Source organism: Catharus ustulatus, chromosome 2 (genome assembly GCF_009819885.2).
Source record: "Catharus ustulatus isolate bCatUst1 chromosome 2, bCatUst1.pri.v2, whole genome shotgun sequence".
In the NCBI taxonomy this organism is placed as follows: Eukaryota; Metazoa; Chordata; class Aves; order Passeriformes; family Turdidae; genus Catharus; species Catharus ustulatus.
Window position 1 is genome coordinate 48008605 of NC_046222.1, and position 124951 is coordinate 48133555.

Below are 124951 nucleotides of genomic sequence, written 5' to 3' on the forward strand. Positions count from 1 at the left end.
TTCCCAGCTCTACTTCTTCCCCAAGTGGCTCAGAGAAACTGGGAATGGGGGTCATGATCAGTTCCATGGCATTTCCCACTGCTCAGGGAGAGGAGTTGTTCCCCATGGGAACATGTTCCCCTGCTGCCCCTTGGGGTCCTTCCCACGGCAGACAGTTCTCCATGAACTTCTCCAGTGTGAGTCCATCTCATGAGCAACAGTCTCCCTCAAACTGCTGTGTCATGGGTCACCCTTCCATGGGGTGCAGTCCCTCAAGGACAGGCTGCTCCGGCATGGGCTCCTCTCCCAGGGTCACAGCCACCTCTCAGACATCCACTTGTTCCAGCCTGGGTTCCTCCATGGGCTCCAGATGGATCTCTGCACACCTGTGGATCTCCATGGTCTGCAGGGGCACAGCTGTTTCACCCATCTGCACCAGGGGCTGCAGGGGAATCTCAGCTCCAATACCTGGAGCACCTCCTGCCCCTCCTCTGCACTGACCCTGGGATCTGCAGGGCTGTCCTTCTCATGTGTTCTCACCCTGCCCTTCTGTGCCACAATTAGATCTGTGCAGTAACTTTAAAAAAATTGTTCTTAAGTACGTTATCTCAGAGTCACTACCACCATTTCTAATTGGTCCAGCCTTAATCAGCAGCACTTGGAGCTGCCTGGCATTGGCTCCACTGGACATGAGGGAAGCTTCTGGCAACTTCTCACAGAAGCCACTCCTGTAGCCCCCCCATTACCAATGTTTGGCCATGCAAACTCAATATAGCATCTAATCAAACGTTGTAATCACATAGGCATGTCCATGATAAAGTGGCATCAAGTACCAATAACAGGATACAGTTCACAACTTAGTCTGTAGAAACAGTTCTGCAGACATCAGGGAGATTTTGATCAGCAGCACTTTCTCAATTCTGTTTGTCCAGATGTGTAACTGTGCATTGGGTAAAATTCTGTGGATTACAAACAATTGCAGTTTTGTTCCAGTCCTGCACAAACTCACAGGCAGTTCTGGAACATGTTGTTTCCTATGTACAGACTCCCAGGGACTTCTGGAACATGCTGTTTCCTATAGCATGAGGATCTGATTATATAATGCTTCGGGTTATGATGAATTTGCATGTTGTTTTGGAAGCACAGTTGAGCTTGTTCTAAACTGACAGCCATGTGATCCAGTTCCAACACCAGAATAATGAGTCCTGCTGACAGTCAAAATTATGTAGCCCAGGTTCATCCACTTCGAAACCGTGTTCACTATGGCTGCACCTCTACTAGAGCTGCAACGTTGCCAAGGCAAGCCCAGAGCAGAGGAGGGGATGTGTACCCAGCTGGTCTGTAAGAGCAGTAGCACAGTAGCGCACAGTAGCACAGTTTTGGGCCATGACAATTCATCTCACAGACATTTGCCTTGCATGATCCAAAGGTAAGCCTGGGCCAGGAACCATTCTTGGGAAGCAGCCTCAGCGCATCATCCTTCTTCTTTGGTGAATGATGTTCTGTATGAGGGAACACAAGACTCGAGGACAGGACTCAAGGCTGAAGAGTGATCTCTGATGGAGATTAATATGACTGGAATCTGCTGAGAAGGGAGCTACATGCACGTCCGAAGTTGTGTGTCACCATGTTGTTGGACTGCCTTAGGCTGCCACACAGGTGAACATACCTGCAGGATTCAGGCAGCTCAGTTCTTCATGGAAGTGTGGCCAGGCCAGTGGAGTGCTTGTTTCAAATAATTACCTGGCTTATATGGGATTATTGTGCTGTGTTGATGTGATGTCCCTGACCCTGTCCTTGGCTGGCATTTAGCTCAGGTGCAGTGAGTTGTGTTCTCTGCTGCCGTGTAGGATGCCCTTGGTCCTGCAATAGGTCTCAGAAACCACAGGAATGGAAACCTGAATGAGCTAAATAATTCTATTGTCATCCAAGAAATTCAAGCAGAAACTTTTTGTCAGGCTTGGTTGCACAAAACAAACTGCATCTCCAGAAGTCACACACTGCAGGTATGTGCTTCCAGCAGCATTTAAACCTCCATCTTGTGTTTATCATTCTGGAATTAGTAGATCAATCATTTAAGATTCCTGCTATTATATTATTATTTTATGTTAGAAGAGCAGCAACATTAAACCTTGGAAAACACTAATCCCCTCGAGGAACTGATGAGGTATTTTAGCTTCTATTGTCATGAAAAGATCTACTATACAATATTAAACAATCCTCAGTTAACCTCTTAGACTTGAGATCTTCCTCAGGATAGGAACTTTACATACTAAATTACCTCTCTCTTTACATGTATGAAAATCATTTATTTGTACAATAGCCAAATATAAATGATACTTGAATAGTACTTTATTTATTTATAAATAAGTCTAGCTCTACAGCATCAAAACATTCTTAATCACGTATTTCATTTTTTTCTCTGAACATCCTTCACTACAGATTACATGAGTTATTACTTCTAAAACAAAGCTATTCCAGAGTAAAATAGGAATTGAAAATTGTACAAAGTTGTGGGCAGGGACACCTTCCACTAGACCAGGTTGCTTTAAGCCCCATTCAAACTGGCCTTGAACACTTCCAGGGATGGGGCACCCAAAATTGCCAATGAATAATTTCATGATAAAATTTTATGATAAAGGGCTGTTGCTCTTTACAAGAGCAGTATGAGATCATAATAAATTAATCTGATTTGCTAAGCTTTGATTATTCTTCATGTCAAGGACACGGATTATAAACTTTATGGTAAAAAGGCTATTTTTAACCTGTTTGCTCTTTAGTTCCCCCCTTGGCAAAACGAAGTCTTTTGAAGATTCTGCACTTCTCAAGAATTCACTTTTGCAAAGTTACATTGCCTAACAACTGTAAAATATGCTGAGATGCTGCTGCAGAAGATGCCATGCCATGGATGCTGCAGAGTGGTGTTACAACGCTTACAGCTTCAGGGAAGATGAATGGGAGCAGAAAAGTTTAGGTGACAGGTTATCTGCAAACAGAATGTGAGGGAGAAGGACATCTTCGGGAAGTAATTTAATTCTCTCTCTGAAGATTTATACCTGCTGGGGATGCCAGCTGAATGTTTGTTCCACCCAACAACATGAGCTGTTCAACTTGGAGGTCAGTATGAAGATTTTCAAAATCTTTTTCACATCATTATTTCAGATAGAGATAGAATCTCATTAGTGCTGTGGCAGGATGGGAATAAGAATTTGGAATATGCCAGTGTTATCATAATAGTCTGATGATAACGTATTTGAGAAGGATTTTTTTCTCCTGCTATGACACATTTTTCTCCAGTATTGGTAACAATATTAGGTTGAAGACACAAACCTGGTGTGTCTTTCATTAAACACGTTTCAGTGTTTAACATGGCATGAAATGCTCTCTTGTGGAATCAGGTGCAGAAAACGTTTCTTCTTATTTATATGAATTCACTAAAAATGTCTGTCTTATTCTTGCAGACCTTAGCTTTCTTTGGAACATCCTGACTTTCTCATAGCAGGAATTTGTGGAACTGCACTTATTATCCGACATTGATCACTGTGGTGATAATCTCAGGAGAGAGGTAGACACCACACCCAAATATAAATACTGAATGATAATCTCCAGAAAGAATATTTAGAATATTATGGAAAAGTGAAAGATATAGTTTGGAATTCATTGACTGAAATATCCTGTGTTACATCAAATTCAGGATGAATTCCTATATATATTTATATATATATATTACTAAATATTTTTTCAATATTTCATTTGTATAGGTATTTTAAATACCCCCTAAATTGTAAGAAAAATTTAAATTAACTCCAATGACAAACATACTGGTTAGTAATTTCTTAAAGTTGTGGAGGAGCCTAAGTTGCCAAAGTTTATTAGGGAATATTTTATGACTCAGATGTCTCTAGGGTAGACTATGCCACAAGAACTGACACCACACTCTAAATTTCTCTGTAATGGAATCTCATTTGCTGCCCTTCTGTGGTTATTATTTGAATCAATGTGATTTTTCATAAGACAACACAATGCAACTATCATACAGAATTAGAATATTGCCTGGATAAGACACAAAGCCTTAAATTCAATGGCAATTTAATGCCTGTGCCATTGTTTTATTTTCATCTGCTCTGGGTTTTTGAGGCAGGCCTGTCCCAGAAGTGTCAATGCATATAAAGAAAGTATGTAAAACGTTTTGCAAAGCCAAGTGTGCCATCCTCATGCTACTCAGAAATCTGAAATTTCTCAAGATGCTAGTTTGTCTTAGGAAAAGTAATGTAAAAAGAGCTATGGTGATAAATATTTGCCATGTTGCCACCACATACTCGAAGGTGGTGAAGTAACGTGAGGCCAGGTGCATGGTCAGGGGTTAGACTGGACTGGTCTTAATGGACACACACCTCATTCCAGTCTTTCGCCTGTGGATATGACTGCAATTTGGAGAGTTTGGAATTCAGTTTAAAACTGCCCTTCCTCAAAGCTGAAATCTGATTCAAATCCCACACAGTTAAAGATCAAGATAATGCTAATAGGTGATACTGACCTGTGATGCATATGGCACCAAAATCACTAAAAATATCACTAAAAATCATAGTTAGACTTAACTATATGACTTTTCAGAAACCACAAAATCACATAACTTCATTACATTACGAATGCCAGACCATTCTGCTTCAACTCTAGCCTGTTCGATGAAGTTGATGTCTTGCATTTCTGTGGTACCAAACTGGGGTTTCTCAGTCCTTGTATGATTTATGATCCCATTATCCTAAATGCCTCATGAGATGCACAGGACTTAATAAAATATTTTATTCAAGTGATGAATCTAAAGTCTGTTTTTAATGCACACCATTTCAGTGGACCACATCTTCTATGAACCAGAGTACTATTTATATGCTTATTTTTGTGGGTTGTGCCAGAGACCATGAATATATTGCATCACTTGTTTTAAAAAGTTTAGAATAGATGGAGAAGGCATTAGAGGTGAGGCTCAAGTCAACCTCCTTTAGGTACGTACGATGCAAATTTCTCTTCTTCTGAAGCGGCTTCTTTTGCAAGCAGCAGAGAGATCCTGCCGCGGGTCAGGCCGCCAGGCTGCCTCGGTAGAAGGAACGGCAGGATCAGGCCGCACGATCCCCAGCCCCAGGCTTCGTGCTGGACATCAGCCACCTCGGTGCCTGCTGGAGAAACGACACAGCTGGCTGGGATGGAGAAACATGCCAGAGGCGCTACCTGGAGTCGGGCAAGTCGGAAATCCCAAATCCCTACGAGGGACAGTGCCAATTGCCCTAAAGTGTCTGGGAGAGCCCGGGCTAGAGCAGTCCCTTCCCCAGCTGTGAACCCGCACATTTTTTCATATCAGCCTTGACACTCTGGCTCCGACTGGGCCAGATCCCCCTGGCTCTGCCTGAGTCTCGAACCCTGGTCCACAGGATGCCCCTGGATGCCGAGGGTCCAGGCGGGGTTGGGGACAGCCTGGCTCCTGCCCGTGCCGCCGGTGCGGTGGGAGGGAGAGCGGGGCTCCCGAGGGCACCCCCGGGACTGCGGGGAGCGCCGGGCCGGTGGCGGCGGCGGGGCCCCGGTGCGGGCCCCCCGTGGGGCCGGGACTCGGATCCGTCCGTGCCCGCGGGATATCCCCGGGCAGCGCTGGGATGCGGGACCGGCCCGCGGCCGGCGCCGAGCGCTCGCCGCCGCCGTGAGCGCCGCCGAACATGTTCCTGGCAGGCGAGGCCAGGGGAGATGCAGTGAGGCGCGGGGCACTTTTCCAACAGCTCCTCCGCCGGGAGAGCCAGTGGCACGGCGCGGCGCCGCAGCCCGCCGCTCTCCCGGCTCCCTGGAGGAGAAGCAGCCCGGGCGCCATGCAGCGAGGCAGGGTAAGGGGCTGCGGGCTGCGGGCGGTGGCGGGCGGGCGCGGTGTCCCCGGTGTCCCCATCCCGCTGACGGCGGCGTCGTTGCAGGTGCGGGCGGCGCTGGCGGCGCTGCTGGCGCTGCTCTGCGCCGCGCTGCTCCCGCTCCGCCCGGAGGCCGCCAGGGCGCCCAAGCAGCGGCCGGCGCGGACCCGGAGCTGCGGCGAGCGGCCCGAGGAGCTGCTGGAGCAGCTGTACGGGCGGCTGGCGGCGGGCATGCTCAGCGCCTTCCACCACACCCTGCAGCCCGAGCCGCCGGGCCGCCAGCACAACGCCAGCTGCCCCGCCGGGGCACGGCCGCCCGCAGACAAGAGGGTCCGGCTCCCCGTCAACCTGCGCAGCGCATCGCCCTGGGCATACAGGTGACTCCGGGCGCCGGGGGAAGGGGGGTGCGGCCGGCTCGGGGGCTGGAGGAGCCCAGGCGGTGCCCGCGGGCTCCGCCGGCTTTGCCGCGCCGTGCCCGGGGCGGCTCGGGAGGCGAGGGGCGGCCGCGGCGCCGGGGGGCAGCCTGCAGGGAAGGGGCTAAAAGCGATATAAAGTAACTGTGTAAAAACAGCTTGTGTGAGGAATATGTCTAATGGGCAAAAATGAATGAATGAGGTGGAGCAAGCCGTGAGATGGAGCTCACACCCACATCCACACCCAGCCGGCACAGACCACCCTCAAAAAGTCACTTGGGCAAATTGTCATATGTGACAATCAGAGGACCCTCAGCAAAGGACGATCACCTCTTGACTCTGCAGCACAGAGGGGCTCAGATGCTTTCCCCAATATGTGACTCCAGACGCTCTGCTGTGTCTAAAATACATCAGGGTACATTCTGTGTTCTGGTCACCAAACACTCCCAAGGGCTCAGAGTCCCCTTTGCTTAGGAGCACAGGCAAGGAATGAGTACAGCAATATTCTACACCTGTGCTTTCAACCGGTGCTTTGCAAACCTCCTTCCCCTGAGGTGGAAACAGGGGCTTACAGACTATTTTAAGGGGGCATAAAAACAACTAAGTAAAATAAATTTGTTGTGAGGCTGGTTAATACATGAAACAAGGGTCTGCACCTCTATAGGAAGCTCTGGGGGAAAAGCTTGGAAACCACTGATCTAGTATGCTAAACCCAGTGTGTGATCACATTCCCAGAAGACTATAAAGTCTTCTGGTGGTTTGAGTAAGACTGAGTTCTGTTTACAGCTTTCTATTAAGGGTTGCAGACAACAGGAAGCTAAAATGTGCAAACTTAGCAGGAGCTGACTTTCTTGCTACTTTTTATACATCATCCCTGGTATATACTTTGATGCAGTTGTATTCAGCAAACAGTTATCGCCTTGTTAGGCTCTCCAATAAATATTTATTTTATGGCATGGGTTTTGCTTGCTTTTAGCGTAAGAAGTAATCCTACTGAGAGAAAGATGGTTTATTTGCTGAGTAAGCCTTTCATAAGCAAGGTATTTTTAGCAATACATTTTCTCTAAGAAGACAGAGGATTTTTAAGCTACCTAAGTGTGCACAAAGCAAATACCATGAACCAAACACCTACCTGGGCTCAGGTATTTTTTACAGTGGTTTTGCAAAATACTAGTGCTATCAGAGAATTGTTCCTCTGGTTGGAAAACAGTGTCTTCCATCTTTACATCTCTTTGGGCAGGTATTTATTTTCAGCTGGAGCTCAGGCTTACTTCTTAACAGAGAAACAGCTGCTTTTTGGGGCTTGGCTTAAAAAAGGAAACCCACTGTACTTTCTATCAAAGTGTTTTCAGACAGACCACTAACCATTCACATACAAGTAACTTGATGACACCTCCAAGCTAGGAATTTTAGAAGATAGTGGGGAAGAAGTATTACACCATTAAAAGCAAAATCTAAAATTATATTCAGAGGGAAAAATATTTCTCTAGGGTAAAGAGCCTGAATACTCTGGTTAACAGATCTCATTTACAGCATTTTTTGACTGCATTTTTAGTGTATCATTAGTATATGAGACAGCAACAGATATCTCAAGATGTGTAATTAAAGTGTAAAATATAAGATTGCTAACATGCATTAGCTTTTACCAGCTGCTAACTCATAGATTTTGAAGCTAGATGTGAAAATTTGTTTTGTTCTGTGGTCTTTAGCTGGGTACCCTGGAAGTTCCTTAATCCCATTAGAGTTACTTCATATCTTTGAGAGGGACACATGGCTCTTCATTAAAGACTGCAAGTAATGTCCCATTGTGTTTTGTCAGTGGTTAACCACTTTCACTTATACAATCCCAACAATTTCTTCTCCATGGCCGGAGTGTTAATCTGAAAAGCTGCACACAGCTCTCTTCTGTATTACAGCACTTTCTTCACAACCCTACTTGCATTTAATTATTTTCCCTCATAAATTGCTCCCCTTCATGGATTCATTGCTGTCTCCTGAACTGCCTTCTGAATCACCAAAGTTCTTCCAGTGGTGAATGCTCAGAAATAAGTTCACTGTAGGCAGACCCCTCTTGTATGCCCTGATAGGACACTGCTCAAAGGCTGAATTTGACTGCTTGAAATTTGCATCAAGATGCCTGTCCTATTCCAGCCTCTCACAGACATATCCTGCTCTCCAGCTTCTCTTCTGCACCTAAAGACTTACAGTGCAATTAATTTCTGCTCTGTGCATAAAGGCTCTTTTTTCTTTTTGACGTGCATTTTAATGCCTGAGATACTTCATGCCATTTTTCTGTCTTCATTGGTGTTGCAGCAGTTCCCATTGTTACCATCTGCAGATTTCATTCACATACTGTTTATACTCCCTATTCCAGGTCATTAATAATAAAGATATTAAGTCTGGCTCTACTTACCTTCCTCTGAATATCTCCCCAGGCACCTGCTCCCAGCTGTTTAACACTGCTGCTTGTAATTCTTCTGTTCACATGACTGTTCAGCCCAAGTCAACTGGAATTTTTTCATATCAGCATTTATGAAAAAGAATCAAATATATTACTTAGAGAGTTGTGTATAATGTTGACTCTACTGCATCATCCTTATCCCAAGCCTGTCATTTTGTTAAAGGGTAGAAGAATTAGGTGTGACTGGCTCAAACCTCAGATAATTCTTGTGTAGCTTCTTCTCACGTCTTTGTTCTGTGCTTACTGTTTATTTTCCATTATTTGGTCTTTTAATTTGGTTATTCAAAAGACTTACATCATTTTTTGGCTTGCTGCAACCCAGAGATAGAGGAGTTGTACATGCATTGCACCACAGATCCATCTGGTCCTCAACCCTGCTGCTAGCAGCAACCTACAGGTGGTATTTAAGGCAAAAGTTAGAGGAAAAATATTAGTTCATGTGTCTGATACTGAAATTCCATCCTGATGGCCACAGGAGATCAGTATATAACTCAGGGCACAGAGTTGAATCATGCAAATCACTCTTCGCTCTGCAGAGCTATAAAGAGACAGCAGAGTTCCCTGAACTCAGTTGAGCACGCTGGATTTGCTCAGCAGTTCAGGAAGTTAGGCTACAAATTACTCAGCTTTTTAAAAAAAATAGAGCCAGCAGCAGTTCTGCCATGAAATCGACCTTTCATGAAATCATCAGGCTGACTGCGTGCCAGTTTGTGACATCTTTCCAGGGGTTGCTTGTCCTTTTTAGCAGTATTACGTGAACAGTCAATGACATCCAGAAAGCCTGCTTGTTCAAGGAGGTTCTGGCATGGGCCACTTGGCTACTGCTATGGTTCAGAGTTGCTTAACATGAATTAATGATATGGGTGGACCTGCAGACCCTGCTGACAGCACAGAATGGGTGCTCTTGTTAACATTTACAGAAGCCACAATCATGGTGAGTCATTAGCAGTTCAAGCACAACTCCAGAGATGCAGAGAAAAGTTGCTTATGGACAAGAGCCATTATAAAAAAGGAGTAATTTTAAATGTCTACCTAAACATTTGTGGAGGTCCAATCATAAAGCTCAGAGCAGATTGAAAAATCTGATCCGCTGAAGTCAGCAGCACTTTTACAGGTAGTGCTGATTTGTGGTTCCATTCATGGTACTGCAGAGCACAGATGACATTCATTAACCAGCTGTATAAATCAGCTCTGTTTTTATTTTCTCATGTCTTAAGGCTGTAATAACTATCATAGCTAGTTTGCAAGCACACTTCTGTGTGAATTTAGCAAACTTTATGTGTATTCAAGAAGTCATTCATGTTTCTGAATTTCCAAATCCTGTGGCTTTTGCTTCTGCCTCTGGGGCCTACTCGTGCATCTACTAATGGTTAATTTACAAAGATTTAACTTTTATTGTCAGTGTTGCTTTGATGATGTTAGCCAAGTTAGCCAGTCCCTCTCTAACACTGCCCAGATTGTTTTTTCTGTTTTTCAAGAAACAGTTTCAATTTATAAGCATCCTTGGTTTAGTGCTAATTTACATAAAATCTTCATAAAAGTAATACAGACAAGTAATTTTTCACTGGTAAAAGCCAAGCTTGTCTGCAGTGTGTTTGAACAAAATCATACAGGAGGGCTTTCCTTCAAAGAATACTACAGTGATTTTCTAGAAGCTTTTCCAAGGCATTTTCCAGGATTTAACATTACCATGTGGCATGGTGTGCATGTCCCAAAGATGCAGCCAAAGGAAAGAATACAAAGGTATGCAAAGCTACCATCTTTTTTAGTTGAGCATGTTTGTACAACTCTTCAGAAAATCAGTTAGCACTGGGCTATTTTTGTGCAAGCACTGTGCTACCTATAGTAGTAACACCTATGTTGCTGCCTGTATATAAAATAAACTAAGCATGACATGAACAAAGGAACACCTGCTATAGGGAAATAAATGTCTTGCCAAGGGGAAAAAAAAAGCTGTTAGCTCTTAATCCTGTAAGTATTTCGGAGTGTGAAGGAAGGGGATGATGATCTGCTTATTAGACTTTTGATAACATCCATCTGTTAGCCCAGTGCTAACAGTGATTTTCTGAAGTCAGCTCCCTGACCCAGCACAACATCTGATCCTGTGGAATCAGAAGCTTGGAAATTACGAAGTGGCAATATTATTAAAAATACTACATATAAAAGTAGTGGTACAGGAGAAGGCAGATTAAGTCTCTGCAAGAGTTTGACTTCTGACAGAAAGTTTTCTCTTGAGTTTCCAGGCTTAGTACATAAATGGCAGGAAGTTTGTTTTTCACTGGGAGCTCTCAAAGCACTCATAGGGTCATAAGGAAAAGCAGCCGAGTCACACTTCATTAGCAGTTCCAGTTCAGCACAAACCTGCTTCTTGTTCCAGCAGATGGGAATAGAGCAGCCCAGCACAGCTCACTGCTCCTGTCACTTGTGAACCAGGAGTGCTGGCGAGGCAAACTTAGCCTTACACGCTGGTGACCTGAGTTCACAGGACAAGGGCAGTTCTCAGGAAAGTGCCTGGGCTGTCTGGTTTGCAGCACTGGCCACAGCAAGGGACACAAGGCTGCAGGGGACACTTGAGTACCAGTTGAAAGTTGCACTTCTCTGGTTCTCCACCACTCTTCCCCGCTCCATCCATCTCTTGGGTGTAGGAAAGATGTAGCAGGAACTCGGACCACGCATTTTTACCTGGTCAATTAACCTAAAGAAAAATGTTTCTTCTTCCAGGAGAAGATATTAAAACATGGCTTGTAGTGGTTGGAGTAAAGAGAGGAATCCCACTACAGCAGCTGAGGCGGTGGTCATTCTCTGCACAGCATCATTAAGCTCAGTTCATGCAAACAGGAGGAAGCAGATCCAGCTGCATTTATTCAGCTAAATGCTGAGTATTACTGGCGTCTGTTAGTGGCTCCAACCCAAGTAGGTCTGGTTTACCTAGAAAGACACAAATGAGGTTTTATTTATATGGCTTTTCTCAAGAGGTTTGTGCTGAAGATGCAGAACCTTGTATATGACTCCAAATTTTAGTGACATTTCAGTTAAGGTATTAATTCAGGTGTCATTACTTAGAGGCTTCAGCCTTGCAGTTCTGGTCTGGATGCAAAACCACATCTGTGTTTTGAAACCATTGTTAAGTTTGGATTCTCTCTGATTCCTTTCAGTCCTCACGTGATGTATTGACATCAAACTTAGTAGCAGAAGAGATTTTTTTCCCTTGGAAAGTAGAAAGCCATGCCACAACCACACCATCTTTCAAAAAAAACATCCCATTAATACCTGACTTTTTCCACGTGGGAATTTGGAGAAGAAAGATGATTGTAGACTATGATTCCAGTGACAGTGTTCTCCTGTTATGAGTGAAACCTCTCAGGTTTGCAGGCAGAAGCGTGTTCATGCTTTTCAATAACATCATAAACCAGGTGCTAGAGATAATACAGCAGAGGAAATACCAATAACTTGGCTCATGGTGTGTTTAACAATTCACCACTGAAATTACTCAGACTTGAGTTTGAAATGGGAATGAATCACAGTAGAAAGGCCTGTGTTCCCTTTTCTTCCCTTCTGCTGGCTACCAGACGTTTTATTTCACACTGCTGTGAGATCCTGTAACATGAAGGTATTTCCTGGGAAAAGTAAGCGAGTATATCACAGATGTCTGCCTATAAGAGAACTGGTCAGATTTTTTTTTTGTGAGGAAAACAAATTCTTTAAATTTATATATCTATATATCTATCCTTTCAGGAAAGGGAATGAAATCTTGCGATTTCAATATTTCAATGAGGATTATTTGGGCAAGCTTTGGTTCATGTCCCGGCACTTCTTAACATCCCATTCAATTTCAGTGTTTTATTTTAGAATTTTCCTTTTTTTTTTTTTTTTTTTTTTTTTGCCTTTAATTGCCTTAGCATTTTCTCCTCACACTTTATTTAGTTTTCTTCCCCGATGTCAGGATTTTACTTGGATTAAATTTGCAAAGTTTCGGTCTTTTTAGCTGCCCCTTGTTCCATCTCAGTCCATTTAGTGGTAGTCACTCCATTTCCAAATTTTCTGGTTTTTTCCCATTACATTCTATTTGATCATATCTCCTTTCCAGAGGGTTTGTTAGACTTTGTCTTCTGATTTCAAGATTTCATTCCCTTTCCTGAAAGGATATTCTTGCAATTTCATTGAGGATATTTGGACAAGCTTCAGTCCATATACCTTCACTTCTTACTATCCCATTCACTTTTAGTGTTTTCACTTGTTTTGGAATTTTCCTTTTTTTTTTTTAAGCATTTCATTTCCTTAGCATCTTCTCTACACTCTTTGTTGACCTTTTTTTTGTGATTTCAGTATTTTATTTGGTGTAATTTTGGCAACTTTTCACTGCCCCTTATTTCATGTTGGTCCATTTGGTTGTAGTCACTCCATTACCAATTTTTCTGGGTTTTTTCCATTGCATTTTAATGTATTATATCTCCTTTCCTTTGTTAGACTTTGTCCTCTAATTGCAAGATTTCATTTTTCCTGAAAGGAAGAATTTGCTTTCAGGAAAGGGAATGAAATCTTGCAACTTCAATGAGGATTATTTGATCAAGCTTCCGTCCATTTCCCTGCACTCCTTAACATCTCATTCACTTTTAGTGTTTTCACTTGGTTTTGGAACGTTCCCTTTTCTATTTCAAGCTTTTCATTTCCTTAACATCTTCTCCTCACTCTTTGTTTGCCTTTCTTCCCCGATGTCAGGATTTTAATTGGATTAAATTTCCAAAGTTTTGGTCCTTTTCACTGTCCCTTACTCCATTTGGGTGGAGTCACTCCATTTCCAAATTTTCTGATTTTTTTCAATTGCATTTTAATGTATCTTCTTTCTAGGGTGTTTGGGAGACTTTGTCTTCTGAAAATTTCACTCCATCTCCTGAAAGCAAATTTATAAATGTATATATGTACATTATACATATACACACACACATATATATATAAAACATAATTGTCATTATATATATATTGAAAAGACTCTTTTCCTTGATGACAGGATAATCAAGTTTGTGTTTGGCACAAGCTGTGATTCCAGATTTCCTTTAACTGGATAAACTGGTGGTACTTCTGAAAAGGGCAGCTTTCTTCTGTCTCTGCGTAAAGCTGCTTGTTCACTCTGGCTTGTTGGTGCAGAGCTCTGTGTACATGTGTGGCAAGGCAGCTGAATGAGTTCCTTGATCAATCCTGTGACCAGAAAAACATCAGTGCCAACCCAGGGGTGGGTGTGAGAGGGAGAGCCAGGCTGCCTGTTCTCACAAGGACAGATTTTGTTGACTAGCAGTGACTGCAGTCACAGCTTGAGGCAGACTTAGGGTTCTGCCTCTTCCAAAGCTGAAACCTCATCTCAGAGACAGCCTGAAGAGATAAAAGGCAAACACTTTGATATCCAAGGAAGTGCTGCCAACCCTGGGAAACACAATTTAGAAATCACTTAAAATCTATTAAGATCACTTTAAGATCTATTAAGAGATCCCACCTGGAGGACTGCATCCAACTCTGGGACCTCAACACAAGCTGGACGAGGACCTGTTAGAGTGAGTCCAGAGAAGGCCATGGAAACACTCAGAGGAATGGACGGAGAACATCTCCTATAAAGACAGGCTGAGCCTTCCAGTATCTTAAGGGGGCCTACAAGAGATCTGGAGAAGGACTCTTAACAAGGGCACAGAGTGATAGGACAAGGAATAATGGCTTTAACCTGGAAGTAGGCAGGCTTAGATCAGATACTGGGAAGAAATAAGAAATCAGAGTGGTGAAACACTCGCACTGGTTGCCCAGAGAAGCTGTGGATGCCCCATCCCAGCAAGCTGCAGTTTATCCAGTGTGGGCATGAAAATGTTGCTCTTCTCTGGTTAGAGGAAGATATAGTAGAAAAAGCAATACAGAGTTCTGCTTTCAAGTGGAAGGCACATTTATGTCCCTGAGTATACTAGGGAGGAAAAACCTATTGCAGAAATAATAGTACAATTCAATTCTATTTAAATTACTAAATTTTAAAACATCATGTCACAGCTTTAGCAATAATAATGTTAACAAGGATTTGTACCAGTTTTTGAAGAACTCAAGGCAGATAAAAAGTTTAGAAATGCCCAAGTGCCCTTTATAATGCTTTGTTTACCCATTTGGTCCAAAACACAAAACTCATTCCGTTTAAACCCCTGAATCTCACAATTCAGAAAGCCAGACACTTCATACTTCCATGTGCACTGTATGGCCTAATCAGTTCTGTAAGCTGTTCATGTATTTTTTTTGCACTTTAAAATTAGAAGCTAGACAGCAACAGCTACAGCTCTTTTTCCTGTTGAAGACAACAAAAACATGATACAATTATTATAATGATATCGTAATTATAATAATATATAAGATTATATAATTCCAGATGAGTATACCTGGTTTTAGAGGCACTAATGAATCTTTATTTGCTTCCCTCTAGGATCTCCTATGATCCCACGAGATACCCCAAGTACATTCCCGAAGCCTACTGCCTGTGCAAAGGCTGCCTGATGGGCATCTTTGGCGAGGAGAGCTTGCACTTCCGCAGCACCCCGGTGTTCATGCCCACGGTCATCCTGCGCCGCACGCCCGCCTGCGCCGGGGGCCGCTACGTCTACACCGAGGATTACATCACCATCCCCGTGGGCTGCACCTGCGTCCCTGAGCAGGAAAAGGAGGCAGAGAGCGCCAATTCCAGCATAGATAAGCAAGAAGTGAAGTTATTGGTGGGCCAGAACAAGCCCTCGTCGGAATGAAGAATGTATTAGAAGTCATGTTTCAGTGCTGGCCTCACATCATCATCTCACCACCTCAGGACACTGCACTGCAGCAGCAAACACACTCAGTCACCCTCTTTTTCTGCTTATCTGTTATTTCAGATATAAGATGGATCATTAGAGATGGCAACTCATTCAAATTCTTTAGTTCATGTAAACTTGTTTAGTTCATTTTTGCAAACTCCATAGTAGGCGCTTTTTTTTTTTCCTTAGAGCAGAAGATTTTATCTTTGCTTATTCACGGTAAATTTTAGAAGATGATGCAACTGTAAGACATGGTAGCTACTACTATAGCAGGCTACTGGTTGTAGATATTTTTAAGGAATCTCTTATATTCTACTTTATGTACCCTTATATAAAAATCACATAGCTGCCTACAAATCAGCAGTTAAAAGGATAATTTCTCATGCTGGGAGAGCCTCTCTTTATACTGCATAAACTCCAAGCTTTGCCTCTGAGCTGTTAACTCTGGCTAATTGAAACACTAAAGCAAGGAAACCTTTGGTTTCATGAAGCAATTTTCTATGTACTTGCTATTTTTAAACTTGCCAAATTGCTAAGGGTACAAAGCTGTTGAGAAAAAATATGCTAGAATATTGTAAAAATGCAGCAGACTTTCTTGATGTGGACTAAATCTATTTACACAGAAAATATCTATTAGAAAAAACACAGTTTGGGTCCCAGTAATTCTGTATTTGATTTCATCTATCACTGACTGCTTAACTTCCTTGTGATAAAACTGTTCCATGCGGCTGAAAGGCCAAAACCTTTTTTCATTTTAGGAGAGGAGATTCTCCGTTAAAAAGTAAGTACAAAGAATCGGCTTCACCTCAGGTGCACTGCAGGTGAACAAGCAGGCCAGGTCTTAACTTCCAGATCCTACAAGAGGTGGCTGAGTTGAGTCCCAGCCAATCCAAACTTGTTAAATCCAATTGATTTTTGCAATTACTGTAACTCCTTTCTCCTTATGCTACATATGACAGATGATCACCTGCGAAAGCTGATACTCTGTGGATGGGCAGCCTTCCATCTGTGCAGCCTACTGCTGATGGAACTTGATGGCAGGCCCTCACCAGAAACCCTGCATACACAAAAACTTGCATTTCCAGAACAGGAGACTGAATTCAGCCTAGTGAATGAGAATCAGGAATGACCAGGCATGCCTTGCACAAACATAATTCCTCAGAGGGCCACATTCACCAAAATGGATAACCTCTGAATGCACAGCGGAGAATCTTTCCCAGCTGAAAGGTCATGACTGCAGTATGTTTACAGAGTAAACATCATGCAGCAATGTGTCTGCTACATCATGAGTCTCAACATTTGCCTTAGTTCATAGCAGAGGAAGCCCCTACACTACATAAATACACTCTTCTTTAGAGTGTTGTTGGATGAAGAATGGAAAGACTATGAGCTAATCACAATCAAGTTGATTCTGTAACAGAATGTCATATGACAACTGTGTCTTGATGCATAATTATTTGACTGTGCTCTCTCTGACTCAGTCTAGCATAACAGTATTTTTACAGTGCAATGTGTAAAACTTCTTACAAAGGCTAAAATAACTTTAGAACTCAAAAAATGAATAAAGATTCCCATCATTATGTTAGATTGAAGTCTGCAGCTGTGTTTTTTGTGCAGATGCTTTTCCTCAATTCTTCTTGTCTTTAGATCTGTGCTTCCTCAGATTGTGATGCTTCTCTCTCAAGGGGATTCTCCAAGGTGAGTTCGAAGATGATCATAAAATCTTTATACTACTCAGAGAACAGCTAATTGCCTGGCTGCTGCCAGCAATTATAGGTAGTTACCTTTTCCCCAGAGAATGTAAATACTTGCAGCAGTTACAACCTCTTTTCTTTCCCCCTAATGCGGAGGAACTTCTCACCCTCTGAGCAGAGGGAAATGGTAATCAGAGGGGTTCAAAAGGGAGGCTGGCCCACAAAACTGGAGAAACACCACACTAGGTGATGTTTTAGTAGCCTGATACCTTCCAGTTTCACCATTACATTGTGAGGTTTTTCTCCACAGATACACTTAAGGCAGCATGAAGTTGAACCTTCAGACTTCATGGCATAGGAAGCAAAGTCTTCACCCTAGCAGGCAACAAAATGACCCCAAACAACAGCAGCAAAATGTCCAACCATGCAGTACCTGACATTTTACTAAATACCCAGAGGGGCTACCAGCTAAGTCTGGCCAAACTGCCCTCCAGCAGAACTCAATGTCTGCCCGCACACTTTTGTTATACAAATTTGTCTGCAACAAATTAGTTATTAGAACACACAGATGAATTTGCATGATGTGGAGGGGAAAATAGTAACTTTTTTTTTTTTATTTGCAATTCTTTTGTCCTCCAGACATAAACTATAGAGTCATTTTGAGGTTTTCAAGTAACTAGAGCATGTGCAGGGAAATCCTGGGAAGTGCAAGATAAAATCTGGTAAATGGAACATAATCAGTTTCTCCATTCCAGAAAAGTAGATCTTTAGCTTATAGAAAGCTTCAGAAATTGAATGAGTGGACGTATTTGAGAACTGCAAAACCTCCATGGATAAATGGAGAGCTTGTGTTGGTGACCTCCTCCTTGTCACACTGCAACAAGTGCAGAAAGCTTCCCACGGTTCAGGCATCTTTATGTTATTTTGTTCGGAAGCACATTTTCCCTTCTTAATCCACCTTTTCCTCTGTGACAGACTTTTTAGCTGAGCCAATTTGCATCCTCCTCCAGCTTTCCAGTTAGGTGTCTCTTAAAAGCTGTTTATGTTTTTGCATGAGCAACTGTTTGATATTTTGTTAGTGAACAACTGTTTGTTAACACTTAACATCAAGAGCTATTAGCTACACAAACACTTGCTGGCCTTCAAAATATCCTTCCATATATCTTTTCCCTACACATTACTCAAGTGGGAAAGGTTGAGTGTTAAATGTAGTTTGCACTTGTTTGGAATTGTTTTTTTTTAAACGAGGTCATCACATCATGGATTTATATCAGTTTCACTTCAAATGCGGTGTGACATTTTCCAGCTTCCAGCCCTCTGGTTACAGCTGCCACAGCCTTGCCTTTAATTTGCATGGGGGAGGGAGCGTTCATTGGAGTTGCTTCAAGGCTACACAAACTGTTGACAGAAGGCAGACATGAAATGCCTCACTGAACCAACTCCAGGCCCAATAAATGCAAACAATTCAAAGCTAGAACTATCTGGCAGCTGCAGCTGATTTGAGAAAATTTTTTGTTGTGCCAGGAAAATCTTTTCCTTCAACAAGGTTGTCCCTGGAATTTATTAGGAGCCACAAAACACAGAACAATATTCTCGGTAAAGAGATTATTTTCTTGTCTGTAGTATTGCTTAAGGTAGTTTGGAAAATTCCTATTATTCAGGAAGGCTGAGGAAAGCCTGAGATTCTAGTTTGGCTTTACTTGCCAGTCATCACCTGAAGGCATCTGTCTGAATAGGTGAAGATCTACAACTAGAGGTTAAGCATGGAATTGCATGGGGGAGTATGACCATGAAAGCAGAAGGAGCAAAAGGGAAAAAGGCTGTGATGTGCTCAGAAAGTATAAGTACCCGTTAATTTTGCTGGGACTAGGCAACAGCGATAACTGCCTGGAGTAGGTTATAGAGGCTGCAGCACAAACAACTGTGCAGGCATAAATGCCACTGGAAAAGCAGCATGTGCTGACACTTCGCCACAGTCTGTTCCAACAGAAAGTCCATCCACGAGACACCCCCAATAAAGTCAGTCACTACTTGACACTGGTATTTTTATTCACAATCTGTTACAGAAGAAAAGAAGGTTTTGCTGTCACATACTATTTCTTGAAGTTATCACGTTGGCACAAAATAAAAATTTACTACGGATTTTTGTGACCTGTACCCTTCTCAGGAACAGCTATCTCCTTGGAATCAAGTATGACAAAAATAGTTTATCTCCCATCACTGATGAAGGCTGTAAATGCTACTAGTCAAGCTCTGCTTGGGCAGCTGCCTGCACTCCCCAGGCTTTCGAGAGGGAAGATGGTGGACAATGGGCTGCTGTGTTGAGTGTGTCTGCACAGATTTTCATGTACCCTCAGTTCCATAACTGCATCTTCACAGTGCCCCTTTTCAAAGCTGTCTGACCCGTATGTGAGAAGCAGTAGTGATTTTCTTGGAAGTGAACTTCTTGGTAAAACTGAATGCATTTTTATCGTTTTAAGAAATATCTCTGATGAAGTTAGCAAAGTTGACTTTTAACTCTGCTATGGAGAGCCCAATAATTTACCAAAATTATTTGATTTGAACAGCACATTCTACTTTAGGTGGGTGGCAGGGGAATAGTATCATCCCTTCTGGCAATCATGAATGATGAATCTGTCCACTTGAAGCCTCTATGTAGTTAAAAACAGAGTTCCATGAGTTACTTCATTGTCTCCACCTGCTTGGTGTGCAAGACACTGAGGTAATAAACCAGTTTAAAGCACAGGTTAGTGCCAACAGCTATGCAGTTACCATTTTGGTCTGCTTTATGTCGAAACTGGCCACATAAAAGTGATGATGTAGCCTCCCAGAAAACAACAAAACCCAGCTGTATTTCACCTGTGGACAGTCACTTCCAGGGGAATTCTGGCTCAGCAGCAAGGACGGCATCTTGTTTGAAAGGTAAGACTATGGGCCCTGGGCTCACAGAGCAGAAAGGAGAGACTGCTGCCTGTTCTCCCTGTGAGCGCTTCCTCTGCTGCAATTCCCTCGATTTAATAACACCTGTGACCAGTCTGACAGAATCCAAGTGGTGTAAAAGAGCAAGGAAACTGTTACCATGGAACCCAGGAACACTACATGCAGGGAAGAAACCGCAGATACAAAATGTGGGGGAAAAGCCTTAGGAAGCAAACATATCTCTTGGAAAATGGAGAGGAGAGCTACAGTGGCTTGGGTGGTTATTTATGAACCACTGTTGTGCCCAGCTCAGATAGCACCATTCTCTGAGCACTGAGAGAGGATTATAATCCATCTATATTATTCCTGCTCAGCTGATATTCCATGAGATGGGAAAATCTGCATCCAAACAGCAGAAACGTGATATTATCACTGCCTTACAAGCTTAATTAGGTTTCTTCCCACCACAAAATAAATTTAGTACTTGATTTTACATGATTCATTTTGTAGATTCAGGATTTCTGTTAACCTTTATACAGTATGACAAAGGCAAGTGCTTGTGTTTTGTAGAGCGTTTTTAGAGATTTATAAAAGTGTTGAGTGCCTTGAAATTTGTGAACTAACTTCCACACAAAAATACTTCAGTAGTGTAGTTAGTCAAAAATTGGCTTTAAAATTCCCAGTTATCAAAAATCTCTACTTATGCAAAGCAAAGATTTTCTAATGTATCATCTATTTTGACTTAAATATAGTACAAACCTTGAATATAAAATCTAACATTTTTCTATATGAAACAGTGGAGTTTATCAATGTTATTCCTCAGTGGGCATGTAAGATTCAAAGATTTTTAAGATGCTTCTATTCTACTGTTGTTCTGCTGTCTGTGAAACAGGAGGAAAAGATAAAACCAGGCAACTGGAAAAAAAACCATAACCATTCTTTTAACTATAAACTTGACATATCCATAGATCCTCTTTAGTTTGATATTGAAATTATTATAAAGCATATACTATATTTAATCAGAGCCATTATGATTTAAGATTTAAGGGACATGTATGGGTCACATTACTACAGAAATATCAAGTTCTTTGGCAATGATGATTCTGATGCCTGCAAGGCAAACACCCACGTGTTGTTACAAGCTGAAATCACTTCAGAGAGGTCACTGATGTGTCCTTAAATGGTAAAAGCTACCAGTTAAAACGAAACTCTAACAGAGAAGTTCCCATTATCCAGCACCTGCATTGCTTGGTCTGCATTTACCTCATACAAACCACAGTAACTGCAAATGCCGACTCATTTAAAAGAGAGAGGCTACCACACCATGTTGATTCCAGCTATCCGAAAACAGTACTCGTAATATTTCAGCCCTGAGAAATGAGGCACAACTGATAAAAAAAGAAAGAAGCCTGACTAAAAAAGATATAGATTTGTAGATGATCTTAGGAGAATCAATCCAGCCCAGAAGCATAGTTCACGTAACATCGAAATTCATTGGCTAAATTTCGTGAGTGTTTTGGAATAAACTTGCACATCTTCACACCAAGATGCTTTGCTGCCTGTTCCTCCATGACTGCACCTGCAGCAAAAATAATTGGTATTCAATAAGAAAAAACAGTAACAGGATGTTTGAACTTTTTTAATAGCTCCTCCCAAATCCATACATAGAGAGCATAGGTTTTTTAAGGAAGGCAGGCTTAAAGCAGCTACACTGTCAGCCCTCCTTAATAACAGAATCTGTTGGGAAACTTAAAATAAATGTAGAAGAACGGAAGACATCCCAAGGAAATGAATGTCCGAGAAATTTCAGAAAAGTAAGTAGAGGGTATCAGTGCCCTTTCTACAGAAAGCAAACTTGAACTCAGTCTTTTTGCTACATTCCAAGGAAGTTAAATGGTAGGGAGTCATGGGAAATACAAACAGATTACATCTACTCTTTCACTTATATAAACCACAGTGTGATATTTGCAGCTCCACACTGAGAAATCACTGCTTTGAGCAGTAAACTAAAGGACCACCTATCCATTCTAGGGAAAAACTTCTGAGAGCTACCCTTGTGTGTGACTGCCAAGTGCACTTAAACCAAGGAGCAGGCCTTCTATGGCCACATTATTTAAATTTTTCTTTATTTCGCCTGCTTGGTTGCCTGCCCCCAAATTGTACATACAGAGGGGTTTTGTCCTTTACTTTTTGGAAAGGTTTCCCCGATGTCTTCAGATAAAAATGTTGTAATAACAATACAGTTTAAGAAAAGCCATGACTTAAGGTAGACACACATCACTTCTCAAACCAGCAAGTGCATCTTCCTAAAGAAGGACCCACAAGTACAGGTATCTAGTTATCTGGTTTCTGCTTTTACCACTGCTTTTTAATCCCTCCTGCTATGTTTCAGTGCCTAAGACATAAACAGTAACTTGTACCTATGTTTGTCATTCCAGATTTCAATCACTGCAATTATAGAAAGTGGTCCTTCTACAAGAAAAATTGTATTTCTGGAATTTTGCTGCATTATCTTGTAATTCTTTAAAAATTCAGTAAAATTTATAATGCCATAGGAAGAAAATACTGACTTGAACTATTAAAACCAACTTGCCTTCTGTTTAAAAGTACGGTTGAACTCAAGTACAGTAATTTCACGATTACAAGCCGCACTGATTATAAGCCACACTTCCGGGGTGTCAGCAACATTTCATTTTTCCTCCATAAATAAGCCACACCAGATTGTAAGCCACACTTTCGTTCGCAGCAAGGATCCGTGTGCAACTCTCACGAAGTTCCCAAATAGTAACAGAATCGCGGGATCACGGGGTTTACTGGCTCGGCCCTGCTCAGGAAGCAGCCCCGGCCCTGCTCGCCGCTGCCGCCGGGAGGAGGGAGAGGGGCGTCCCTGGCCAGTACCACCGGGAAGAAGGAGAACGGCGTGCCTGGCTGGTGCTGCCGCCGCACCCCCCAGGACCAGGCAGCGCTGTCACTGCACCGCTGCTGCCCCGCTGCCGCCCGGGGCTGGGTGGGTTCCACCTCGGCTGGGGGCTGCTGCTGGCTCGGACTTCTGGGTTGGGAAATTTCCAAAATTTGTTCATATATAAGCCGCTCCTGAATGTAAGCTGCACTTCCGGTTTAGGAGCAAAATTTTAGTCAAAATGGTGCAGCTTATAATCATGAAATTACTGTACTCAAATAAAAAAGCTTCAGATACATATTCCTTCTTAAATTGATGGTAATTCAGTGTTATTGAGTTGGTATTTGTCTTATGTAAATTTGTCATTACATTAGCTATACCTGTGCAAAGCAGAACCTTTCCTTTTGTTAGATATTTGATGGTCTCTGCAGTCTTTTGAAGACATTCCTCAGACAGATAGGGTGGATCTGCTATTACGATGTCAAAACTGTGTGGCAGCAGATTTTCAGGTAAGTCCAAAGGGTGGTTGTAATCGTAGAAGATAAATTCTTCTCCATACACAGAAAACCTTCTGTCATACTCCAGAATGCACGCAGAAAAATCTTCACCATCCTGTTCTTTCAGTTTCTGGTACACACTTGGTGCACTAACACATGCTATCCTGAAAAAACACACAATAACTTGAAATTGCATTTTTAAAAGGCAAATAACAGCAACAAAACTCTACAGTAGTTCTCAGAGAGGCTTTGAGAAAATATTTTAAACATTAGTCCCAAAAAAGTAAAGTATTCTTCCTTCATTCTAATAATTCATTACTTTAGTAACAAAGTCTTAAGTATGAAAGTCATCCCCTGTTCAACTCTATATTACATAAAGATCTTAAGCTTAAGTACAGAGAAAGTCTTTCTGTTTCAGAAAAGGAGTTATACTCAAAAACTGAAAAATTACTGTTTACAGAAGTAAGACAAAAACCAAGATTCTTCCATCTGTTCTACAGAAACATTATATAAAAACTAAGAAAATAATTACAAGTCAATAATATGCTCTGAAGCACTTAGTATTTCTCAAAAAATTAAAGATTCATATTAAACTTTTACAGGGCACAGCCTACAACACTCAGTGAAATGATAAACAGGAAGATCAGTACAAACTATTAACTAAATTACATCAGAGCAGCTCTGCCGTATCTCAGTAGAACAAAACTGAAGTACTATGAGTAATGAACTAAACTGCATGCTCTTGTCTACATAGCAGAAACAAAGTATTTGCAGAGAAGACAGGTTAAATGTGCAACACAATTATTAAAACCTACCTGCCACCCTTTCCAGCTGCCAGGACTGCTTCCTTAGCCAGGCACGATGCAGTTTCATCACTGTACCAGAACTGGCTCAGTTGCTGAGAAAGATAATGCACGATTACAAACAACATCAAATCTTCTGGCTGTGCTATGCAGAGTTATGTGTGCTGCTGAGTTGTAACTGAAGAAAACCACAATCCATAGCAACTTCTCAGTTCACAAACTGGAATGGTGACTGTTTTCCTGACAGTCCTTCTACTTCTGTAATCTAGTGATATGCAGCAGGTACCGTAAACCTGTGTTTCCAAAGCATGAACTGCAGTATCAGGAAAATCAAGTAATCCAAACCACTGACAAGATATTTCAAAGCCAATGTGCAGCTGCACATTACTTAAGTGCTCTTAAATTGAGTTACTCCAGCAGATGAGGAAAAAGGACCTTGAAGAGTGACAGCATAGGAAGGAAGAAAGAAAAGGATAAAAACACAAATGGATCAGAATGGATCAGAAAAAGGAAGATCAAAAAATCCCAACTCAGAGACAAATCAGAAATCAATCAGAAATCAGTCACAAATAAAAAGATATACAAAAAATACACATATACAAAACTAAAACACACAGAAAAAAAGATAGATGTGAAAGGAAAGATCACTGGTCTTGTTACACTGTGCTTGTTTCAGACTCAGGGGAGAGTCGTTACTACTATCAAATGCCAGGCTGGAGTTAAAATTTCCAGAAGGGACAGATGCTTCTGTTACCAGCTTTATTCCCTCTCCAGGTACTTTCAGTTTGCTCCCACCATGCACATGTGGAGCACACAGCTATTCCCAGATTTAATACTAAAGCAAATCCCCCTGCAGTGTTGCCATCCATTAAAAGAGGAACATCTTGAGTATTCCCCTCTTTAATTTCATTTCATTATTCAGTCACAAAAGAAACTCAGTCAGGGCTACTCCTCTATCTGTGTGTGCTTCACTGAAATTTATAGTTTCTTACCCAGTCTTCTTCTATTGAGCCAATGGAATATTGATTAAACCCTTGGGAGGTCTTCATGCCCTCTCTCTGCTGCTGTTCCAAATAGAACTCCTGGAGGGCAGCCAACGTATGGGATGAAAGCTGAGGAATGTCATCATCATCATCCATTTTCTTAGATGTCAACAAGAAAAAAGAAATTAATTAAATTAACCCTTTTCAATGGTGAATGGTTTTTTATAACAGTATAATCTTGTGAGGTAAAGCAAGTTCCACCAAGAATGCAGCTAACTAGGAAAACCTAACAAAGGAAAACTTATTCCCTCTACTTCAGCACTCTTAAATCAGTGAGAAGCCAATTGGAAAGAACAAGTTTTTACAGAGAATTCAGGAAGAGCAACAACACTGTTCCCTTTCTCTACAATATGGATTTGGCTTCTGTTCTTACAGGGAAGCTGACATTACAGTTCTTGGTTTCCTGTGGATCTGGAAAGTCCTATAGAAATGATTCCCTTCCTTCCTAGAAATAATGATAGCTATTGGTCATTCCTTCCCATGTTCAAAAGCCACACAATTTTGACTCCACATGAAGTAAACCAGTATTCTAGCTCAGCATCACCTGGTTTCAACTTCCATAAAAAGATTCCTCTAAATGCCACAAACCTAAAAGGAAAAAAAAAAAAAAAAAAAAGCAGTCAAGAAGCTCCAAAAAGACACAGTATGTACCAATGGAAAAGTACAGCCGTTTTCAGAAAGCTCCTGAAGCAGGCTCTGCCAGGCAGCATCCCTGAGCCCAGGCAGCACAGCAGCCTCTCCCAGGGAACGGTGCCACCTCGTGGAACAGAGGTGCTGGAGAGGACTCGGCACGTGAAAAGTACTGGGGAAAACTGAGAAAGATTCTTCTCTCATGAAACCCATTTTCCCTGCATCTAGCCTAAGAACCACCAGAGGAGCAATTCCTTTAACAGAGCCTGGAGACAGGAATAATCTGCATTATGCAGAAGTCACTGAGAATAGTGAGTGAACATTTTGAGTAATTTCAAATGAAGCTACTCATGGTTTTTCTTCTCCTCATTCCCTGCATTACAAGGAGAGCTCCAGAACTGGCTGTCTTCTCCCCTTCCACCCTTCCTTCTGCTCTAGCAGAGCTTTCAAGATGAAGTTTCCTAAAAGAGCTTCTTCCTGCTTGCTGGGAAAATGGTACCTTAGCCCAGCACTGTGAGACAACTCTGCCATTCCTCTGACACAGTACATACCTAAGGAAAGTTCTTGTTTGCAAAACTTGGCCTTTCCAGAGTATCATTTATTGACTTGCTGGCTGCTCAGGCCAGGCTGCCCAAACAGGGAATTGTTCACAGCCCAAAGACTCGCCTACGGCATCAGCCTCACACAAGAGAATTCTGGAGTCACGCTACCTGGTAAAATCAAAATCAGTATTTTCCCCTAGTTTTTCGTTGAACAAAACACAAATGCTTTAAGAATATTTACATTACTACATTATATAGTATTTAAATCATTTATGATAAAAATCACTGTATGTCCAGACAGGTAACACAGTTTTTAGCCACAATGCTCTAACAAGACACATCACTATGACCCATTTTAGGTCCTGTACAACAATTTATTTTTGTTAGGACATGGTAGAAATTTACAATCACTCCTTAACTCACAACATTATTTTTATTATTGAATGATACATACAGTAATCTGGTTTGCTATTACCCCCTAAGCAAGAACACATCTATGCTTTGACACTAAGGAATCGAAACAGGTGCAAAGTTCTGGTTTTTAAGTCAAAAGTTGAAATTTTTTGATTTTCTGTTCACTGAGCCCATACTGGCATTAGCAAGGACTAAATCCATGACTGTGAAATGAAATCTTCACAGATGAAGTTGGTGATGAAGAATTTGCCATTGTTTCAGAAGATAAAAAAGCATACTGCCCATAGACATCTTTTATCTATTAATGATTTTTAGGTTTTTTTATAACTTTCCTTTTGGCTTGTAAATTAAAGCCTTAGGAACCCAGAAGTAATTAACTGTGAAGTTTTGCAAGGAGAAGTAACTCAGGACATATGGTAGAAATATTACACACACCTTACAAATGCCTCCAAAATTCAATATATTTTCCTGAATGCACATACTGACTCAAGTTATTAGCATCAAGACATTCTCATGCTTAAGAACTACATCAGAAAACCCTTAAAGTGAGTTTATGTGTACAAGGGATAAAGTTCTACTGTTTGAAATCCCTTCATTATCCCTTCCAGAAAGTTCACTGCTCTCAAGTCCAGAAGAAACCCTGGGAGTTCTGTGGGAGGATGGGAAGAAGCACAGAAACCCACAGTGCCTCTGGCACTCAGGGAATCTTTACACTCTTAATTCCCAAGGCCCCTGAGGCTCCAGGTGACCAGTCCCTGCTTGGCCCAGACCACGGGTCCCTCCACATGCAGACCATGCTCTGTCCTCACACAGATGCACTCTGAAAACCACACAGAGGGAAATCAGGTCTCCAGGAACAGCTCAAGAATACTACATAAGGCTTAGAAAAGTAAGGCTCATGGTGAAATCAAAGCTCATTTAAAGGAAAACACCAGAAAAGGAGGTAAGCTTCCTCAGGTAGAGGGGAAGAGGAACAGGCAGGGCTGTGTTCATAGGGTAAAACGGCAAATTTGAATGCTACTGGTCCCTATAGGGCCAGATGCACCCAAAAACCAGGAAAAATGAGGTGAGGAATTACACCATGTGGCCTGCAGTGCAGCAGGTAGGATGAAGGGGGTGGAGGTGCCTGCAGACTCCTTAGTTCCTTCCCCTGGGCACAGCTCAATTTCTCTTATTGGCTGGTGCACTGTTCAGGCAGATGTCATCACTGCAGAGTGAACGCTCTCTAAAGAAAACGATAAATAAACTAAGAGAGATAAGAGCAGCATAGGAGACTCTGAGGTCTTGTCCACACAAGAACGTTGTATGTATTTAACAATAGTTTCTGGCGGTCATGTATGAAAAGTCTATTTTTATATAGCCAAATTCTAAAACAGAGGAAAAAAATACTCAATGTTAGAAGAAACACTATGGAAAAATTAAGAGTCCCCAGTACATTTATTTCACCTGTAGTTATGACCATGTGGAGAACCGGTGATAAGAAAACAATAGGAAAGATTGCTCAAAGGCCATGGAATAGAAATACAGGTGGAAAGCCATGCTGTTCATCACTGGGAAGGAGGAAGATGAAGACAGTGTTAGCCCTTTTGATCTTTTACCAAGAATATAAAAAACACATGTGCAACTTCATTAAAGATCTTATTCTAAGAGTAACCTTGACCAAAGACAGAGAGCACGAAATGGAGTTAAGTCTGGCTGGCTGTGTTTTTTCCAAGCTGCCCAGGACAGTCTCTGAGACAAGCAGCTCATCATCCATGGCGCTGGTAGCACACACCGAGGAAAGCTGGCCAGCGGTGCGCAGCCGTAATGGAAATCACCTGGAAGGGGCTGCAACCACTGCCTGGACGTAGAGAAATCCTGATCTGATAGACTGGAAAGCTACTAAATGTCTAGATTTGTGCCCCGATACCTCAAAAGCGAATTTCACAATGCGTCAAAGTGACACAGAAAGTTCATAAAAGAGAAGCTCTCAGAGGATTACCAAATACGCAGAAACTGCACTGGATTAGCAAACTAAAGTCGGGAGACCTGGTGGCTACTTTAAGCAGAAGGAAAATAAGATGTGTGCCAGCTGCATTCCCACCCTTTTCAGTAAGCACGGACGGGGCGCAGGCAGGCTCGGGACCGCCGGTCCTCCCTGTGCGCGGCTGACGGGACACGGACGGCTCCCGGAAAATGCCCTTCCCTGCCGAGCCCTCCCCCGTGCATCGCTTCGAGGGCACAGAACCCCCGGGGGGACACGGGGTGACCCCGGCCGGCCTAACCGCGTCTCGGCCGCGGGGCGCAGCGGGGTCGGCGGTGACGGGGCAATGATGGGGCGGTGAGGGAGGGGGTCAGGGAGGCGGTGAGGGGGGAATGAGGGGTCCATGAGGGCACTCTCTGGCCGGGGGCGCCGCCGCCCTCACGGCGGGCACGGGCGAGGGCCCCGGGCCGCGCTCCCGCCCCGCGCGCGCCTCTCGCGCCACTCACCGCCCGCCGGCTCCGACCGCGCACGCGCAGCTCGCCGCAGGCCCCGCCCCCGCCGCAGGCCCCGCCCCCCGCCGCGCCGCCGGAGGCCGTGCGCCCCCTGCTGGTCGCGGCGGGGAGGGCGGAGCCTGGCGGAGCTGCCGGCACCGGACGGGAGCGCTCTGGAATTCCGTGTGCGCTGGGATGTGTGACAGGTGGAGGAGTCTGAGCTGGGGGAGAGACAGCCACGGGCACCCGGCCTGTCAGACTGGGACAGCATGGGCAGCCCTCCAGTTCCGTGGCAAGTGTGCAGAAGCCGCGAGCTTCGGCCTTGCACTGCAGCCCAGCGCCCCAAACTGCTTTTCTACATCTGGGGCTCTGCTGTCCAGGCTTTCCATTTCTATTTAGCATTAGCAGGCTGGAACAAGCTCCCTTTCTTGCATACAAACAGAAGTCGAGCCGATTCATAGATGCTTTCAAAAGATAGCAAGTTTTAAAATACCTTCTTTGTTTAACTTGATAAAATCATATAATGGCTTTGGTTGGAAGGGACCTTAAAGACCATGTAGTTTCAACCCCACTTCCATGGGCAGGAACACCTTCCACTATCCCAGGCTGCTCCCAGCCCCATCAAACCTGGCTTTGAACACTTTCAGGGATGATCCACAGCTTCTCTGGGCAGCCTGTTGCAGTGCCTCACCACTGTCACAGTAAATAAGTTATTCCTAATATCTCATCTAAACCTTGCTTTCAATTTGATGCCATTCCTCCCCTTTGTCCCGTCACTATATACCCGTGTAAAGTTTCTCCTCATCGTTTTTGTAGGCTTCCTTCAGGTACTGGAAGACCACAATTAGGTCACCCCAAATCATCCTGGTGTCCCTCCCTGGGACTTGCTCCAAGAGGGTAATATCCTTATGCTAGGGACGCCAGAGCTGGAAGCAGTATCTCTCATTGCCCCAAGAAAAAAAGCTCACCCATTTTTCTCCTTCTTTTTTTATAAAGTCTGATGTTTGCAAAAATCACGTGCATAGTGTTGCCTTTATCATTCAATGACTCTCCTACAAACCAACTCATAGGAAGTTGCCCATCAAATTATTTAATCCAACAGAAGACTTTCCTCATGTTCTCCAGAGCAAGAAGTTGTATCAGCAGTGAGCTGAGTAAGAAGCTGCAGTTTTACCTACAACCTGCTCAGTCTTCATCTGCCACATTTCACTGCAGCTGAACAGAAAGTCACAGGGCAACACTGGGGATTAATGAACGGAGCAAAATTATTGCTTTGGAAGACAGAAATACTAAATAATGAAAAAATATTTTTGCAGCACAGCTTACATAAGCAGCAGAGAATCAGATTTTCTTGCCACCACATGATATAGGGATAGGCCAATTTTTCCTTCAGCTCTCCATATTTTTAATCTCCCTCATGTGGAAACAAGGCTTTTCCTGACAGTAGAGAACGACGGACATTTCATTTGGTTTTAAAGAGTTCTTTGCAGTCTGGATCTTGCATTCAGTGCATTACCCACTTTGTCTTTTAAAGTTCTTGCCAAAAAAAAGTCTTCATCCCATCACGGAAGACTGTCACTTATGGAGGGCATCCGTATCTATTCATGCTAGCACCACTGCTGTAATTTAAAACAACAAATCAACAGCTTTTCCCTGCAAAGTGGAAAATGACAATTGTCTTCATATTGATACCTGCATAGCATTACTGAGTGCAGCAAGAAATGTGGTTTAGCTACTACAGTGAAGTGACACTTGAGTAATTTTCCTATTTCATGCATGTTTGTAAGGCATTTTACATGAAAAACGTTCTGCACAGGGCTGATAATGAAAGTAGAAATGAGACTGGGATGACACATACTCTCAGTCCACATTTCCCAGAGCACCAGACTGCCCCCCTTGGCAAGCAATTCCTCCTCACCAGAAAGATTAGACAGATCACATAAGGGCACATGGCTGTGTGGGAGCTTGGGGGTGGGCAGGGTGACATTATTTAGGTTATGATATCAGATACTACTTGGCAGCAAACACAGCTCAAGGCCTTGCTTGAATCCTGTTACAAGTCAGTTCTAGAAGCAAAGCTCCAAAGGAGCTCAAGTGACCCTGTAGGAAGGGAAAAAAACAGGTTATCTCTTGCTGCAATTTCTTTGGGATGCAAGGACAAATGAATCATGAACAGAGGAATACCTGTAAAGTGCACCCTGAAAGAAATTGATTTATTAGTGGATTTTATTGTTCCCTAGTATGTTTTTCAGACAGGTATTTCCAGTTAAATTATCTCCCCTGTCTTCTCACTGACAGACCCATAACACACAGCAGAGATACTGGTGTCCTGATGACATGATCACTGCCTCTTCACTAATGCATTTGCTAGATAAGAAAGTGTTTAAAAACACAGTTCTACCCTGGAAAGCAATAGCAACTTGTTACTCACAGGGCCTTTTTGTTTTGGGGTTTGAGTTTTTATTTTTACTCCTTTGTATTTTTTCTCTTCTAATGAAGTTCTAGTTTTGTTCTCACTGTTGCAAAAGCCATAGCCATACGAAAAAGTATAATCAGCTTTAATTAATATAAAAATATATTATCAAATTCTAATTGTAGAATCTTTCCCGTTGCCATTAAGTCTAAAAATTTTATATTATTTTTTTTCCAAAAAACCCAAACAAACAGCCTAAACAAACATGTTTAGGGCTGGCAAACAAACTGCACATTGATTTGGAACACAGCAAAGCATACAAAGGATTACTTCTAGTTAATGACAATATAATTCTGCTTCTGATGATGGAAAATAATGAAGTGGAAATATTCTACTTGGAAAACAACCTGCAACATCTCCTCTTTGTAAGCAAAGCTTGCTGCACTTTTACTTTCACTCCCAAGCTGTTCCCTCTACAAATGGAGAATCAAATGTGTGTTGGAGCCCCATGGAGTACCTATGTGGGTCAGGTGCACCACAGTTTCCCAAGATCCTGTGGCACAATGGGAGGACAGACTGTCAGTCAATCTCCTAAAAGCTTACAGTCACTCCATTAACTCAAGCACAGAAGTAATCTTTCATCTTTAAGTAGTTCATGGAATCCCAACTCTTTCTGTATGGAGACAAAAATCTTAAAAACATGACAGTGATACAGGATCACCACGACTTCTTTCTATTTTGCCAAGCTTTGTGCATCCCCTGGAAGTGATTCAGGATCCACAGAGGGCTACAGCTTTCAGACAGAAAAATGCTCTACATAAGTGACCACGAGTCACTTAATACCACCTAGTGGTATTGATGTTTTCAACTGACTTTACAAGTATTTGAAAAAAAACCAAAGCCACCCAAGCCTTCAACAGAATTGCCAGTATCTATACCAATATCTATCTATTTTCACATCCCCATAGATTTGACCATGGCTTCTGACTTACACAGTTCTTTCAAAAAATGCCCTGAGATAAACTGTAACATCCAACCTTCGTGGCATTTTCTAGCCCCAAAGCATTGCCATGGTTGTTTTTGCTTCTTTCCCCCAAAAGATGTAATCACTCTGCCATCACAAGAAGCAGGAAGGAAAATATATAAAATATATTTAGCAAAACCAGTAAAATTAAAGTGGAACAGAAAATGCAGTCAAGTAGCAAACATGTACAGCAGCAGATTTTACAGTTTTTCCTACACATACCTCTGCACTTATTTCACACACACTCTTTAAGGAGAAGGAAGAAAATAGAAATCAGATAGTGTTACGAAAGAAAACATTTCTTTTCCTGAACAGTAAATGGGGTTTATTACTGCTTTCTGCTTTTGAAACTCCATTTCAGACTATATATATACACCTCTAAGAAAAATAAGAGAAGGACACCCTTTTCTCTGTCCCTAAAGCAAAATTACACTGTCCTCCTTTTACAGACTATACTGGTATCTTAAATAGTTACACTTGCAGGATCTAGACATTATCTGGCCATCTTAAGGGATGCAGGTAACAAACATTTTAACCAAGATACAAAACAGGTATCCAATTTTTCCAGCTTTCCTGAGGCTGAGTGAATTGTCTAAATACATGTGCGCTTATCAAAATCCATGTTACAGTACATTTTAACAGTAGTTTGTTAAGAAATCATGAAAGTGCATAACAGCCTAAAAGCAGGCAAAAAGTACTTCAGAAGAACAGTCTTTCCTTAAAGTGGCAGAAGAATATAAGCCTTCCCCAAAGTAGTGTTGTTCTTGTGTGAGGACATCAGTGATCTTCCTAGAGATTCCACAGTGTGGTGGTGGGCTTTTGGTTTTGGGTTTTTGCTTTTTTTTTTTGTGAGTTACAACAATCATTTCAATGAACAAAAGACCATTAGTAGTATTGGTGCAGTTCCAAAACTAAAGCAAATGTCCTGACAGCTTATTAAACCAAGTTACCAGTGAGGCTTTCAAACCAATACTTGTGTTGGAGTCTAGCAATCACTTTCATTCAGGGAACACCAAACACAGAATGGGAAGCAGTTTGAATACGCCACAAACCTAAACTGCAGCATCCAAACCAGTAAGTTAAAGCAAATCAATCATATTTGTCTTTACAACCATTAACAGTAGGCCAGACAGAGAGAGGAAGAAAAAGGGAAGCACATCACACCCACAGCTTCACATTACTCTAACTTGTAAAGGCAACAGCGTGTCAGGAAAATCAAATCTGATACCATCTAATAGATGTTAAAGTGAAAACAGCTGTTCCATGAGATTCAAATATAGACAGCAAAAAAACTAGTAATGAATTATGTATCCGTCACAGTGGGTAGTTTCTTTGTTCTCTTTGGATACATTGATTTGTCTGGAATGTTTTCCAAAATAAAGAGGAATTTATTATTTAATTAACAAAACTTACACTGATAGTATCACATCTCATTTCAGAATTCCAGAACTGTATACTCTGTCTTTCCCCCAACAAAGTTGTTGGTAAAATGGCAGGCTTTTACTAATCCCTTTCAAGATGTCATGGGTTAAATGTTACGGAATAAAAATTGTATCTTGTAGTTTGATCTATTTTTCTTTTTCCAGATAAGATAGCAAAGCTATCACTTTCTTCTCCTCTTCCTTCCCTCTTCCAGTTCAGGTAAAACCTGCTCCTTGGTTGGCTGTCCAGACAAATAACACATGGAGGGTTGTGCTTTCCTACTTTTCTGCTTGTAAGACATGGCAAATCACTGAAGGATAAAATCCACCACCAACTCCCCCACTCACAACTGAAGCCAATATAAGTTTCAAAAAGGCAAAATTGATGGGGTTTGTGTATACTTAGACAAACAAGTGTGAATAAAGGCTTTGTACCCAAATCGTTCAAGTTTATTCCAGAACTCATATTTAAGGTAAAGCAGAATAGTTCCATTTTCTACATGAAAGGCTCTTGGATACGCTGCTGTTAGTCTTACCAATTGCTTTCAGAAATTTCCTCACAATTACCTTAATGTTTCTGTCCTTCCCCAAAATATTCACTGAACTAAACCATGCTAATATAAATATATAACTGCATAATCTTACTTTTGAAACCAGTAAAATTCTAGTGATACATACAGCCAAGATATATAGCAAGCTGTCACCACCATAGTTGATGCATAGTTTTACTTTCAGGATTTGTGAAGCTTTTTTTCTTCCTTTTCTAAATTATGTGAGTGCATGGAAGTAAGAGGGGAACAGCAGAAAATAGTTGTAGTTTATTTAAATGTAATTGTATTATGGCACATTAGGAACTGCTGCCTGTAACTGAACTTTCCTGATATCCATGGAGTAACACCCTGTTAGATGTTCCTTAGAGAACACAGGAACAGATTATGAGCTTGGATAACACTTCTGTGCCAGATATCATCATAAGAACTGTTTAGATTAAATTCAAACGCACACAAATGAAAGACCCAGAAATCAGTATTCCTTTTGAGTAGACAAATGCCACCAATAATAGTGACCTGGAATGTCACTCTTAAAACTTCTTTTGGAAGAAGGGGGAAAAGATTAATCTGATTATATACTCACAGTCCTTTCTGGTAATTGCAGTCTAGTGTGAGATACTGCTGTTGCAACCCTAATCACATTTTTTTCTGTACACGGACAAACTCATGCCTTAAGTGCTGACTTAAACTCAAGTTACTCCACCAACTTTTAACCTAATTACTGTGCAGCCACTGTAGCCAAAGAGCAAAATGTGTAGCCTAAGGTTTCATAATGTCGCTATTTATGTTTCCACTCTAAGGACATATAACAGGGATCCAACACAGGTGAGATTTTAGAAAAATATTAAACAATACACACAAATGACACATGGCCAAAACAAAATAAAAAAATTCTTTAGTGGAAAAACAATTTTATCCTCTTCCTGCTTATGGATCTTAAAATACACAAAGTGATCATTTCAAAATTGAAAATTCAGTCATGATAAGGCTTGATTACACAGCCATTTCCCATATCTTATTGCAATAAACTGTGAAATACTTCTTTGCAACTTCATATCTTCAACTGTACAAATAAAACAATACTTAAAATCAACTAGCACTTCAATCCCTGTGCTTTTAATATATAAACTCAACACAGTATTGAATGACACATTTAAAATATTTACACAATTGACCAACAGCAGTACTAGCATTTATTGCCTTAAAACTGCATGTTTACTGCATGGAGGTTTCTTATTTTGCACAAAGAGAACAAATAATATAAGTTTGGGGTTTTTTTTCCTAATTAAGAACTCCAGAATGGTTTAATGGGAGATTGAAATGTGTGGCAAATGGTATTAGAGAGGTTTTTATCAATTTCAAGTATTAAGCTGTAACAGATTGGAAAATTACATGGGTAGTAATATCTTCCTCCTGAGTTTGGAAGGGCTTTCCAAATCTGCTTAAGAACAGCTTAAAAGGACAGGAAAAGCAGGATAGGGAATGGGAAGAAATGAAAAAGCAGAATCAATTTCCATTCACTGAAGAGAAAGCCAGAGGTATCTTACTTCTCTGTTTCTAGGGCCCCAAGAAATCTCATACTGAAAAAAGTTTTAGAAGATAGCTGAGAGTTTGAGGCTCTAGAGCAAAACACACTTCATGATTTACTTCATGATCAGTGCTAGAAAACATTAATCTAATTTACTGGAAACAGAGCACAATCTACTCAAATGCAAATTTATGGGGAGCAGGGCTGGCTCTTTAAATCTTAACTGTTATCATTAGGCTTTGGTTGTACTTAGTGACTGGAACAGACATGGGAGAAATGAGTGGTGTTTGTTTCTTACAGAAAAATGTAAGAAAACCCAAAAGTAAACCAAACAAAAAACCCTACCACCACAAGCAGCACTTGTCACAAGCAGAGGCACCAAAGCCTGAATAACCTGTATCTGTCCTCTCCTTTTGTAGATCAGAACTGAGGCACACTGGTGGGGAATCTCACCTTATTTAAGAAGAAGCCACCATTTCAATTGGTTGTAATTGAAATAATGACAATTTACAGCAAGCATTACTGTACTGCAGTAGATCAGTCCTCAGAATACTGCACCACTGCTGCCTCTACTGGGCTTTACAATTATGAAAATCTTCTGTTTTAATTACAGTAAACCTTACACCTCACAAAACTAAAATTAAAGTATATAATATTTACATAGCATCTGAGATCCTCAATGCATTTTATAGGCATAAGCTAATCCTCACAACATCCCTGTGAGGTAGGTAGGTGTTAATGCTATTTTAACAACAACACAGTTCTAGTGACTTGCCAATGGCCACAGAGGATCCTGTGGAAAAACACTACAAAATTAGAGGAACCTGGCTCCTACTCCTGCGCTTATATTCATCAAGCTGCTTCCATAAAAAAAAACCCCACCCCTTCTTATGTAATTACTTAACCAAACTCAAAATTACTTGAAGTGTTTAACAAGCAAAATGCTGAAAATTTGTGTTTTTAAATAGCTTTACAGATCACAAATTAGAACTTGCTTTCCCTTTTAAAGAACTAGATTTTAAATGGACAACTGACTGCTCTGAGCAAGCGTATTTTCTAGAAGTACATGGCTTAGATATAAAGGGATTTGCCCAGGTAAACACTGGGGCTTCAGTGAGTTCTGCTCACTATGAAAGTGATTACTCCAATTCCGACCCCTCTCATTCAACTAGTAGGATTTGGACAGTCTGTGAAAACAAGTTTCTCATTCCTGAGGAAAAAAGGTGAGCCCTTTACCATTAAATAGTGAAACACAAACCTCTAGGCAAAAAGTAGTAGATTCTGGCAGTAAATTCAGTGAGGCTAATTAAGGCATAAATGCACATGCAAGTGGAAGTTTCATGCATCCAGTCCACTTCTCCCTGTCCCTATCTGTGCTTTCAACAAGGTCTTGAATTTTATGATCAAACTCAAAGGCCATGCTTGTCAGTGTTGAAAACTATAGGTTGAAGAAAATTATTATGCCAGCATTAGAACTATTACAATGGGGAAGGAGCTAGCAAAATGGAAAAGAAGCTAGTCTCAGAATGAAAACACTGGTCCAATAATCTGTTTCAGCAGGAAAAGTCTAGACAAATATATTTGTTACAATTATATAATGCAGCATTTATAACTCTGTTAGAATTGCCTTTTTTCTTCCTTCAAAAAACAGGTGCATTTTTAGAACCATTATTCACTTTCCACAGTGAATGGAAAATCAATGCAATGATGCTATAAAACTTTCAGAACACTTATGTGGAGTCAGCTCTCAGTGTTCACTACAAACAGAGTCTTTCCTGTGGACCTCAGTGTGTTTTCACATCCCGATGTACAGCAACTGGATGTGTAGAAGATTACAGAAGATTCTTTTTTCCCATATTTTTTGGTAGGGATACAGAAGTCAAATAGCTCAGGTAGAAGCAGTCACCAAGCCAGCAGCAGTATGAATGAAAAGGACTTATTTCCATACGCCTTTGCAACCATTTCACAGAGACATCTTAGCATTGCTCTAAAAGAAACATAAAATGGCATGGAAGGATCCCTGTTGAATACATGAGAATGAAAGGAAAATGAAAAAAAACCCAGGATAGTATATCATCAATCAGGAAATTACAAAACACCCCAAATCCTTACTAGGACAGTTTTCCTTTAACATATAATATTTTTCAATGAAGGGCAAAGGAAATTTTTAAACCACCTTTAAAACTAGTCTTCAAAAGTGGGTGTTCATACTTTAGCTAAAGTCTTGATACTTGAAAATGCTGTGTCTCTGCTTGTTACAGCACAATGGGCCTAACAAGAAAAATAATGAGTATGCACATTACTTTGCCCAAAATACAAATTAAGTTTGTGCTCCTGTTCATCACAATATGCAAGAAGACTTCAAAACTTTAACGTTAATAAATATTTTTAAATAGTGAGCCAGCTTTAGGATTAATAAAACAATAGTAACAGAACTAGTTATAAAAGAAAGGATGACTGAGTGTATCAGTTACTCAGTCAGACCCAAAACATGGAATATTTGCTATGATCTCTTTGAAGACTTCAGTCTAGATACCTGACATTAAGCACATCATAACAAACCAGCAGCTCCCATTGCTGCTGATGTTCCCAGGCTTCATGGCCCTTCATTTGAAAAAAATGAAGTTTCAGAACATCTGCCCCATTCAATGTACAAACTCAGAAAAACTCCAGAAGCAGTTTCAAAAACAGTAAACCCCAATTTAAAAATAAAAGCTCATCCATCATAACAGTTTGAAACAGAATGATCTGCCAGGATCATTGTATTTTGTGCAAGTGCACAGTCAAGAAATCCTTTAAAGAAAAGCACTAGAGTTTCAAGAAAAAATTGAGAGCAATACCCCTGTTCTAAAATACTATGCAAGTTATCTTAGAAATAAAATAGTATCTGGGAAGGTACACTATTATCTAAGATGTTTTATGGTCACTTTGTAATGTGTAAATCTGCCCTTGCCCAGTTTTCACATTAATTAAAAGAGAAAAGTATAATAGATGGCATTTTTGGCCTTGTGGATCCATGCTTGAGACACTAACAGATTTAACTTAAAAAAAAAAAAAAGAAAAAAAGGGGGAAAAAAAAGCCTTAGATCACTTATAGCATAGTATTAGAGATTTGTGTCTGTTGTGAGATTCTGGCTATTGTGACTAATTTTGAGATGAATAGCTGAAGAATGGCACAGAATTGCAAACACGAAGCTATACGTTGTCATATAAAGGTGTATACCAGACTTTTTATATAAACTGTAAAAACACATGAGAAATATTTAACAGCATAATCTAGCAGAGATTATAAACAGAAAGGCCCACTTCTGCCTCTGTGTATTTCCACAAAAATAATTTTACTAGACATGCAGCATTTGTGTTTGCTTCAGTTTCCTGTGACAGGAGACAAAGCAGGCCTTGCTTTCATATTCATGTGCTGCTCTTCCTTGTTGGTTCTATATACTCAGGGCACTTCTGCTATGATAATAGCTAAAGCACTGATATAGAAAACCAAGCCAGAGCAGCTGGGAGAGCTCTGCAGAAGTGGGACTAGATTTAGCAAAAACAAAAATCTCCTACAGCACAGATTTCCCAATTACACTTCCCCACTGGAGTCAGACATGCTTGAGTAAAAGGGTTTGATGCCCCTGTGCTAGCATAATTGTTTTAGCTAATGCCCCAACTTTACAAAGTTTGCCAGTAATTCACACCTTTTGGGTTGTTATTGCTTAAGCAAACAGTTCAGTGTAGAAATACAATGCAGTTGCGTGCAACCCAGGTGAGAATCAAAACAGATACTGAAAGTAAAACTACACATGAACCTCGCATTAGACACTCGTTCCAAAACAACACATCAACATGAATGGCTGCAACAGGTACACAGCAGCTCAGTGCCAACATCCTAAACCAACTCTCAAGAGTCAAATCTTGCCTTAAATTTCTTACCTAAAGTATATGAGCTTTTTTTTTTCTTTTAAATTAAGGCAATGAAATGGCTACAGTTCCTAAAGTTCATTTTAGGGGAACAAAAATATACACCTTTTTTTGTCTCTGAACTTTAGGCAGCAGAAAGTAATGTAAAAACCTGCATTGCATTAAACCTGCAATGTCAGGTTGATGTAGAAAAACAGAACTAAACACAAGTTAAAATACCATTTGGTTTTTCTTCCTCATTGGAACACAAACTCAAACTTTAAGAGAGGAAAAATAAAGCTTAAAATCAGCTAAACTGTTTAGAACTTTATATGTATCTGCATCACACTCTAACATGATTTTGGGTAGAAAAGAATCTGCATGTTTATATGACCACTCATTTTAAACCAGTATGGGGGAAAGGCACTGCATTTATTTCATTGTGCCCATATCTGTTTGCGCATAAATGGAAAAAAATTATTTCAGACTTTCTGTTCATTCTCTTTCACACCCAAGTATGACAGATTGAAGTTAACACATAATAGCAGAAGCTGATTCAAAGTTGACCTCTCCTATTCCACGGTGTTATGTTCAAACTTCCAGGCTCTCTAGAATCTGAGATGGCTGCAAAGAACCCAGAGACAGGTACAAGATTTAGTCAGCATTCAGCATTTCTCAGTGCATTTTGCAGAAAGGGTCTAAATTAGGCATAGAGTTTTGTTGTTTATTTTACACAGAGAAGTCCACCAACATTTGCCATAAATTCTTCTAAACTCTTTAAGAAGGCCATCTTCTGCTTACGGTCCAGTGTAGGAGGAGTGCTGCTTGCAGTAAGCTTGTTGAAGGCATCTGCTAGCCTCTGGTAAATTACTGGATCTTGTTGAGTTGATAGCAATGTTTCAACTAACTCTGAATATTCAGCCTGTAAAACAAACAAAAAAAGAGAGATACAATATATACAACTTCTCTCATCATGACAAGATCCAGAATAAAGGCTGTGACAGAAAACCATCAGTACCTCTTCACTGTCCTCAAAGCCTTTCACCTACCTCTAAGCCAGTTAAAATCCTTCATCCAGGCTGGGTATTTTAGTAAGGCTAAATAAATCTTCAAAGCAAGGCACAATGCTTTGCAGTGCAGAGTAATATGACAATTTTAAGGCTAAGGGCCTTCTGGCTCCTCCTTAGCATAGGTGCATCCTGCAAACTGGACTGTTTTTTCTTGATGCTTGTCCCATATTCTATACCAATCATCTCCTTCCATAGGTTCTCCATTTTCTAGGGTTCCTTCCCTGGGACAAAGAGCTTACATTCATTTCTAAGAGCTTCCTACTTACTCTCATGCTTATTTAGACAGAAGTAAAACACAGAAACATGTTAGACATGACTAGAAGGACACTGCCAAGGGGCACACACCTAAAGCAAGTCCAAAGGGACTGAGCTCTAGGAGCACAGATGAAGGACAGGAGCCAGAATGGCAGTTCCCTCCATTCTACCCCTGAGGGCTTGGGTGAGGGTAGACACAAGAATTTGTCACCTGTGGGTGGTATCACAGGGTCCTTTCCTCTTACATGTTCATGAGTCCCTCTTCGAGGAATAAGGGCTGCTAACAACAGGGAGGATCCATAGGACAAAGTGGCTTAGCATTGTCTTCGCCAAAGGCTTGCCAACCCAGTAGGAAGGGCTTTAAAGAGCATGTTGAGGGATGGTAGTAACAACTTGTAGATAAGTAAAGAGACAGAGACCAAGAGTATTAAGAACACAAAGAAGTGTGATGGGTTTAAAAGTGCTCCTCAGAAAGGATGGAAAGGAGGCCAAGCTGAAATGCCTGTGTAGAAGTGTGCTCAACTTCAGAAACAGAAGGAGCTAGAGCTCCACATGCAGGTCCAGAGCTGCAACATTACTGCAGGCACTGATATGTGGTGGGAACAGATGGCATGACTGGAGTGCTCCAAGGGACAGGTGGAAGCTTGTTAGAGCTCTTCAGGGTGGAAGACGACAGAAGATTGACACTTCTGTGAAAAGGCAGCTCAAATTAAAGATGGTTTTCTAAGACTGGGCAGCAATCTAGTTGAGTGTTTATGGACCATGGTCACAGGAGAAGCAGTGAAGATGACGTATCTTTTGGGGTGAGATCTTGTTACAAATCCCCAGAACAGGGCTTTTAGTCATCTTAAAGCAACTTGAGAAAGTTTCCAGATCAGACTTGCAAGAGATTATCTCCCTAACATTTGCTCACATACCAGATGGGCTACCCAGGGGTGTGACTTTGCATCTCCTATTTATGACTAGTAAGACCTGGTCAGGGATGTGGTAATTAATGCCAGCCTTTCAGTTATCATTAAATAGGGGAGATAAGGATTCCCAGGAAAGCAAGGAAAGAGGGCAGCCAAGTACAGAACCCGGACATCATGAGAGCGGACATCACCTTCTTCATGACTGGTGGGTAGGATCCTGTGGGAGTGAGCTCTGAAGACAAAAAGAGCTCAAGAGAGCTCTTAAAGACAGATCTTTAAGAACAACCTCTTCCAAGCACAAGAATGGTCTGTCCAGATACAGAGGAAAACAATTAGGACACTGATTCAGCTAAGCAGGGACTTAATGACTGAACTCCAGCACAAGGGCAACACATGCAGGAAATAGAAGCAGGAACAGCTAGAAAGGAAGAAAGCAGAAAAATCACCTAGACAAGAACAATTACAGAAAAATGAAGTTCAGCTAAAGCTGAATTTAGCAAAGTACAAAGACAAAAGCAGCTTCTACCATTACTTTAAAAGAAGGAACAGGGAAAATACGGGTTTTACTGCTGAATGGAACAGATAATTTAATGATTGACAAGAGGTAAGGCTGAAATAATCAACGCTTTCTTTTGCCTTGGTCTTCACTGACAGGTTTTTCCAGACCTTTGTGACTAGAGACCAGGTTCAAGGAGGAGACGAACTATGCATAAAAAAGGATCAACCCAAGGATCTCTTGAGAAATTGTGATGCATGCAGGCTCATAAGGCCTGACAAAAATCTATCCAAGGGTTCAGAAAGCTGACTCATGTCATTCATTACTGTCCTTGTGGGTCCCTTCCAAGTCAGCATATTCTGTGATTCTGAGAACAGCTAGTGTGGATGCACCCAGGGTAAATAATGCTTTACCAACCTGTCTTTTTTGACAGAATGACTTACATCTATACCTAAGACAAGTGCAGTGGATGCCTGAGGTAAGTAGGTCTTTAGCAGTTGTGTACTGCACCCTTGCAACCAAGCTAGAATTTTATTGTCTGAATGGGTGAACTACTATATGTGTAAAAACACACCTGTACCATCAGCCTATAAAGGATTGAGACTAATGGCTCATGTTCCACCTGGAAGTACTGTGGCACCTAATGGCTCTGAGAGCTCTCATCTGGACCTTGTCCTGTTAAATATTTTAGTCAGTGACCTGGAGAAGAAGGGGAAATATACTCTTCTCAAGTCTGGGGATAAAACCAAACTGGGGAGTCCAGACAGTGCATTCAAGGGCAGGACTGACATTTAGAGACACTTACTCAGGCTGGAGCAATGAGCTGACAGGAGAGTTGTGAAACTCAGCAAGGACAAATGCAAGAACCTGCAGCTGAAAAAGGCAGACCTCCTGAGGATGCCCCCCTTTAAACCCAAATGATTCCGAGATTTATCAGGTGCACAAGAAATAACCACTCTCCTTTAACAAATGACTTCTTTTCAGAGTGTGTCTGAATGCCATACCTGATGCAAACACACTAATGTGTAGAATGCTTCACCTGCTGCAGTTGTCATTTCTGTATTGTGCTTCTGAAGTACCAGCATATCAAAAACCATCTGAAATCGCAAAACAGAAGTAGTTGTGTAAGTGTATACTTAACTTTCTACTTTATTAACATTTGCTGCTGAAGTTCATCTTCACTTCTAATAAAAACAATGAACATATATTACAAATATCCAAGGTTGCTGTTTGCTTTGTTGCCCCCTTTTTCTAATTTTTGAATTTAGGTACCAGAAACTGAAAAGCCAAGTTCTTTTTTAAAAGTTGATGGCTTAACAGCATAAATTCACATCTCAATGCACTGGAATCTGTTGTTGAGTTATATAAACTGTTCTTCAGAGAAACATGACATCATTTGTATTTTTCTCCAAAAGCTGCAGATATGCCAGAGAAATAAGGAAAAAAGCCTTTGCTCATCCAGAATAAGATACAGAACTTTTCCTCAAGTTTTGGAGATTCCTATAGCTCACATAAAGTCAAACAGGGAACAGATTAGTAAAGAGCAATATTATAAGGAATGAAACTATATTAAACTTAGAAGATACATGAAGACAAAATTATGCAAATTTCTCATTTGCTCAGCTTTTCTGATGAAAGCATTTAATGAGCAATCCTCAGAAATCCCAATGTCAGTTTGGTGAAACCCATGCAAAATCAGAAGACAAGCCCACAGATTCCACAATTATTTTGTTGCCAGTTAGTAGGAACCTGGATGCTACCAGGTCATTCCAAAATTAATTAAAGTGAATGGTCCTAAAAGTAAAGTACTGAACATGATATTAAGAAAATGTGTAATTAGTTAGATACATTGAATAAATGACAGCATTTCCTTTCTAGCTCCCAGTTATGTTCTTTTTCATGCCTTTTCTTTTAGTACTCTACCCAGCCTCCAGTCCACAGAATTCTGGAAGCCTTCTGTTCACAGCTTCACCAGGAACTGCTAAAACTGTCAATCTCAAGTGCAGAGCACGGAAATAAAAATTGCATTCTGAGAGGCTCAGGTCTTTGTTTACTGGCAACAATGGACTGGTTTCCTCTACACCTCCATCTTCTTCTGTACTCCAGTTTGACATCTTCAGTTCTTCATGCCCTCTCTCTTCTTAAGTTGCAACTTTTTTTTTTTTTAAGATAACAAGCTGTTTCTTATTACATGCATTATCCTGATTAATCTAGATATGATCTCTGTTTGGCCTCTGGATGCTACCTTTATGCAAAAAAAACCAAAGTAACAGAAAACATAGACACCTTACCTTAAGAAAGTGCCTCGTTGCTAGAAAAAGGGTTGAATCTGTTTCTTGTGCTTTTGCACACTGTTCTGCTAATGGTGTTACAGCCTCCAGACAGAGCTGGCAAACCTCTGAGCTCATTCTGATAATGGGTGTTAAAGAACTGAAGCTGGACTTCAATTAAATTGTGTGTAGCTGTGACACTAGAAAATATCTGAAATGCTTGTATGTTTCAAGATTTCTTTCACTACAATGTTACTAATGAAAAAAAGCAAATTAAAAAAAAAAGTTAGAAAAAAGGGGGGAAAAGGATTCCAACTTCGTTACCTTCTTTTATTAGCTACATGCCCTAAGGTAACATAACCCTCTCTGACATAACATTTTCAGAAAGAGTCCCTTATGGTCAAGCTCATCTGTTTCTGACACGTGCCACAGATTAGTGAAAATGGTACTCCCATTATGAGAGGGAGAGCCCATTGGCACCCTGACAGGAAATGCTCTGGAGCGAGCCCAGTAGAACAGCAGCAATGTTTTGTATTACCAGCTGAGAGACTAATTCAGGAATGGCTTTGGGATACCAGCTGAAGGCTTATGAAGTTACACACTCTGAAATGAAGTAATGGAGGAGGCAGGAATGGCTGCCAGAAAAAACTTACATGCTAAGCTACTTAAAGGCTGCACCCAAGCACCACAAGTCAGAGGCAATTCAGCTAATGCTGGAATCTCAATGGACATTACAGTGAAACTCTCAATCCCCAGAGATCAGAGTCAATTACTGATATATCATTATACATGCATATATTGATAGAAAAAGAATAAAATTAAAAATTATATTTCTAACAGATCCTTATAAAAGCAACTTGTTTTTAAAAAAAAAACCTTCCCAAGCTCTGTAAAGGATACGATGACATCCCTAACTCCAGTGAGTACATTAGACTCTTAAAGAGGTCCTCTGGAAGTTGTGGAATTTTCTCAGGGAATATCTCACATATGAAAGTGATTAATTTGTAATATTGATTACACAGGGATGGAAACTGTCAAAAGAAAAACATGGTATTTTTAGATTCAATCATGAAACTATCTTGGCATAATATCCAACTGTACAAAGAGACAGGACTGATGATTTTGCACTGAAGAAAAGAATTTTAGTAGGAAACTTGAGGCATTAGAACGGCTACAACTTTTTATATATACAATAAAAATGGTAAAGTAATAGAAGATTACTAAAGATAAACAGTAGATGGTGGCAGTCTGGTATATACTCTATACAAACTAAAGGAGTTTTATTTCAGACACAGACAAATCTAGTCCTGTGGGGCAAAAGCCTCACGAGCATTTGGAGCACAATTGAGAGGCTCTGGGGCACATCCCTCCCTCACCTTGGTTTGATCTAAAAGGGACGCAGCTCTTGTGCTCAGCAAGCGCTACTGGATGAGCAGGCAGGTGGAGAGGGGACAGCTGAGACACCCTCCAGAAGCGCTCCCCTGGTTTGCAGTAAAACATGAACACAGGGAAACAATGAAATGCTGCCATCCCATTGCTTCATATTGTTCTACTGACAAGCTGCTGATGTCTATGATCGACAGCCATCTGTATTGTGGAAATAAATAGTCATAGCTCATAACTCATATCACTATGCTTCTTGTCACATTTCTGACACTATCAGAAAAAGGATTCTGTAAGCCACATTTCAGGTTCAGCTATTGATCTGCACAGACTCGCTTTTAGAAGAAAAGTTTGTTTAGAACCTTCAGATATACATTTTCAAAGCTCACAGTATTTCTTTTCAAAGAGTATTTAGAACTATAGAACAGTTATTTACATTTATGAAGTCTAGAAAATTCAGCTTAGGGAGGTGGAATGCATATAGGAACAAATTCTGGGAAATTAGTTACGATAAAGCTTTCATATTCTAGCAGCTCCACGTAAAAATATACTTACCTTCAGCAGATCTTGTGACATTAGAGGCAGAACTAGATTAACCCCATATAAGACAACATCTGCTGCTGATACAGATCTATTTGTAACTTGCCCAGGTTCATGTCCTCTAAATACTTCATCTGCAGAAAAGAAAAATATTTTGTATCAAAGGAAGATCAAAGGAAGATTTTGTATTAAAGGAAGATTTTGAAGGAATAGTCCCATTTCTTTACAATACAGACATTTTTAAAAATAGGACTGGTCCCCTCTCTCCAAACAAAACCATGAGGCACTGTATTAAAATAGAAACTTAGTGAGTGGAGGCTGTCACATCACTCTATATTTATATTCATTAGGACTAAGCATTTCATAATCACTTGTACCAGATGGCATGCTAAACCAGAACACTTCAGATACTGAGGGCTCCCTTCCATTACAGAACATTGCATTTGTTTCTAGTGATAGCTGCTTCATGCTTGCACACAAACACATAGTGAGTAAAATATTACTCCATTTTTATGCTTTATATAAATGTATTATATACTTACATATGCTTTAATATCTTTTGTGAACAGAAGGAGAAAAAAATGGAAGAGCTAACATAGAAAGTTCTGCAGTTTGGATGTTGCCAGTTTTCTCCAGTTAAAGGTTAAGACCTACATTTCCCATCAAACAGCGGTGACCTGACTTTTGTAATTCCTGCATTGAGTCAGCAGCAGTATCTAGAAAACTCACAATAGATTTGAGCTCTGGGCATTGCATCTAGGTTTCATTCACATTACTTTGTTTCATGGTAAGTGTTTTCCACACAACTAACATCCAGATCTCAAAGCAAATACTTCACAAAGCACCGGGTTGTCCATTCAATGGAAAAAGTCTAAATCTGGTTCTGTACTCGTGTTGTACATGCATGATGCAAAACCAAAACTATGTACTGTATTTCAGAGCACAGGGTTCTCTCTTTTAAGATGTACCTCAGAAAATCAATTAATATCAAAACATGCTTGGTATCAAACTGAATCTGCCTGGGTTGTTATCTGTGTAAATTGTATAGAACATGATGAGATATGAACCATGCAAATGTGTTTTGGCTTATTCAAAAGCAATGCACACAGCACACAGCCAATACAGCTAACTGCCAGAACATACTCAGGACAAGTGCAATTCCAAGTGGCAAATACATGTAAGAAACTAACAGGCTGGGATACAAGAAGGAACCCTTAACTACACCCACAATCCAGAAAGCATGTTCTGTGAAAGAGGAACACAGAAGACCCTCACATGATAGAATTTTAATGACTCAACATTTCCCAAAAGTTAAATCCTGTACTAAGACGACTGCCCATCTGCTCTCTTGCACTACTTTACTACTCCAACTTTTCTACGCGCTTTTGGTTATAAAACTGCTGGTACAACATATTCAGACTTGCAACATTCAGATTTCAAGCTGTTTCATACATCCATAATTTATTTTATGACAGCAATAACTTAAGAAGTTAGAATATCATGAAAAGTCCTTTGCTACTTTAAATAGCAATTTCCATATCCTGACCTAGTCAAGCCTAAACTTCAGCTTTTACTTTGCATGGACTCAACACAAACCCCAAAATGGTCCTTACAGTTTAGAAAACAACACGTAGTTCATCAATTACCAATTCCTTAATACCTGTATCACTGAAATCTATGAATTCTTTTGATAGAAGATTAGTGAGAAGCTCCATAATAAGAAGGAGATCCTGGTACTGGTCTTCTTCTGCTGTAACATCTATCCGTTGTCGACCTAGATTATTCTTGGAATACACCTGGAGCAGAGTTAGGCAGGCCTCATACAAGTTCATGGCTTTGGCCTATAAAACAATGTTACATAATAAGAAAATTTCCATACACTACAAGTGAAACACTTTGTTTTAAGATGGCATTACTTGGTAGACAGTACTTCAAGACTTTAATTTCCATGTATGATCACTTTTGTACCAACTGTCCAAAAAGAAATCATCAAGGGAACAGCTACCTTAGACAGTAAGAACACATAGCCATATATTGATGTGATACTGACTGAAAGAGTAAAAGATTAATTTGCTTGACTCCTCAGTCTTAACAAAAATCCAGACAAGAGTGGTTTGGGACAGACTGACATCGCACTATCTCACAAACTAGATGACCAACAAAATCCCCTGGGGACAACTTTACTTATAGAAATTTGGAGCCACAATACACCATTTGCATACACCCAGTTTGGAACAGGCAGGAAATATTCCAGATGCAAAAACAAAATTAGCCAATGGTGCAAAGGTGCAAGTGCACTGTACCAACTCAAACTTTTAATTGGTAACTTCTTGGGATCTATTAATTCCTTGCCTAGGACTAAGACACTGTCTCTGTGGTACGTATTTGCCACATAGAACACTGCTGCAATTCTCCTAGGCTACACTTCAGAGAAGTTTCATATTGTTATAAAAAAGTACTCAACATATCTGTCCTCTTCTGTCACCCATGCATAGAATCAGACTCGTGATAAACTGTGGTTAAATTTATTGGTAAAAAAAACAAACAACAGTCTAAATATGCTGCTTTTAATCTTTGAAAGTTTTAAAACAGAGGAATTCCTTAACAGATGTGCACATAAAGTCTTTCTTTCTCTCTTTAAAAATCACTACATTTTATTTTGTTTAAGAAATAGCATTGTACACACATTTACACGCATGCACACACACACTCTGCCCCCTCCTTCCCTTTTGGGTTGTATTTACCTCTCCAAGATAGCAAATTTGTTTATGTGCAACTTCAACAAAGACTTCTATTATGAGATTAACAGTCTCTGGTGTGTTTTTGTATACTTCCATTAATCCAATGCAATTATTAAGGAAGTCCATTAGGAAATTGAAGAGAATTGCTACGTTATCAATCTGGGTAGCCTCAGCAATGCCACAGAGTGCTTCTAATGTAGCAGTGATTTCCTGCTTCACTTCCTCCTCCTGACAGATTTGCTGAAAGTTTTCTTGGTTTATCACATTCAAGAATCGCTGTTGAAGTGGCTGAAGAACCTTGAAATTTTTCAGAAAAGTCACATTAAAATAAGCATATTATTACATGAGATGTAAGGTTTAAATAATTCAGCAAACTTATTGCTTTTGGCACGGCAGTACAAGAACCAGTTCCAGTTTCCAATGGCTTGGTTATGTCACTATCTGTCACATTAATGCAAGCAGAAGTGGTAATGAGTAGTGCTTCTCATTGCCCATCATGGCCCGCAGGCCAGTGTCAAAATGAGCATCTCCATAAATATTTTAGGTAATTTTGTAGTGTTTAAACAAATGACAATGACTGTATCTGGCTCAAAGCATTTGATCCCCTTCAAATCCAGCATTAGGGGAAAAAATTGTTACAGCTTATTAATGAAACCATTAAGATTAATGCTCACAGTTACCTTTGCCACATTATGATTCTCAATAGCAAAATCACTTTTGTCATCGTCTGTATTTGGAAACAATATAGAAATCTCCACAAAAATAGTTCTTTTTTTCCCTCAATTACTTCCACTGCATTACAGTCTAACCGTAAATCACTAATTTTGTAGCTTTGCCAATAAAAGCGTGTTTTTCTCAGGTCAATGCTTTACAATGTCACGAGGTGCTTTCTGATGCCATTTCAGCTACTTTCTAGCATCAACCTTTCTGGTATTAAATATAAGCTTTAATGGAGCCAGGGCACAAAGAGCTGGTCAAAACTCTTCATTATGTTCCCCATTAGTATTTTACTTACTGTCATTATCATTTAATGGTAACAGAATAATTCATAACACCATAAAATTAAAATGAAAAAAAGAAACATCCCAGTGCAAGGGAAATTTTTAATCTTCTATAATAGTCTCTTTCAAACATATTGCTCTACTGTCTGCTTCACAAATGCCCCAATTATCAGTGGTTTTTCTTTGGATTGAGGTATTTTAGATACAATTTAGATACAGCAGATACAAGTATTGACAATCAAAAAGAATAATTTTTCAAAATCATCAGCATTAAATATCAAAATAAGCTATAAAAATTGATTTTGTGTCACTATAAAATTCCATAAATTAACCTGCTGTACTGCTTGCTTATATAGAGGTAATAGAAGTATCAAACAGCTTACCTCTGTCCAGTATTGTTGCTTTGTTTCTGTATCCATATGAGCAAAACCTCCTAGAACTAAAGCTTTCATTAGCGTTCTCTGCACAGAACTAGACAAATAGTGAAGAGGAGGGCTTCGCCTTGCAAACTGTTTAGCTAAATTCCACCAGTTTTCACACTGAATAACTAAGTTTGCCCTAAAAGAGGGGAAAAAAATTCATTAAAGACTTCACAAAATTGTATGAACAGAGCACATCAGGCTTCTAGCAGTTGCCAGAAGATTTTTTGTTGCTATATTTTTTAAAATTCCTTTATTCTGAGGCTAAATTGCCTGTTGATTTGTATCTTACTAACGCCTCAGCTCTCAGAGTTCTAAAGTATATGCTCTGAAAATAGATCAATTCATACAGGAGAAAAGCAGGGAAGTGCTTTAGTTTTACACACATACAAACACAAGAGTTAATGGACATATTGCATGGATTAAAAGCTTAGTCTCATTACGTCGTAAGAAAATAAGCAATTTATTCCAAAACTAGCTCCTCTGGGGTTTAATTTTTTTTTACAAGAAAAATCCTCAAGCATTTAATATCCTCATACTTCAGAACAGTCTTTCAGTAGACTGTAAATGCATGATTGCATGTGTAATTGCATATAAATTGACAGAAATAAAGCATTCAAGAAGTTTCTGCTTCACAGTTTGCAATATCAAAGAAAACTTATTGAAATTTGAGTGAATCCACAATCCTGTATTTAAATAAAATAATTTAGGTTTACAAAACATATTTCATACTGGCTTAGCCAGTATCTGAACTCCTAATCAGCAAAAATTAACAGCAACACAAAAATTCTTGCAATAAGAGTGGAGACCAGGAGAGTTTTCCTTTCTCACATTTAAGAGTGAGACACAAAAGTAGGGAAGGAGAGTGCACTTCTAAACAGTAATAAAAATTAGGTGATGTTTTGTTAAATACAGGTCTCACTCCTCAGCTTGTCAGACAAGTTTGCGGTGCTTTTTCAGTTATAGCTATGTTACTACAGTAATTTGACTTACAGAGACATGAATATGAAGCGCCCTACGTCTGGATTACTGTGGCCAAAAAACTTGAAAGGAAGCAAAAGAAATTTTTTGACTTCCAGAGGTATAGCAACTTACCGCTCTCTCCTTTCCACTAATGTTACTAGCAGTTGTACAGTATCATTTGCAAGGTCCTGCTCTGAACTCCACACTGCCAGGTTACTGATCACTTTTTCTAAAAGGTAACCCACAATCCACTGGGAACCCTCAGTATCAGCACCAAATGCTGTACTAAATGGCAGACTTATCTATAAGAAAAGCATTAAAATGAGTGAGTTTTACAGAAGCCAGAAGCCAAAAGTGTACGGCAATCATTGTCAGCAAGCTCTTTTCAGGCTGTCACTTCTTTCCTACTTAAGTTACACAAATGTTACATAGACAAAGGCAAAGAATAACTAATAGAAAAATCTTTGCCAAATTTATATTGCAATTTTAAGCACAACATCTAAAAAAAAAGAAAACTTTCAACCTTGTAACAAAAAAAGGTTTGAGTATGTCTCGTTTTTAAGGCAAATAAAAGTTCAAAAGCTTTAATAATTAAAAGAAAGACCCCAAAATCACCTCCCAAAAGTGTTTCCATGAACTTCAGACATAATTCCTCAAAATTCAGTGGTAAAAATTATTAAAGATAAACCCAGTTCTTGATCTATATAGCAACTTATAAAATTTCATTTTCACCTCTATTTTCCTGCATCTGCTTTATTCAGATGGTTCCTTCAATCTACACATCTTTTAGGAAACATGTCACACTCTAGTCCTGGCACATTAAAATACGCTTTGTTGAAATTGCCTGTTCTCCTGCCTTTAAAGAATGTTTCTCAAGAACTAAATCCAAAGACTTCGTAGGAATTGTGCAGGGGCTTCCTGTCAGCACACAACTAAAGCTTCTACCTTTAAGAACTCATGATATATACATGACTGAGCATAAGATTTAAATAGAAGTTTCAACCACTTTCACATGTCAACACAAACTAAATGTGTGCATTTCCTAGACACTCCGTTTTGTTTCTTCACATTGTTTTTCACATGGATCTCCAATTCTTGCCCAACTGGTACCTTAATGAATTCTTAGCTGTGCTATATGTATGAGCTGAATTATATGACTCCAAATATTTCTAAGTCTGTGTGATACCTATTATTGTTAAGGAGAGGCCTCTTGAAGCATTAGTATTCTTAGTTGCTTCGATAGTGGAAATAAAGGGGAGGACGAGGAGGAGACTTCCCAAAAATTAGAACCAACAGGACCTTCTCAGGATGGGTGGCCTCTGTGAGCTAGCTGGATTACAGTTAGTTCGATAAGCAAAATCAGGATCACGTTCTAATCACAATTAGTGCTGTCCAAGCACGGTAAGAAGTTGCCCTTTACAAAGAACACACTGTTGAAATCATGATACATACAACGAGAATGAGGAGAGAAAGCAGCATGACATTAGCTAATGTATACTACCTTGTGATGGTGTTAAATATCTAACTCAGAATCACGATCAAGAGCAATTGCTGTATTAGAGATGAAATGTAAAATCAGATGGACAGTCACGATTTACACCATCACTGCAGTCAGTGAGTTTCACTCACTATGCCGCCCAGGAGCACTATGTTATTCTGATACGGCAATGGCTACCAAAAAAAATCACATTTACAGCGAAATGTGAAAGAGTCCCCTAAAAACTTACATTTCTAATTAGCAAATGGAATAAAACATCAACTTTCAAACCAATGTCAAAATAAATCACAACCATATAACATTAAAAATACTTTAGCATTGCACTTATAAATAGCTACACTGACATCGACATTCACAGGGTAATTTATTGCTAATACTCACAAATAAATTCATAAAAGTGATATCCTTACCTGATCATACAATTTTTCATCTACTAAGAGGTAAGTCTTTGCCCAGCGCTTGAGGAACCATACAATATCTTTGCCCATCTGGGGGCTCAGGAGGTGTGTGAGATTTGCCCTTATTGCTCTAGATTCTACTTCTGACACTCTTAAAATAGCAGATAACAACCTGCAGATTTAAAATACAATGAGGATGCTGAGAGTGGTTTTTGGAGAAGCAATGGAACTACCAAAACCACTTTAATTTTTCACAAAATATGACAGAAGGATCAGAGTAATACAAAGCACTTCAATCAAGTAAAAAGAACATGAATTTATTGTTTTTGAAATACAAGGTAAGAGAAAGAATAGAGTAAATATCTTCCGAAAAATAAGATTTAACAGCAATTTTTACTTCAAAATTACTGCAACAAAGAATTCTCACAAGCATTGTGACAAATGGACTGCATGGCAGTGCCTGAAAAACTGCTTTTTCCCTCCTTGCACCATAAAGTTTAGTAACCAAATGTGTTCTAATTGTGTAGCATTTGCAGTGTTGACACACACCAAAAAACAAATACAGAAATGACCAGTTATTTTTCTCTTGTTCATTACTGCTGGGAAATACTCTGAAATAGTATATCATAAGCTGATTGCATTGCTGCAGTCAGCCCATAAAACTGCATTAAATAGTTTTGTAGTGCATCAACTGAATTTTGTAAGAATGTGATTGTACACAAGAAATTTAGTGGCCCATTTCGTGAAGACATTTCAAAGTTATTGCCAAAGGGCCTCAAATCTCTCCTTATTTTGGTCTGTTGTTATTCCCACCACTGCATCAAGAAATCCTGTTTGGTGGCCACCTCCTGAAGTGGCCAACAGTATAAATGAGCAGTATTCAACCTTCTAAACACTACATACATACATCATTGCTAATGAAGGTCCACTTTTTCTACTTTCTTCCTTGAAAAAAACATTTAAAGAATGCAACAACTAATCTTAGGTGAAGACTCTTCCATGTCAACTAAGAATGGAATGCAATCTTCTGAAGTGTGAACATTGAAAGTGAGGAGTCCTTAGGGAGCATCAGCCTTCTTGCAAAAGAGAAGGGAAATCTCTCCTGCTTCTTTTACAGGCTGACAGTGATGTGTGTACATAACTGACAATTCCTCATTCTCTGAGGATGAATTTTGCTGCTACTGCCAAGTTTGGGCAGTAACCCATAAACCAAGTAGAGAAGCTCACTGATGATCTGGAAAGCATTTGCTCAAGCTGTGCATGTGGTGAATGAATTTCAGAGTATGTATTATCTAAAGATTTTGATCTGCCAACTTTTTTTACTTCAGTAGTTTTAAGGATTTTCTTTAAAAAAAATAGATCAAAGACGGGTTTTCATAAAAAACATTTTCATAAACATTTCTGTATATTAACAGCCAAAATCTTGAGAAGACTGTTAGGTCAATCTTTCCTTTTTCAATGTTCAGTGTTTACATATTGCTTAACTTTTCACATTCACAGAAGTCTATTCACACTGTAGCGTTTTGGTTTTTTTCTCTGAAAAAGCATTTAACACACTTAATAGTACAAGACGCATCCTTACCTAATTACAGAATCAGTTCTGTTGTACCCTGGGATGGAAGAGGCCTTTTCTCCTGGAGATCCCAAAATCTGAAGTGTTGTATTGATGTCAACCTCAGCTGAATGTTTAATGGAATATTCCATTACTTCTGGAGGTATTAGCGGAGTCTCTCCCTGAGTATCATTAGCCAAGAGGTAGCCTTACATTAAAAAAGAAAGAGTGATCACAACTTTCTACCCTAGGTTAACTTACGGCTTTCTGATTAAAGAATCTATAGGCTTAACTGCAGACATCACACCAGAACCAAATGTTTGTACAGACCCTGACTAACACTGCTTAAATGCATACTAGGTAATTAGAATCCTTAAAGCCATTCAGTAGGAAAAAACGTAAAGTGACAAAACACCAAGACTGGAAAAAGAAACCACTAAAAGCCAATAAAAAGAGACAAATTTTGCTTCATGTAAAAGTGCTACAGTCAATTAATCTACCTGGGGAGGGACAAAACATTTTGTTGTCATTTTTTTCTTCTTCTGCTATGTGGTAAAAAAGCCTTGTTTTACAGCTTCCCCACTGAGTCCTTATCATTTGGGACTTCTGTTTTGCTAACATCTCAAATCTGTCAGTCTTTCAGACCTCAAGAACTTGTGCTGTAACACAATTTTCCTTGCCTAGCAACAGCAGATCAGGTGAAGCATGGGTTTTCATACAATACTCTGCTATCTAGATAATATTAATTCCAGCTTTAGTTGTAGTTTTCAATATCTGATCTCATAACCATTTGTGAGCTTCAAAGTCCATCTCAGTGTTACAAAAATACTATAAATACATTCTTGTCAAAATATGAGAGCAACTTTCTTGGGCAAAGTACAGACTTATTTGTTACTACGTTTGCAAACTTAAGTAAAATATTTCCATCTAAAAATCAAACCCAAAAAGGCTCTAAATTTACAGCAAAAAGGCTCTACATTCCATGAAACATAACAAAATAGCAGGTCATGGATCATCAGCACTGAGAAAGTCTAGAACTTACATGATTTTCTCATTACCCTGATCTCATCTAGTTCCCTTATAAAGTCATGTGCACCCAGCCAACATCACTGATACCATGAACAGACTAATTTACTGAATAGGTTGACTGATAACACAACTCAAAAAATCTATAACAAAATTAGTTGCAAAAATTTCCAATGGACACTGATGAAACCTTTACATGAGGTAATCATTAGAGATAATATTCCTGTTACTCAAGGCAGATGACAGTAAGACAAGGACTTTGCAATTCCTGCATGTAAGAAGAAATCATTGTAAGGGAAAAAACGTACAGTCAATTGAGAGTAGTTGATATACAGGGATTTTTTCTTTTCCCTGAGGTGTTCCAGTTACAAGAAGACTACCAGAATAAGTACTATTTAAAGCTGTTCACTAACCTGTGACTAAAATAAGCCAATGAATATCCTCATACAGGTCATCAAGCACTTTATTGTCAATTGAACCTGATGCTGGTGAGGCAAGTAACTGCTGCTGATGTCTTTGCAACTGTCCATGGAGCCTTGTCACTCGGTCTTCTAACAAACTGTGGACAAATAACAAAGTAGCTTCACTGCTTTTAAATTGTTTTGGCAAAGTTAGGCTTTTCCTATCTGACAGCTTTATTGAGTTGCACTCACGGCTTTTTTTTTGGTACTTACCTTGTGAGAAGAGGTATGCAGTGTTCTGCAGCAATCCTCCCCAGCATGCCTACACTGGCCAACTGGTCACAGAACTGGTCTCTGTCATCCTCCTGCAGCTCACTTATTTCTTCTTCTTCCCGAGAGGCCACACCATTGGCAGTCTGGTTATTTCAACAAAATTAGAAGCAACAGTTAGAGTCATACTTGTTAAATTCATTATCACCACAATTTTCTGATTGGTTCTTTCTTGCAAGGTAATTTGCACGTATAAACAACAGACTGGTATTAAATTAGACATAGGAGAGTTATATTGTTTTAAAATCAACATTTCACAAACTCATTACCAAAATGCCACATTCAGTTCATTTGCTAATATTTCAATAGTTCTCAGTTGTCTGACATCTTACATAAATCACGTAATAGGCAGTATTTTTCATGATGAAATGAATGTTTCATTAAAGGTTTTCCCTTATCTACTGTTTGAGGGGAAACAGTAGTTTAAAAAGTACTACTAAATTTTTTAAAAGTACATTTAAAGTAAATGCTATAAACTCAGAAAACTGCAGACTAGTAATCTTGATGATCACCATTTTTTTTCTTGCTGATACAGGAGATGCACTGTTCAATTTCAAAAGCTTATCTTGGTTGCATTATAAAACTATTTAAATTATAATCAGATCTTATTCCTTGAAGAGATGAACCATGATATGCAAAAACCAAGTATAAATATTAAAATTTCTTCTCTCTTAATAATACAATTTATGCAAGTAACAAAGTAAAATACAAGAAGGGGAGAAAGCTATCATTTGTTTCTATAGAGGTCCTGGAAAACTGAATCCACACACAACTCCTTATGCAAAGTGCTTTTAACTCACATTTTCTTTATGCAACACAGCAAATCATTCTCTTTTGGCAACTTCAAAGTTGCAGCTGTTTACTGAAGGGTGAGCCTCTGCTCTCAAAGCAGAGACTGAAAGTTCCTGTTACCGCTTTGATATAGAACAAGAAGCATTCTAAAATGCCAGCTGTGGCTTTTAAAGGTTACCCCTGGGATAAATGACTTATCTCACAGAATGACATGAATCAACCTGTGTACACAAGTTATGTCAAGACTGCCTGATATGAATTCAAAGCTCCCTTGTGAAATATTTCTCTCAGTTTTGGCACTGTTATTACCATCTGTTACATATTGAGATAGCAGAATTATGTTTTAAAGCTCTTTTCAGAATTTCAGAGGTATTTCTGAAATTGTTGCACAGCATCAAATTAAAGGGAGATTTTATACAGTTACTGAACTGAATCTATGCAATAACTAATTCATCCAACATCTACATCCAACTTTCTGTATAAGAATCTATTTTAGCAAGATCCAGATTCCTGGCAAATAGACATCTTTCTTTCTCAATGGCTCAAGAGATACATGATGTACTTTTAAACTTTCTCTATAGACAGTCAACTGTTCAAAAACTCAACTGGGAATTTATTTTATCCAAAAGGACTACATGATATTCCAAGTTTCTTCTCCTTTGGACACAGTCTACTTTTTTTTCAGATATTTATGCATGTCAGTTATATTTTGAAGATAGTGCATGGGGGGCAACAATTGTAACAAAGGCCCTCAATTTCAACGAGAATTTAAACTAGAATTCTAATCCAGAAGGAAGGTCAAAAGTTTAGTCTCTGTATCTGTGGAAAGAACAAGATAAACCTGTAACTCAAATTAATGTGTATTTTTTTCTTTATTTTTTTTTTTAAGCGATTTCCAGCTTTGCATTCCTTTAACTCCTCTCCAGAATGAGAAACGGACTGGGAAATCACAACTGAGTAACAAGATCAGCAATTTTCTTCATTTCCAAAGTCACAAATGGCAATTCTTTACTAGCTGCCTTGAGCTACGTAATATACACACACCAAAAGACGTGGGTTAGTTACTGTACATTACCATCCAAAACTACTACAATGAAGGCTTACCAAATTCCTTGTGCCATCAGGAGCAGCTAGATGGCACTGAATGTAGGAATTAAAGACTTGAACAGCATGTTGGGTAAAGAAACCTTTATGGAAATGTTTGTCATCTTGGACCAAAGTAAGCCAAGATTCCAGCAACTTATCATATGCCTCCATATATACCATGTCATCTTTGTCAAGCTGTAAGAGATGAAAAAAACACCAAACAAAAATCTTTTTACTAAAGTAAACAAGAGGAACATACTTAAAATTATCATTATTTTACAGATGTTCTACTGTTGAAACAAACAAAAAGAACAGATCTAAGGATAGCTAAGAAAACACCACAATTAACTGAAGCAATGCATTGAAAAGGTCACTGCAGCTTTCATATCTGCTAGGTTTTAAAACCTGTCAATGCGTTTAGTTATTTCTCTTCATCTGATGTTGCATATAGATTTACAGGTATTCCACTATCTCTGAAATAGAGAGAAAAAACAATGATTCCAGAGGAAATCATTGCAAGATTGCAAGTGTTCAAGAAACCTTATTACAGGTAGCCAGTTTTGATGATGAATCACAACTTCTCATTCTATGAGCAAACCAAAACCCAATGAATTAGAACAGAATAAGCCTGCAGCTATAATTGCTTAGTGCATCTCAACTGATGCTTCTTGTTTTTAATCACTCATGTGCTTCTGTATAGTACATAAATTGCAAAAGGAAATAATTTCTCTCAAAAACAAAGTCCTGAGTTGCAGGTAAACTAAAGAATCCAAACAGTAAAGTGGGCATTTTTTAAAAAAGTATTTTTAATTAACTATCAACTTTTTGCTTTGATACAAAAGTTGAATGTTTGTAAATACATCCAACTTCAAAAAACTTCAGTGTGACTGCACAGATAAACAGTCTAAGATGTTGTCTTCTCAAGTTTTAACCAACAGACAGCTCACAGAAGTTACAGTAATTTCACGACTATAAGGCGCACCCTTTTGACTAAAATTTTGGCCGGAATCCGGAAGTGCGCCTTATAGTCTGGTGCGTCTTACATATGGACAAAGTTCGGAAATTTGTCAACCCTGAAGTGTGAGCCGCGAGCCGCGGCTGCCAGGTGGAGGTGGGGCGGCGGCTGCTGGGTACAGGCGGGCCCGGGGGCCCGCAGCGCCACGGCTGCCGGGTGCAGGGGGTCCTGCGGCGCAATGGCTGACAGGTGAAGGCAGGGCCTCGGCCAGCAACCGCGCGGGGGGAGTTGTCGGCGGATCCTCCCTGCAAAAAAAGTGTGCCTTATAGTCCGGTGTGCCATAACATAGGCAAAAGTTCGAAAATTTGCCGGCTCCCGGAAGTGCGCCTTATAATCCGGTGCACCTTATAGTCGTGAAATTACTGTACTCTGAGATAGCAGAGATTAGTAAAATGGTTCAATGATGAAACAAAGAGACATCAAGGCCTTAATCATGCTCCAGACACAAGAATTCCTGACTTCCAGTGAAGTTACAAACACAGTTGGATGAACAGACAAGGAAAAGAAAACACTGGCTGGATGACTGATTAAGAGGAAAAACTGATATCACATTGGAAGCATTCCAAGATAGCTTCACAGCATCCTTTTATAACTGCAAAGCTGTCATATTTCCAGAAGTTAGAATATGGGACATACTGATGCAATTGTGAAAACAAAACCTGGAGATGACAAGGAGAGAGGCAAAATTGTATCCAACACTATTGTAAGTCATAAATTTAGGAAGGACATCACAACATATCTTTCTAAAACTTACCTAAAGGACACATTAATTTACAGTCATTCAGTCCTGACATGTACGTAATATATTTACATCTATAACTTCACATACATGACTTTTAATAATTTTTAATCACTGAGAGCATAAACAAATAGACGTAGTTTTATGAACAAGAAAATACTCTCAAATATAGTCAACTCATTTATTTGAATTATTTCAACACTTAAAGATAGTCTCACAAGCAATCTAGGACTAATAAGTGCCTCCATAAAATAAACGCCCAAACAGTAGAAAGATTTTATCCACTTTGAAGCAATCTGGTCCCAAAGAAACCTTACTAAAACATCCCAACCCTTATTTCAGATTAGCTGCTGCTGGGCTACCAAAGATGTCACACAGGCAAAGCACTGTGCTGTAGACTGAGAGTTGAATCATTCTGATGGATCAAAACTCAGATCTTCAGGAGAGGCAAGACAAACCTAGTAAATTTAAAGCAAAAGATGCTTAATTCCTCCTAATTTCCTTTATGGGAGACAAAAAGAAATTTGGTCCTGCTTCCTTCCTAGTTTGCTGACCCTTTGAAGAAAGGCCACTTTGAAAGTTTGTCAAGCAGCAACAAGCCGCAAAGAGTTGGAAGCACAGCAGAAGGGACAAAATTCAGAATAATCTCTGCTATCACATGACATTTGAAAAAATATCATGCAACAAGAACAGTACATTAATATTCATTTTGAGAAAAAGAAGCCTTTGATGCAATTTTCATCAGGTGTTTCATCCAACATCCTGTTCATGCTTTCATGCTCTTTACTAACTCAGGTGAACTATTTGATTGTACTTCTGCATAAGCATTAAGTGTTAAGCAAGGCAGAGCATAGATGTGGATGAGCATCCTCTCTCACTCCAGCTCCATTAAAAGAAGAAATTACTGGTCTCCCATAAACTAACACTCAGCACTGTTGAAGCTTGCTGCCCTCCCTCCACCAGTGTTGTTGGTTCAGGTTTAGCCGATCTTCCCAGCCCAAACTAGCAGGTTAATGTGAAATAGCATTTAAACATAATGCTTGGATTGTGGCGTTTTCCCCATGGTCGAAAATCAGTATTAGATGCTTTGAAGTGGTTTGCAGATTTTGATTCAGGATCTCCATATTTTGATAGGTTTCATAGCAGGTCTTCAGCTAAGTAGATTCCTTGTGCCTGATGGGGTTTCTGCCATGTTCACATGGTATGTTCTGCTGGCATGAAGTAGCAGAAATACGGGGAAAACAGTTTTACCAATGAGCAAAGGCTTAAGGAGTATACCTGCCTGCATTCTGCTGCATTTTGCGTTTCTGAAAAGCTCACGGAGTATTATCTGAGGATTCTACTGAGCCCAATACACACGGTACTTCATCAGTCAGAAAGCTCTTAACTACAGACAGCACATGAACTCACAGAAAATATCACTGCATGCATTTGAAAGAAACTTGGGGAACACATTAGCCACAGCCAGGACACTCCTAAGCCACAAGATTGCTTTCAGGGATGCAAAGTAGCACTTCTATAGGCACAGCACATGATATCATTGCACCAGTGTGGTACAAGCTAGTGTAAGCTCTTGTTGAGAGATTGTTTTAAATGGCATCATGTTGAGCACCGTTTTCATTAAACACGACTGCATATTCCAGTTCTCAAGTAACAAGATGCTAACTGAAGAAACAACATGCCTTCAGTTCCTTTGAATTTAAATGATAGCTGCCTGTTGTTTTGATGAATCTTATATAAAGGCTTCAGGAGCATTTCTAAATGTACTGGTGAACACAGGAATATGTATTCAATATTCTACTAGAAAATCTCATAAGCACACAAATTTTGATCAATAAAGTTTGGAAAGAAGCTTTATTTTAGATTCTAAATTTAAACATGAAAAATTTGATTAAGACAAAAAAAAAAAAAAATCAAACATTTGAGTAAGCACTAGACTAAATACAATATATGTTAACCTTGCAGGGAAGACATGATCTAATGTTCTCCAATGAATGCTAATTAATACACCTGTGCTCTCTAGTCAAGAAACACATCCATCAACTTTGCAACTAATTACTTCTATAATTATTTTCAAACTCTGCCACTACACCAAACTGTCAAAACAAAGAAAATCATCCTCTCATGATAGTGAGGAAATATTGGTTAGTATCTCGATAGTCTCATTAAATCCATAGCCACTACACAAAAACAGTAGAAGCACAAGATTATTCACCTTAATTCTCATGCTATTTTCCTTGAACTCTGTGTCCTTGGTAGTTTTTAATTTTAATTCAACTTTTTAGGAACAGAACACTAGAACACTTGGGATATGCCAACTGCTCTTTAATGTTACAATCAAAGTTTGAAAGGAAAAAATCCTCTTAATTCCTGTGCTACATTTGCACATGCAATTACCATTTGAACTGTGTCAGCAATGAAGGTATAATCTGAACAGCTCAGGTGTATGATGTTAACAACAGATCTTAACAGCTACACTCAAAACAGAAACTCCTGACTCAGAACTCTAGGCAGCAATTAAGTTTCAGTCTGTCCATATGTTCATGTAGTAATTTTAAACTTTCAGGACTGCAGTTTGTTCATTATCTACAACATCAAGTCAGCAATACTTTAAGACTTTAATAACTTAAATTAATCGTTCACTTAAAAAAATAAGATGCACTTTAAATCAAAACAAAGTCTGAAAGATGCACACAGTGTGTAATTATGTTCATAACATTTTGTGAAATAAAAAAAAATCCTCTCGTGATTTCAGAAATATCTAGGACAAAACCACTGAATTCACAAGAGTTATTAACAAAATAGCCAAATTCTCATGTCACTTATGCTTATCACAAATAGAAGTGTAAAAGGCTACCCACTTTTTTGAGAGCAGCTACTTACCACTTCTTCCAAGGCAGCACTTCTTCCAAAAGAACAGGTGAGGTGTGCGAGGCAGTTAACAAATGAAGAGAAAAGTTCATTTGGAATGGCCGTTAAAATATTGCGGGGAAATACAGTTATCAGATTGCTGATAATACTGGAAATTCCCACTGCTTCAGAGTCTTCTATTTCAATTCTAGAGATAGAAATAGCAGGTTTTTGCCATTAAGAAAATTGCTAAAAGGGAACTGGTTTTGTTGATACATTTTAAATCCATAAATCTATATCATAATAAGCACCACCTACTTTAATCTGCCCTTTCTCAATTTAAGCAATCCAACAGTAAGCACAAATTATATCCAGAAATAAGCAAGCCATACCACTCCACCACACAGATACGCTACAGTCCAAACTAAAGATTAAAAGATGTCATCTAAATTTAGAGAGCAGGCATACATACCCATTGATAGTATTCAGTAATCCCTCAATGAAGTGTGCCAGGTAATCAACTTGAGAACCTTCATCAGGAAAGACTGGCCCATGCAAAGATGCCAGCTGTGCCAGGCACTGTAATGAATCTTGGGCCATATCTGTATCTTCTCTGATTTTTCGATGCACCTTTCAGGGAGTGAGGTCGTTAATAATACATGAAAACAGGGTGTTCTTACAACAGTCACATGGCTCTCAATCCAAAAGAGCACACACCAAAAAAAGCTTACTATAATTTCACTCAGTCTGAAATACAAGGGTTTCTGCAACTCCCTAAACCATGGCAAACGCAAAGATCGTGACTCGGGTCACACAATCTCAAGCCTTGAATTAACTCACTGAAATTAACATTTAGTTAAGGCTCACCTACATGTTGAAAATTGAACTGTCTATTAAATGTTATGTCTTAAAGAGAGAAACAGATGCCAGCCAGTCAGACATGCTGCTCCTTCTAAAAACAGCAATAATGACAGTCATCTCTATTATGCTAACTATGCCTAGGCTATAGAGTCTTGCTAAAGTTAGTCAACAAGTTCAATCAAGATTATATAGATGCTTCTTTAGCAGAGGTAAACACTGAAGACATATACAAAAATGAATGCATCACTTCCTTGGCAACACCCTTATATTATACAAGGCCAACAGTAATCTTCCTGCATTTGTGCAAACTGTTATGTCATTATTTCTGTTGTTGAGACTTTCTAGATTTGAATCTTACTTCTTTCAGTAAACATATTCTCACATACTTATTTTAACTAGTCAAGTATGGATTTAAAGAATTTTTTTAGGCTTGTGCCTATTTTATCACAGAAGATTTATTGAATAAAATAAACTGATATAAAGTAGCTTTTTCACCCAGAAGTGAAATTTAGCTAAATTATTTCAGCAATATTATACCAAAAAGTACAGTTAAAACACTAACCATTTTTCTGTGGTGTTATAGTTGCAAGTTCACCCAACTCATAACTAGTTGGATTAGCTGCACAGTTAATCCCTGAAAGATCAAACTAGCAGGAAAAACAAACCCTGCAACAGAAATATACCCTCCTAATATACATCCCACACTAGGCTGAGATTAGAAATGAAGGCTCTTGCTCTAACACAGCAGTCCTGCCAACTTTTGCAAGGTTATTAAAATTTCTCAGATCAGATAAATGAATAAAAATTACTACAACTTACTTACATTACACCTCAAACAGCAAACTACTACTGCAAGCCTCAACCACAGCAAATCAGGAATCTAAAACCAGAACCGAGAGCATGCTACCCTGGCTAGCATTCATTCAAAAATAAAAAAAATACAGGCAAGCCTTGGTTACTACTAAGTAAAATGCAAACGTATTAAAACAAATCTGCGTAGTATTAAAAAATACTTTTCTTATCACAAATTAGTAATTATAAACCAATTATAGAAACATATATGCAACTCTGACAACTTCATACTATTAAATGAAGAAGGGTTAACATGTAAGCCAAAAAGTTATTTGCATGTGGAGGTTCACAGCTGACAGTAGCAACTGTCTGGATAGTCTAGACAGCTGTTCAGATTGTGTGTAGCTGCTGAGAGTTCTGCCAGTGATTTTTTCACCTTTTCAAAACTGCTGGATAAACTTGCAGTAAAAAAAATTAAAACAGAAACTTAAATTTATCTAAAATCCTATCAAGTAAGGACACTCATCCAAACACATACTGTCAAGCATCACGAGAGAGTTACATTTACATTGTCTTATAACAACTTCGTCCAAGTTTTAAGCACATTTCTCTGCTTTGCAAAAATGAAAAAGAGCCTGAGAATGCTCAATTCTCAGATCCCAAGAGACGTAACCTAAGTCAAATTGCATAGCAAATGAATTTATAAGCCAATGTATGTTGCTGCTGCACTAAGTCCTAGCTGAGCAATGCTTACAAACTTCTCCCAACAGTTGCAAAAACACAAGTTCTATCCATTTTTAACATTGTGGGGCTTTTAAGTTACAGAAATTGAGCACTACATTCCCCTCTCCCAACACTACCTCTTCCTTATCCCTTGTAACTTATTCCATTTTAACTTTTGTGGATTTCATTTGGGCTGACGAAAGAGATGCAGAATTCTGTATGCTAAAAGTGGCTAGAAAACTACATTACTTATTTTCAGCTGGTCTATTGAGCAAATGCTTTAATATCAGTGACTACATACTGCTCATTCGGTCTTTTCTGAGAGCAGTTACACCTTTTCTGAAAGATTATTCACTACTCTGCTCATTGTGCTTGCTTTTGTCTGACGAGTACATGTCCAGAAATATTAAACATATAAAAGCTGAGATCACTATAAACTTTATTCTGTTGCTAGTGGTCATCCATTTAGAGCAATTAATAGGCAAAATACAAATTCAGTACCCTAGGAAAAAGACAATACTTCTGTCTGCTTCAATAAGCAAGCTGAAGTGAACAGAATCAGTCCTACCTGATGCAAAAGGAGGAGTCCAACAACACAGTTTTAGAACAGGAAGGAGCTGCTTTCCCTGTGGTCTGGACTATGAAAGTTGAAGAAAGAAACTTACTGTAAAGAAAAGCTCCATAACTCTGCTGTCCAGGAGGGTCTCGCGCCAGGATTCTGTTGGCTTTAGCATCACATTTTGTGAGGATTCAAACATAGCTATATAATGTCTGCCCAGTTATCTGGTGTCAAGGTCAACAATAACATTCCTACTTGGCTTTAAAAAAATCCTAGATACAACAGGATCCATTCAGAAAGAATGTAATGGAAACAAACTTTAAGCCTCTTCACATACACAGCATAATTCATGCATGAGGCCAAGGAATAAAAGGTATTAAGTATTGAAAAAAAAGAATGCTCCAGGAATGTTAGATAACAGTTTGATCATAATTATGAGACATACCATAGCAATACGATCACTTTGATAACCAGGGTGTCTAATGTGACACAGCGAGAAGGGAAAAAAGCAACCGCAATTAACAGGTGTTTAAATTTATGCAAAATAGGAAATCATTTTCTAAAAAATTTTCCTGGCAGCTTTTAAAAAGGCCTTACCATAGCTAAAGATAGCCCATTGAAATCCATATCCTATTTTTCTGAATAGCCAGATATGTGTCACAGAATGCAGATATGTTAGCCCTGCACTAATCTACATTTTCTAATCACACTGAGAAGAACAAAAGCACAAGTCAGCACAAGGCATTGTTGTCTTCAATGTGTAAGAGACTCATGAAAAATGTGTACGCTGTAAAGGCAATTTTGCTGCACTCATTTCAGCTCTCATTATGTATTTTGGCACAGCTTAATTTACAAAATTCTGCAAATGTTCTAGTAGAGAAAAAACAGACATGAGGAAAAACATTTAAACAAACACGTTCAATTCTCTGTCAATCTGATCAAACAAGAGTTTTTATCAAAAATTTTTGGAAGCACTTCCCTTTGTGACACCACCCATTTCAAGTAGTAGTTGCTAAGTTAAAGCAGTTTTACTAATGTTTTATTTATCTTTCTTAAACCCCACATTATCCCCTATGATCCCTTTCTAACCCAATCATCAGAGTAAGCAATAGCATGTTCAGCTGCACGTAATTTACTTACTGGTAATGAACGGCATTACCTTTCGTAGTGTAAGTCATCCAGTACTATAAAACCTGTATAAGAAACTATTTCTATGTCTAGAATGAAATAAATTTTACAATGTTATTGTTCAAAACAGTAGATCTCTTAACTTTTGATGGGTTCTGTTTAAGGGAACAATATTTAAAGCAAGCAAGTAGTTTAATACGAAAAATCATGTCACAAAGCAGAATGCACCATTTCAGTTTACTTATACCTGTCTTCTGTGTTCTGCCACAAAAGAAAATTTCTAACAACACTGTGCAAAGTCACATTCCAAAAAAAGGAACTTTTTCCAAAGTACAGTACCAAGTGGACCTCCACTAGTGGTATGTGTCCAGGACTGCTGTCAGCACATTATACAGTGTAAGAACCATCAGGGATTTTCACATTAGTGCAAAATACAAGCAGTTTCACAATTTTCAAGATTATCAATGTCTGTTGGACTATACCAGCTCTGCATTATTTCAGATGGGGAAAAACTAAAAGTCACAAAATTTTCTACTTTACTTCCATTTGAAAGACTGATGCAATTTAATGGATCAAATATGCTTCAGTTCTATCCACTAAAAAAAAAAGTGTATGAAATTATCACATGCAAGCATCCTTTATCAGGAGTAATAGTCTAAATTAAAACTGATTTTATCTGGCAAATTAAGCTATGCCTTTTTTCCCTTTCCATTTAGAATGTTTTAATCAAAATGGTATTTTAAAACTGCTTACTAACAAGAATGTCCTTTGCTGTGAGACTCTCCAATAAGCTATTGGCTTGGACATACTATCAGAACACAATCATAAACACACTACCAATCTGTGAAAAATTTACTTTGTTAGGTTGAATATACAGAGGGGACCAGCTACAAAATGCTTTTTCGCATGGAATGAAAGAAGTGCTAGTTTGCAGTCAGTATTTTAACAAGACTCACTATTAAGCATCCTTGTCCTGTTATTTTTAGCCCTGTTTCTCAGGCAAACGGACTGATGACACATCTGACAATAGGAGATTTGTGGATAAAATATCTGTTCACTGAACATTACAAATTATGACTCTACCTATCACAGAGATCTTGCAGCCATTTTCCAGCATGTATGCCAGCATTAGCAGAAATTGGCTGTGGAGATGCTTGCTGCTACAAAGTACTCCACCTTAGCTTGTGCTTAGTACCTTTGGTCTTAGTAACAGCAGTCTAGTTATGCCAAATCTGAGCAGAATGGCACTAAATTACCTTGTACATGGGCGTACACAGGACAAATGCATTCTTCATCACCCAAAATTAACTTACTTGTCAAGACTTACAAAGAAACAAAAAGTACAAAATGAGCAAAACACTTTTTTTTTTCTAAGCACTCAAGTTTTGATTTACACTCAGATAAATAATGAGCATAGATTAGTCTACTATGACATCCTGGAGAATTTGGGGTTTTCTTTGTTTCCAGAATGAAAAACAATTGTAAACCACTTCTGTCAATAATACAGATGTTTCTAACCTTCCCAGGTCTACTGGGGGAGTGATTAACTTTTAACAAAATTTACTTTGAATGATATGGAAATCCAGGCTAACAAACAGCTACCAGAAGCATGTCAACATTTCACTCATTATACAAGATGTAGGACACTGATTCCTTCCGAGACTTGAATCATGCATGAATCAGATTATTCAGTGATGTGAACTGAACTCTATTAAAAATCATATGTCTTAATGTATCATAAGGTCCATATGCTGCTTACTGCTGCCCAGAGAGGAAGATGAAAAACCGTAATGTTAAAATAGATTCTTTTATCTTTGACACAATTTATGCATGTAAACATTAGATCTATGCTTGGCTTTGTTTTATGACCTGGAGAAATAAGAGTAGTTTTTTCAAAGTTACAAATGCTTTATTTTAAAACTTATTTAGAAAAAAAAAAGTCTGAGGTTTTATGTGTTTCTTGGAGGAAATATGAAAGCAACAAAAATTTAAAACCAACAAATGTGTAGTTTTTCTCTCAGTCACAGCCTCTGTCCCAGAAAGGGACTGATAGGTGAAGATGAATATCAAAATATTTCATATCCTATGGTAGTCATGAGGGATTATAATACTTTACTTCAGTACTTCAACAAATTCCAGTATCTGAGAATTAATTCCACAATCTTTTTCCCAAGAGAGGCAAGGCTTGTTCTTCCAGAAAACAGTAAGTTTGGAACTCAAAAATCAAAGCTGAGATTTCTTCTACTAGAACTCCATTTCCAAGTTTGTGCACAGAAGTGAAAAACATCTCAGAAATGGGGGGAAAACTCCTGGGGTGTTAAGGTCTGAATGTCTTTCCTAAATTTATTTTAATCACCTTACTTTTGTTGTTTGAAATATTTCTGGACTTTGTGTCAACCACAGACTTGCATTTTAAAAATAAAAAAATGCATTAGAAAGGTACCTGCCCTCCAGTGTTATGTTAAATACTGATTTTATCCGGATTTTTAAGACCTCCTCTGGCTTTCTAGCTAGTGAGCCAAGTAAATGGAATGAGTTTAAGCAGCAACAACCTAAAACTGCTGCAGAGGCTTGCTGCCCCCTATGGAGAAATCCTTCACAGACCTTTCCATACCTTACACTCTGGCCAAATACACCCAGCAACCAGGACAAGGAACATATGCTTAAATGTTATTAAAGACAAGTATTCTTAACAGTCATGAGAATGAAACAATACTTTGTATTGGAGACACTGGACTCAGATTGCAGGAACAGGAGTAGGAAGCGCAGGAACACCCAAGCTAATTTTAAACCCATGGCTGATACCAGAGTCATGCCAGTTCTAAGGCTTATGACCACCCATGTGGATTCTGAAGTTCTTGGTACAGCCTGCTGCTACAGTTATGCAGGTTATGATATGCAAGCTGATCACTTCCAGCCTACCTGGCATTGAAAGCACCCATGCACAAGTGGCTGCCACACAGATGTGGCTCAGGAGTCACACCTTTTTACCACACACCAGATGCCATCCAGGGTGCTGTAACCATCGCTGCAAAACTGGAAACTTAAAAATCATTGGGGCAAGAAAGCAGAATATCAGCTCCCCTTCACAAAACTGTCATTCCTGGTCTCTTTTCCTCTTCTGGTATCAATGTTGTTAAAATATTCCTACATTGCAGACTGATTAGACAATTCATTCAAGAAAACTGAAATGATGAAAGATTAATTGTTAAAAAGTTCAACATGAACACGAATATGTTTAGTGCAATTATGACAAAATTCAGGGGGTCTTTCAATCTTAGGTTTGCCCAATGCTGTCTTAAAAAAGTTGCTAGAGAGGATTGACAAGAAAACACATAGCGTCCCAGAAATAATTTCTAAATATCAGGGATTTCAAAGCCAGGTCAGTTTTCACCTAAAAGCGGTAGGTGATAAAAGTTCAATAAAAATAAAATGCAGGTCTCTTAAATGCAGCTGTTTCAGTTACATTGAATTTTGCTATATATCCCTAACAACAGACAAGATAGGGCCCCAATGTTTCATTTTTCAGATGAGAACAGACTCAGTGCTGCAGTGAATTCAGGATAATTCCAGGCTGCTAACAAACACAAGGCCTATGGAAAGCAGCCATGGTGTTGAAGAATTCTATGTTGTCATTCCTTCGTATAGGTAAGATGACTTCTGTAGCTCTGCAATAAATCAAACCAGGGGCCCAAAACCTGCTAAAAAAACCCCACCACATTTTTAGCCAGGTGGTTCCCTGCTCAGCATTATGCTTTTAGGAGATAAGGCTGAATGCTTTTTCAGCAGCAATGCCAACTTGAACCATTCCTCAAAACCAACCTTGAGTTTTCTGTGTGGTTTTCATTCACTTCCATTATGCACAACAGATGCTACCAATCTGGGTTGGACTGAGTACAAATCTTAAAAGTCTGCAGAACTATATGGTTCACAGAACCTCACAGACAGGTATCTCATTCTGGCTTGAAGTTTAAAAGACACTTTCAAAAGTGATGAAGAGCTATGAAGAGATATGAAGAGTTTTCTTCCTTTAACTGCATGGCCAAGGAACACAAAAATGTTCAGATCAGACAAAAGCTTCAGTCAGTTCATACAACTGCCATGGCATCAACAATTCCAACAGAACAGTAAAGATGTGTATTTGTAGAACGCAAACCACAAGGTCTACATAACCCACATTTTAAATCCCCTATTCTACACTCACTTGAAAATTTGCCAGCTTGCCTCAGAGCAAGTACAGGCACTAAATCCCAAACAAGAACTAAAGCTGAAGTATCTCTTTATTCATGTACTGTAATCCATACATTGAAGGATATGGGATAAGTACTTCTATGACAGCTCCTAATGACAGATAATAGACACTTTTCTGTAGATGGGAGACAGCTGCACACCATTCATATGTTCCATTAAAGAACTTTTACATTTGAGGACATTCAGCCAAAGTCCACTAGAATATGGCTACCAGGAACAGAAAAATCCCAAAGTCGACAAGAGAAATATCTCTGGAAGTAAAATGGCAGAAATTATAATTACATCCTAACTCCATAGGATGTGTATGCCCATGTCAAGGTGTATTAAACCACAACAACATTCAGCTTTTTAACTGGAGACTTTGGGTACTCACAATGTACTAAAAGTCAGATTCTTGAAGGAACTTTTGTCAAGGAGAGGGTTGTACTTTTTAGTACTGATCAACTGCAATTCCTTAATTAGATGAAACAGTCATTTATGAAGAGATACAGTTAAAACTAGTTTCATCCAAGTAAATAACATTTAACAATACTGTAACAGCACTGAAAAAAGAAACTGTGCAGAAGCCAACATACCACAAGATACTATCTCTGAAGCCTCCACAAACACCGGGTAAACTAATATCTCAAGGTGGCAGATAAAAATAACAATAGATGATTGCTGGAAAATGAAATGGGAGAAACTGGACATGACTGAAAGAAGGCTTCCTAGGTCACTGTTCTGTGTCCTTCCCACTGCAGCCAATGCATCCCAAGATAATTTAAAAGTACTGAGCTCCAGTTTGAAATTAGGTAAGTTCCAGAGTTTCTTCCTTTGTTGCTCCAATGAGGTGGGTATTCCAGAATGCATCTTGCATCTTTCATGGTAACAACAGACAATGCAGACTTACCACAACTTTTTTTACAATTGGTGGCAACACTGTCTAAAACCGCATTTAACAATGCAACACTTACAAAGTTGTCCTATAATAACACAGAACTTTTGAAAAGTGGTATGTTTTGATTCAGTTCTAACAACCTGGGGATTTGAACAATATGCCACTTTGCAAGAGCCACCATACAGTTAATGCACACTTATGCTACTTCCCCTTTCTGGAGATACGTGAATCTTGCTAAATATTACATAAATATACTGCAGATTACTGTGATGCTGCAGGGAATACTGAGAATCAATACTATCTTGCCAGGGGAAATACCAACTAAAGGAAAAAAGATATATCTGAGAATACAATGGATCATTTTACTCCATGCTTCAAGTATTAAATTTATGCCCATTGCTTCAGCATATGTACTGTCAAGATTTGGAAAGAGGACACCAAAAGGACTCTAACCAATCAATCAACACAGCAATTCTTACATTCTTATGTAATGTGCTACCTATTTAGAAACTACAGCCAAGCTAAGTTTCACTGCCCGTAAGCTAACAATCAACAGTTAAAGAGGTCATCTTAAGGAAGAGATTTATGCCACAATATAATCAACGTGGCACTGTAAACCCCAAGAATTACTGAATCTTTGGCAGCTAAGACCAGCTATTCTCAAGGAGGAGTGAAAATGTTCCAGCTTCTGTGAAAACAGTTTGATACATAAGTAAAGACCCAAGCTGGTGCTGTAATTCGTACAAAATGAAGCATCCAGTGGCAGAAAACAAAAAGATGGTAAAAAGGTGGATCAGAAATAACAAAAATATTTGAAATGGATCCATTAAGAGCACTTAGGTCCATCTGATCTCCAGAAATGGTCAGAACTTGTTTAACAGCTGTAGTATCTAAAGTAGACCAAATAGCAGAAAATATGATTTATCTTAAAGCAGTAGTATGGCTTGCTTTGGTATTTCTAGCAACATTTATCTACTAGCACCTAAATCACTTCATATTATACAGATGTATAAAGGAAAACCGGAATTCCACAGCTGCACATGTTGCATGTATCCATCTCTCTACCTGGCTCCACCAGCACAAACTTTAGCCAAGGACAAAGAGCTCATGAAGAACTAAAGCTTTCACTTTTGAGCCATACCAAGATCCCAGAGACACCAACAGATTAGAAGTGATTAAGAGCAGCACTGCAGAGAAGGAGTTAGGAGTGATGGTGGATGAAAAACTCAACCCAAGCCAACAATGTGCACTTACAGCCCAGAAAGACAACCAGCATCCTGGGCTGCATCAAAAGGTTGAAGGAGGAGATTTCTCCCTCTACTCTGCTCCTGTGAGACCTCACCCAGAGTACTGACTACAGTCATGGTGTCCCCAACATAAGAAGGACATGGAATTGATGGAGTAAGTCCAGAGGAGGCCACACAGTTGACAGGAGACTGGATCACCTCCCCTGTGAAGACAGGCTGAGAAGGTTGGGGCTGCTGAGCCCGCAGAAGAGAAGGTTGTGTGGAGACCTCATAGCAACCTTCCAGTATCTGAAAGGGGCCTAAAGGGAAGCTGGAGAGAGATTCCTTCTTCAGGAACTGTAGTGATAGGACAGGGGGTAATGGGCACAGACTGAGAGGAGATTTAGGCTGGACACTAGGAAGAAATTCCTTACTGCGAGGGTGGTGAGGGACTGGAACAGGTTGCCCAGAGAAGCTGCAGATGTCCCATCCCTGGTGTCCAAGACCAGGATAGATGGGGCTCTGAGCAACCTGGTCTAGTGGCAGGTGTCCCTGCCTGTGGCAGGGCAGCTGGAAATGGATAACCTTTAAGGTCCCCTCCAACCCCTTAACATTCTAAAATTCTGTATTTAGCCCTACATCAGAAGTTTGTGCAGAGTCAGACTAAAATTCAGAGAGAACCACCACTGCACAATACAAGAGCCTTTCTATTTGAAATCCAAAATCCACTTCCAGAGACTTTTATAAGGTGCAATAATTTGACTACAGTCTCCATTTTACAGGCACATGCACTAAATTCCTCTCTGAACCACTGCCAAATCACTTCAGGGATGAATAGAAGTGGGATATTTACTTTTAATCCATGAAACCTTTCTTAAAGCCAATATAACTGGCATTCTGCTTTACAGATGTGAACCATGGAATATTCAGTTTCCAATAAATTTACTTTTGCTGCCTGCTGCATAACGAGCAGACTAAAAGAAAACAAAAACACGGGTATCACCTTCTGACTGTCACACCAGGAAAGCAAATAAAATCCTTCACAGTGGATTTGAGAGCAACATGAGGAATCCTGAAGTATGTGTAACTTGGTAGCAATTTCAGAAGTTTTAAGAAAAAAGTTTATAAACCATCTTAAAAATTTGGCTCTTGGAAACTTTGCTGAGCTTCTTAAAGGCAGTATGGATTAAAACAGGTACCATAGTGATTTACTACACATGCTGTCTAAAACTGTTTTTAAATAAAATGTGATTGAGTATTTCTACAGTATTTGTCTAGTCCATTTTTTGGACTGAACATTTTTATACCTTTTTTTCTTCTCTCCTTCACCAAGACTCTTTCTGATTCCCATTTCTTCCTCTACTTTCCACCTTTCTCTGGACTAATGATCATTACAAAAATATCAAAATGGAAGCAATGGCAACTGTGTAAAATGAAGTTGGCATTTCTTTCCTCAGCCACCAAATACTTTTTTCAGGTTGAAGAGATTCCATGTTCTAGTATATACCATGTTCTTTTATGGGGAGTTGGTTCACCTGCATGAGCATGCATACCCCTAAAGGATGGGGCATTTGCCTGTCCCTACCTCTTCTCTGGGGGAGAAAAGTAGGACAGATCAGATCTCTGCATAAAAATTGAAGAGAGCTTAGACTCTTCACCATGTGGTTCTACACTGAAGTAGCACATTGCACATTTCCTGTTCCCTGCACCAAACAGACCATAAACCTGTAAAAGGTGGGTCCTCTGTATGTTTTCTCTTCTATATAAAGTACTTTTAAACTTTAATGAAGACTAACAGTAGCTTCTGTATGTAAGCATCTCTTAGCAAGCATGGTGGACACAAAAAGCACTAACAGAAGAAAACATAAATCAAGGACTAAACACAAAGCTTCTAAGTTTTATGTTTTACCCTCCTTGCAAAGACTTTACTCCTTACCCAAGAAGTGACCTAAGTCAAGGGAAACAAAGGGCCTGACATGAAAAGGATATAATTTGGAGGAAGGAAGTTCCAGCTTAAGACCTGATTGGCTAGTGCAAGATAACGCTGAAACACTGAAGACATCTGAGCATTGAGGTTTTCACGTCTGCTGAATTCCTGAAGTACCTCTACTGTGAGCATGAAGATCTGCCGAAGATCATCCTCCTACAGTCAGGACGAACACAATACATTCAGTATCTCAGTCATTAATGAAATGCTGATCAACAAGAAATACTTTTCCAGAGAGAAAAAAAATTTCCAGTTTCACCCTATTTTCATTAAAATACAGGAAATACTCTGAAATTGCCAGTGAGAACCCCCCCTTTTGTCAAAATTTATTTATTACCTTTGCAAAGACTATGAAGAAAATCCTTACATAAATACTAGTCGTTAAAAGATAAAAAACCAATATGTTTTTAATAAGTGGTGGAGAAAAGAGTTGGTCTTTGGCATGAAAAAAAGTTGGTAAGTTGTTCTGCAACAGTCAGTTTCAAGCAATGCCTTCACATAAACATTTCTGACTGGCCAAACAATACATCTGAGACAACCGGGCTACACCATCTGCAATAATATTTTTAAATACATACATAGCTCTCCTTGGCTTTAAACCAAAGCTATATTTAAGACTATCATTGTTCCACAGAGTATTCGTTTTGTTTGCAATTGGTAGCCAAGGAATTAAAGAGTCCAATGGCATAATGATCTGTAGATCTACATTCATAAAATGGGCACAAAGGGTTTGCATCTTTTTGATACAAGTTTTCAAAAAATACATTATCAATTTTCCTGAAGTAGCCAGTATTTGCATTATTTGCAGTATTTGTCCCATTAAATGCTTTTAGACACAGAGTGTATCTGACTGCACCTGGCACAACAAAGTATTTTTGCTTCTCAATGTTTAAATTTTAGAAAGAGAGGTAGCATATATCAATACAGAACTAGTTTACCTGAAATATACGTTTACAGTTACCATGGAACTCCATGCTTAGTCCAATGTTGCTGGTTTTACTTGAACTTGAGAACTCGCTCAACAACGCCGTTAGAATGGAACAGGCCAAAGTTTGCTATAAAAAAATAAGGGGGAATAATATAACTAAAAGATGTCCAATAATGCAATAGCACCTACAGTGTCCTTTATTTCTTTATCAGCATTTTAATACAACTATACTTCAGTTCCTTCGAACACAAACTAGAACAAGTCAAACTTTCAGGAAAATAGATCTTTGGATGAACCATTTCTAGAATCATCAGGGCTCTATCCTTAAAAAAGAAATTTCAGTATTTGAGCAATATAAAAGCTGGCATTTGTGTGATCATCATTACAAATGAAACCAATTTATTGCAAACCATTTCCCAGTCTTGCCATTTACTTTGTCTCCCTGTGCACAGGCCGTTACAGGTATTAGTCTCAGGGAAGATTCACTGCCCACTTATTTCTATTGATCTAATAGTTCAGGTCACTCTGTTTTGGCCCTTCTTTGCATTTGCTACACTTACCATGCTGGTATTTGATCATTATTAACCTTATAGCACCAAAAGTGATACAAGTTTTTCAAAAACAACACCTGTGATAACACTGTCTACCACATCTTTTTCCTCTCTCCCCATCAAAAAAAAAATAGGAGAGGAATTCACAGAAAACTCAGATACTTGAAAGGTCTTTGATATCTCCCTCCAAGGCACCACATCAACAAGCCTCAGAAATAACCCTTAAAACTACTCTATTAAAATTGTCTCTGAAGTGATATAAAAATTGGTGGGAAAAAGGCATGTTAAGTTTAGAGAGATTAATGAAGACTAAGTTTAAGCATGGGTTTTGTTCTTGAAATTGAAGATAAGGTAAATGAAATGCTTATCTAAAACACTACTTAAACACCAACTTTCTGTATGAAACACATGGCTCCAGTCTTTGTTGCTGTTTTTTGAAATGTTAGAAAAAAGCTTTTTTTTTCTGATGCCAAAGTCCAGAAACCATCATCACCAGTTTTAATATCTTTTAACTGATCATTGCACACAAAGGGGAGCAAGTACTGCACAGTGGAGGTGCAACTTCAGACTTGTGCTGTACACTACTGCAACAAGCGTACTAATAGAAAGTATATACTGCTGAAATGAAAAGACTTTTTGTTAAAGAGATGTTCTTTACAAAAAGCTCCAAAATTACTGGCTATCCTCCCAGACTGTTTGGAGCCAAGGTGCCAGGGATGGACAGAGGGATAGGAATTGTTAAAGGGTCATGCATGCCAGCAAGTGTCCAGGGGTTAAACAGAAATATGCACACTACCTCTGAACACCCGAAAGATTAAAGTGGAGATGATACTATTTATGCAAGCTCATACAACAGCTGAGACCAGTGCCATCCACCCACCAACTGCAACATCTTTGTTCAGAAATGCCTCTGAAGTCAGTACCTTGACCCCCCAGACAACTAGTTATCTTAGTCAGTAAACACTAAATTAACATTCTTACTTGCTAAATATGTTCCAGACAGATCAAACATAGGGGTTTTGTGATAATACACAGGTTCTCTTCAACTATGCAATAAAGCTGCTTAAGTACAGCAGACCAGCACATTGCAAAGTAAAAGCTTTCCCATTTTAAAGAAATTATTTATTTCAAGTGGACTATTACTCATTTACAGCCAGCTCTGTCAAACAGCACATATGACCAAAGAAGCATTTAGCCAATGAAAACCAGCACCACAATTTAAACTACTCCAGTGAAAGTGCAACTTTGTCACTTCTACACAAGAAGTACTTCTAATTACATCAAACATTTTGGTATTTTATTTCCAAATTTCTGTGCAAGGTATTCACACAATAAATACCTTTTTTTAGTTGGAAGAAATACAGATTTGACCTAATATTAAAAAAAACCCAAATCGTCATAGACTAGTATTGAGTATTAAATCTAACATTTAAAGTTCCATATAAAAATAATTAACCTCGGTAAAAAAAAAATTAACACCTAAGAAAAACCCCTCAAGTCTGACTTTAGAAGAATGTTTCAGATCAGAATACATGTTTTAATGAAATAATGCAGTTTCCTCACATGACTCTCTAAATAATTAAAAATACAAGTTTTTATTTGATGCTTAAATTAAATTACTAACTCACATTTTTCAGCTCAAAGCAGACACAACATAAGGACATCACTAGCTGCAATTTCAAATCTATACACTTTAATGATCTGTAACATACCCTGATTACCAAGTGGTATCAGTGGCTCCAATAGTACAACAACCAGGCTAAAACTAAACTGCTTCAGTATGCTAAGATCTTGACACCAAGCCACCATCCAGACCACCACAGGACAAGCAGGGCAGCAATGCGGACTACCCATCAATTCGCAGTTGGTTGCCAATTACTGGAAAAATCAATCACCAAGTTCAAATGAGTAGACACAATAGGAAAAAAAGTTTGTTCCCACTGTGATTACAAATATGCAATATTAGCTGTAATAGCACCTTCATTTTTCTCCAGTTTGTTTATATGTATATAATAACTTATCCTTTCTCTTTGCAGAGTAATGTGCTACTGCATGGTAAAAGTGTTACAGATTTTTTGTGTGCTTTTCTCCTGATTTCAAGGAAAAATTTAAAAGGAAGGTTAAATTTTATGATTGATAGTAAAGACATCTCTTTGACAGTGTGAAGAGGAATGGGCACTAGTATCTGACTGAATCTGCTAAGAGCCCAATAAAGCAGCTTGAGGAGTAAATGACCTATCCCCCTGATTTCAATGAGAGATAGCTCAGAAAGGTCTGGGACATCAGTACCTGCTTTGAGCTTGACAGGAGAAAAATCATGTTACTAGATTTACAAACTTTATTCCATCCACAGGCTAGCTCACAGCAAATACCAGGGCACACCACATACCTCTGCTCTACTCCCCCTCCTGAATTCCCAGCATCCCATCTCCTTCTTTAACTTGGTATTTCAATACCTGGGGTGTAAATCCTGCCCCATTCCCCCACCATCCCAAGGGTCTCATGTGCAATATTTGCACATCCAAATGCTTCTGTTGCCATCTGCATCCTTGCATCCATAAAGAATTGTAAGCGCTCCGATATATCCAGGTCACCAGAGCAGGAGACGACCAAAGAGAAGATACTGGCCAGTAATTTAAAATTTATTGTAGCAACAGGCTGAGGTGAGATGGCTCAAGACTGGCTTCCCAGAAGGCAGGTGCCAGACCCCATGAGTTCAGCTTTCAAACAAGAGTAGAGGAACAGATCAAGACCATAACCTGTCCTTGCAATGTCAAGTATTTGCGCAGAGTTTTGCAAAACCACTGCTTCCCAAAATTGCCATAAGGTTATAGGAATTTATACATACTATTGTGCCTAGCAGTAAGACAGCCCATTTTCATGAGTATTAAAAAATTATTAACTTAAAAGAATATTTGTCCTGCCATCTATGAAACTTTCCTGAACACACAATAATATTGCAGAAATTCTGGAATAAAGCTCAAGTAAATTTTACTAAAAATAAAATTTGATTTTCATAAAGTAATTTTACTGAAGGTTAACTACTAATATTTTGAATTACATTTTTTTAATATACAGATATGTTTGGTGTGAAGACATTAAGTACCTCAACATAAATATTATCAGAAGGAAGATTTCAAAAGCCGGAAAACTAACAATTTCAGAGAAACCAATACTGGTGTACTGTGTGAGCTAAAATTTCTTCCTCTTACACGTAAGATAATTGAATGCACCTAACACATAAAATTCTAGGGTGGAGGGTTCTGAGGGTTTTTGTGTGGGGGTTTTATTTTTTTTGGTTAGTTGGGTTTTTTGTTGTTGTTTTTGGTGCGGTTTTGGTTGGTTGGTTGGTTTGTTAATTTGTTTGGTGGGGATTTTTTGGTTCTTTTTTAAAGTTTTGCGGTTTTTAAAAGTTTTTTGCCACACCACAGAAGAGATTAACAATGCAAGTTAGTAATACCACACTGTAATAAGTAGAAAATGCACATGACTCTGGGCATCATATTAAAAGCCAGATCTGAATGTCTATTGTGCAGCAATGCCATTAACTTCATACCAGTAAGAGTACACCTCTGAACCCAGTTTGACTCACTCCCTAGCAATTTCACTAGTTCTGCCACAAGTACATACCCAAACAATAAGCCCATCTAACAAAATAAAATCCTTCTCTTGTTGAGAGAGAGGATTGCCTCTGAGAATAGCTTGGCACCCACCCCAGTTAGCTTTATTACCAGGAATAAACTTTATGAAAGATCGCTATACATAAAATACTCTCAGCTGCTCAAACAGAAGATCAATGGGACTTGTGATAAGAGATTAACTTGGCAATCAGACACCCAGCAGTAACATCGTTTTAGTGGTTTTCTTTTTAAAATACTTTAACAAAACACAGACACTATAGAAAGACTGTGTGTCATTTTAACAGTAAACAACATCAATATATCATTCATAAAACTCAGATGCAAAAGGTAAATACAACTTATTCCTCCAAATGGAATGTCCCCTATAAAAGAAGCTAAAGCCGTAATGTTTGAAGGGATTTCACACTTGTGCCTGGGCTGCCCATGGAATAAATGAAGTGCTTCATTTGAGGGTAGTTAGGTTACAAAGCATCTGAAAGGAAGAAGAGTACAAATACAGCCTAGGAAAAAATGGACATGTGGTACATCAGCTCTGCAGCAATAAAGCCAACAGACAAAGCAGAATGAACTCCAACACCAAAATTGTTTCCTTGTTTTGAATTCAGAGCAGAGATACAGTTAGCTTGTCAGAGGTTTGATTAAAGAATTCATTTTACTACAAAACCTAAACTATCATGCAGTGCCTTCTGTATCGTTCATACCTACAGAAAAAGCAGTAAGCATATTGAAAAGAATTAAGGTCTTGCCTGACTGGAGCAAATCGTAACATCTACCTTTTACACTAGACCACTACTAGCCTGAATATGCATTTAGAGGACTTTTTGTCTCTGCATGTATAATATAAACTCTGTTACTGAAACCAAAGAGAAGCTATGTGGAGATTTAATAGTATCCCTAAACTATCTAAATTTAACTTGCACAAGAGCAGGAAGAATCAAAGAGTAAATGTATTGGAAGCAGAATTTGCGGTGTTGCTCCTTGGTGATAGAATTCTGTAGTGAGAATGTATTAAGTGATTTTACTAAATAAGTTGTTTAAAGCAAGGCTTTCTTTATAAAAGCAATAATAGACTTCTCTAATTTCCTTGAATAAGCACAGCTATTTTTGCTAACATTTTCAGGGTACCTAAATCTCTAGAATAAAAGCTGCAACTCCAAATTGAAACGTTAACAGGATCATGAGAGCGCCAAAAGAAATACCTTTATGTACGTAGCATAACTGGGGGCACTCCAACTTTTCAGCTTGGGAGTATTGCAAGGTGGGTGGGGGACCCAGGAGCTGAAGCAGTGGTTCCCAACCAAAGAAAACCAGAACATATTCTGAAGAAATGTAACCAGGAAGCACCCACTGATTTTTATCTGTTCCTTCCCAAATGAGCCAACTGGTGGAAAAAAGCTATAGAACAGGGATATGATGATAGGAATAGGACCCACAGCTGCAGTTCTGTGCTGTCAGCAGTAAGGGACTGGCTGGGGAGTGCACTCCCTTCCTCTCGTTCCCTTTCTGCCACTGTGCAAAGACAGATGAGCAGCTCCAGGTTAACACATCAGAGCTACAGCAGCACAACAGGCAAGACCTTGCTTCCCTTCCTTGGGGGGAACCAGCCTAACCAAGGGAAACCCCCAGGGGTGAGCTGAGAAAATCAATTCCCTGTGAATCACCAGGGGCCAGAGGAAGATGATCTTGTGGCATGTGAAGCATGTAGGCTTTGGACAAAGAGAGAAGGGAAGTAGCAGCCTCTACTAATAACGGAAGAGGTTCAGACAGTTTGCTAGAGCACAGGGTGCAAAACAAGCTTTTCTTTGTTTCTCTGGAGACAGGCAAAGTTGTGAAGCAGAAATCAGGAGGAGAAAAAATAAGTAAGTTGAAGGCCTGAAAACTATTTGTAAAAGGTAACATATCCTTCTCCAGGTTCTTGTCCTAACACCACCATTTGGATCTTCACCCCTACCACAGCTGCACGTACAAATACAGGACTCTCATTGAAACTCAAAATAATAAATGGTTAGACTAATATGCAGCTCACCATCAGCAGCACTCAGCTTTAAATAGACACCATCCCAACAAGAGCTCTTTGGTGGGAAGGTGTCCTCCCTCCCCTCTCTTTTCCCAGTACTCATTCCTGGTCTTTCCTGCCTGCTTCTGCCTGCCATACTGCCAGCGATTACAGGGCTGTGCTTCGCAGCAGATCTGCTCAAAGAGAAAAATGAGAGGCTGTGAGGGAGAAGGGGCTGTTTCTAAGCAGATTGACACAAAGATCCAGTATATTATTGAACACATTTATTCTGAAGGGTGGGACCTTTGATAGGAAAAATGACTAAACACCAAGCAGCTAAAGTTAAAAAATAGCTTAAAGAGGCGTTTCCCCTAAAGCCTGTTTGTGTGACACCACTGCAATTAGAAAAAAAAAAAAAAAAGCATGGTGTAACACATAGAAAAGCATAATTTCTTTCTTTCCCAGTGAGACTGTGGGGTCACAGGTGAGGGACTCCACACGTGCAAATCTCATGAGATGGCAAAACTGAGGAAAGAAAGGGTTTGGCATGCCATACATAGAACAGAGGATGCACATCTCACCACTTGGAACACATTTTACTTCCCAGCCCTGTGTTTGAAACTGTGGCTCTAGTGTAAATGTTACTGGGGAGTTACCAATTTCCAGCAGTTATTAAGCAACTAAGCTCAAGACTTGCTGTACTGCATCTCTAGTAAAGCCAGCTCCCTTTCAACGGAAAAGTCTGAAAACTGCAAAAGCACCCTTGTTAATTCAACTACTAAAAAACCACATGTTTTAAAGTTCTCTTACATTTCTATCATTGAGTTTTAACCTCATATGTAGAGTAGTTTCTGGATTCCTAAAATTCCCAAACCAATCTTTAACACACTAATTTAGGCCTTTACAGAGAACTTATCAGCTTAAATATCCTAGTTCACCCCCTGTGTTTTATACTCAATATGTCTCAAGGGCAATGAGGTTCATAGAACAATATAACAATTTTATTAGACCAGAAGACACAATTTGGGGTGGATAATACATATGTTTTTATCAAAACACGAAAGTCAGGAGAGCCTCTCCAACTCCTGCTCTACCAATTGAAACAATAACTGCTAGACAGGTTTCCAGAAGTAAAATTCTCTTTAAAGAGGAGAAACAAGAACTGTAAACGTAAAATAAATATAACTAGTTATCCAGGTAGCCACTAGAATGGATAAATTGACTTCAATGAAGATGAATGCCTAGAGTTTTGCTTATTAATATTTCCCACCGCTCACATGAAATCCATTCACAGCACATCCCTCAGAAACTTTAGGTAATCTGAAGCAGCTGGATTTTCTCTCTAGCCCAACTAGGAACGTTGGGAAACAGAACAAGAGATTTAAAATTTTTGCAAGAGAAGTAACTGTTAGGATTCCAGAGCTTTTCCAGTGATTCTTGACAAGTCTTCTTCCATATACAAAAAAATATATGTAGGTTTTAGATATGGAGCTTTATATTAAAATATAAAGCTACTGTATGCACTATGGGTCTTAAACAGAGCTTTTGTTGCTTCCCAGTCCCATGTCAAGTCTATAGCAGCTGGACCCCTCTGCATCTGCCTACACATATACTGGAAGAAATCGAGGTGTGATCCATACTTCAGTCTGGTTTTAAACAAAATCTGATTGTGTTCACATGCAGACCAGATCCTCCTCCTGGGAGTCAGTCACTTAGCTGCCAGGATTCCTGTCCTTCTGGCAGGGATGAAGGACAAATGAAATCCTTCAGCTATGCAAAAGAAAAATATTTTAACACAAGAAAAAAAGGCCAAGAAATTAAAGGCATTTATAGTTGAGAAGATCTTGGCCCAAGCAATTCTCCAAAATCTTGAAATCAGTGATAGAAAACATGCATTTAGAATTTTAAGACTGGCTCATGATACTGTGTCTGTTGCCAGAAGCTCTGTCCCCCAGAGAGAGATGAAGATTTTGAAAAGAGATCCTGAAATTGCTGTCAGCGTCAGAGGGAGATTACAGATTCTCCTTTGTGAGCCTAGGGATGGCTTGTACTGAAAATACAGGAAGAGCCAGAAAAAACAAACCCAAGAACTCCAAAGCTAATTTTTGTCTTCCTAGAGGATTATTACCTAAACTGAGTTACAAATAAATAGGCAGCCAGACTAAAAGTTTGCTTTCCTTTCTCAAAGCTTTCTGCTGTGAGATTCATAACGCACCAAATGGCAGAGAACCAGCGGCAGAAGCCAACACTCCAGCTCTAAACCTGGCTCTAACCATGCATCCTTCATATCCCTGAAGTATTAACTCTCCTTAGTGTCCTGTTATTTCCTTAACACGTACACTGTGTTCCACTATTAAAAATTACTCAATACTAAAGCCATTTTTTTTATTCTCATAGCAATTCCTCTCCTTATCTTCCTTCCAACCTCCTTATTTTTCATTCTCAACAGTTCTCTCATCAGTCTTGCTCACATGTCAGTTTGCCACCACATACCTTCAAGTCTTAGCCTCAAAATACATCCATTTCTGAAAATCTTTTTAACTGGTACTCGATAAGTTGAGGTACCAAACACATTAAATCCTGCGAAAGGACACACACAACAGAACATGAACTGCCCTCCATATTACCCCAACTATCAGGACTTGTTCCTGACAAGATATTACTCAGAAGTCCCAAAGATTTCATGGAGCAGGACTGTCTGATGATCACAAAGTTAGCACAGATGTCTGAAAGAAGCTGGGTGGAGGGCTGCAGGGAATGGAAAAGATTAAGTACCTACATTATTCTTGCAAGGTAAAGATGGATCAAGAAGCTTCACAGTCAACAGGGAAGAAAAAGTAAGCAAGAAGCAGACAAGAGAACGCTTTGCTTTTTTAAAATGGACTTTCTCTCAATTACAAACTGCTGCAGAAAGCCATTACCTCAGAATACTCTGAGTTGGAAGACACCCATGAGGATCAAGTCCAACTCTTAAGTGAATGGCCCATATGGGGTGGTGTTATTAGTACCATGCTCTAACCAATTATCAGCAGCTAAGAGGCGCTGATAGCTCTTGTTTGAGAGCTTTAAACACTTTTAAATATGAAGTGACCTGCTGCTGACTTCATGTGTAGTGAACCTCAGGATGACACAAATGGGTGGGCAGAAGGTCAGAACAGAGGGCTGAGAAGGATACAGGAAGGACAAAGACTGGAAAAAGAATTAGGAGTCACAAAGGTATGAAAGACTTCCGCAACTTAAATGTACAAGGAGGCAAGAGTGCATATCACACAATGGGAAAGTTATCAAAAAAGGGGAATGATTCCTTCCACAGGGAACCACAGAGGACTGGAAAACATGTGCTGATCTCTTTCAATATCTACATCCCAGCCTCTTCCCTGATTTGAATGGAGGCCTGTATTTACAAGCAACTAATATAAATGAACCTCCAGAAACACCTGTGACAGTGCTTGGCTCTGTCCTGACAGCACGTCTTGGATCTTGAAAGCACCACTCCCTTCAGGATGTGGGCTTCCCACCATATCCTGAAGCACCCTCAGCTGAGACTCACCGCAGCAAGGCAACTGCACCACCGGGGTGCCACACATGCCTCACGGCATGGCTGAATGCCACTAGCAAAGAAACAAAACCACCCAGTCGTATTTGAAAATATAACTAAAATAATAAATAATTAATTGTATGAATTATTTCACACAACCTTTCAAATATTTATACAAGAGGCATGCTCTGACTCCTTTCAGAAAGCAGTTTTGGCAGGTACCATCCCAAACCCCCATTTTATTACTGCTTATTATTGCAGTCCTGAGTACTGGTAACAGAGCCTCTCTTGCAGCTAAGCATCTGAAGATTACAAGAACATTTTCATGAATGAGAACTGGCTTGTAATATAAACCATTATATATACATGGGAGCACGTGTTTATAACCAGTTTGCCAAAAACTTACAACCAAATACTGTGCTGTACAGCAGCACCACATGTCTTTTTTTGCTAGTAAGTCTTATTAGCACACCAGAATAGACATTTTCAACACCATTCTTAAAACTTGAGCGCAGATATTTTGGAAAAACTATGGAGAAATTTCCACTTGTGAAGAACAGGAAATAAAGGGAAAATGAAATAAAGGGAAATTAAAAACTGAGCTCAATTTGGCAGTGAGCTGAACTTGGAGAAGAGTTCCCCTTCCCCCAGCCAGAGCTCCCCTGCAACATGCTCTGCTCCACAGCATGCCCAGGATGATATGCTTGGAGCAGGCAATCTTAGTTTGATGTATGCTGTGGTCAGTGCAGTGTGTCTGGACAGTGCATGCACAGAGTACAACTGCACAAGCTGGACTCTGCTCTACTTAGTTCAAAGTCCATGTTTCTATTTACACCACTTTCATATCCTTATGTAAAGATCCTACAAATTACATGAGCATACACAGTGTTGTGCATAAAACTCAAAAACCTCAGCTGTAACTCCATTTTAATAACCAGACTATGTTTCCTGGGAAAAAAAGCATTAACTCAGTTCTTCTTAGCAAATATCCATTTCTATCCGAATTACGCAGAATCAAAGGGCTAAAATGGTTTCCTTAAGGTAAATAACTGTATAATTAAGTTTTACAAGACTAAATGAAATTTCCATGCCCTGGAGCGATATTACTTGTTGCTCAGAGGTGACACACTATTTTTAGGACCATGACAGGAGCTGGATTACTTCTAGTACACTTTGATTGAATTTTCAGAGTTAAACATTTGCCACTCCCATCTATCTAGTACAACTGCTCTAAATGCTCAGCAGTGTCATGAGCCAATTCTCTCAAGGTCTTTTTCTGAGAAAAGTTTCAGTTAAAGTTTCAGCATGGAATCTATATACTCTTTGATTTTCATTTGGTAGGAGAAAAAATCACCTCTCTTTAAGCTCTAGTTACATGCCTCTATTATGACCTATTCTAAACTTATCCCCTGGCATAGCAAACGGAATCTCACTAAATGCATAGATAGATATTGGACACCTTGTTTCCACTTTGAGCTCAGTATGGAAGGTAACACTCACCCCTAGTAGTATGACATTAAATCAAGAATAAGTTTTGTATTTCCATTCCATGTTTTACTTCCTCATACCCCTTTCTCTCCACCTACTTGTCTCCCAAAGAACAGCAGAGGTCTGTGCCTCCTGCTCACAGTCTATTTCGACAGCTGAGCCGCAGCAGAGTGCAGCACTGCACAGATGGAAGGGGAACCAAGTGTGCAAAGAACCTCCCAGCTAACGGAAAATCTGTTTTACTTCTTACTACTAGATTAAAGAAAACCAGAGAAAAAAAGAAAGCAAATAATAATTTTTAAAAAAAAAGCAAATATCTTCCAAAACAAGCCACCAACCCACAAGTATTGCACTTAAAGTAGCCATTCAGAAATCCATTCCCTAAAAATATGGTCTCCTTGTATACCAAAGAGATACAAATTTTACCCCTAGTCGCAAAGCATTAAAAAAAATCTCCAATTTAGTAAATGATTAGTCATTAAGTTGGTAATGATGCAATTAGATAAGCAAAGTATAAAATATTTTTTAGCCACTAAGTATATAATGTAAGCTGCTGCTACAGACTGCTTAACTTTTGAAGAAAAAACTCTAAGTACTTACCACAGTGGGGTTACCGCTGCTGATCAGCTGGCTGACTTCATGAAAAATGCTTTTGCAGTCGATTGATTTGTCTAATGATCCCCGTTTCACTATCACCGCTACTGCTAATAAAATCTGCTCCCGAACATACTTTTGAAGGCTGTAAACAACATTGCACAAATATACTTGCAGGTAATTCTGGACATTGATGTTCAATAAAATTTTAAACACATTTCTTTTTCAAAGATTTTGTGTAAATTTATAAGGGAAAGCTGACAGAAGTTATCTGCCAAGAGTAGAAGACAAATTGTTCTTAAAATGATGTTGCACTGCTACCCAGGGAAATAAAAATGATAACTCAGACATTATGGAGAATCCTACGTGTTCAGAGATGTGTTGTGTCTACTTACTTAGGCCTTTGTAAGACATAGGTTAGAAGGAATGTTCGCAGTGACTCAATACTAGCTTTTTCCAAGAGAATCCATTCTCTTACAACTGCTTCCATTATCGCCGTAGCAGCTTGAAAAAGGACATAGTCCACTTTACTAGTTTCTGTGAGAAAAAACAAAGGCAACTTGAGTATTAGAAGATACGTGTTCAGCTTGAATGTGTTTCCAACAAAAAAAATTAATGGAATTTACTATCATTTATTATTAAATAGAATACTGTTGCTATGAAAACAGAGAAGGAATTTGCAACTCAAAGGGAGAGAAATAATCAATAACCCAATTATCAAATTGTCCAGTATTATTCAAGTCAATGACCTAGGAGAAAAGTTGTCCGCTTTAGGAGGTTGTTCAAAGAACAGGAATAAGAATGCTAACACAACGGGGGAATAAAATAATAAAGATGACAGATTTAGTTTCAAAACATTAATTAATGAAAGCAATTAATCTTACAGGCATGTCAAAGCTGGATATTTCTGTGCTTGCCTTTGAAATCAATAGTGCATAAAAGTAAATGTATTTCATGGTTAATAAAAAAAAGCAAATCCACTTACACTTAAAGGTAGCATTTGTGCTTAATTATCCAAGCAAAATTTTTATACTGTGGTGTATTTAAAGTGTTCTACATCATGTTCAAGTTTCCAGATTTGAGTTAATCAAAATGTAACTTCTGACAGTGTAGGAATTGGAATTACTATGTATACAGATGCACTAAGAAAAGTACAAAAGTACATCATGGAGAAAAGCAGCAGTTTGGGTGACTACAAAGTACAATTTAAAAAGAAATGCCAGAATATGAATATAATTTCTATGATGCTAGAAAGTTGCAGAGACATTTTTGTTGTTGTTCCTCTGCTTTTAAAAATTTTAACTTGGAAATAACGGGTAATATCTCAGAAGCCAGTTTCAAAACATTCTGAGCTCTGTAGAAAGAATTTTCAGAAAGGGTGCAGCCACAGGGTGGCAAAAACATGAAATATGAAATGATGAAATAAAATTCCCAAACAAAAAGCAGAGTTGGAGCTGTTAGTGGTTGACCTGCCAGGACTAGAAAACTGTGTTTACTTGAAAAAACCTCAATCATGAGCTGAAGGGCTTTAAATTACTACAAAACAAACTTTCTTCCCCCAATTACATACACATAAGTTTATAATATAAATATCCTTTATATATAGCTCTATATCAGCAGACAGCAGCTAATACGCTAAAATATTTTTAAGTAATTTAATCAGGCTCCAAATCTAAACACACGCAGGTAAATATGCCTAAATCAAAATAAACCACATTTAAATCTACTTAGCTTAATTTGTAAAACTAAGTAACCACTTAAGTGAAAGATTAATGTGTTTGTCTAACAGATATAAAAACAAATAAAATTATTCCTGCATGGGAATTTTAATTCTGGCACTTGTTACCTTGGGTCTTCAGTTTTTCTAACTGTACAAAGCTCATACACACACAAAAAGAGAATGTAATTTAAAAAGAATGGAGTTTCCCCTTTGTGCCAAGTCCCACAGCCGCTGTGATCGCTGACAGCACAGACCTGCAGCCCCCAGTGTAAGCCTGAGCACCATAGGAACTCACTAAAGAAAGGAAGGACAAGTTTTGCCAGTGCACTGGACAGCTATAAGCTTACAGCAGAACGCAGAGCCTCGTGCTTCCTGGGTTCAACTCCAGGTTTCTACGGCTGTTTCCCTTTTCCATATGCTCACCTCCTCCATTATTCTCCCTGCATCATTCACACACTCTTCTTTCCACAAATGACATCATCCTTGTTATCCCTCTCTACCTCCATTCCAGTTCCTGTCTTGACCATTTTCTTCTTGTTTCTTTTTAAAGCCATCTGCTTGGTCCTCTGGTTCCAGCCCATCCTTCCTGCACATATCCCTTCAGTACATTTCAACTCTTTTATTCTTCATCATGAACAGTTTGCTCCATTTCCCTGGTTCCTGATTTCACAATCCCCACCTCTTCTTCCTTAACTCCCAAATCTTAACTACCTGTTCTTTCTGTCCAGACGGTACAGATACTGAGGAAGCACAAAGTTTTGAAAAAGTCTCTAAGTTCCAGGTGTCAGCATCAAAACTGCCTACATTTTCATGAAAAATACGCCCCAGGTGGAAACATACTGGCTTCTCAGTGGTGGTAGCATATGAAGTTTAAGAATGCAATATTTCTAGATGTCTAAAGGGTGTTAAATCCCTTTATTAAGGGATTAAAATCAGCATCATATTCCTTCCAACCAGCCACATTTGAGATTTCATGAAATTTCATTATTTATTTCTGATTGATGATGAATGTATCCTTTGATCCAAATGCTCTGCAAACAAAGTTACATAAGGATATTTTCTCACACTTAATTTTCTCTAAAAATCAATGTGAAGACAAGAAGCATGAATTTTGCTGACCCATCAAGCAAAAAGTGTGATTGCAAGTCTTCCAAACAAGATGGAGTACTACTAAAATATACTAAATCAAAAAAAACCTAATTTGTAGAGAAAAATTTTGGTTGCAGAGTGGATGTCGGAAAGGAAGCATATCCTGGTCTATATATCATAGCATAACAGCAAAGTAGGTCTGCAATACTGACATCATAATATTCATGAATTGTAAGTCTCTAATCCAGTAAATTTAGAAATAACTGTTAAAAAATACTGCAGAGTGAATTACGTATGAAAATATTTTCAACATAATTCCAATATTTCTCTGCTCATTCTGTCGAATTCTTTAAAAGAAAAGTTGCCTTTTTGTGGTTTTGGCATGCATTCTTTTGCGCAAACTTTGAGGTTTCCCCTGTCAGGTCTGAGTCAATTTTCACTGAAATTCCTCTTCACCTGTCCCCAGCACTCACATCTGGTCAATACCACAGCGCTGAGCAGCAATTTTACATCTTTACTGCTCCTATAATTTTCAGATTTAGCTGCCAAACTCTAGTAAGTCTCTCTCTCTCTAGCACCTGTAAAAACATCTTTAAAACTTGCTATGCAACCACATTTAGAGCATTTACATCAAAATCAAAGAAATTTCCGACGAAGGGTGGTATCTGCCTCTTTCTCTCAGATATAATCATACAACATTTCAAATCAATACTGTCTTGCTTCCACCAGGTTGACAGAAACTCTTCTAGCTTTTTGCTCTTTTCATCCAGCTGGGGAGGAAACTAAGCAGCAACTGTTGTTCAATTGGAAATAAACTCATTTAAGCACCAATGAAAAATCTGGTATAAGTGCATAAAATTGCATCATTGGCTGATTTAATGGGAAGCAAGCACAAAGCCAAGCAACCATACTACTGGCAGCTGCACAAGCTGCACAGATTATGTGCAGAGGAAACCTATTAAATCAGTTTAGGAACTTAGTTACATGAAGTTACACCTTCCAGTTTTGAAACTGAGAGAAATTAAACAAAAAAAGGGCTGTAATAAGCTTCACCGTCCATCAAAAATTACCCCTCACTACAATCAAAACTGATATTCATAGTCCCAGCTGCAAAAGAACAGCACAGTTCCAGTCCTAAAAGAATGTACACGCCTAATTTCATTTCTTGAAACTTACCCAAAATATGTTTGCAAACAGCAAATGGTGATTTTGATTTTCTAAATGATAAGAATATGTGCTCAGCATGTTGGCGTTGTTCATTGTTGACCATGGAAGGTGGTGCCTGAAGAAAAAAAGAAAATTGTTCAAGCACTGATCAAAAATATACTAAGGGTAATGCCATAAACTTATAAATGTTTGCCTTGCTAAACACCAAAACCAAGTATCTCTTGGCAAAACGGCTTGCTCTCAGGCATTGCCCCCTCTTATATACCACTCTGTATTTACATTGCATGCACATATGTGTGAATATCAAGATATCCGGCAGAGTCAATAACTGAAGTATAGTTTCCTAATGATGTTTCTGAAGAAAGTTAGAAGTCAGATCTAAATTCAAACCAATCCTATTTCTACTCAGACCAAAAATACCACTGCACATCACTAAATGCTGCTAAGCACACTCATAGTCCTGGAAGCAAAGCACTATTCTCTCTTTAGTTCTACATTTGTTTTAAAATATTTAGTTGTATAATAAATTCCGGGGATTTGAAAATTATTACAGATTATTTCTAAAATAAAGTATTACCAGGAACATACTACCCTCTAGTGTTTAATGTTAAAGTTGACATCCTGAGGATCCGGTGCATTTGAAGAGACAAGTAAAGCCCATTTGGGAATGGTTGTGGTGGTTCCTCAGCTTACACCCACCCCTATATACACCCACCCCATTACATCCTGGGCACCTTGGCTGCTCAGGTAACATCTGCTGCTCTCCTGTTGAAAGCCAGCTCCAGGGTGGTTTCTGCCCAAAAATCAGCTAGAGGTAGAGCATGAAACCATGCAATAACCTGGACCCCCTGTGAGGTGCCTACAAAACACAGAGAAGCTGCTTCACTGCAGCCTCCCCTCACTGAGCAACCCCAACACCCCCCACTGCCCTCAAAGGTAAACCAGCAATGCAGAAAGTATTAGCAGCTCACAGCACCACACTGCTCTCCACTTCTGCCACTGGTATTCTGACTTCTGCTGTTTGGGATTTATCTGAACATGCACACAGCACAAGATACTCTTGATTGATACCACAAACAAGGTAAGCAAAACTGATGCTAACCTTTGAGAAAGAACATGCACACATGTAGGAAGACACCATCCAAACTGCAGAGCAGGATCAAGGTGACAGCATAGGTTATTGAACTTCAGCTGAACTTCCAAACTCCACATTCCAGCCCTATCCCTAGCAGTTTGAGAAGAACACGTGTGCCACCTATCTTTCTGCCACTGCTTTGGGAATAAAAGCATCAAGACCAATGCTTTTAACATAAGTGAAATATTTTCTAAAAAATAAACCACAAGCAATCTGATTTAACAGACATTTCTGTGATATAACCTCAACTGTCCTGCATGCAGCAGGAGCTGTTCCTAATGGGAACAGCTGTTTGTGTTTTCTGCAGTGTGAAGGACCATCCTCCTCTGTGTGGGCTCCAGCTACGTTAACTGCAATAGAACCAGCTGTACAGAATGACTGAAGAATATTTGAAGCAGATTATCAAACAGGCAGGAATGACCTACACAGCAACAGCTTGATACACACTTCAGCCAGAGCTGTGGCAAATAAAACCAACTGAAAAAAAGGCAGTTCCCACATTTTTTCCCTCATTGTATGGGCAAGCATTTGTGCAAATGCACAGAGAACCAGACTGGGGAAGTGACTACCACAAATCATGCCAGATTTTTTCATCTGGATCAGTCTGGTTCACCATAACCAAACACAAAAACCTAAACTAGCACAGTATGAGACATAGTGAGTGGTGAGACTGCTTTTTTTTCAGCACCAGTTATCATTTAAGTACATTTAATCTACAGCTTCTGCTGCTGTGCAATGCCTGGGATTAGTTACAAGTCTCAAGGAACTCACAGCTCTGCCTTGTGGTATTTCACAAGAACTAAGAATCTAATTTATTGAGACAAGTGACTTATTAAAATAACTTCCTGTATCAAAAGCAGAGGTCCTACGCCTTTCTTGGTCCCACCTGCATGGTGTTGTTACCTCTTTGGATGATACTTTCTATCAACTAGTCCACAAAAGAAGATATACAGGAAATTCAGGGGCAACATGAATGAACATTTGTTACTCTAATAAGCATTAAAAAGCCAGACAAGTGCCAGAGCTAGTGTAATGATGGGGAGAAAAAGAGTGGAGTGACATTTCCTTTTCAACACTACTGACCTTGCAGCTCACAGTTCTGCAGCTCTGTAGGCTCATGAAGCCTCACTAATTATAGCCTTGTTAGAACGAATCCTTTGGGTGTGACAAAGCATAACTTCTTGCAAGCCCAGTGTCATTTATGTTCACATCTTTAGAGCCAGAAGACCAAACCAGGGCTAACTGATGCAAAATTAATTTTGTATTAACACATTATATTTAAGTTCTCCATACAGAGATCCTATCTATTTTCACTGTTCCATAATACTTAAGGAATACTTCAGGAATATCAGCTGCAAACTATGGCACCACTAGAAAAATCAGAGAAGTTCTATGGGAAATACCTCCTTTATCATTATAATAACTAGAAGGTAGAACTCTTGCTTTATATTATTTTAGCTCTTCTACTTCTCTGAAATCCAGTTACAGAAGATCTTTGACACCTTGGAAAGGCATATGGCATATCATATTCCTGTATTAATTTTTAAAATGACAATAACAATAACTTCATAATTTTGCTAAGAAAAATTCTGGCCATGATGAAATATAAACATAATTAAGGATGGGGTGAGCAGCGTTCATTCCTTGCAGGCAAAAAAACTTGCTACGACAAATTTTGATTTTTCACTTTTGCTATGGCAAGACAGCACTGAATACAACCAAAGTTAGCATCTTCCTACAATACATTACAATCTTTGACTCTCAAAACTGTCCAGAGCAGACAAGTCCAACAATTAAGACTTGAACTGTACTGTAAAGCCACCAGAGGGAGCTTAAAGCTCACAGTCTACTGCCTTCATGCATTCAGACAATATTCATCTGTACAATGAAAGTAAAGTCCCACTAGTTTTTGCTTTAAAGAAAAGGCCAGCATATATATATTCTGTGCAAATTTTACATTATAAGAACATTGGTTTGGTGAGCCCAAGAGCCATGTACCCTGGTGCCCAGCACCTCCTTGGCACAATAGGGTTAGAAACATACCCAAAGTATTCATCATGTTTGAAAGGTCCCCTAGAGCACACATGCCCATTCATTGTGTTCTTTCTAATTGTCTCCTTCAAACTCTTCTCTACTATCCACTTACACAGTAAGGTAATGAGCAGGTTCTTTTGGCATATTGAAACTATTTGTAGCTATATCACTTTACTTTCTGTACTGTCTGACATTACCTCTAACCATCTGTTCTCTCTTTTGCCCTGCAAGTTACTTCTCCAGAACAATGATCATCTTTCTGATTTTAGCATAACAAGCTACAGCCCCATAAGAAGAGAGCTCCTATATGACACAGTATTATAAATAAAATTACAATCTTTCAACTACCAAAGACACAGCAGTGTCCACAAACAGGATCCAGCAGGACTACTGTTTCAAATGGCAGCTATTGCTCAAAGGAAACTGAAAGAAGACAAGACAAAAACACTGTAGCACACTAGCACTAACACTTGCAGCACCAACTAAATTTACCTGAAAGCCTGGACAACTACTTAGAAAGTAATGTAACTGCAGAGGATGGGAGACCAACTATCATGGAAAGTACACACAAGTACACACATGACTAGGAAACATTTGTTGACATACAAGTGGAAAGAATAAGGGCTTTGGGATTTTCTTTTATTTTCAATAGGAGTAGTTAGATGTATACAGAGGAACTGAACCTACACATATGTACTCAGAAACACCTGCTTTATGCAGCATTTCCTACCTCAGCATTTCCTACCTTCAAAAATAATAGATAAAAATAGACAAAAAGGAAGCAAACAGGTTGCAAATACAATATGTCCACTAAGACTAAAGTTACCATGTATTTGTCACTGTCTGAAGAAGCAACACACACCTATATTTGAAGTGTGCTTTTTCAGCTCCTTCCTCTTATCTGAAAAGATCTTTTGCTTCAAAAAAGCAAATGCATCAAATTCCACCCTCCCAAGTGATTTTTGGCAGTTTCATGCCAATCAGATATCAAACGTGTATATCACAGATATACAAAATACAACCTTTTTGGATCATACATTAGAAGTTACATTATTTTCTTAAAAGTTTTAGATAATAGAATAGAAATGCAGAATCACATAATAGTTGGAAGGGACCTTTAAAGGCCATCTAGTCCAATCCCCTACCATGGGCAGAGACACTTACCCCTTCCATCTAACCAGGGTGCTCAGAGCCCCATCCAATTTGGCCTTGAACATTTCCAGGGATGGGGCACCCACAACTTCTTTGGGCAACCTGTGCCAATGCTTCACCATCCTCACTGTAAAAAAATTATATCTTCTTACAAGGTCAATAAAAAAGACTGAATTGGCTTCTGACTATGAATCTTGACCTCTTCAATACCTTCAACAAGCTGATTGTTTAGTAGTTTCCTCTAACATCAACGTGGATTCCAGAGACTATTACTTATTGTTTACTTAAGACACTGATAGTATCTTAAAAGTAACAACTTCTACCATTGAAGCGACATTATTATTAAAATCAATAAGGGAGTAAGTTTTTTAAAATATTTAGTTCACCAGTTTGCGTTGGTATTTCTGAATCCCAATTTTTCTAAGAAAATTCCTGGCCACTATAAAATATAAACATAATAAGGAGGGGGTGAGCAGAGCAGCATTCATTCCTTGAAGGAAAACAAACTTGCTAAGACAAATTTTGATTTTTCACTTTTGCTATGGCAAGACAGCACTGAATACAACCAAAGTCAGCATCTTCCTACAATTACACTGGGGGAAATCTGCAAATTAGCATGTCACAAAGAACAGTCATGCACTCCTCCAGACTCTGCTGCTCAGGAGAACACAGAGAGAGTACACTGGAGTGTTTTAAGCTGACACCCACAGTATTCCCACCTACAAAAAAGGCCCCCTATGAACAGCACAGCCTAAACAGTAGTAGGATTGTGAAAAGGCAAACATGCCTACTTAGAGAAATTTCTCAGTTTAAGAAATAAAAAAAAGGATCAGATTGCTTGTACCTGCTAGTATTAAAGCCAAGTACTAGGGGCCCTTCTTGCCAAAGGCAATGTTTATGTCTGCAAGTGAAGTACATTACAAACTTGACAAGGGCAGAAACAAAAATCTGATACTTCTACTGAAGTGTGACTTCATAAAATTCACCACAAACTCCTCAAACTGACCTTCCCAAATATGTAGGGGAATTATGCCTTCCTTGCAGTCAAAAGGTACAATAAAACTGTTCCCAAACTCTGGTCTTCACTCCTGGCTTATGAAAAGTCAGTTCAAGACATTCCTGTTCTTCAGAATGGTGTCTAGACTCTGTGCTGCAGAGAGCCTGGAAACCCAGTGAGGAAGAGCTTAGGAAACAGATCTCTATCAATATACAAGGATAAGCAAAATCCATCACAGATGGCAATGGCACTGCTAGGTCTGAACTTTGCTGACAGCCACCATCAGGCAAGACATGCTCAGAGAAGCAGGGAATAAAGGAAGTCCAGATGGCTTGCCAACATGTCCCAGCAGGCAGGGAAGCCAAATAACAATGAGGCATATGCAAAGGAGAAAGATCATGAGTGAACTTGAGAAGCATGTGCAGGGGAACACCATGTGATGGCGATAACATAGCTGAGGAGTATAGGCAAAAATAGAAGGAGAAAGAGAAAAAAGGGGAGAAAATAACACAAGGGTAAGTAATAATTTTTAACTAGTGCACATATTGCATTTAGGACAGGGACAGCTAAATATATTACTCCACCCACGTAACCAATTGTTACAGCTGCAACACAACTAAATACAGTAATTTCATGACCATAAGGCGCACCAGTCTATAAGGCGCACCGGTTTTTTTTTGCACCGAGGCTCCGCCCCCAGCTCCTCCCGCGCGCTTGCTGGCCGAGGCCCCGCCTCAATCCGGCAGCCATTGGCTCCCGGGCCTGCCTGTACCCGGCAGGGCCGGGCTATGCCCACCGCCGCTCCGTGCAGCATCCCCAGGGCCCCGCTGTTCTGGGAGTTCCCTGGCGCTCCGGGTGACCCAATGCCAGCCGGCTTGCCCTGTGCCGCCGCTGCCCCGATTCCAGCTGCTTGCCCCCTCCCCGCGCGGCAGCCGCTCCGATTCTGGCGGCTTTCCCCCTCTCCGCATGGCAGCCGCTGTGATTCCGGCGGCTTTCGCCCCACCCCGCGCGGCGGCCGCTGTGATTCCGGCGGCTTTCGCCCCTTCCCGCGCGGCGGCCGATCCGATTCCTGTGGCTCCCCCTGCGTGGCAGCCGATCCGATTCCGGCGGCTTTCGCCCCACCCCGCATGGCAGCCGCTGTGATTCCGGTGGCTTTTGCCCCCCCCGCGCGGCGGCCGCTGTGATTCCGGCGGCTTTCGCCCCTTCCCGCGCGGCAGCCGATCCGATTCCTGCGGCTTTCACCCCCCCTGCACGGGGGCCGTCCCGATGTCGGCAGGCCGGCCCCGCGTGGGGGAGGCCCCGATGCCGGCGGACCCGCCCCACGCGGGGGAGGCCCCGATGCCGGCGGGTCTGCCCCGCGCGGGGGAGGCCCCGATGCCGGCAGGTCTGCCCTGCGCGGGGGAGGCCCCGATGCCAGCGGGGACGCCCCGATGCCGGCGGGCACGCCCCGCGCGGGGGAGGCCCCGATGCCGGCGGGGACGCCCCGATGCCGGCGGGGACGCCCCGCGCGGGGGAGGCCCCGATGCCGGCGGGCCCGCCCCGCGCGGGGGAGGCCCCGATGCCGGCGGGGACGCCCCGATGCCGGCGGGTCTGCCCTGCGTGGGGGAGGCCCCGATGCCGGCGGGCTCGCACTTCCGGGGTGGCAAATGTCGCAAATTTGTAGATCAGATAAGGCGCATTGGACTATAAGGCGCACTTCCGGGTTTAGCGGAAAATTTTAGTCATAAGGGTGCGCCTTATAGTCGTGAAATTACTGTAATCAAAAGTAATTCAATTTTAAATTACTGTGTTCCTCTACCAAGGTGACTAAAACCCACTGAAAACAGACTTCTGTATCTTAAATAACAAAAATACCTTGAAAGAATTACTCCCCAAAACAGTTATACTGTATAAGCTATTTACACAAAATAATCAGACTCTCAGAATAAGGAGATTACAAGTTTGACTCTACCAAAATCATATCAAGCAACATGCCCCAAGACTGAATTACCATGACTTATGTGGAGTCAAGTTTTCACTCCAGTTTTAGAAGTAACACTTTTCAAGTGTTCCAAATAAGCTTTTTTCCTACAATATATAACACCACTGTCACCTGTCTTATTAAAGTAGCTAATCAAAGAGATTAAATATAGGGATTCTGTGCATGGAGAACTGGACGATTAGATATTGTCAATTAGATATTAGACAATCAAGATATTCACCCTACTTCTCTAGCACTGATACCTAACGATGCAAGATGTCTTGTCCTTTCATGAAGCACATGTTACAAGTTAACACTTGATGAGGATGCTCAGCTCTGCAACTGCTTTATTAGCAGATCAGACATTCTAGGTTTGGGGACAAGGCCAGAAGGAATTTAGACAACTGGTATCAACAGCAGCTTTTGCTGTCCTAGTCAGATCTGTCATTACATGACTGCCTAGCTTTGAGTAATAGCTACTACAGAAAACTTAGCTAGTACAAAAAAAAAATCTTCAACTATGCTCCAATGACTTCCTTTATATTCAGTTTTTTGAACAATCATTTAAATTACAGCAATAACTCATCCTCCAATTTAAAAGATATTCAAGATTATTTGTGAAGATTGGTAAGAAAGAAGCAATAAATAACTTCCAACCAGACCTGCACTAGAGACAACATGGTGGAGATGTAAGACTTTCTGAACAAAAACTTCCTTTGATTTAAAAAATAAAAATCTTCTCTAAAAGTAATTATTACTTGAATTACTTAAACCCCCAGAGTGCCCAGTATTTTTCAGAATATATTTGGAACAAATGTGTGACTGCTGGAGGAATTGCCTCCTACACACCTACTCGCATCTTGCCTTCATACAGAAACTTAACAATAGGGAAAAAAGACTACTTTTTTCTTATCAACTTTTGCTGTGTATTTCAAAGCTGAAATATGTTATTACCTCTTTTGCAAGTAAAACATGAGACAAACTGTAGTTTGTAATTAGAGCTATTCTCAGTTTAGTAATGTTCTTGTATAATATACTATATATATACATTAATTGACTAAAGAGCCAAAGTAAATCATTACCATCGATAACAAAACGTTTTCTGAGATAATCCTTCTCTCCAAGGCAAGCAACAAACACAACTGAGATTTTGCTTCTCTGCTAACAATTTCATCCACAAATATAGACTATTACAGGCTCGCCACTGAAATTACCCTTCATTTATGTGCACAACACAGCTAAATCTGAGAAATATCCCATAATGGATATTTAGCCTATAGTAGCCTGGCTGTGGACAGTGAGAAGATGAATGCTGATGTGAGGCTACAGTTCAGACCCTTAAATTAAATGCTATTTATTTTCTAATCTCTACATTCACTGCTTTAACATTTCAAAGCACAAATGAGGTCTGACCTGCAGTTCTGTTTGGCAAAATAACTTTTCTAAAACATCTGACTGACAGCAATGGGAAAACCCATATGGTCCCTTGAAGTCAGTAAGATCCAACAAAGCAACAAGAAGTAAATCCATGCATGCCACAGAAACCTCAATCAAGACAAAGTATGTGAGAAAATGACAAAGGTAAGAAAAACACTGTACACAGAACAGTTAGAGAAAACCTCATTGTTCCAAATCCAAACATTTTCAAAACATTTAATGTTAGCAAATAAAATCAACCCACCTTGACTTTAGCAAAAATGGCACATCACTACTGTAACAGCACAGGAACCCTAAAATATGTTACTAAAGGATACAAAAAGTCAAAGTGCCTTTACAACAACTGCACTCACACCAACCTCAAGTCCTGTTCTCCTGTTTCTTTTCACTGTTTAAAGGCAAAATCTTCCTATTAAGAGATGGGAGATTTAGCAGAAAATAACTCCCATGCATTCTAGCTACTCCTCAGGTATCACAGGGCTGGTGGTGGTTGGCCTTAAATTCTGACCGATAGGCAATTTGGCAACATAATCCTCTGACCATCTCCTGGAGTGAACTTGGCCTCCTCACCCTGAAGTAAAAAAGAGAAAAGTAGGTGGAAATGAACCACACTTCTCCCTTAGCTCCCACCAACTCCAGCTGCTTCTCTCTTTCCCCACAAGGAGGCATGGAAGATACACGGGTAATAGGTGGAGTCTCAGCATCAACACACCACAAACCTCATTGCAGCATCCCCATGACAGGTCCTGGTTCTCCAGAGACAGGATCCCAGCCTGTCCACAGCCTCTGAAATCCTGATTGCAACTCGATCAAAAGATTCAAGTAGCTCACCTCTGTATTGCTCATTTCTCTGCCGGTAAGACCACACAGACACCACTTAAAAATGTGCCAGGATAGTGACTGAATTTCAATACAAAGTTTGAAGTAAAGAAAGAACCATTGTGATCCCTCTTCTACTAGACAGGAGATCATAATGCTGGTAATGGCAATACTTATTTTCAAAAGTTCATAACTTGAGATGTACATAATATATGACTCATTTATCAGGTTCACTATGTATCAAATACAGTCAGTATCTGCTCTCCTGCTGCAAAAGAAACTTTTGTATTGTGCAGGAAGAAGTGTCCTCTACTAACTTTTTCCTATTTTCCAATTTCAAATTATACTTGATGAAAGAACAGCTATAACCCATCACTGTAAGGTTAGCATTACTTTTACTTGCATGTAGCTTTTTACAGTAAGTGTGTGCAGTGGAGCAAGATATCACAGGGGTCGGTAACCCCCATGCAGCTCTGATCCCAAAACACAAGTCAAAAGCCATCACTACATGAAATATTTAAACTGAGATAGTGATAAATTTTGATTTCTGAGCATTTTAGGCTTTGACTCCTATCAAAAAGGCATTTCCTCCAATCAAGTTAACGAAGAAAGGCAGGCACACAGGGCAGTCAGTTCCCCTGCCAAAATTCAGAGCTTAGCACTTCCTCCACCATCAATCTTGTTAAAATGTCAAAATCATTTTGTCCTATCACAGTTATTTAGGAAGAGTCGATTAAAAGCAAGATAAGGAAGTTTTTAAAGTTTATCTAAATTTGATGTGGAAAACTCCTCTGGTTTACTGCACTTCCAAAATGGCATGGTCTAAAACCTTTATCAGTGGCTATTAACTGTTAGGGCATAAATGAAAACTTAGTCATAAGTCAAACACACACGAAGTACAATATCTGAATGATGTAAGAAAACAGGTAAGCTACAAGGTACAGACAAGAAATCAAGGTTTAGCCAAAAAAAGAAAGGAGCGGCATAGAGGCCAGAGGAGGAAGTTCATAACCTGCATTAGGTGGAAGATAAGAAAGCCAAGAGAAATTGTGAAATTGAAATTAATTTTGTGAAGAGAATAACATATTTCACTCAAACTCAGGAAAAAATATGAACTTTCACTGAACACACCTCGAAAAAGGTTCTGCCCCAGTTTGTCCATACTGGGAAACAGCAAAATCCATCTAGAATTGAACATGCTTGAGACAGTAAGATATCTTCTACTTTAACCTGGTTCCACCACTTTGTCCTGCTCCTGCAAATACAGCCTGAAGCATGATACTGAAGAAGTTACACGTGTCTGCATTCATTCTCTCATATACAGGACAGCAGACACACTACACATACTTTGAGAAAACGTCTTCTAAACATGAGTTTTTTATGAAAAAGTTGGGTTTTTTGGTTTTTTTAAATTCCATACATAAGCGTTTTGGGATTTCATTTAGAAGATGCAATTTTTAGGACTTCCTTAAAGTGAGTGCCTGAGTTCAGTCTAAGAAACCTGCACAAATTGGCCAAGTCTCAAGTTCTGAACAGTCACAGGGCTCCACATATTCAGGCTCCACTGAAAAATGATCATGAAGAAATGTGGTCATAATCATATATTTTATTCTCAGCACTATTAGAGGGAATATTACTGTAAAATGAACAGGAGACTAGCTCCAGAAACAATATTGTCATTTCTCTTGATATTAGAATTTTATATTTATATATTCCCCACTAAACAATTCATTATCCTGAAGCTACCCAACATCTGTTCCTAATCCCACTTAAAACAACCTCACAAAATAAAGGGACCCTCCCTAATTCTCTCAGGAAGAAGCACATTTGTTTTTGTGCTTGGGCTTTGGTGGCTGTTGTTGACAGGTGAGGAAAGCACTATTCATACTCTCATCACCAGAGAGGAGCGTGCCTGTTTTGAAAGCTTTTTTGCACATTTCCTCAATAACAATGCAAGAGGTAGCCATCTGGGAAGCTACCAAGACTGTGGTTGAAAGAGAAGTCAAATAGCAGCAACATTATTAGCACAATAAACAATAGAAGCCGGTGGCCCAAGAGATGAAAAAGCTAAACTAAATGTGAACAATTAAGACCTTGATTAAAAACTAAACAAAAACCAAAACAAAAAGATGATGTAGAAAAAATTCTCTTAGCACTTAAGATCAGTGAAGGTTATTGTAATACTTTTCAGCCACTGCTTCAACAACACACAATCCAGCTTTAAGACACCTAGTATCAAACCAGCAGCTAGCTGCACAGGGGGAACACATTCCTTTCCCTGCCCAGGGCTGCAGTCCCTGTGCAACAGAGATAAAGGCTCCCATTTGGGGATCTCCAGTTCCTGTATACACATATACACGGAGATGCTGTGGAGACATCCTCATGAAATCTACCAGTGACAAATGTGTAAAATGTGGCTTTTGGGTGACAGGTGTAACATAAGAGGAAACCAAGTGAGCTGTAAGGTGAAACCCAGAGCAAGCAGGCAGGGTCTGCCAGCACCAACAGCAACTGTGTGAAGTCATGGCAAGATGAGGGAGCAACTCACTTAAGGGACCATGTAAATGCCACGACCACCAATACAAGACCAAGCTGTGGCATATCAGTTTTGGGGAAGTTCATAAAACCTTGAAGACCACCTATTTGCAGAGCCAAACAAAATAATCACAAGGAGAAGAGTCTTTGCTGCTTGCCCAAGGCAGAGAAATGACAGATAGACAGACAGGTAGGTAGATGGATGCTGGGCCAGAGAGAATGAAACTTAACCCCATATCACCAGCTTCCACCTGTCCCCAGAGAGGCAGGGCACAGAGGTATGACTTCTCTTGTGCTGCCACAAGACACAGGTGGCAGTTCTGCTGCACCCATCAATGAGCCAGTGTGGTTTGTGCTTGTACAATTGTTTCGGCTGCTTATTAGCTTTGATACTGCTTGCACACCATCACTAATGCCACAGTTAATGATAGTTGGAACACTGTTTCACATTAATAAAGGAGGGTATAACTGAGTATTGGTTGTCATCCAATTGCACCACTGATCTTCATGCAAACCAATGCTAAAGTCCCAGAGCCACAGATGCTCTGTGGGACACATCAACGCACCAGCCTCCGGAGCACACAGCTACTGGATTTTCACACTGTGTTAATGATGCTGCAACACATTTTTTTAATTCTGCAAACTGCCCCTACCCTCCACACACTGTTGAAGCAACAACCTATGCAGCCAGGCTATTTACTTGTGATGTGAAAGAGTCAAATTCAAGGTCCTTCCAAAGTAGCCTGACAAAGTGATAGAACATGGCTCAATTGCTTCCTTGTGTCTTAAAGACTATCAAACTACCCATCTCCAAAAAACTTGAAATACAAAGTTGAGGAACATACCACTCACTCAAATGCGAGACCACATAGCTTTTCTGCAGCTTTTCAAATGAACAGATTTCAAAACACATTTGTAAAGGACACTGGTATTATTCTTTTCCATCATTACAACAGGATCCTAGTCTAAGTTGACAGTAATGAAGAGGGGTTGGCTCTCCAGAACTCCACTGCTGTGGTGCTTGGAGATCTTCCACTCCTTCCAGCCATGTTAATTTTTCTCCGCTCCTAGACACACATTTAGCAACTGGCAAGTCCTTCTGACAGCCAGTCCAGCTCACCAACCTAGCAGATAACCAATCCAGCAAAAAGACAAGTAATGTTTTTTCTCTGCCATTTGGTGTTAGGCTGGTTTAGGCTCCTGTGAAAATATAGCCTATGTCACACCTACAAGCCTGCAACTGCAGATGTCCTCCACTTTAGCCAAGACTTTTGAAATCCCAGGGACTGCCATCATAAACTGTAAAATTCCATGGCAAAACACCTTTCTGCACTTCACTGATTTCCCAGCCACAGATTAATTATACAAAGCCTTCAAGAGACCCTGGCATAAGGCATATTTTCAACACTACCACAGCTGTGCCTCTAGCACTTTGCACCAGCCGCACATAACACAGCTGGCCTGAATGACAACAAAGAGTGTAATTCATAATTTTAACACAAATAGTGATATACCTGTAGCCTTTCTTCATATTCACTTCTGTAGTTCTGTAAATTTTGAATTTGGTAGGCACCACTAAACCAACTTATCTGACTTACAAAGTAACAAAGGCAAAAACTACTATTCACTTGCTCCTACATTAACTTAAATAACTTTAATATGTTTTCTACTAAAAAAAAAAATCAGTCTTGATTTTAAAAGAAATAGAATTGTATACACTACTTCCTAAATGGTTTAGCAACATAATTTGACCAAATTTCTTCCAGGAGCACAGGTAAGCTCTCATCTCAGTCAAGGTAGTAGAATCGTCTCTAATGCAACATAGTGAAATTTACTTTAATTAAAATACTTTTCTCCCTGAATTCACTACGCAATCTAGTTCATTATGCAACCACTCAGGTGGGTGTACTATTATCCTGTGTTTTAGCAGAGCCAAAGACAGTACTGTACAGCAGCAACTCATGCCTCTGAAGTAGGAAAGCCTGGAGTTTTCCTTTTTGGGAGACAGGAAAGAGGAAGAAGAGGGACTATTTAAAGTATGTCCTCCTGTCAGTTTTCCTTCATTCCCTAAAATCCCCATCTTAACAACTACTCCCTGTTCAAAAAGATGTTTTGGACTTGAAAGTCCAAAGGACCAACATCTCCTACAGCTCAGATCTGACACCTTTCCTTCTATGCCACATCTCCCAGCACATATATGGGTTTATGCCACCCATACACCCAACTACGCATCAAAATTCCAGAGATCTTATGTACACCTAATTCAGACAGACTTCTTAGCGTCAAAACACTGTCAGAAACTGCTGAAAAGGAATATTTTACTTATCTGCTTGTGACAGGATCAGCTCAACTTAATAGTCAAGAGGATTTCTTCCACCTCTCCATAGGGAAAGCTGTTAATTAACTAATGAATATAGATTAGCATAACAACGATAAGACTCTTAGGAAGCAGGTAAAAGGGAAAACAGCAGTAGGTAGTGCCTGAAGAAGAATAATCCAGATGGAGTTATGGGCTAATGAAGCTCCCCAGCAGAAGCAAGCATACAGTATTTACATTGATTACTCAGAACAAAATATAGAAATATGCCGATGCAATGGTGACTCGTCAAATGGGTGTGAAACATAGTGATTTTCAAAAAGATAAATACTCCCTCTTCGAAGCAGTCAGGGGAAATAAACCCTAAGCATGCATAATCCCATTTCATTAGATTTAATTTCATCAAACACAATGTTTACTTTTCAAAGATATCAGAATCTCTATCAGTTCTCACTTCTCTAATCTCAACTCTTCACTTTAGTACAGATAAGCTCCATGCACATTTGCTCTCAGCTCCCAGGTAAGAGTTTCACTACAGTTTCACATGCATGTCCCAGGCTGTAATCTCAACTGTGTGCCTGTAAAATGCATCAACCATACCAGTTCTTAAGCAAAAGAATAAATAATGTATATGATGGACTCTTAAGTTACTCAGTACTGCTCCAAAAAATTATCTGGACAGCTTGGGTATGGTTCTCTGAAAACATCACCTTGCTGCTCTGAAGCAATAAAGAAAAGTACAGTGTTAAGTACTATTAGGAAAGGAATACAGTAGAATATAAAAAACATAGGACCATCTAAAATCCTCAAGTACCTACATCACAGAATTCTGGTCAGTTCATTCAAAAACAGCACCATAAAGTTAAAAAATTACAGAGGGATGATCTGATGTATGGGGCAACATCCCACATGGGAAACAGACAATATCCTTCCATTTAGCTAAGAGATGACTGGAGGATGCAATATGATAAAGAATTATAAAAATCACAAAGGACACTATAGAAGAAAAATCAGAACACTTTACAGTTATTTCATAATGTAAGAATGAATTAAATTATCCAACAGCAGGCTTCACTCAAAGAACTACATGTTTTTTCCAAAAACACTTGTAAAATTACACTCAGACAAGTATGTACTGTAAATATATATATGTGTATGTATATATATATATTTAAAAGGACCAAATATATAGAAAAATTAAAAAAAAAAAATCAGCCCACAAACAACTGGACACATTTGTGGGAGAAAAAAATTATAAATCTCAAGTTTTTGAAATTGCTAATTCAAATAATGGAAAGTGTCCACTAGTGAAAGGATCATCCTTACTTTTCAGACCTCTCTAAATCAGCAGTTAGAGACTACCACCAGAAAAATCCTCATCTGAGGAGAATTTTTGTCTATTCTACCCATAATACAGCACACATCATGCTTGTTTTATGGGTGACAACTTGGAGGACTTTCACAAATCTCAGCGCTGGAATGATTAATTTGTCCAACAGGCATAACAAAAGCAGAGCTAGTCCATCTCTCCCTTTCACCCTTACTATGAGCCACGCTTCACAGTCTGAAAAATTGCCTCGCAATGAAGACATATTGCAACAAGGAACGGAACCTCCTTGTGGAATAAGGATTGCCCTGGCTTTTGTGGGGAACAGACTGGCTGGTTATGTCAAGATGTCAGATGGTGGAGAACTGATGAGGCTGATTCAGCAAAACCACAAGCTAGGCCACTTGCTCACCTTGCACCTGGGTTTGAGCAAGGCTTAACAACTGAAAGGTGCCTGGGCTGAAGCAGAGGCCCCACAGCCCAATGTTGTCTCAGTGAAGGGCAGAAGAGCACCCACGTCTCTGTGCCAGCCCTCAGCCTCCCTGCCCCTTCACTGTGCACAACAAGCCTTGGCTTAGATCAGTTCCTCTGAGGAGACAGTGATGGGAGCAAAGACCTGGCGAAGGTCAGACGGCCACCACTGCTGCCTCAGCCATGTGGAGGAGCACACTGAAGTACCACAGCCTGTGCTGTCTTTCTTTCAGCCACAAGATAGGGTAGTTTGGTTCAATGAAGGTACCAAAGACCCTCATTAACTCCTTGTCTATATATTAAAAACTACACCTACCAGTATGAAAATAAGAAAACAGTTGTCCCCCCACCCATATCTATGATGGTAGTAACAGACACTCAGTGATCTTTAACTGCAGTAATTCATCCATTTGTTCAAGAAGTGTAAAACTGATATGTGAAATCCTCCATTACGGAAGGACAAGAATACAACCCCACTCCACAGACAAGTCAATGGGCTTGCTCTTCTCCTCTCCCCAAAGCAGGGACAATGCTGTGGTAAGATTTGAATCTCTGACTGCATTGGAGCTTACCTGGGAACACCTGTACACAGAGCTATGCACTTATTCTTTGTAGGTCCAGTGCAATTATCAGCAATCTAACAATAACCTATAATGTGCTGATTCAACAAAAAAGACTATTCACGACTCCACAAACATGGAAGTTCTTATTCAACAGGACCAGACTTTAGTGCCTAACTGGCTATAACTGAGAAATTAAACTGCAGCCAGCCCCTCTGATCTCTGAGGATGAGCTAGAAAGAAAAGGGGTTTATTTCCTGACAAATTCATACACTTAACACAACAAGCCTGGTCTCCAAGAAAGGTAGGTCAAAAAGAACCAACCATACAAACTGTCATGGTTGTATAAACAATCCAGTCATACTAATGTGCTCCCTTACGCTCCTACTCTGTAAGCTTATTGAACATCTGAAACTGAAGTTTGTAGGACTACTGTCAGACTACCCAACTTCAGCCTGGAATGTTCCTCAGAATAGCAGGAAAAATCATAAACTAAGTGGTACCCTGAGAAGGTGGAGATGTGAGAATCCACATCTCCTCACACACACACCCCCAACACCCACCCTTTGAAACAGACCACCGTCAAAGCAGAACATTTACAAACTTCTAAAGAATGGAATTCTTCTGCAACAGCCATTGCTGAAATGTTCTTTGAACTTTCCAAGAGCCACTCCATATAGAATAACCTAACAAGTACCTCTGGACCTACTTTGTTCAATCCCCTGCCCAAAAAAGAACTCCTTTCAAAGTTAGATCAGGTTGTTCGAGGACTTGTTCAGTCAAGTACTAAGTATCTCCAAAGATGGGAGATCCCATGGCCTCCCTACACAGTCTGCTCCCCTGCCTTTACCAATCACACTTACTGTGATGTTTTTCTTGTCTTCTCTGCAGCTGGAATGTTCCCTTCTGAAACTTGTAACCTCTTTTCAGTGTGCAGTTCTAAGTGAAGTCTAGCATTTCTAATATCAGGAGAGTCTGAGTTAGCAAGTAAATTCTACACTGAAGGTATATTATATACTTGAGCCAACCTGACAGCTCACCACTAGCAGGGGCAGACTGGCTCTGTACATGTCCAACAATCTAATTTCAGTGCCCCTCTGCTAGCTCTGCAACCTAAATGGCTGCACAGATAGCCAATACATCTTACTAACCTGACAGAAATCCATTCCCTTGTTTAATTCCTATGTCATCTCAGCAATATTAATACCTTCTGCACAGGGTCAAAAGGGAGAAAGAGGAGCTGCAGGTAAGAACAGAGAACCTCTTTTTGGAGGGAGGTGGGGTGAACAAGCAATAACCTGTGCATTCACATTTAGGTGTCAGAGAATATCATATGCAAAAAATTTCAACCTGCTTTAATAAACTCTCAGCAATAACTAGAAGGTGTCAGGAATGTTTCCTACTTCATCCTCTCACTTCTGGGATAAAATTTACATTTCTTTCCTTAATAATACAACCAGTGTCCTCTTCAATCCATGAAGACAGCTATTAAAACAGTGCTTAACTAGTATTAATTATACTTGGCATTAATTACCACCTGAGCAAAACAGAACATAATAGATAGGAGATCAGGGGACACCATGCCAGTAGGAAATGGAGGAGGAGTGAATTAACTCAGTTAATTCATACTGTTGCTGTTTGGTCTTTACCAAGCCAAAGTCACACAGGCCAAAGGTAGATTCCAGCCTGTGGCACTGAAAAGCTTCACAGCAAAGCACTAATGGGGATCTTACTTCAGGTAAACACCATGTAGTTTTACTAAAATGGAATTTGGTACCCAATTTTTATACTGCAAATACTTTTACACACATTAAAGAAAGTTGTCACAGCACCAGCCTTCAGAGTCATCTTTGGCAGCTAATGACAACATAAGTTTCATCTTTCATAACAATTCTTCCATTTATAACAAATTCCAATCCTATCTCAAATTAAGACTTTTGAATGTGAGCTACCTAGAACCTGTTGAAAGGTATTACTGGTAACAGAGGAAAAGCATTTCCCTGCAGCTGTTGAAGAGCTTGGTGAGAGAAAAGACTGAATGTTTCCAGTTTTCAAACATGGCAGGCTATGGTTTGCAAAGTCCATAAAGATCAGCAATTTAGGAGATCATGACTTCGGCATACTTTGATACCTAAAAAGTAATTTTTCAAAGGAAAACTCAACTAACCCAGAGCAATGAAAAAAAAATAATTATGAAAATACTTATCAAAGATTTAGAGAGCTCACAGTAATCCATGCTTATCCTCAAGGAAAGTTAATTAAACACATTCAGGTCTTTTTATTAGCAAGCCATTATTCTTCTCAAGGCTCAGTAATTCAGTTTGAAATCAAGACAAGTATCAAGTAAACCACCACCACTGCCTGCTCAGTGTTTTGAAATGCTGAAACACCTTTGATGCATCCCTAGCCATCTGTATTTTGCAAGAATTGCCACTGTCTCAGCTGTGACAGACTGTCACAAGAAAACCTTGCTGAATCTCTCCACAGCTCCCTGCCCAGTTAAAACCTTCTGCCATCTACTGTCAGACCATTCACAGCTCTGCCATTTCCCATTGCTTCAGGTATGGCTCCACTGCAAGGTGCCAACCTTGACTCATGACCACCCACACGAGCACCGGGTTCATCACCCTTCACCCCACAAGTCCTCATATTTTTACATAAACACCTTTCCAAGCGATCCCAACAGTTTGCTTGATCAGTTCACCCCTCCCATCTTCCACACAGAGATAACTTCCTGCCCTCATCCCCAAGCAGACCTTTAACCAAACAGTGCAGCCCTCTGGAAAAATGGAATTCAGATCATCACTGTCCAGGTGCAGTCCTGCACACAATTAGGCTCCTCTTTTTGTACAGTTTGCTAGGGAGACAAAACAGGAGCAGAGCTCATAACTCTTTCAGTCTCTGGGGTCTCAGGTCCACCTTTGTGAAGCACCTGCTGAGCTACACTCCTCTCCTGCATCCCTCCAAAAACTCGATGATTTCTGAGAAGGAACACAGGGAAATAACCTTAAACAGTTCTCACAGCTCTTCCACAGCCAACCCTGCTTAAAGCCTGATTCTGGGTCCTCACCCTCATGCATAGCTTTAGTGGATATCTCTGTTTCATGCAGCTTCCTTGGTAAGAGCCATCTAACTAGTTCTTCTCAGTTTAGTGTTGTCTATGAAACTTCCAAAATCAGCTGTGGAAAAGAAATAAAAGAAAACGCTAAATACCACAACAAGTCAGGTTTCATACTGTCAGAGGCTGCAGGGATGAAGGTAGAAATTCAGCAAGGATCCCACCATCCATGTGCTCGCAGACCCAAGACGTATTTTTACCAGCAAGTTCAGCAACTATTCTTCAACAGAAGCAAACATTACCATAAGAGGCCTGTGCCTTTTCACTGTATTAAGGTTTTTATTTAATTACACTCCACAGTAAGTTGCTTTTACCCCTCTGTGCTAGCAGGACTATGCTAGGGAAACAATGCCCACACAAGTTACATTTAGTGTTCAAGCCAGATGCAAGACTCTGGAAGTGCTCCTGCATATGCTACCGGTTGGATACTGAAAACTACTTAACCACCAGCTGCGTTTCACACACATGTTCTGTTACACAGTAGCACCACTGGTTTTCCTTAGTCAAACCCTCCTAGTAATTATTGCATTTGTGTTATTTTAAAACCAGAGATACACAGACTTTACCAGAACATCTAACAATCTACACAGACATGTTTTGTATAGCATGCACGAATCGAAAGCGGCTCAAAGCTTGAAACCCATCACTGGTGGCATACTTTGTGAAGTATTTTTCTAAAATTAGCGCTTGCTGCCAAGCTATTTACCTTTACTCTCCTGCTTGGAAACACAGGACAGTAAAGTGTTTTTCAGACTTTGACCTGACAAGGAGTAACATGCATATTTTGATGGGACACCCATGAGTAAAACTGATCACCTCTCACTTTACAGTCAGGCTATTTCAGCAAGACATTAAAAACACAATCGTTCAGGCTCTGGCCATTGATTAATTATTGATACCAGAAAAGCTTTGCTACTATTTCTTTGGGGCTTTTTTGGTTTTTTTTCTTTATTTGAGTTTTTTTTTTTTTTTTTAATCCCATTAATAGCAACACCTTAAAAACTTTATTTCTGTCAGAATCACTTTTTGGTAAGATAAATTCTGTGGGGAAGGCTTTCAGCTAGACACGTACAGAAGATCTGCAACAAAGACCTGCAAACTGTACCAGCCAACATAGAGTTTTTCATCCAAATAAGTCTTTCACAAAGATGCAAACCTAGGATGTTTTAACACCAATGGTCACTACCGGTATCCAACTACCTCGCGTTTCTAATCTTTGCCATATGGGCTTTCTTTTCCACGCAATTATGAAAACAAGATAACACACAGTCAGCAAGGGCAGTTAATGATAATTAAATAGATCAAGTGCGAAGCACCATTAATGGCTTTGCTTCAAGGCGGCAGCACCGTGAGCCTCTGGCTCCTCGGTGCTTCTCCGCTTAAAGGAAAACTCTGGAACCGAGCGCCACTCCCGAGGCCGCTTCCACGCTGCCCAGGGTGCCTCGCTGCCCGCTGGGCTGGGGACGGGCGCGACCTCCCGCCGCTCCTCCGCCGCTGCGGGAGGAGCCCGGGGCCCCGGCCCCGGGAGAGAGGGAGGAGAGTTGCTCACTGGCAACTTGGGCGAGGGTCTGGGTGGCGGACGGTGGCGGTGCGGGAGGGTCGGACACGCCGCCGACGGGGCGGGCAGCGGGGGGCGCGGGCAGCCGGCAGAGCCTGCCCGGGGCGGCACATGGAGGAGCGGCGCGGCGTGCGCGGCAGGGCCGGCCCCGGCTGCGGGGCCACAGGGACGAGCCGGAGGGCGACGGAGGGACAGGAAGGAGCGAAGGAGCCCGGCCGAAAGGAGAGCGGGACGGGGCGGCGGAGGCGGTGCGCCCCGGCGGGCTGCGCCCCGAGCCCCACGCTCGAGGGGCGAGGGCAGCGGGAACGGAGGCGGGGAGGGGAGCGGGGTCCGGCGCGGGCGCCCCTTCGGGGGCAAGGCGGCGCTCCGGGCGTGCCGGTGCCGCCGCCCGCCTCACCATGAGCACTTTGGCCGCGTTCTCCAGCTGGGCGATCACCTCGGGGGCGCCCCCCGCCGCCGCGGCCGCCGCCGCCATCATGGTCTCTCTTCAATGACGCGCCATGCGCTGCATTCTGGGGCGAGGCGGCCGCGCGGCCAATCCCGGCCCGGCCCGGCCCCGCCGCGGAAGGGAAGCGGCGGCGCCGCCGCAGCACCGCGAGCGCCGGGCGGGGGCAGCGCCCGCCCCGCGCGCCTCCCTCCGCCCGCCCGGCCCGGCCCCGCCCCGCCCCTCAGCCCCTCCGGGGCGGGCCCGGCCCGGCCCGCTGCGCGCGGCGGCTCCTCACGAACCGCGGGGCGGGGCCGCTCCCCGCCGCTGCCGGGTCGCTGCGCTTGGACCGGCCCGCAGTTTGCTAGCGGTGGAAGGGGCCTCTGGAGATCATCCGCTCCAACCCCCCTGCCAGGCCAGGGTCACTTAGAACAGGTTGCACAGTAACGCGTCCAGGTTGGGATGTCTCCAGAGAAGGAGGCTCCACAACCACGCTGGGCAGTCTGTTCCAGTGCTCTGCCAGCCTCCATGCAAAGTTCTTCCTCATGTTGAGATGGAACCCGTTGTGTTCAAGTGTGGCCATTGCTCCTCGTTCTGTCGCTGGACGCCACTGAAAATAGCCTGGCACCATCCTCTTGGCACCCTCCCTGGAGACTTCCACACACTTCCTTGTGCTTCCCAAGGAGCTCAGGTGCCAGCGCGGGCGGCCGCAGTCGCTGGATGCTGGCAGTCCCTTGTGCATTGTGGGATGAGAAGCTGAGTCTATAAAATATAGCTTAGAAAGTGGTTCGGAGGAGAGAGCGTGGTCAGTGTCTGTACAAATGAACTGGTTTACAGCAGACAAAAAAAACCCCAAAAAAACCCACAAAAAACCCCAAAACAAAAACAACAGAAAAACTCCAAAAATGTTTAAAACTCTTCTAAAATGCACTTTTTCCCACATAAACCCATCTGGAGCTCCTTCTATGTTATTGGTTGTGAGCCACAAGACAGCGCCAACTCTGAAAGATGTTGCTGAAGACAGCTCTGTTGTGCACCCATGCGAGCAAAAGGACTCTCAGATTATGGCTTCACTGGCATTTCACATTGGTTAAAGAATTTGCCTTTTAAACAAATCTGATGGTTTCCACTCCAGTTTGCACACTGGAGCAGACTTGGGGCTTTGATACTTCCAGATGAAGCCAAAATGGAAGATCTGCAATTTCCAAGGAGTGTTGAGTGTGTAGCCCCAGGCCAGATCCCCTTCAGAGCACTGAGCACCATCAGTGTTCCCCTGAACCCACCGAACCACTCTGCGTTTAACAGAGCCAGGTGTTTCCAGCTATAGTTCTTGCAGCCTTGGGGAGGCATTAGCTGACCTCAAGTGCTGAATTTATGCAAGGTTTGGAATTTATCAGCTAACTCAGCCAGCTGATAGCAGTGTTGAATGCTTGTAGATTGTTCACATAACCTGAGTGCCAATGGACAATGTTTCCATGCAGATGATACAATGTAATAGCCAAAGGTGGAAGACAATCAAGGGAACGAACTACAGTAAGAAATCCATCTTTCCTATTCCGAAGAAAAATGCAAGTATTTTTCTCCTAAGAAATGTCAGCTTTCAATGTTGAAGAGGGCATATTACTAGACAAGTTTAAAAGTAGCAATAGAACCATGTAAATTACTGATTTTGGGGTTTACCTAGGAGGTAGAACTAGAACATGCATTTCAGAATAACATTCAACTTCAAAGCTGAAGAATGTGGGGAAATCAGCAGGGCTGCACTGAAAGGAGGGATCAATATATAGAAAATTGAACAACAGTCAGAGATGGAGCAGTTTAAAGGAAGTGAGAGTGTGACAACACACTTAAGTCCTGGAGTTGTGTTTATTGGGCAAACCACACAATGTACAAAGAGTCTCACTCTAAAGAACAGAAACAGCTGAAGACTTAGAAGTTTGTATACAAAGAGGTAAAATGTCAAAAAAATCCCGGAAAGGTATGAAAAAAAACCCCAATTTTAAAGAATTCTGTGTTCAGTAAAGGACTACTTCAGTTGAGTATTTCTGTACTTGTACCTTCTATTGAAAATGAGATCCCTCAACAACTTTTTCAGCATGCTTAAAGGTCCTCCATTCTTCTGTGGCCTCATGTGTTTAGCAGCACACTTGAAGAGCCATGAAAGCAATAGAAATAGAATAGTATTTTTCAGGTTGGGAGGACTCAAGAGGTCTGCGTTTCTTCAGCCTTCTGATCAAGTTGCTTAGGGCTTTATCCAGCAGGGTCTTGAAAACCTCCAAGAATGGAGAGTGCACAGCTCTCTGGGCAACTGTGTCAATGCTTGACTGGTGTCATAGTGACCTTTTTTCCCCCTTAAATCAGAATGTCTTCATGTGTCTATTACTTCTCATCCTGCTGCTGTGCACCTCATTAGAGAGTGTTGCTGCATTTTCTTGATAATCTCAGGTACTGGAAGAAAACTCCCGGGTTTCCTTTCAAGCCTTCTAACTGAATGCAGTTTCCTCAGCCTTTCCTCACAGGACACGTGCTCCCACCCCCACACCAGCTTGGCTGACCTCAGCTGTACTCACTGCAATCTGTCAACTTCTTTCTCATAGTGCAGGCCCCAGAGTGCAATGTGGTTTTCCAGACATGAGGTAACAAGTGCTGAGTAAAGAGGACTAGTACTTCTTTTGATCTATTGGCTGCGTGCCTGTAAAAACAACCTAATATGTCTCTATAAAGGTAGCCTTGCTCACCACTGTGGTGTTCTGCTCACTTATGTTTAGCTTGGTTCCTGTCAGGTGAAATAAAGTGCATGGCTGGGCCTTTACTGCTCTGACACCCTCACCTGGGACTTCAGCATGTGCTGTAGGTTTGCCTGTGCCAAGCCTGGTCTCCTCGCATTGTGGCTCATCATTTGTCCTTTCTTCATGGTCCTGTGTAATACATAGCCTTGTCTCCAACCCTTTCTCCTGCATGGATCTTTACTCTGACTGTCTTCTACAGTTTCTGGCTTCACTTTCTGTCGGACTCTGGACATGACTCATTATCTTGCCTTGTCTTGGACTCTCTGGAAGACCTGTCACCACTCCAGCCCTACCCAAATCCTATGGAACTGCACCCTGACTGGTGAGAGCACTTCCCTTCCTGTCCTGTGGTCAGCCTCAGCTTATTCATCCTCATGGAGTGGCCCTGCCCATGCTGTCCCTGCCACAGTCCACCAGGACCTCCAGATTCCCACTTTGGTCAGACTTCAGTCTATAATGCTGTGGTGGTTATTCCATTTTAGGTGAGGTATGACACCACAGCATCCATTTGCCAGTTCTCTGAACAGGCATAGTGGTTTGATTAATCTGTACCTATCCCTTCTGCCCTGAAGTCTGGGCACACTTTAGCATGTTCATTAAATTCACTCCTCTTTCACAAGTGGTATGATTTGTGCAGACAAAATCATGCATTTTACCATATCATCATCAGGTATATCTTGTCCTCATTTTGAGTGGGAGGAATGAATGAAGTAATCTTCAGCAAAAATTACATGTTCAAGTAGTCACATTTTCTCTCAGCTATGCTGCAATCTTAATGTTCTCTTGGATAGCCTTAGAAAAGCTGATTGTTCATTTATCTTGTCAGGATGAATGCTGAAGCTATTTCTGCTGTTGGCTAAAAAAGATGCATCACATTGTTCCTTCACACTTTCCTCTTTTGTGGTGCTAATCCTCTTAAAATAGTTCAAAGTTTTGGACTCATTGCCAGAAAGACTTGTCGGTAGTGGAGCCTGGGCTTCCTGCTCTAGCAGTCCTTCTGTACCTTGTTTTCTCCCACAGCTGAAAGCAGCCAACTGCTTCCAGTTTGGGCTAAAGATCAAAATGTTAAGAAAAATGAAACAACAGTTGGTTGCTCAAACCAGTAGTGAATTTGGGTTTGTTTTGAATGTGTTTATCAGTCCTATGCACACATACAATACAGTAGAGAGGAACTGCTGTAGTCAGGAGCATCTGACAAAGTCTAGTGCAAGGAAATAGAAGTGACTGAGCAGTGAGTTAGATGAGGTAAGGAAACCACAGTCAGTAGGGAAGTGGATGACTAGTACAAAAGCACAATGGCAATTGCAAGCATGCAAGTGGCAAGCTTGGTGAGGAATTTCATCACTGGTTAGGTAGAAGATTTAGAAACCATCCTCTCCTATCAGGACATACATCTTGATTTATTTTCCTAAGATGATTGATTTCCTAAGATGTTCCTAAAGTTGTTTTCCAACAGTGTTCAAGAGATCTCTTTGTACGTAGCCTGCACTTTTTTCCTCAGTAGACTTCATTTCTTTGGCCATAATATCCAGTTTGCTCCCTTTCCCAGGCTCATTTTTCCTAACACCTGCCTTGACTGCATGGATTTCTGCAATAATTCCTGCAATAAATTCTGTAAATAAATCACAACTGCAATAAATTCCTTCAATACTTTGTGATTTATCACTGTCTTTTCATCAGCATGTAGCAGAAGTTTGATCAGAGTCCTGGTTCCAGTACTTGCTATTCCACTTGTGGTAGCCTGGGATGCTCATCTCCAGTGACACAGATCATCTCCCACCAGACACTTCAAAACAATTCAGATTAAGTCCTTCAGACAACCTGAGTAGACTTCCATACAAATGGCCTCAGTCAAGTTATGTGGGCATGGGAAGTCACTATTCCCCTCTTGAGGTAAAGCTTCTACCAAAATTACTGTAAGCAAGTTTGATAGCACTGCCCAGTGCTGTTGGTCACTTGCTCTCAGTTCATTTCTTACAAAACGACAATAAGCAGTGCTGCAAAGCTGGATTGGTCATTCAAGAAATTAATTTCAACTTCTCAGTTTTGTTAAGAATGGAGTTTGACAAGGAATTCAATGTGCCAATGTGTTTAAAAGGGAAGAGGCAAAATATTAGGTATTTATGTGAGCAACCTCCACACTGCAAGACTGGGTCTCACTAGAAGCAAGACTCAAACCAATTAGTAACTATATTACACAGAAAAAATACAGGGGTTAAGAATGAAGTTATAGAGAATTGGTGTGTAGTGTAGTTGCATGCAGAACTTGTGATACTGTCAGAGCAATGAACAGTCACAGTGGCCAAGAGCAGCCGCAGCACACACCAAGCACCAGTTGAGCTGCAAAAACAGCAGCCTGCAGAAGGGGCATTCAGGAGAATGTCAGACACACAAATGGCTGAGTCACACTCAATATTTGTTAAACTAATATTCTACCCAAGAACTGAGGCACACACCTCACACTTAAACTGGCTTTTCACAAGCAAGGTCTTGCATTGGAATAGATTGACACTGGACAGCAAAATGTCAACAGAGCTCAAAAATGTAGGCTAGCTGGGCAGTTCTACTGGATATAGACTTCTGGCATCTTGTGATACTCATTCCTGTATTTGAAACTGTAACAGCAAAAGCTTAGGCATTGTTTAAAGCAAGTGAGTGCATTAATTGTTTTACAGGAAACCTGCTGTATTTGGGTTTGTATCTGCTTACGTTCTGTTTCTTCCTGACTCCACTTGTCTGGCAACCACCGTGTCAGGGTGAGATCTGCAGTGTGCTGAGAAGGAGGGAGGTCAACAGAACAGTCACTAAATTTAGCTATTTTGACCTCCAGAGTTATCCTTAGTATTTATGACTGGTTGATCAGAATATGTTGCTTATGATTCATACTTGGAAGTTTATCAGTGATAGCTTACACTAAGTACTTGGAAAATATGTATGTTTTCCTTTTCACAGCCTCTGTGCTGCCTCTGCCATGGACTTGTGGAGTATTTGGGAACACATTCCTAGTATACTACATGGTAGGATGATGGCTTAAGCTCGCCTGTTTCAACTTGTCTCTAACAAACACTTGAAAATCTTCATGCAGCAGGTATCTACATTGAAGGACACAAATGCCTGCTTAGACTGCCAGCTTACTGCCTCTTTCATCTCAAGACTGTTGTCAAGGCAAATTTACCAACCCAAAAGGGATCAATGCAGCACCAGAGTATTTTAGGCTACTGTCTCTAGACACTTGTTTCATATAAGTGTCATTCACTTAAGTCTGAGTCATTTTTGATTAGCATAGGCTAGAGTACTGATGCTTTAATATCTCCTCTGAAATTGTTCTGTTTTCACCCTGCTCTAAAGATGTCTGCAAAGGGCTTCCTACTCCTATTAGTTTATTCCTAATCTTCTTAGGAGGTGACTTTTCCTTCCTTTTACTAATTTACAAGTCACAGCCAAATTGTCACTGCATAAAAAGCAAGGACCTAAGTGGACATCCTCAGCAAGACTCTTAGGTAAGACTTACCACCTTAGTACTAGGGGATTGTATTGTGTATTGTATTATTGTGTATTGTACTGTAGTACTGTGTATTGTATAGGTACAAAACAGTGGGGTCTGGAGAAGCTGACAGGTGAAATATCTGTGGTAATTCACAGAAGGTGCCAATGAAGCCTTTGTAGCTTAGCACAAACATACACACACGTGCACACCCATAGGCTTGTTCTACTTGTGTTTGGAGATGCTGCTGTACTACTTTGGAGGTTTTCACTTAAGCAGATCTGACACAAACTTTTGCTCAAAGATTTTCCTCCCAGATGCAGAAATACCATGAAGTACTCGCAAGCTGGTTGATCCTCTAAGACATTTCCTATTTTGAAGGCAGACCATGGAAAGCAAGCTAACTGCTCAGCTGACCAATCCTCTGTATAGTCACACACCATAAGTGTGTGCCATGTAATGAAATCAGTTGCAATATAGAAAGCAAGGTCCAGTAGTTAGCTGTACATAGGCTATCTGAAGTTGGCTAACTTCTGAAGTTGTGGCAGAAATATGCAACAGGACTCATTTAGTTTCCATATACAGAAGAGGCAAGTAGTACAAACACCTGCTGACAGATTGTCCAGTAGCTGAGAATCCATGGGCAGAATGATCATTGCATAGAACCATTTTACTGTTTCAGTTTGGGTCTGTAGTTTGCACTAGCTCCCTGGAAACCTTATCCTAAGAATGAGGAAATTTTTCAGCAGTTCCAGAATAAACTTGGCAGTTTTTGGCAGTTCCAGAATAAACTTGGATTTGTAAAGAATTTCTTTCTTCCCCTGAGTTGCATGAATGGAACATGGCCGTGTACGTTAGAAGGAGATTCCTGTTAGTATGAGCTGTGGCCATCACTCTTACCTGCTAAGTTTGCTCTGGAGATAGCAACTGGCACCCTGGTTTTGAACCACTGAGAATCTTGCCTGGATTTTGCACATCCCTGCTGCCTCCTGCAGCACATCCCAGCACTGCACTGTTACAAATGAAGTCTTCTTGTTAGCCCCTCGTGGATTTGACTGTTTTGTTGAAAAATTTAGTACTAGTTCTCATGGTATGTTGATACATTAGAAATATCCTCTAGTAGGTCCAATTATACTAGAGAGTACAAACATTTGGTTGCCTTATCAGAGATCAGTATTAGATTAGTATCCATGTGGATAGTTGGTATGACCAGAACTATGAAAACCTAACAAAGTCAAACAGGAAAAACAAATGTTGTCTATCACCTATGAGGGGAAGCTCACTGCTTAAAATAGTCATGTAATTCTGATAAATCAGATAGTGATGAATCAGAAGTGGTAAGAGTTCTAAATTTAAGCCACTCACTTTGCAGAGTCACATGCAACCACACACAAGATGATAGTGTCTAAGGTGAGTTAATTTTCTTGTCCTCACACCTCTTGTTGAACAGCTGTTCCAGAGTTTGACTTGGAGAGTTGTAAATCCTTCTGACTTCCAGCTTATTTACTTTCACTATATTTGCTGGTACATGGATAGATATTACTCTTTTTCCAAATTTGATTTGCTTCCTTGCTTCCTCATGTTTATCCTAGGTATATTTAGAATATTATGTTGCCCTTACTCTTCATTTTGTGAGTTCATATAGAATTAAAAGAGATTTCCCCCATAAATAAGTTCCTTTCCATAAATAATGCTGCTTCTATTCTGACATGTATTGATCTTTCTCAAAACATTACCACTAGAATGGTGATACTCTGGATGACATTTTACAAGGGCATTGCTTTTCCTGTAGCTGTTGGAAATGCATAACCTAGGTGGTAAAATTGTCTCCACTAGTTTCACATTCATACCATTTTAGCGGCTTAGGCATCCCCCAATCAGTTGATGCACATACACACATAGGAATACACACAGGGCAGGAATTTTAGAGGGCTAATCCCACAAGTCATACAGCAAAAGACTTCATGGCATTTTTACTATGCCATGTATCACCATTTAGTTTTCCCTTTTACAGTGCTGTTAATAATCTTTTACTGAGTGTGCCTGAATACTGTTTGCAGATTTCATTAGTGTGCTCTACTTTTCATTCTCAAGCCATTTATAAAAGTATTAAAAGTGGATCTATTCATAGGCTCTCCAGCCCTTGACATGTGCCTTTGCAATGCAGTCTGTATGGCAGAAATACCACCTCAGTTCTTCAGCAGCAGCCCCTCAGGGACTTCATCATGGATTTTCTTAGTACTAGAATCAGCTCTGCATAGGGCAATTAATTTAAACAACTATAAAGAAATTCCTAATCCTTATCATAAATAAGGAACAGGAATTCTCCATCATGCAGGTGGACCTGGAGGTCTCAGGCAGCTGTATACAAACTTTAGATTATACCCTCATGCCATGCATGTGCCCATCTCCTACTTATTTAGCCAGCCCTTCTTAGCAGGAGTTCTAGAGACGCCCAACCAGTCCCTCTTTCAGCAGCCAAGATCCCTCACCCTGCTTTGTCTTTTCTGTTTTGAGGTTTGACAATGGGTCCCTTGGGGGCAAACCCTGTAACCTTAGTTGAAGAAAGTGGTCAGCAAATCTTTTTATTGCCACTCAATTTCTAATAAGAGCATAGGGGAACTAGGGGATAATTATCTGAAGCTGGTTTTCCTGGTTGAGGTTTCCCTTTGGTCCCCGCACATGATGTTCTAGGAGGTTGATGGACGAGTCTCTCAGCTTGTCCCTTGTTTTCAAGGAGGGGTTTAGCAAGATCGCAGTTCTTAGATATCTCATAGCCATAGATATCTCACCTTAGTTAAGAATCTTTGCCTGGAAGTGGCCAGAGAAGCCCAGGAGACTGCTGCTGCTTGCTTGCCAATTATGCGCTGTGCACCCAGTTTTATCTGTCCAGCAGGGATTCCCTGACTGCACTGCACTGCTGAGACACTGATCTACTGCAGGGCAGCTGTAAGCTGCCACTGACAGGAACATGTGAGAAAAGTTGTCAATGGAGGGATCTTCATGGCTCTAGACACTCCTCTAGACAATCCTCTCATCCCATTTTCCTTCCAATACAATCCATTCTAGTTCTCTCTTTAATAATTTCTATTCTAATAATCTTAAGCATCTCTAGTTTATTTTATAATTTCTGTGCAACAATAGAGCAACTGCTTTTGAACTCCAGAAAATTTCATCTGGAATAAAATAATGGTTCACTATGTAGTTTTTTGTTCCTGTAAAACAAATGCATAGCTATGTAGGCTTTCCTATTCTGGATCAGACTTTATATAGATCTAATTACTATCTTGTCTTGTACAGAAAACATATTAGTTAAACATTAGCATAGCATTGCACAACTTTCTATGCATTTTTGTGTCCTCTTTTTAAGTATCAATTCAACAAGTTTGTCAGATATACATAAAGGGTTTAGTGACCTATGCATTTCAGCGTAATTTTACAAAGCAAGAACAATCATGGCAGCCTGTTAACCCTTTAGCATGGCAGCTGATTTAGGAGATGGATTCACATAATACCTGAGATTGAAGACAAGTACTTTGAGCAGTATGGATATGAAGATTTTATGAGCCAATGCACTGTCACAATGTGCTTCAACTCCTCGAAGCCATCACCATTTTCTCGTGTTACAACTTCTCTGTCTTCTTTCCCAGCTAGTAGAGTATTAAAGGAATGCATGCTACAAAGGATTTCAAAAATGATTTCATTATCAGTT

At 40.1% G+C, this 124951-nt stretch overlaps 3 protein-coding genes across 5 annotated transcripts; 1 reads left to right on the forward strand and 2 right to left on the reverse strand.

Moving 5' to 3' along the window:
* The first annotated feature begins 5629 nt into the window (after positions 1 to 5629).
* On the forward strand, positions 5630 to 17129 carry IL17D (interleukin 17D). The gene is made up of 3 exons (XM_033053362.2): positions 5630 to 5846; positions 5931 to 6241; positions 15184 to 17129. The coding sequence occupies exons 1-3, from the start codon at positions 5685 to 5687 to the stop codon at positions 15497 to 15499; spliced, it is 789 nt and encodes a 262-aa protein (XP_032909253.1). The 5' UTR covers positions 5630 to 5684; the 3' UTR covers positions 15500 to 17129.
* A 2137-nt stretch (positions 17130 to 19266) lies between these two features.
* EEF1AKMT1 (EEF1A lysine methyltransferase 1) lies at positions 19267 to 29499 on the reverse strand. 3 transcript variants are annotated; one of them, XM_033052848.2, is made up of 5 exons: positions 29455 to 29499; positions 25349 to 25498; positions 24369 to 24451; positions 23437 to 23717; positions 19267 to 21736 (listed from the first exon to the last, which is right to left on the reverse strand). In XM_033052848.2, the coding sequence occupies exons 2-5, from the start codon at positions 25493 to 25495 to the stop codon at positions 21609 to 21611; spliced, it is 639 nt and encodes a 212-aa protein (XP_032908739.1). In that variant the 5' UTR covers positions 25496 to 25498; positions 29455 to 29499; the 3' UTR covers positions 19267 to 21608. The 3 variants fall into 3 exon arrangements, with proteins under 3 accessions (XP_032908739.1, XP_032908741.1, XP_032908742.1); XM_033052850.2 differs by lacking the exon at positions 29455 to 29499 and adding an exon at positions 26581 to 29230; XM_033052851.2 differs by lacking the exon at positions 29455 to 29499 and adding an exon at positions 25944 to 26564.
* A 3482-nt stretch (positions 29500 to 32981) lies between these two features.
* On the reverse strand, positions 32982 to 115165 carry XPO4 (exportin 4). Its single transcript, XM_033051949.2, has 23 exons — positions 114940 to 115165; positions 93132 to 93237; positions 89542 to 89683; positions 89153 to 89291; positions 77349 to 77465; positions 76413 to 76566; positions 67048 to 67160; positions 64479 to 64636; positions 64040 to 64214; positions 59421 to 59597; positions 57468 to 57610; positions 57207 to 57352; positions 55798 to 55975; positions 54228 to 54387; positions 52452 to 52621; positions 51321 to 51495; positions 49940 to 50233; positions 48856 to 49036; positions 47211 to 47329; positions 46173 to 46303; positions 45294 to 45411; positions 44007 to 44099; positions 32982 to 41192 (listed from the first exon to the last, which is right to left on the reverse strand). Exons 1-23 carry the CDS (start codon positions 115018 to 115020, stop codon positions 40995 to 40997), a joined length of 3468 nt encoding a protein of 1155 aa, XP_032907840.1. The 5' UTR covers positions 115021 to 115165; the 3' UTR covers positions 32982 to 40994.
* Between the last annotated feature and the right edge of the window lie 9786 nt (positions 115166 to 124951).

Coding starts and splice junctions, on each gene's coding strand:
- XPO4 (XM_033051949.2), bottom strand. CDS start 115,020: ATGATGGCGGCGGCGGCCGCGGCGGCGGGGGGCGCCCCCGAGGTGATC. Junction 76,567..77,348: donor ACTGTAAACGTATATTTCAG/GTAAACTAGTTC, acceptor TCCTGACTGTAG/GAGGATGATCTTCGGCAGAT. Junction 47,330..48,855: donor CATAGATTTCAGTGATACAG/GTATTAAGGAAT, acceptor TCTTTTCTGCAG/ATGAAGTATTTAGAGGACAT.
- EEF1AKMT1 (XM_033052848.2), bottom strand. CDS start 25,495: ATGGATGATGATGATGACATTCCTCAGCTTTCATCCCATACGTTGGCT. Junction 24,452..25,348: donor GCTCAATAGAAGAAGACTGG/GTAAGAAACTAT, acceptor TATCTTTCTCAG/CAACTGAGCCAGTTCTGGTA. Junction 23,718..24,368: donor GCAGCTGGAAAGGGTGGCAG/GTAGGTTTTAAT, acceptor GTGTTTTTTCAG/GATAGCATGTGTTAGTGCAC.
- IL17D (XM_033053362.2), top strand. CDS start 5,685: ATGTTCCTGGCAGGCGAGGCCAGGGGAGATGCAGTGAGGCGCGGGGCA. Junction 5,847..5,930: donor GCGCCATGCAGCGAGGCAGG/GTAAGGGGCTGC, acceptor GCGTCGTTGCAG/GTGCGGGCGGCGCTGGCGGC. Junction 6,242..15,183: donor GCATCGCCCTGGGCATACAG/GTGACTCCGGGC, acceptor GCTTCCCTCTAG/GATCTCCTATGATCCCACGA.